Source organism: Miniopterus schreibersii, assembly GCF_964146895.1.
Source record: "Miniopterus schreibersii genome assembly, chromosome: 14".
Taxonomy (NCBI): Eukaryota; Metazoa; Chordata; class Mammalia; order Chiroptera; family Miniopteridae; genus Miniopterus; species Miniopterus schreibersii.
Window position 1 is genome coordinate 31,023,827 of NC_138114.1, and position 123,497 is coordinate 31,147,323.

Genomic DNA, 123,497 nt, shown 5'->3' on the forward strand with positions numbered 1-123,497 from the left:
AAGCAGCCAAAAAAACAGCATGTGTTCTCTGCAGGCAATAGGCTTATGTCTCCCAGAGGAAATAAGAATTTTCATTTGTAAATGGGGTGCTGTTGTAGAAGGAGCTGTGGCTTAATAGTGAAAATAAATTTCTTAGTTCTAATGCTAGCTCAACTGATTTTAGCTATATAACAAGGTTCTTGTATGCAGTAAATGAGTATGCAGTGAAAGTGTTTCATTAACATTTGAGTAAAACTTTACAGTTAAATATGTCATTATTATCTATGAGGCTGGGAATGTTTCTCTTGGAAACACAGTTTTTAAGTATCTGAATTCCATCAAAGCAATTCCAACAACAAAGTATATGAACCTAACAAAGCAGTGTAGTAGATATTTGGTTTCCCACCTCCCTTTATCCTGATGGGCAGAACCCTACTTTTATTTAAGAAATCCACTCTCCTCCATAGTGCCATGTGCCTCACTAAGTTTCTATGGTAATGCCATCTTGTGGCCCTGCCATCCACTAGAATCCTGGAATCCTCTGATCCAACCATCAGAGACAATTCAAGAAAGTAGGAAAAGAGCACTCTTCTTAACTGTCTTACCTCAGAAGTAACACTCATCACTGCTACTCACATTTCATTGGTCAGAACTAGATACACATTTGACCAAGGTGCAAGAAGCACTTGGAAATACAGTTCCTAGATGCTCAAACATTTCTTAGGGCTAAGTCTATTCCTGGAAGGTGCACCACAGTTAGCCGTGCCGACCACATTGCCTGAGATTGTGGTCAACACTGAGACAAAGGGAAAGGAAAGGGTTAGAAATTCTTTAAGTCAAGGCAGTCCTGTGTTAGTTTCCTAAGGTTGCTGTAACAAATTATTATAAATCTGGTGATTTAAAAACAACAGAAATATATTCTTCCTCAATTTCGAAGGCCAATGTGTCAGCAGGGCTGCATTCCCTCTGCAAACTCTAGGAGAGAGTCCTTCCTAACCTCCTCCAGTTTTTGGTGGCTCCAAGTGTTCCTTGGCTTGATATTTCCCTCTCCAATCTCTGCTCCACTTTCACAGGGTCATCATGTCTATGCCTGTGTCTTCCCTTCTTTTCTGTGTCTGTGGTTCTCTTCTAAGGACACTTGTCATTGGGCTCAGGGTCTAGCCTAATCAAAGATGATCTCATCAAGATCCTAAACTTAATTACATCTTCAAAGGCACCTTGTACAAATAAAGTCACATTAACAGGTTCTAGGTGGACATATCTTTTGGGGGGAGTGGGGGTGGAGGAAGTCACCATTCAAGTCAGTATATGTCTTTGCAAGCCTTAGAATGGTTTAGGTCTAACTATAGTTTCTCCATCTTGATTAAACAGGATACATTCACACAGTTTCTTGTAACTAAGATGCTATAAAATTAGTTATTCATCTAGAAAGTTGCACAAGACCAACAGACATCATTGTTAGAAGACTATCCACACATGGGAATTAATGATAGTTGTCAATACCACTTATTCTGAATTTTATTAATTTATTATACTTGCTTATGTATGAAGAACAATGGTGAAATACACAAGTGAATGAGATAGATACAAGTTCAGATACGAGCTCAGACATTTATTACATATTCAATCTTGGGAAAGTTACTTAACCTTCTTAAGCCTCAGCGTTCTCATACATAAAATGGAGAAAATTGTATCGTACAAGATGTTTTTGATTACAAGGAATAGAAAAAAAGATGTCATGGATAATAGTCCTAAGTGTAAAACACAAAACCATAAGATAACATAGAAGAAAATCTAGATGACCTTGGGTATAGTGACAACTTTTAAGTATAACACCAAAGGCATGATCCATGAAAGAAATAATTGATAAGCTTGATTTCATTAAAATGAAAAACTTTTGCTCTGTGAAAGACAATATCAAGAGAGTGAGAAGGAAAACCACAGACTGGGAGAAAATAATTGCGAATGACACATTTGATGAAGGACTGTTATTCAAAGTATACAAAGACCTCTTCAAAGAAAATGAACCACTGGATTAATAAATGGCAAAAGACCTGAAAAGGCACCTCACCAAACAGATGATCAGTAAGCATATGAGATGTTCAACATCATATATCATCAGATAAATACAAATTAAAACAACAATGAAATACAATTACATACTATTAGAATGGCCAAAATTCCAAACACTGACGACACCAAATGCTGGTGAGAATGTGAAGGAACAGGAACTCTCATTAACTACTGGTGGAATGCAAAATGATATAGTTACTTCACAAGATAGTTTGGTGGCTTCTTAAAAAACAAAACATACTTTTACCTAGCAATAATACTCCTCAGTATTTACCTGAATAAATTGAAGACATATCCACAAAAAAACCTAAACGTGGGTGTTTTATAGCATAATTGCCAAAATTTAGAGTCAACCAAGATGTTCTTTAGTAGGAGAATGAATAAATAAACCTTGATACATCCAGGCTATGGAATATTATTCAGTGCTAAAAAAATGACCTATCAAAAAAAAAAAAAAAAAAAGACCTATCAAGCCATGAAAAGACATGAAGGAAACCTAAATGCAAATTACTAAATGAAAGGAGGCAATTTGAACTATATGATTCCAACTGTCTGATAGTCTGAAAAAGGCAAAAACTAAGGACAGTAAAAAGATCAGTGGTTTCCAAAGGTTGGGAATGGGGGGGACAAATAGGCAGAGCACAGAGGATTTTTAGGGCTGAAACTATTCAGTATGACACTACAAGGATAGATCCATGTCATTATACACTGGTCAAAACCCACTGAATCTACAACACCAAGAGTAAACCCTAAGGTAAACTATGAACTTTGAGTGATAATGATGTATCACTGTAGGTTTATTGATTGTAACAAGTATATCACTGTGCTGCTGGGTGTCCACCATGGACAAGGTTGGGGGTGGCAAGGAGCATGTGGAAACTCTCTGTATTTTCCACTCAATTTTGCTGTGAACATAAAACTGTCCTAAAAATTAAAATTTTTTTAAAAAATCAAAGTGAATTGAAGTATATCACATACACAAAGTGTATATACACAAAATATGCAATATTTAATAGTTCCCTGTTCAGCCTATATACATCTTATCCTTAAGTCCTCTCTCACCATTCCCCCCTCTCTGTAAAATGTTCTACAATTATTTCTTTATATATAGATTTTCTCCTGTACCTAAAATTTCGTATCTATAAACCACAGAAAAAAAAACATGTCCTCAAAATGTTTACTGCTATTACGGATTTTCAAGTTAATGCCTTAATTTACCCTTAAACACTATAAGCTGTTCTTTGAGGAATGACACTATAGTTTTTCCATTGTTCTTTGCCTTCTTTAACACCTTGAAGTGTTCTCAATAAATAAAGAATAACTAATCATTAATTGGTGGGCACACAGTGCAATATACAGATCTTGTAACATAGAAACCCACACCTGAAACCTATATGTTCATATTAACCATTGGAACCCCAATAAATTTAATTTTAAAAAAGCAAAGCTTAAAAAATCATTAACGTCGCTGAAACCTGTTTAAAAGACAGTGTACCTAAACCATTTGAACTCATGTGTGAGGAGAGCCTTCCCTTTGGAAACCATGATGTCAAATCTAAAATAAATTCCAATTCCTCACCATGCTAAGTCTAAATAATAAAGCACCCATGTATTTGATGACAATGTTTCTTGCTTACACAAATATTTATATGTACAATTTAAACATAAGGTATCCCCCCATACACACATTTTATTTTCTGTGCCACATAATCAGTGTGATGGATTAAAGTTTCTAGGAGTAGCACGCAGCTGTTAGGTGCCACAAATATATTAAGCCACAAAAGTCTATTTGAAGGCAACATTTCTGAAAAAGGCTCATCACCTCATCTGTGATAAGTCTTAGAGCCTTTCACTCATTATAATTAGGTTCAACAGCCAAATAAAACTGCACTTAAGCCTGACAACTGAAGGTCATGTTCAAAGTTGGAGGGAAGACATAGCAGAACACATGAGATGGAGTTTCTATAAGCTTTCCCTTACCCTTTAGTGTCTTAACATGGTTTGGGACTGGTTATTTGTTTTAATCCTACAGATACTGAAACAAAATCAGCCCAGGTTGAGAGATTCTCCCATTAGGGAGAAAAATGAGCATTTAAAAATTAAAAATAATTATAATGATTACATTTTATTGAATACCTACAAGCAGTGTAGTCTAAAAACATTTGTCGGCAGTACAGAAGGTTCCCCCTGAGAACCGGAATCTTCATTATATCAAAGATATTAAAACATACAACTCTCAATAAATCTAATTTCTGAAGTGTGAAAGGGATTTGATTACTTTTTATTAACACACTCTTTTCCAGATAAGTCCATGGAAAGCCTGAAGGCTGTGAGTACTGAGCCTAAACTACTTAATGTATTACCCTCTCTATGTACAGTAAGGTGATTTGCCAAACTTGCCCGTTTACAACACCCTTGAAGGTAGGAATCATCTTATTAATTTTAGAGACGAATAGACCACGCTGAATGAGCCTAAGGAACATTCCCAGGATCACCAGCTCAGTAGAGCAGAATCAAGATCCAATTCGGTCTTGCCTCAGAACTCTTGATTTTCTGCATTTTAAGGGATTTTGGGTCTTCACAAACCTCCCTAGCCTGTATTGGAACCTGAACATCTAACCAATAGTATTGCCCATAATTCAATAGTAAATTAGTCATCTGCCTCAGGGCTGCCCTGTTTTATACATGGCTATCTGGATTTTGAAAGAATTATCACATCTTCTTTAACTTCACTGTAAACAACATGTGGGCACACAGAGTAATTCTCTCACCCTGAGACCCCCTCTCCAGCATGTGTCCTGCATGCCTTGTTAAGGAGAGGCATAATAACATTGTTAAGCAACACATAACTTTTGTTAAAAATAAATGCAAAGCTCCTAGGTGAAAGTCAAGTGGAGCCCCAGTTTTCTGTAAATATAATTCTACTAAATTAAAGGTAAAAATTTTATGCGAAAAATTATTATAAGTATCATAGATTAAACTGGACAAATATATTCATGGTTCTATGAAAGCTACCAAAACAGACTACCCTGTATGGGTGGAAGGAAGTAATCCCATTAAGCTCTGAAGAGAGATTACATTTGAACGTAGAGGGATAGGGGAAAGTTTATCTGAGGAAGAGAATCATTCTAAGGCAGGTGGGAAAATATTAATTCAAAGAGACCATGTCTCTAAAAGACTTCAGCACAATAAAATATGTAATATATATTTTTCCTTTTAAAAAGAAAAGAAGGTCCCAGAACATGAGTTGCCTGCAGTTATGTCTTTTAAATCCTAGAATAGTTTCTCTGTATTTCTTGTGATTTATGACACTGATGTTTTTTGAAGAGCATAGGTCAGAACACTGGGCCCTCGTGGGATGTTTCATGATTTGATTCAGGTTTGCACTTCCGGCAGGGATCAGTGATATTGTATTTGTCTCTATGCACCATACCAGGGGGCACTTGAGGGCAATTTGTTCCATTAATGGTGAATGTTTAACTTTGATCATGTGTTAAGGTGGTGATTGCCAGTTTTCTCCACTATAAAGTTATTATTTTTCTATTTGTAATTGGTAAACATCTTTCAGGGGACATATAAAGCCATCTTAAAAATATTACTTTAAACCCCCAAAATTATAAATCAAATGTTCCTCCCCTTTTGTTCTCATTAATATAGTATAAACTATCTACAATCCTAAAAGTTCAACCCAAGAAAAATTCATTGTATCTGGTACACTTACGTGTTTTAAGTGATGTTAAATTAGTATATATCTATTCCATCTAAAATATAAACTTTTTCCATGCATTAATAATAAAAATAGCCTTATAAGTTAATAGCTGCTTGATAAAGGATAAGACATTTCTCTCTCTTTTTAAAAATATATCTTTATTGATTTCAGAGAGAAGAAGGGAGAGAAAGAGAGATAAAAACATCAATGATGAGAGAAAATCCTTGATCGGCTGCCTCCTGCACGCCCCCTACTGAGGATGGAGCCCACAACTCAGGCATGTGCCCTGACGGGGAATCGAACTGCGATCTCCTGGATCCTAGGTCGATGCTCAACCACTGAGCCATGTCCGGCCGGGCACATTTCTCTTTTTATAGTCATCGTTCTTGAAACTATAGTCCTATTAATCCACAACAATTTAGATGGCAACTGATTGTAATTCTATATAAGGCAAGGTTTGGTAGTATTTTCTAAGAAATGTTTATCTTGAAAAAGTGCCCATCTATCCTACAACATTAAATATAATTGAATTGCCCGCAGAAAAATTCAACATTGGGGATGGTTCAGAATTGTGACCTTCTGTTGGATAAAGTAGCAAAACATGTGCTTATAGACATGTCTATTGAGAGACAGCCCCCCTCAGAAATCTTATTATTTAATAAAGAAATCTATGTATTTTGCAAAGATTACTCTGTTCCATGGAGGGTAGTTTAGGAAGAGGGAAGGAATAGACACTAAGAGACCACATAGGGCCAGTTGCAGTTATCCAGAGAAGAAAGGATAGCAACACCAATTCACTATATAAATTAGAGGACAAATCAATAGGAAATGATGATTATTTTGATATAAGGAGTAAGAGTAAGATTCAGAGAGATATCAAGACAAGCCTCTGGATTAAATCTGAGCAACTGTGGGGACAAGTTGCCACTTACTAAAAGGGGGAGACTAGGGAGGTAGGAGGAGTTTTGCATATGTTGCTTTTGAGGTGTCGTTGAGGCATCCCAGTGGATATGCCCAGGAGGCATTTGGATGTACAAGTGTGGAGCCCAGAAAAGAGGTCAGGCTGGAACCATTGTGCTAAGTGCCCTCACGTGCTGACATTAATCTGGTATCTTTTATTTTTCAATTACCTTACACCAAATGGAAGTTTTTTTATACTAACAACCATCATGTGAAACAGATGAAGTGAGCACGAACCAGTTTTATGGTACAAGGCAATACTACCCGGCAATGAAAAGGAATGTTACATTCAGCATACGTCTCATATAAATTTGATATGCATTACAGCAAGCGAAAGAGACCGGAGTCAAAGGTTACATACTGTCTCGTGCCATTTATGACTTCCTGGAAAAGGCAAAACTGGAGATGAAGAACAGACCAGTGGCTGTCAAGGGTTAGGACTGGGGGTAGGATCTGACAACAAAGGGGCATCATGAGGAAACTGTTTTGAAGGGAGGTTAATTGTTCTGTATCCTGACTGTGGTGGTGGCTACAGAGCTCTATGCATTTGTAAAAACTCACAAAACTGTACAAGTAAAAAGTGAATTTTAATGTGTGCATGTTTTCAAGGGTCCATCAAAAGGATCTGAAGCAAGGGAGTGTGCTTTAGGAAGATCACTCTGGCTCCGGCGTAAAGAATGAATCAGACACATCGAACGGCGGAGGCCTGAGAGCAGTTTGCGGGCTGATGGGTTAATCTCGTAAGATTTAACCGTGGCCTAAACTCGGGCAGTAACAGTGAGAATGAAGGGAAGCAGACAGGTCTGAGAGACACTACGAGGTGAGAAATGAGATAATGTTCATGTTTTTAACTTGAGCAAGTGGACAGTGAGGTCATTCACCAGGAGACAGCTAGATATGAAAAAAGGTTTTAGAGGAAGGGCAGTAGCTCAGTTTGGGATATGTTAAGGTTTGTGGTGTAATTTTAAGTTTATATGGTGTCATGGCTAAGGGAAAATACTTGTATTCTATCCAAGTAATGGTGCTAAAGAGTGACATAATCCACTGTATTTATATTCCTGACATTTCCAGGAACCCAAAGCAGTTCATAAAAAATGCAAAGTGTATTTTTTCAATTCACTTAATTATTCCTCCTGGAGACATTTCCAGTTTGGGACCTGAAGCCTTTGTACACTAATTTGTTGTCCACACTAAGGTGCAAAACTGGTGACTAAAGTATTCATAACAAGGGCAACTACTTAGTTCCCTGCAGTAGCTCATGCCAGTTACCAGCTTCACTGAGAGCAGGCTCTTCTGCCTAAAGACAAACGTAAGAAAGCCAAGTAGGACACATGTTTTCAGAAGTTCTTGAAAGCCCTTCACCAGTCATGGGAGCTAAAGGTGACCTTTAATTTTATAGCTCAAGGGCAACGAGGAGAAACATCTCTGCCCATGTCACGTATTTCTCAGTAGGCTTAATTATGTTTATGCTACTTACTACTTAAAATGACCGGTTGGATTTTTGTTCTCATTAGTGCTGGAAGAATTGATACAGATCCTGCCCCTAAGGAATAAAAATACTAATTTTCCTTGCTATCTCCTCCAACAAAACAAAACAAAAAGACATTAAAAAGTCGGGTTTCTTGGAGCCACACATGATACCACCTGCTCCTACGTTATTTTGGGTCCTTTTAATTGTTTCCCTTGTAGAGATCTGATCTTCAAGAACATCACGTCCCTTAAAAAGCACGTCTACTGCTTCTGTAGAGTTCTTCCCTATCCTTGATGCAAAACCGGACACATTCAGAATTCAAAAAGTACCAACGGAGAGGGAAGATGGCGGCGCTGTGAGAGCAGCAGAGGCCCCGCTCCCAGCCACGGGCTCGGTTTACTCCTAAAATCCTACGGAGCCAGTTCGGAAAAACCAGAGAAACTTACCTGAGTGGGCGGAGTGCGAGCGGGGAGCACTGAAGGAACATAGAGAGGAGGCACGGTGGCCGGTGAAGCCGCCGCAGCTTTGCCGAGACCAGCGGTGCGGGGAGCTACATGGAGCTGACTTTGGGTCCCTCCCACTGGAACCTGGCAGGGCGGACTCTGCCTGTGTGCTGCGTTGCGCGTTTGTGAGTCTGATCGCGGAACTGGCCCCCACCTCCCCGGGGTGCACTGGGGGACAGACCAGCGGAGGCTGGGATTGGGGCCTGCACAGTGGACGGTCTGAGGGGCGGGCCTGGTGCGACCAGCCAACCAGAGCTGAGCAGGGAGGGGCGGAGCCCGCCGGCCTCTCCTGCAGCAGGAGCACCGCCCCCAACAGGAAAGGGGCGGGTCCCGCTCACCGAGGCCCCAGACACCCCGCAGGGCACAGTCCCGAGGGGGAAGGGAGAGCAGCTCACAGGAGGACTTTGCAAGAATAAGACTCTCGGGGACTGCTGTCTGGGAACTGGAGGAAATGCTGAAAACCCCTGCTGGGGGCTGGGCAGGCAAAGGGCCCACCAGAATGTTCTTTAATCGAACCCACTGAGCCCAGGCTGCCGAAAAGGCCCAGACAGAAAAGGCAACAGGCTGAAATCAACCTGAAGCTGCAGCAGGCCAGAGCCTGGGGAGCTAGAATCAGAGGACAGGGCAGGGACTGAGGAGCTGGCGGTGGAGCAGAGACTAACCCCCGCAGAGTGAGCGCCTGACAGCGACACCTCTAAGGGGAGTGATGCCCTGGGCTACACTAGCCACCCTGCACCCTAAAGACTCTACAGAAGACTCTGGAGCAAACCAGGCAACTACAAGGTTGCAAAACAGCTGACAAGTGGAGGTGGCCCACGGAGAGCCTCAGACCAACCATCTACCTAAGGACACCAGAGCCAAACCTAGACGGCTCCTCACATTGGGAGATACACAAGCACCTCCCAGGAGAACGGAAATCACACAAAACAGCGACGTGCAGACAACACAAGTGGCTCAGAAGAAACCCACCTGATTGACTCTTTTTTTTTTCCCCCTCACTTTTTCCTTTAGGAAGAAGAGGAAGGGGGGGAAAAAAAATCATTTGTTTTTTCTTCTTTTTAAATTTTATAATAATTAAAAAATTTTTTTAATTAATTTTTTTTCTTATTTTATTTTTTTTAAAGAATTTTGTTTTGCTTAGCTTGTTTTTGTTTTGTTTCTCTCTTTTGTTTTCTTTCTTTGTTTTGTTTTATCCTTGCTTCTAATATCCAGACTTTCTTGATATTCCTGCTTACTGGCTGGGACTTTATCATTATAACCAATAAGTTTACTGCTTTTCTTTATAGTTTCCCCCAAATCTCTTATTGGACTCCCTCCTTTCCCAGGCTTTATCTCTCTCTCTCTCCTCTCGATCCATTGGCATAACTTTTTTTTTTTTTTAATCTCCTTTTCCTTCTTGCTTCTGTTTTCCTCCCTTCTGTCTTCCTGTCTTTTTGTCAGATTATTAGTTTCTCTTATTCTCTTTAAAGTATTTTTAGTTTTTCATTTTTAACTATTATTCTATTCCTATTCTCTCCTTTAATTGTTTCCTGGTCCTTCTTTCAGAATCTTTTCTCTGCCTCTACTATCTCCCAGTAGCTTCTCTATTTTTTACATTTTAGTTTATGATTATTATTTTCTAAATTTTAGTCACTATTAACAACAATATACTTCTCTCTCTCTAAGCTTTACTTTTCTTTCTCTTTTTTTTAAGCTATTTTTTTTTTTCCTCTAGAACTTGTGTTCTACCTTCAAGTTCCCAGTTCTATTTTCACTTGGGTTGTTTTCATTGTGACTGTCAAGATATTTTGTAAGATACCCCTTGTTTCCTGGAAGTTTAGTTGGGTATTGTCCTGCCTTGCCAGCACCTCTACAACAGCTTACACGATGAGGTTGGGGCTGATACACACAGCTAGCCAACCTGAGAGGAGAGTCCTCCCGAGGACTGGTCAACAACACTCTAGACCCAACCACAACAGGAGAATCCAAAGAACCCACAAAAGGGACACCCACAAAAGAGACACACCTAGAGCAAAGAGTTCAGAAGTATAAGGAAAACACACCTCTGGGCTCCACTGATCTCACAATACAAAATCCCTCTCCACAAGACTGGGAGACAGCAAATATACCTAATATATAAATACAAACACTAAGAGCTACCAAAATGAGGAGACAAAGAAACAACCCCCAAATTAAAGAAAAGGGAAAATCGCCAGAAAAATACTTTGATGAGATGGAGTTAAGCAAGTTATCAGACACAGAGTTTAGTGTATTGATTATGAAGATGTTCAAGGAACTTAAGACACTAGATGATAAGAATGAGGACATTAGTGAAAATATGAAAAAAGAGATACATAACATAAACAAAACTCAGACAGAGATAAAGAATGCTGTATTTGATATCAAGAATGCACTGGAAGGAATTAAAAGCAGGCTCAATGAAGCAGAGGATAGAATAAGTGACTTAGAAGACAAAGTAGAAAAAAATCACTAAATCAGAGCAGCAAAAAGAAAAAACACTTAGTAAACACTTAGTAAACATGAAGCTTTGGGACAGCATGAAGTGAAACAACATTCGCATTATAGGAGTACAAGAGGGGGAGGAAAGAGAGCAAGGGAAGAAGAAAAGTGCTATAAATTCATTGTGTAACAGATTTTTTAATGATTTTATGAAACACAGGACCTAAGCAGAGCTATTTTGTGGCCAAGGTAACCAAGTTTATACCTCGGTTTAATACCCTAACAGCTTTTTGAGAATTTCAGAATATAATTCTAGGGACTCCGTTCTCATTTTTTTTTAAAAAAAAAAAAAAAGAGTAAATGGTTGAGTAACATTTAACCAGGTAAAGAGTTGGGAAGGTGGGGAGGACATTTCAGGCAAAGTGGATGGATTGAGCAAAACCTTAAGAAAGAGCTCGATGTTTGGGAGAATCTCAAGTATTAATTACTGATGGAGCTTGAAGTTACGAGACAGAGAGCAGCAAGGTGTGAACGGGCAAGTCTTGTTTTCAATGTGTAAAAGCTAGGATTCTACTTTGTAAGCCAAGATTGCCAGTTCCAGTCCAGTGGTTGTGGCTTCCTGAAGAGCTGTTTAAAGCTGGAGTCTGGGGTTGCAATGGACTCATCAGGAATGTCATGATCAGAGGGGAGCAAAGAGAGTGATGGTACATATGTCAAGTTCTGATGTTCCTTCTTTGGCAATGAAAAGTCATTGATGGGTTTTTGCCTCTGACAAATGTGGCCTCAAATACCTGCATTTTATACCACAAGAGTACACTTATTAAATTTGGCCCATTTTTCTATTCTCTAATCTTGGAAGTCACTGATTAATATTAGGTGATTATGTTCCCAGCATTTGTGTGTCGTCGTGATTCTGTTGAAGCATTCTACTAAGGCTGAAATATATGCTGATTTAGCCAATAACATTGGTCCCTTCTGACTCCTGAACAATTGACTGGTATGAGGTTTAACTGACGCACAGCCATCTATACTCCTTAATCCTCTCATCTCAATGTGATCTGTAGTTTACTTAATGAGTCTCTCTGGCTGCTTTGAGATTGTCTTACCAATTAGCAAGTCACATTATCACCTTAGGAACTAACCTCAGGTTCTTTGTAATTCAAGTCATATAGGCTTGACCTTTTTTTTTTATGATTTTTTTTTTAGCTTTATGGGGGTTTTTAAGTCAAGGAAAGATCTCCACTTGAATATATTCAATAATAAGCTAGCCAAATTAAAAAAGAGAGAAATTTACATTATAAAAAGAATTACCTTTAATGCTATTATACAATGCAGATGGCCCGGGGAAGCAGAAGGTATCAATAGATGTGTCTTTGAAGTATACAGTCTGGGCAGTGAATTGAGTAATGGCATATTGAACCATAACAGAATTTAAGAAGAGAAAGTAAGATAAAATTGACAACTGATTTAGATTAGAAATATCTGGATATTAAATGTGAAACCTTAGTTTGTATTAGATCATCATAAAAAGATATATTAAGAACTGATCAAAAACCTATTTAGAATAAATCTCTTCGTAGCTACACTATAATTAAGCTTTGAAGATTTTATTATTTAATAAATAGTTGCAAATTTTTCAATGTTTTAGTAGCTTTTCCTTTCCAGCCATTTAATTATTTTTATGGCTCTCCACCAAGCTTTCTGCTTCTCTTACACTTTGGTGCACAAAACTGAATATAATATGGCTTCCAAGACTGGCAAAATTTTGATATTTTAACCTTTAAATTTTCCTCCATTCTTTGGATACTTTTACACTGCCAGTAGCTTTCTAGAATCTTGCTTTAGGGCACTGTACCTCAATTCATAGACAGTACCCAATTCTTCTGGGTCACAGTCCTACTATTTGCTTTCATTCTACGGCTTTTCTCCAAAAGTAGCAAGACGGCTGCCACTGTCCAAGCATCATATTCTCACACGACAGTATTCCTAGGAGGAGAAAAGGGGACAATGACAAAGTGTGCCTTTCTCCATTTTTATCAAGGAAGGAAGAGCAACTCTCCAAGAGGATCCCCAGATAACTTACTTTACTTCTTATTGGCCCAAAATGAGTCACATGGCTACTCTTAGATTGAGGAGAGAATGTATAAATGAGAACCTGGCAAAATGAAAGTGATTGCCAAGACTAAAATAACCAACTTATATCTCATCCCTTTGATCTAAACACGCGGCTACTCCAAACAAAGTCAGGGTACTCTTACCAAGGAAAAAGTCAGGGATCGCTTTTAAATAGACAGCCAACAGTTTCTGACACATTCCCCTTGAAGAAGGGGGAGTAGAATATGGATAAGATAGGTTTTCTTTATTTAGAAATTTAGTAGATAATACACAATGCTGGAATATAAGCAATTGGAGTGGGGGAGAGAAGTGATTTTCATCTTTGGACATACAAACTTTTATTTTATTATTATTTTTAAAAATAGATCCTTATTGCTTTCAGAGAGAAGAAGGGAGAGGGAGAGAGAGAGATAAAAACATCAATGATGAGAGAGTCTTTGATTGGCTGCCTCCTGCACACGCCTGACCTGGAATTGAACCTCGATCTCCTGGGTCCTAGGTCGATGCTCAACCGCTGAGCCACGCCCGGCCAGGAGGACATATAAACTTTTAAATGTGTGTGGTGCGGTGAGGTGGAAGCAGATAGGGGAAACTATGGAACCAGATCTTAGGGAAAAGTTGGGTTCTGGAGAACACTGTGAGAGCCATCAGTGTATCTGATGTCAGTGGAAACCATGGATTTGAATGTGACCATCTGGGAAAGTGCAGAGAGAGAAAGGGGAAGAGAAACTCATGTGGAATACCAGTATTAAAAGGGTGGGAAGAGAAAGTTAGACCCTGGAAGGCAGCTCAGAAAGTGAAGTCAGAAAGATAAGGGGAAAATCAGGTCATTGTAACCTCATGAAAATCTAGAAAAAGTTTGAAGAAGGACTGATAAAGAGTGTCAAATACTATGGAAAAGTCAAATAAGATTAAGATGGAAATTTTAAATGATACACCTGGGTAGTTAGAACATTATTGTCTGGTCGCAGCATTTTCAATAAAATGATTAAGAGGAAGCCAAATTATAGTGGGTCCAAAAGTAAATGAGCACCAAGGGAAAGGAGAAAAGCATTTAATGTTACAACTCACAGACACACAGACACGAACACATACACAAAATGTGGTTATTACTAAGGTTTTTAATATATTAATTAAAAAAGTGAAAAATGATAGACGTTTTAGGCACTATGATCTTTTTATGTGTCTTTTCAGACATCCTTTAAGTTATTTGTCTAATCTTTCTATGTGGACATATGCATGTGTTTAATCTGAATTCTTTAATCTCACATATGTTGTAATTCAACCTAGAATTTAATCTTAATTCCAATCCTTACTAGTTTCGTGATCTTGGGCTATGCAGTACGTCCAAGGTCACACATCCAGTTTGTAAGGTAACTGGGCTTCAACTTCAGGTGTGACTCCAAAGTCCACATCCTTCACCATTGAGACTTCTGGTATGAGTCAGCTCCCCCTTCTGTCAATACCAGCTTGACCTCAGTTTTTCCACCTGAATCTACCTACCCACCCTTCCACAGCACAGAAGCAGAATGAAGAACATATCCGAAGAGGTTGGATAGAGGTCTGTGGGTCAAGAATTCTGCCAAGAAGTAGTACAAGGGTTAGTATGCACATTCCTTAGGATTGAGAGGTCCATGCCTTTCTCCAATTCAACTATGCCCTTTCCTGCAAGTGCCACCCAATTGTAGCTGGAAAAGAGATAGCTTGTTGTACAGAGAAGTTCTCTAGCAAAGGGCTATGTGAAAGACAGGTGTAATTAAGTGGTACCAATCATATAAATCAACCATATGCAAATTTTACAGGCCGTGCGATGGTCATTGTGGAGACCCTGCAAAATAGCATCATCTGCGATAATAAGCAGTGTATTAATGATGTTATCATCAAAGTGAAAAATGTGCGAACAATAATCTTTAAATAATCATTTAAAGTCAACCACTCATATTTTAAATGGTCTAGATGTGTAATGTAAGGAACTGCTTTTAATGGAAACAGAGGAAATAAATTATTCCAAAGCATTTCAAAAGAAAAGGGATTGCTATCTTAAATTTCAGCTATTTTTTATAGGTTTTCCATGGCCATAGGCTTGTCTCTTCTGCATTTTACTTTCCCTTTTCCTCTAGTGAAGAAACAAAACTGACAGCAGCTGATGCCAGGTCCTTTGAGCCATTGCTCTATAACAAAGCAATTTAGGGAGGCAGACAGAGGATGGAGTCAACTTTTATGAGAAAGTTGTTCATGTTTTCCTCTGATACAACTTTTCCATTCAGATGTTTTATGACAACTGCAGTCTCTGAGGACTGACTGACTATGCAAAGTTAAGACTGATATTTTATAAGGCTTCCCCTGTTACTTAATCACTGCAATCTGACAATAAAACCATCTGCCTACAACAGGCCAACTCCACAAACTACTCAAGTCCAGAAGCCCAAAGTCTAAAAGGACTCATTGTTTTTCCTGGGATGCCAAATTCTCTTTTCAGACAGACTCTGTGTCTGAATTTTCTTTTGCCATCAATGACATGAGACATTTTGTTATTCTTTTCTCCACTATAGTGGGCATCTAAATTTTTAAAAAATCTTATTGGTTTTACATTAAATAATGAAAGAACCATCATCAGAACTGCCTAGGATAATAGAGTCTCATATTTTGTAACCTGTTGTTCTACAGTCATAATAAAAAGAATTCCTGAGATTTATTGAGTTGTTATGCTAGGCAGTATGCTTTCTATGCAATTTATCTTTGAATGTGTACAAGAACCTTACAGGTAAGAACTATTATATTCTCCATGTTACAGAGGAAATAACGGCTTAAAACCATCAAATACACTCCAAAGTCACACAGTTATTAATGACAGTGGTGAGACCCAAAATCAGGAGGTTTGAGATCAGATTTCAATCCTCCTAACCTTTATTACAAAGAAGACAGCAGGCATCAGTTACAATAATGAATGAGAACCCTCACCCAGAAGACCAGGTCAAATAGTTAATGAGCCAATGCAACAGCAAGAAAGGGGGCTAGTAAATATTTATTTAAACAATATATATAGCATTTAAAAGACATAAAGACAGCCATTTTTCCACTTTCATTTTTGGTATAAGAGCATTTTGGGGGAAAACAAGAAAATTAAATGGATGACTTTATGTTGGAACTATTTTAAAGAGACTAAATCTTGTAAGTAGAGTCTTAAGCTAAGCGCTTAGTTTTCTAATACTTTACAAAGGAGAAGTATTTGTGCCCAACTCATTTGGTTTTTAAAGACTTGAAGAAAAAAAAAATGCATTTTGTGTCTAATAACATACTTTCTAATTATGATATCTGTTTCCTGAACTGATGCTTCATAACCTATTTAACAGGCTCCTCTTGTCACATTGTTAAAAACTGATCAATTGAAGGCCCATCATTGGCCCACTGACCTGATTGTTCCAGAATGGAACAGCTAAATGAGATGAGAGCCATGGTCTCTAAGGTACCTGAGCTTCATCAGTCTGATTCTGTTTAAACGCAGGTACTTTTGAAAATTGAAACAGGCACTATTAATGATTATGATGAGTCGACAGATACAAAGTCCTGGGCATTCGATCACGCCAACTAAAGCCCACTCTCCGGTCATCTCTTGGGGCTGCCACTGTCCATTGTGGTGGGAGAGTAAGACCCTTTCTGGAGCTGGGGTGCTAGAAAAGGAGCATTTGGGGAGAGTGGGTGTGGACAAAGTGCTTGAGCCCCATCAAAGAGATAAGATGAAAATTCCTGTTGGGACCATATTTCTTTACATGCAAAACCACTCCAGAGCCGGACTAACAGGTCATGGTTTATGAGTTTTACTGAAGTTTGTACATAAAAGAATCCACAGAATACATATGGACTAAATCAGAGTGAGGCTGGTAGGGGCTGAAGGGATAACATTTGTGTAAAAACAAAAATGGGAAAAGAAAAGAAAACATGGAATTTCCTGCCGAAGGGAAGAGAATGAGCAGTTTAAATTGTAAAGAACAGATTTAAGTTTCCCCTGTAGTAAGTTTTTTGAATATGATCCATGTGGAAGTAAGAATGGTGAGACTAATCACTAAGCGACCTGGGCTTACAAAAACTAACAAAGAGCCGTGCATATTGGCTGCACACGGAAAGAAATATAACTCAGAACCTGGGAGCTGTTTGGAGCTCAACATAACTAGACACTGGGCTGTCTCCTCCCACGGGCAGCAGGAGCTCCTTGTTTCCTGCTCTGGCATCGTGGAAACTCAGCTACCCTCTCTGCCTTTCCTCCTTTCTGTAAGTTACTGCTTCTGCCCTTCCTTCCAAGCACCCCCTTCTTTTGCGGGCCTGGCATTCAGTATCTCCGAGGCAGAGGATCCAATCGGTTCATTAACCCACCATCCAGGAGAAAGCTCCGGCTGGGAGGAGTATTTGTGTGAGAAAACCTAATGTGCTCTGGTTCGCCTGCAGGCCAGCTCTTTAGGTCAAACGCCTACCCCTTGTCCAGCAGCGTGAGCAGACTAACGGGATCGCAGCAAACGCGGTGTGACCCATGGTGCCGGGACGCCACTCTGGAGGCACATCCGCTAATGGAGTAGGAGATGCACAGAGGGGTAGGGTATGTAGGGAAAATCTGTAGATCTTTCTCTTAGTTTTGCTGTGGACGTAAAACTGCTTTTTTAAAAAATATTTTTAAAGTAAATATGTGGAAAAAGACAAATATCCCCAAGGAGTAGTCAGCTAATCATACAAGCACGTGATTTAAAAAAAACACACAAACTTTATATGGCCAAAAAAAAAGCATAATCTCACTGGTAATTTTTTTAAATCCGCAAAGTAAAACAATGGGATATAATTTTACCCCTCTTATATTGAAAAACACTTAAAAGACTAAGAATACCCAGTGTTTTACCCCTCTTATATTGAAAAACAATTAAAGACTAAGAATAAGTGTTAGAAAAATGGGCCCCTCAAGAACTCTTGGCAATAATGGAAATGAATTAGTCTAACAATTTTGGTAAGAAATCTGACAATATGTGTGTTGAAATCGTAAGATGTGTGTCATTTAAATTAGAAATTTGAGAAAATAATCAGAAAAGTATTTTAAAAACTATTAGGAATAAGGATGCTAATTTCAGCATTGTTAACAACAGTAAAAATTCTAAATCAATCTGAAGTTATAATAATAAATCAGTTAAATAAAAAATAATTATGGGAAAACTACTCTATGGAAAACTCTGTGACTAACTTTTTAATGTTGATGTATAGTCAGTGACATGAAATATGCTTGTGGTTTATTTGGTAAAATGCATATTAAAGAATATAATTTTCCATCTATCTATATCTATCTGTCTATAAATGTTTATATATGTGTCAAAATCTCAAGAACATTTATCAAGATATTAATTAACAGTGGAAATTTGGGGGTAACAAGATTATGAGTAATTTTCACTTTTATTTCTATACTATTTACATTTTTAAATAAGTATTATTACTTTTATAATAAAGCTGAAAAAATGCATAATATACACTCAGTTAATAGTTTTTAAAAGCATAGAGATGTCACACTTGTACTTATACCAAAGCTATATTCTCTTACTTCAGGTATCTACTTTTCTCAAAACTGAACATTTCTATGCTTTGGAGTAGACTTTCCTTGCCAAGAACAGTAAGATAACTCTACCATGCCACCTAGTGTTAAGAATTTGTGATGTCTTGAGAAAAATTTGCAACTCAAAAAGATTTTTAAGTATTTCAAATTACAATTCTATGGACAATTTGAGCCAAACAAGTACTTTTTTTAAAGGACACTGAGATTTGTCTTGAGCATATAGTTAGGTCAAAGTTGCAAACTTGCAGCTATGTCCTTTTAATTAAGTTGTATTGAAGACATCACAAAAGAATATTTATGAGCCAAGATTGTCAAATATTTAAACTGGTAAAAGGGAAGAATGAATTGCTGCCTCATCAGCAATGTTTTTATACTTTAAAATATAATTTTACAAAACTGAAAGAACAGAGGTGCTGCCACCTCAACAATTAATAATGGCTCTATCAACACACTGTAGTTTGTGTCTACATGTTTCTAACACAAATGTTAAATTTATCTTTGAAAATCTGAGTTGGTTGAATTCAAACTAGAAAAGACTAAGAGACCAATTGTGAAGTTGTGTGTTTTTTTAACTCAATTTAGGACTTTCCTGGCTCCAATTCCTTTGAACTTGAATCTTCACTCCCAACATCCACATCCATCCATTTTCCATATGCAATATGGCAGCATGTAGGGGTGTTACTGGGAAACCCCAGGAGGGTTCAGGCTGCTTGTCGCTGTGTCCAATTCAATGGAGGCAGGGCTGAATCATATAAGGCGTTTGTTGAGAAGACTGGCCAACCAAGAAGACAGGGCGCATACAAGCAGCCAAAACCTGCCTTCAGGAGTGGCCTGAGGGTAAGGGTTACGTAGGGAAACGGGGCAAACTGAGGCTGGGGACGGAATGCAGCTCTGTGCAGTCCTGGAAGCCCGCAGATGTCATTCTTTTGTTCTTGGTCATCTGGCGATGTCTCGATAAGGTGATGGTGACTCATTGTTCACAGCTGTGTCACCTCCTGAATTGCTTCGTCCAGGATCAAGGGGAGTGTAAGGTGCAAAGGCCAAGGAGAAAGAAGCTTAAATCCCTGCTCACCTAAGTATATGTGTTCTACAATTTTATAAGTAATATAATTTCGGACTAATTCAGGTGCTCAGTCTTTGGACATTATAAGTGCCCCTATCACGGGGACCAACCTGTCCATTACCCAGGATGCAGGACTTTACAAATGAAAGCCAGGATAATCCCAGGCAAACCAGGACAGTTGGTCACACCAGCTGCTTATTGCTGATTGAGAAAAAGGCTGGTAGTAATGTGGCCACAAAGGCCTGCCCCCCAGGAAGCCGGATGCACTGACTTCAGTCTCATAGCTGAGAACTGGGTAGACCTGCAGTGGAAAGGTGGGGTGAGTAAAGGACAAGGGAAACCCCCTGATGGTTTTCTGATTTCTGATTTCGGTGATAAGCAAGGACCAGCTGCAATCTGGTCCTTTGAGTTACATCAAATACTCTTGTATAACAGATCGCCTGGGTTTTATTTATTTATTTATTTATTGGTAGGTTTCTGTTACTCAGAAACAAAATAACTTGATTAACATAATATCCATCACCAGCACTGTCCAAATAATATATTTAAAAATTTTAAATCTCATGCCCTACTGATGGTGGGTCAGTAGTATCATATTTGAGCACCAAAGGGAGAATTATTAATAGTTTCTGGAGCAGGAGCAAGGCCTATCCATTAATGCTTCAGAAGGCAGAGCACTAATGGGAACGTGCTGCCTAGTTTCCAATTTTCTTTGTTAATGAGCACATTTCATTCTGGGGCCAACAATGACTCGTTCAGATTCCCTGGTGCTGGGAAAGTTCTCATCTAAGTGCTATCTTGGTCAGTTTTGAAATCACAGTGCAAAGAAAGGCTTAGATGTCCAGGGTTAAAAACAGATTTAGAAACTAAAGCTCCAAAAAACAAAATGCTTAAGAAAATGTTATGCCTGAAGTCTCAAGCCCAGGTACAGTGATGTCTGAGGCAAGCTAGGAAGGTAACAATTTATGAAAATGTCAGAGTCTGCCTGAGCCCTGAGTTGCCGCAGGCTCACAGGGATGAGGGACGTTCTCACCCTTGTCCCGATTTCCTGTTTTACACTCGTTGGGCACCTGCTTTGGCCTCTCCCATGAGGTCTGAGGATAGAGCTATGAGTCAGAGAAAGACAAAGAGAAGGCCCAAAGTGGCTGAGAGAGCTGCCCACTTCCTGGAGTAATAAAATAATGGGAGCAGCACTGTTTTGCAGTAATGATCAATCATGAATCTCACCACTTTTCACTATTGTCCTGCTACCAACCTAGTTTACACCATGATCATATCTAACTTTCACAGCCAAGTACCTCCTAACTAGTCCCCCATTCTTTTTTGGTATCATTACAGTCAGCTCCTCACCCAACAGCCAGAGTACAAGCTGTTGAAACCACAAGTTAAACTGTGTCACTCTGTGCTAAAAACATTCTTGATTTCCCTTGGAGTAGTTTATAAAGACCTATGTACTCTGGTCTCTGCCTCTCTTTCCCCAACCTCAACTCCTACCATTTTCCCCCTCACTCACTCTGCTTTAACACTCTGGCGCTGACTGTACTTGAACACACTACACTTTATCTTTTTAGGGCCTTTGTAGGAGCTGTTCCTTCTGCCTAAAATGCCCTTACCCCAAACCTTTGCAAAGATCTTCAGAGAGGCCTCAACTCAACTCTCACTTCCTCAGAGAGGACTTCCCTGCCATCCTATTTAAATTGGCACCTCTACCCTGACCCACTCACTCTATTCCCCTTACCTGCTTATATTTTTATATATGGCTTGTGTTTTTCTGACAACTTACACATATATGTGTGTATGTACCATCTATGACACACATATTCTCTGGGTCTAACAAAATAAGTTACTATTCTAGGTAATGGGGGGAAAGCAGAGTGTCAAAATGATTTCAGTTTGAATTTATATTGAATTTAAGTTGTTGCTGATATTGTCTTCCTCCCTCCCTAAAATATAAAGACCATGAGGGTAAAACGTTGTCTTCTCAAATGCTGCTGTGTCCCCCGCTGCTGGCACACAGACAGCAAGTGAGTGAGTGAGTGAGTGAGTGAGTGAGTGAGTGAGTGAGTAAAAATAGATGAATGAAGAAAGAAAGAAAACAGACCTAGGTTCAGTTCCCAGCTCTTCCACTTCCAGGCTGTTACCTTTAGCAAGCTGTCAAACTTCCCTGAACCTTAATTTTGTTCACCTCTAAAGTGGGCTTGTTTACCGCTTCCTCCAATAGCTGTCATGAGGAATAACTGAGACAATTCATGTAAATCCACTAGATAGGAGGCTAGAACTTAGTAGATATTCAACAAATGTTCTCTTCCCCTCAGTCACTCTTCCACCTTTCCAGGGATACACCACGAGCAGTATAAAGTGCAGGTCATGAGAGAAGCTACTGGGTTATGTGCCATGAATTCACCAGTCCACCCAAGCACTGAAATTCTACCTTTTATTCAATTACAGTTCTCTGTCTCTGTGTGGTCCTTAAAAATGCAAATATTCCTGGAAGAAAATATTCATAAAGTCATCTTTGTTTTTGTAAAAATCATTTTTCAATGGCTTTTTCCTATCACTGAAAGTTCCATAGAAGACACAGAGAGCAGAAACCAGCAATGCGAAAGATCAGCTTCACAGATGGCTAGAGTGTTTGTTTAATCCAAAATCGTAGCCTGAATGAAATCAGAGTCCCAGCTAAACCACCAGAGATGAAACAACTGGAATGATTAAGGAGATTTGTCCTAAGCATGGACATCACTCAAGGTTGGCAGGTTGGTTGCTACCAGACCAATGGGTACTCGTGGTGGAAAATTCCCTACTGGCTGAGCCAGAAACAAACTGAATTGTCTTGTTGGCTAGAGGAATGATCGTGTTAAATTGAGCTAGTGTTGTGATCATTCTAGAAGACGTTAAGGTTTCTTGAAATTCAGCTAAGATAGCCCTAGTCTCACTATGATTCAGTCCAATACCTATGCCTTTTATTCTCTTTTTACTCCTAGATGTAGAAGAGAGAGGAACCGGCGACAATCAGCTACTCTTTTTTTCTTTCCACCATCCTTTCCACTGAAACGGGCTCAGCTAAGCTGCTCATAACACCCACATAGCCTCAGATGTAGTCTGAGTCCCTGATGTTGGTACCTTCTCGTTTCACAACTCTTTACTGACCCTGAAATACCTCACCAACCCTGTCTCCTCTGGGCCCCATAGAGTCTGTAGCTTAAAAACGCCAGGGATCCCTGGATCACAGAGAATTCAGAATCAGAAAAAATCCCTGGAAGCCTGTTAGCTTGTGGGTCTGTAACAATGGAGAATTTCAAAGACTTTCCTTTTAATTCTTTTAATCTTCCTCAAAGATATGTTTTCCTTCCTCACCTCCATCTGCCACCCCCAACCCAGATAAGCTTTTAAGGTTGAAAGCCCTTTTAAGAATAAATAAAATTCTATCCTTTTATAAAATGTATTCTCTTTTGGTTGCTAACATATATTTTAGTACTCTGTCATACCCAAGCATGCTCAATCATGGGTAGATTTTTATTAATCAACGTAGCTTGGCTGAGATAGTGTAGCTTTTATTTCTTTACACATTCCCTAGTGCAGTTTTGAGCCTACATTCCTAAAATGAATGGCTCTTGATTCAATAAACAGACATAAATAAGACTGATCTTTAGATAAACATAAACTATTATTTTTAGAGAGTGTGGCATTCATTTTTCACACACCCATACCTGAAATCCAGCCAAAACTGTCTTCTTCCTTACAGAAATCCATGCTGCTAATATTTCTTAGAGAAAGAATTCTAAATCAGGGAGGGAGGAATGACCTAAAATCACATCCATGTCCTAAATTCTGTACTAGTAATTTTAGAACCATAATTTTAGAATGTGAGATCGCATTGAGGAGCTAATAATACTACTAAAACTTGCTGCTGTCTTTTCTAAGCCTAGATCAAAGGTTTCATAAGCAAAGAACATCAGAGTTCTAAACACACACACACACACACACACACACACAAATCATTTCTGTGCTTTTTGCAGGACAACCCAGATTAATCTTGTTTTTAGGGGCCACCTTGTCCTCTCTATATGCTAAACACAGAAGTGGGAACAAACAGCAAAGTCTTGTTTAATATTGGCTTATTTCAATGGTTTAAAGAATGTTTTTCAGGTAGATAGTACCTGACCTGTAGCTTAACATTTTATAAACATCTCCTTTGCTATTTAAACTTTGCTGAGGATGAAGAAAAGGAAAATACAAGAGACAGCTCCTGGGGTCATCGTTTATTTAGAGGTCTTCCAGGGAACTCTTATGATGCATCAGGGACAACTGTGCCCCATCCCTTGCTTTCTCCAATTTCAATTAATGTTTTTAAACAATGGAGCACTTGCTAGAGGCCAGGCACTTTGCTAGGATCTGAGGGTAAAAAACAGTGACTCCATTCCTACTTTCAAAACAATAGCACAGTCCGAGTGCTCACTTGTCCCCGAAAGTGCCCCTACTTTTAGAATGATGAAGATATCCTTGTTTGTTTCTGGAAGCACTTCACCCTTTTGTTCCCCCTTTCAGTGCTTTGCTCTCTCCCAAGGCTCTGCTCTATAATGTCACTTGAAAAATAATTCACATTGATGTGAGTAAATAATGCTTAACCCCTCTTTCCTTCTCTTAACCTTTACCTACAATTTGTCTTTGCCAGTAAACTAAGAATGTACCATTACACAAGATACACAATTGTATATGTAAGTATTGCCTTTCAAGGTGTAATACTTTATAAAGAGGATGGGGAAGGATAACCTTTAGCTCAAGATATGAAGCCTCCAGCAATGAAGTCTCAGGCTATGAGACATCTTAGCTACCTCGTGTCATATATTTCCTTTAGTTACAGAAGCAGAAATATACTAACATCAATACAAAGTTGGAATAATGATATGAGTACAGGTATTTACTGAACCAGGACAGAAAATGAGAATAGAAAGTGTTCAGTGGCATTTTGTGTAGAAACTAGAATGACCAAAGACAGTTATTCTTTATTCTCCATGCCTTGCTTTCTCTTTCAGGGACTACAAGACTTCTAATTTCTGTTCCATTCTCTGAGTCAGTCCATCTCCCTTTCTCAACCAGCTTTTTCTCCTAATTCACCTTGCATGTGGCTCAGTATGGCCAGCAGTCCCAACTCTGTACATAGTTTCAGCCCTCTACCTATCCCCAACAAGTATCAGCCTTAGTTCCTCAGTTCAAATATGAGGAGGGGAAATGGAGAGAAAGGATGTAAGTCAGAGTCTGATTGGTCCAGTTCATCTTTTTAAGCTAAGCCATAAAATCTGCTGACAAGTCAGTGCACAGGCAGGTCCTGGGTCCAATTATTTGGACCCAGAAAGTATCAAAATCCCAAGGTACGTAGGACTGTCAACATGGGATCTGGATAAGGCAGAATGTTCAAAAAGACTGTGGAGAGAGGTGGCATTGAAACACTTTTAGTGGACCCAGCCTCTGTATTCTTACCACAAAATATCTGTAGGTTGTTATACAATACAATCAACCCTTTCTCTCTTCCTCCTTTCCAATTACTACAGATTTTCTTAGTTCAAATCCATTCTGCTTTTGACCTGCCTCCCACAACATGTTTATTCTCTTTTACTTTAAGCCCTCAACCTTCAGAACCTAGTTAGTACTGAAACAAAATAAAATCCACATGGATCATCTAGTGACTGTGATTGCCCACTTCTATGGCAATCATGATAAGAGGGTGCTCAGAGAATTTCCATCTGCCATGGCACACCGTGACTGAAACACTAAGTACCATAGAGACAAGTGGGCAAAGGGGATGGGCTGTTCATAAACACCCTTCACAACAGATCTAGAGAGGAGCCAAGGGGCCTCTACACTGCCCTCTTTTCAATTTATAAGAAAAGACTGGCCATGACTCATAAAAATATAATTTGGTTTCTTTTCTACACCTACCTGGTCTCTTTAACATCTCTATCTCCCTTTGTCTTTCTCTCCCTCTGTCCCCTCCCAGTATGTTAGCCCTCATTTCAGCTATTAACAAAAAAACCAAAAAATTTTACCACAGATAGCAAATTATCAACTTGTACACAATAGACAGTGTTTCAAGAAGCTATGCTATGGAAGAGAGAAACTAATATCTTTTCTGATATAAAATTCCCTTATGAAACACTCCACTATCCCACAGATTCAACTCCCCTATAGTTACATCACAAACCTCATATAATAGTGATGTAGTTGATGACATGAAAAGCTTGCAAAATAAACATTATGTTTTGTTCTTCAGAAACAACTTTTTGATGAATAGGAATCTAATGAATATCAGAGCCATGGCAAATAAGAGTAGAAGGAGCACTCCATTAAGTCTGCTGGCTCTATTATTGGGTCTGTCATTGACTGATCTTGTGATTTTGGACAAGTTGTTTAACCCTGCTGGGACTTAGTTTCCTCAGAAGTTAAGTGCTGAGTTTGACAGTTAAGCAAATACTCTTGGTTGCCAGGAGTCACTCTCTCCCCTCCTTCCTTGCTTGTAGGGCTTATTTCCCAGTATAGAAGCTAAAAATGACCATTCTCACTTCAGCTAGGACATGGGCCCCTATCAGTCTTGGCCAACGGAAACTGCCTAAAGTCTTCAGGGAAACATTTTCCTCACTATTGAAAAGAAATTTCCCTCCTATGCACTTCTGGAGCTATGGTAGCCACCATGCAACCACAACACGGATTATAAGAGGATTATATAGAATCTGACCCAGAGCCCTACCACTTTTAAGCTGCTGAATTACCAACCCTAGAAGCCATTAAACCACTTCTCATTCTATAATCCATTTTTATTTGGGTAGTCCAACATCTGTAGCCAAAGTGTCCTTATCGAATAGGTGCCATTATCTCTAAGATTCCTTCCAGCTTTAAAAATATATGATCCAATAAAAAGGAAAAAAAAGAGAGGAAAGCTGTCCCCTTGATAAATAAATTAATTGCAAATCTTGATTCGAAGGATCAATAGTTAATAGGCTTCAAAAAGAGATATTCAAATAAGTCTGACTTATAGTTAGTGGGAACAGAGAGCTTCTGACACAATGTGATGTGACTTAACAAGCGCAGAGATGAACCTACTCCAACCACCTCCCACTGCCGTTACGCCTGATTAGGAAAAGGAGTGTCTATGGCACGTATCTCTAATTGACTGCCCATCATTTGAGCACCCTTCCTATTTGAGGAATCTGCTTCCCACTACAGAAGTCAAAGGGAGATTTGTCCTCTTACCAGCCCTGGCAGGGAGAAGAAGAGAAGACAGCTAAGGCCTGACCAGTTGAATGTTGAATCTTAGGGAGCAGAGATGAGAGATGCTAAGGCAACTCGAAAGTTATTGGGGGCAGAGCCCTTGGCCTTGGCAGGGCAGCGAAGATATCACTAATGGTGGGCCCAAATTCAGACTGTTCCCACGGTGTGAACTTGCATAATAATTCCTCACACCCAGTCTCCCTTGACACTGCCTGTGTTTTGAGCCTGGTTCTCCCACCTTCCAACAGCTTCTGGGAGCTATCCCCAACATATTTCAAATAAATTTCTTCTGGGTTTGGTCCATCAGAGCCTGTTGTTGTTTATCACACCCACAAAATCTGACTGACGCAGAGTCAAAGTCATTAATGTGAAGAAATGTGTCCTCAAAAGTCTACATTTCATATGAAATTGTGAAAATAAATTTCAGAAGACTAGCTGGAGCTTTGGGAGAACAACTGGAACTTGACAGTACCTCCTGGCCCTACCCAAGAGGGAAATATCAGCCTTGGGAGGCACTGAGGGAAGTGAGTTCATCCTTCCAGAAGCTGTTCCTGTGAACAGCTTCCCCCAAAGACTTTCCAGCAAGTGGTCATCCAGGACATCAGCGAACACTCTCATTTCTCACTTCCATTTTTCAGGGAGAGCCATGATTGTCCTTCAGAAGTGTTTCTGGCATATGATTAGAGAAGTGTGTGTTTGAGAAACAACATTGAGTAGAATATGACTTTTATTAAAAATAACACCTGAAAAATTGGCTGGAAAGAAAGAGGCCTACAAATTTTCCATTTATGGTGGAGTTGTTTCCCTATCCTCCAAAGACCAGACTTCCTGCTACAGTTATAAAAACAAGTAACAAAATTAAAATAAATAAAATTAAAGGAAAACACAAATGAGAGCAATATCAAAACAAAGATAATATGTTCATTACAGGCTAATGTTGTCGGTCAAAAACCACACACAATGAACAAAATAAGAGGAAAAAATATTGTTAAAAAGAAAACAGGAAATCAGGACAGTTTATTTATAATATAGTGAAAGAAAAATATAAGACTTAAACACATGAAAGATAAAGAGAAATCAAAAGATCAGGTTGAAATAAAGAATGAAAATAAAGTCACAAATAAAAATCAAAAAGATAATATGAATCCAAAAGCAAACGCTATTTTAAAAAACTCTAATTCAAAATAAGAAAGTCTATCACCTACTGCAAAGCTCTAAATGGTGTGCTTATGTGAGTGTGTGTGTATTGCTCTATTTTTTTTTTTTTTAAATATGTCTTTATTGATTTCAGAGAGAGGAAGGGAGAGGGAGAGAGAGAGAAACATCAATGATGAGAGTCATTGATCGGCTGCCTCCTGCGCACCCCCGACTGAGGATCGAGCCCACAACCCGGGCATGTGCCCTGACCAGGACTCGAACCCCAATCGCCTGGATCCTAGGTTGATGCTCAACCGCTGAGCCACGCCCGGCCAGGCTGTGTGTATGTTTTAAATAAAACTCCGTTCTCAGCATAAACAACTGAAGCAGGCAGCAAAAATAACACCAGTCGTAAGCAGAGGACAGGGGACAGAAGTCAAAGCAAGGCCCATCTATAACCTGCCATGATAATTATATTTTTCAATCTTATCCAATTAAGATGATACATTGTCTCAGAAAACACAGACTCAGCAATTTGGCAAGCCTATGATTGTCTTCATCTTTGCCTTTGTTGCCTTTGGTAATCAAAGTACCCTTTAGTGAGCCCCTCCTCTACATATGTCACTACAAAGTCAGTCGCTTTCATATTAGTTTTCTTATTTAATTCCCCCGACAACTCAGGTGAAGTCCAGTGATTCTCAAACACCATCCACACACTGTGAGTGAGTTCCCCTGTGGCTTCTGCAATAAATTATCACAAAATGAGTGGCTTAAAATAATACAAATTTATTCCTACAGTTCTGGAGACCAGAAATCCAAAATGAGTCTTACAGGGATAAAATCAAGGTTCTAGGCAGGTTGGTTTTTTCTGGGGGTTCTAGAGCCTACTTCCTATCTAAACCCACCACCTGCTTCTTGGAACTCAGTACATTCAAAGACCTAGACAACAAGGGGGCAATTGGTAATGCAGCTTAAGGCAAAGAACATGCCACATACAAAATATCCCTCTAAGAGGTTGAGCATCATAGCAGCATCGGACTCTCATGTCCACGTCACACCTGCAGGGTCTAAGCATCTTCCTCAGCACCCCTCAGTACCATCTTGGTCCCTGCTGGGTGGAAGAAATGGAACCGCATGATTGACACCCACACCAGAAAAGAGGCAGGGCCTTGACAGAGAGCAGAGAAGGTAGAAAGTTAAAAGCATCCCCTCCAAAGAAAGAATTTTCCCCTAGCGTCCTTGAGAAGAGTAGTCACCAAGAGGGACTCCGGAGTGGGAGTTGTGAGTGGCCCTCACTCGCTGGGGAGGACAAGTGGACAACAGCAGCAGAGCCACTTACCCTCTCCGCCCCCCCCCCCCGTGGATTCCATGTAAGTCATAAAACACAAATCGAACCCGGGTTGTGTTCTCCTGGACTCGGGTGTGCACGTCCAGCTGATAGTGAGGGTGTCTAATGAACCCTCACCCTATCCTCAGGCCAAGACAGGACTCTGAGTGAACATGGGAGTGGGGCTGAAGCCCTGAGCGAGGTGTGGTGGGGGGAGAAGTCAACTTCCTCTAAGCCTAAGGGGCTCAGAGGGTGAGCCCAAACCCACCACCCGGGCCTCGGTGCCGGGCCATCCTCTTTCTCCAGAAACCAGAAGCTGGCTCCGTGTATTGTGTCAAGCTGTCCTCTCTCTTGCTGCAAGCACCCAAGTGCTAGGGACGCTTCGAGGCTTCCTTATTTCAGATCCACATCTTCCCAGTCCATGAAACTTCTGGCTACAGAGAAAGCCAATTGATTTTTGGAAGGACAAAGGTGAGGGAAATAAATCGGAGAAATGATTCTGGGCCCTCGTTGACTCTGGCTCAACAACTTTCACCATAACCACCTACAGCCTGATTGGAATTAATTTTCAGGTGCTTTGTAAAGCACTCAAGCACTTAGCAGCCCTTGCTGAGGAATGGAGCTAAAAGCCTAGGAGCAGATTGCTAGGAAGGAGAAACATGCTCTCTCGGCTCTCTGAGCCGCCCTGACATGCTGGCTGCCTGCCAGGCTACCTGATTAGATCAGGACCTAAATTTGTCAGTGACCTGTTTTTGAATCTCTGGTAGAGGCAGTTCATGTAAGCCCAGTGTTCTGAAGTTTTTTCAGTGTGAAACTTGGCTTTAGCCTATTCTGTTTTTTCATATCTGAATTTTATAAGTGTTAGCCCGTGTTCCTAGTTATTGTCAGAAGTGGGTAATAGTGTAAGGGCAAAAGAAGCCTGGGAGAAATCCAAGCAAAGAAGACCAAAAGCAGCTCCCTGAATGGCTCAGGCACGTGCTACTAGCAGACTCCTGCTCAGAGCACACAAGCAAGGGGACATCAAAAATCATGGAAAGGACCTGATTTCATTCAACGCCTTGAAAGCCACAGCTCTGCACTGATATTGAGGACAAATCTAACCCCCTACCCCCGTGATTGAGAAGCTCTTTGGTGAGGTGGTCAGTGCCTAGAATTCTAGACCAGGATGTACAAAAATAAAACACACAGCACCTGGCCCCAATGAATGCACAGTCTAGTGGAAGAAAGGCAAGTAAACATATTTACAAGACAGTGTGATAAGTGCTATAATAGAGCTAAACCCCTGTGTTGTAGGAGCAAAGAAAATGGGGAGCCCACCCAGAAAGACATGGTGCAAGAGCTGGGGGAAGGTCATGAATGGAAGGACCTTGGAAAGAGTGTAGAGGAGAGAAGGAAGGAGAGGAGAGGAAGGGGAAAGGGAGGGGAGGAGAGAAAAGGAGAGCAATCCTATACCAAGACACTGATTCCCATGCTTTAGCGGGCAGAAGAATCACCATGGGGCTTTTGTTATAACGCAGGCTCCCAGGCCACTCTTTACCCATCCCCACCTGACTTTATTAGCAACTGGGGCCGAGGTGGAGCCCAGGAATCTGATTTTTCACAGGCATTCCCAAATGATTCTATTTCAAGTGATCCTAAAGCCCATTTTGAGAAACACCTCACCCAAGTCAACCCAAGATCACCCCCACTTTCTCAGGTGTGCTTTTCCTGACCTGAAGTAGGGAGCATTGCCAAGTCAGAAAAGCAAGCAATGCTTTGTCTGTCTTTCCTGCCCCTGTTCAGCTACAATACACTCAGTCACGCTCCTCCTCTCCCAGTCCTCCTCTATGGAAACATTTTCTCTGGAAAGTGCACCCTTTGTATCCCAAAGTGAAGTGAGGGTTTTGAATTACCTCGACCAGGATGAATTTGTTTTTTATCATGACCTCTAGAAAACAAAAACTTTTGTCTTTAATTGAAGGAAAGTGAAACATCCTCAGGGAGGCAGGATTGTTTGTGGAAGTGCCAGGGAACCTTTCCTAGTGACTACCTTGAAGGTGGCCATTTATTCAGCTTATAAGAAGACAAAACCCAGAACTCAGGACAGGCTTGCTATGTGGACTGCTCACTCTATCTACGCTTGGAGATGAGAGCACAACATTGATCAGCTCCCTCCTGCATACCCCCTGCTGGGTACCAAGCCCACAACCCAGGCATGCACCCTGCCTGGGAATCAAATCGGCAGCCTTTTGCATAGGACGACACCCAACTGAGCCCCACCAGCCAGGGCACCCCTGGGTTTCTCACCAAATCCAGGGTCCTTGAGAAGACCTGTCTTACCCTAAGGCATTAGGAGGAAAAAAGGAGCTTGAAAGAGATGATGGCAACAGGAGCTTTTCCAAAGGTGATAGAGGTACTAGAGAAGTTTTCTCTCTCTTTGCAGTCCTCGACAAACAGTTCTGAGGCATTCAAGTTAAAGCAACCAGTGAATATGTAGGCATTAAATTGGACAGGGTGTAGGCATTAAATTGGACAGGGTCTATAATTTCTCATTTTCAGCAATATGAAGTTTGGCAATGTTGGAATCAGTGCTGAAGGCATCATTTTTTCTCTTGAACTAATGAAAACTTAAAACAGAGGATCCTAGAACTCCATTTAAGCATTACCATGCATTAATCTTAGCCTCTTTGACTGTCATTAGATATTCACTTGATGCCAACTCAGCTAGTCCCTCCATGCTTCCTAAAATCTCCATTTTTCTTCTTTCATTAACCTCAGTAGCTCTCCAACTTTGATATGCATCATAATCACCTGGACAGTTTATGAAAAGCACAGTTCTCTAGTCCCATCTCTATAGTGTCTGACTCAATAATGTCTCTGGGCCTTGCTCCTCAAAATTAGTCCCTGCCACATAGTCTTGACATCCCCTGTGAGCTCCCTAGAAATTCAGAATCTCAGCCCAGCCCAGCCTGACTGAATCAGAACCTGCACTTTTAACAAGATCCCTTAGATATTCACAAACACACTGAAGTTGGAGAAGCACTGAGCTATACCCCTCTTCCTTCCAGTCCATTCGGTTTGTCTCCTTGGCATCATCCCCTCATGTCTATTCAAAGACATTATCCCCTAAATCACCTCTTTATTTTCTTATATCTTTCCTGGGCAAAATACTTGAAATGTAGCAGTGAATGACCAAAGCTCCTGCCTCCATGGGGCTGTTTTCTTCTGGAGGACAGACAACAAATAAATCAATAAGTGAAATAAAATAGGTAATGACTGGCATAGGGTAAGAAAGAAAGAAACACAGTAGAAGGAGAATGGGTAGGTACTATTATCTTTATTTTACAGATGAGGAAACCGAGGTTGTAGGTTACCCCATTAGGTAAGGGTCACGAAGCTAGTAAAGGGCAGGGCTGGAATTTAAACCTCAAGACTATCGAGGTCATCAATACAAGCAAAGTCTGAGAAACTATTCTAGCCAAGAAGAACCTAAGGAGACATAATGACTTAAATATAATATGGTATCCTGAATAAGATCCTATGATAGAGAATATTAGATAAAATTTAAGGAAATCTGAATGTAGTGTATAATTTAATTAGAAATCATGTATCAATTTTGGTTCATTCATTGCAACCAATGTACTAATATAAGATATTAATAATAAGGAAAACCTGGTGCTGGGTATATGGAACTCTATGCATTGTCTTCACAGTTTTTCTGTAAATTTAAAACTGTTCTAAAAATAAAGTTTATTTTAAGGGAACATTTGTAAAAAAAAAAAAAAAATGTAGAGTGCATTTGTTCCAGACTTTGATAGTCTTTCAAAAGCTTTTTTAAAATGCTCCTAAAGAGAGTCATATGGAATGACTAGAACAGGCAATGGCTAGATTTGACTTCTTTTTTAAAAAAATGTTTATTTATTGATTTTGTTTTCTGTTTTTTAGAGAGAGAGAGAGGAAGGGAGGGAGAGAGAAACATTGATTTGTTGTTCTACTTACGCACCATTGGTTGATTCTCGTAGGTGCCCTGACTGGGGATAGAACCCGCAACCTTGTTTTCTCTGGACAACACGTTAACCAACTGAGCTACCCGGCCAGGGCCTAGATTTGGCTTCTGACTTTGTATGTATATAAATGGTTTTCCTGAGACAGGGCTGGAAAAACTAAGTTTAGAATCATTAAAGAGTAGCTAATGTTTCTATTCTGATAGATTGTGCTTGTTTTTAGGCAAGAAAAAAAAAATGGATCTCCCTCCTGCGCCAGAAATTTATACTACCAGATGGGCTAACTTGAGTTAGGCTGACCAAGGGCCACTAGCCCTTCAGCCTAAGAAGGGAAGTAACAGGTATTAAATGCTTGTGTGCTCAGCACAGTAGCAAGCCCTTCAAACAGAGAATCCATCTCACTTACTCTTCATAGCATTTCTGAAGATAAGTATGAAAAGTCCATTTTGCAGATGATGAAACTAAGGTTCAGAAATTATGCGGCAGGCCTGCCGGAGCTCTGATTTAAACAGAAAGCTTTCTGGCCCCTGCTTTTTCTATCTGACCTGGAATAATTGCTTATTTTGTAATGATAGCTCTAATGAGATGAAATCATTTAGAAGGTCTGTCCTAGCCACAGTTACATGAGAATGTATAAAGTTCACAGAATGGTGAAAATGTCAATCTACTTCCCTGCTAAAAAATTTAAAAAAAGAAAAGAAAAACAACTCCTTTGGCATTCAGTCAGCAGTCAGATGTTTGAACTCAAAGGAACCCAGCAAAGTAGGTCTCACTGAATTAAATGTTTCTTTAATTGATGTTTTGGTTGAATGTCGCTTTTGCAATAAACAAATCCACAATAACTGCCATTAACATGGAGCTCATTTTCCAACCGAGTGGACAGAATTAGGTGAGGTTGTAAAGTCTGGCTGTTTTCTTTTCAGTGGTGCTCTGTTGTGTGAAGGTAATGGGTTAAAAGTAATTTGTATGGACAGGCCAGACCATTTCCAGCAACAAAATCCAGAAATATTTTAGTTGGCCAAAGCAAATACAACCTGGGATGCATTTTATATCATGAGCTGCCTTCCTCTCCAATTCTCTCACTCCAGGATTCGGGGCATAGTAGTGCAACCCTGAGCATGAAGTGCACATTTTAATTCGTGTTTTGAAACAAACTGAATATACTATGAGCCCTTGCACTCTCTCCTTTATACTTCTGTCAACAATATAAAGGAACTCTTCTCTCCCCCCTTTTATTAGTAAATCTTCTGGATACTGAGCTAATCATATAATTGGAACTCGTGTTTACCTCAATAATCTATAGCTAACATTCACTGAATACTTAGTGTTTGTCAGACAATGGGCTAAGCACTTTTAAAATATTCTGATATAGAGAGAAAGAAATTAAGCATCAAGCATTTAAATAACTACACCAAGATGTCACAGCTAGTGAGTAGGGGAACTAGAATTTAATTAAGCAGGAACTCTAGCTTGAGATCCCAAATGCTCAGCCACTGCACTATCCCCTAGACATGACTACTGACCCATATCATCCCAGTGATGTCCAGGACTGACCTCCCAGTTTAAACCTAGAGCCAAGCTCTAAAATCAGAATTCAAGTTTGGGAGTGGCTTAACCCAGGTCTAAAAGTTTTCCTCTAAACGGAACCTGTTACTGCACTTTCTGGACTCGGTTTCCTCAATTATAAAATGACAGGGTCAGGCTAATGTCACATTATTTTCCTTCCAGTGCACTGGAGCTTCTGACTTGGTGGCCCACATGAAAGCCCACCCTGCACTTCCTGCTTGCCAAGAACTAAACCCCACCAGTGCACTTAACTTTCAGGAGCTGATATTACAAAAGAATCACAGAGTTTTACTGCTGGAAGGAAGTTAATGCTTAAAGGGTGCTTATGATCACCGAGGGGGTGAAGGGCAACACCCCTTTTCAAAGCCTTTTTTTTTTTAATAGTGTAACTGCCATTTATACTACGGGAATGAAATTTAAAGTGAGCCCTCCCAGCCTTCTCTTTTCTTGTCCTAACCCCATTCCAATGTCAAATTCAGTTTTATTAAGTATCTCTTTACCAATCAATTTATTTAGCACACTCTTTACCAATAGTAATATACAAATTTTAAAATAATTGAGATTATAAATAATACCTATACTCAAAGTCTACTGATTTAAATATTAATCTCATCTAAAAAAATACCTTTACAGAAACATCTAGAATAATGTGTCACCAAATGTCTGGGTACCATGGCCTAGCCAAGTTGACACATAAAATTAAACCAACACAAAAGCCCCTAACTGGATGCAAAAAATGAGAGACATAAAATTGTCTCCCTAATAATTAAGTTATTATGCATATGACAACATATCACTCTAGATAAAAGCCTCATGAGAGCAGAGACCATGCCTGCTGGCTCCAATAACCCCAGTATCAAGCATGATCTAGGTGTGCAATGAAAAATGTTCCTTTAGCTGCAGCCCTTGACAAACTTCGTGTAGTGGGAAGGACTAGTAGCCCATCCCAACTCTGTTCTCATAGGAAAAGAATCCTGATCTGGTTTGGGAAAGCCCTGAAAAATAACTCCCTTAACTAGGATCTAGGTGAGGCCATATGACCAAATTTTGGCCCATGAATTGTAAGCAGAAGCATTGAGTGGGATTTGGGGAAGAGCGTCCACAAAGAGAGGGGCACAGCTTCTAAACCCATTTCTGTACCCTGCAGTCTGGATTTCGGGTGTGATGTTGAGCTCAGTCAGGATCCAGGTGTAGGAAGAGGAGGGCAACATCCTAGCTGAGGGCAGGAAGGAGCCCAGGTCCCAGATAAAATCCTGTGCCTGGAGAGTTATCAAAATATATGTAATCAGAGAGGTAACGAGATTAAAGGGAATGGTTTCAGGGGCAACATATGAAGAAATGCTGACAAAGAATTTTATAGAACTGAGGAAAGACTTATGTCCTTAGATCTAGAACCAGAAAGCTTATAAAGCCTAAGTTTTTAAAAAACGGATTTGTTAGTGGGAGAACCAAGATAAGAACCCAGGTCTGTTTACTCTGGATGGATCACACGTAATAGAAAGAGACCTGGAGATGAGATAGAAACTTAACGGTGTGCTAGGCATAGTACAAAGGCATAGTTCATTTAATCCTAACAAAATATAATCAATTAGAGATTATCAGTCTCATTTTACACATGAGAAAATTGATGCTCAAAGACATTACAAAACCTTCTAAGGTCATTCAGAAAGTAAAAGGCAAAAGCCTGCACTCTGTTCCACCTCTGTTCGGTTTCCTGCTGGAAGACCCCTTTGCACATTTAATCTCAGTATTTCATCTTCTCTTCAATCTTTAAAATTTATTTTTATTGTTAAGAGTATTACACATGTGCCACACTTTTTCCACATTGCCCCCCTTCACCCAGCTTCTCTTCAATTTTTTAATTCTACAGTGATCTATGATCCTCAAAGCACATTCACACTGTTGACCCCCAACGTAAACGCATGGTGTCGTTAAGCAAACCACGCAGGTGATCTCGGTTGGACCTTCGGACAGGCTACACTAATTTTCAGAGAAGTATATTTTAGACCACACGGAATCAGCTTTCTCTTTGCTGGGATAATGGAAGAAGGAGAGAGTTCACCGTCAAGACTCCTTTAAAACTGATTAATATAAAATTAATATATGTAAATATTTACTAAGAATTAGGCTGAGCACTCTCCATACCTTCTCTGCTGCGAGTCTCCCAGGAACTCTGTGGGGTAGGTGTTGTCATTAGCTTCATTTCCAGATGTGCTTTGAGAGGTTAAAAGACTTGTCAGAGGTTCGGTAGCTAGTGAGTGTTTCAATGAGATTTCAAACCAAGCAACTGAACTGCAAAACTCGTGCATCTACACATTATACTCTACCAACTACGAGTACTAATATGGCTCTTGTGAAGACCCAATAATAGTGTTTTGGAAACTGCAAAGCACATTTGAAAGGTAAGTTTCCACTTTGTATAAGCCAACAATGAATGCGAATTAGGAATTAGGCCCATCAAGCAGCAGCCTCAGTTTTGTATGCAAAGTTAATGTTCTTTTCACAATCTTGGCATTAATTTCAGCTTTCTCTTTTCATTTTATAATGTGCTCATGCATACAGTTAGCATTTTATTATTCTATTTCTGTTATTCCTAATCCTCAAGCTATTTTAGCCTTTATTAAGAAAATTAGAAAAATTGCCCTTTTTCATTCATTGATAAGTAGTTTCTTACTTGGATGTAGAAAGTCTGGATTTGCTAAAATAGACCTGATTTGATTTCAGGCTATTTTAGTGGCCACATCTAGTTTTATTGGAAAAAATTAAGATGTTGCCTAAATTGCTAGAAATTACTAAATTCTCAGATTCTTGATTAACCTGAAGAATTCAGACTGTCAGTTGGGCATGAGGAGTGGGACGATGGTGTGACGGGGGGAGAAGGTTATGGTAATGCCACAGTTTTGTCTGGTGTGTGTGCGTGTGCATGTGTGTGTGTGGTGTACATGCATGCACATGTATATATGTGTTTTAACTTTGATTCCTCCAAAATGCCTCCTATCTTCTGAAAAGAAGATGTGTACTTTTGTCAAAACTTAGTAAAATTACCTCAAGGAAATAAGTAATGACATGATCATTAAAAGAGAGATTATGTAATAACAATCTCAAGAAGTTATCTGAAAGTTAGTGGAAATTTTTCTGTGGGACTTGTTTTCTTTACACAGTAGAGCACAGCGCAGATTAATGACCTAAAGATATGTAATTTTGACTATTTAGAAGGAAGAAAACCTCTAAAATTGTTCTTTTAAAAAAATCAATATTGATTTAGCTGGTTGAGCTAAATAATATTGCTTTTAAAATACACTAAGGCTTTTAAAAACTCTGATTTCAAGGACATTCATTAAACATGGGCATGACTATGAAAAAGAAAAGGGAATAAGAAGTGGGAGATACGCGACTCAGTACAAAAGGCACGGCCAGGCACTCATCCCACTAGCTGCCATGGTTTTCACTCTAAACTTGAGATAAATTCTCAAGTATTCATCTAATCCTGCAGTTGTGTGATATTGAAAATGTCATTCAGGAGAACCAGATGCAATTTCTTAAAGCACAAAGCAAGGGTGTGTGTGTGTGTGTGTGTGTGTGTGTGTGTGCGCGCGCGCGCACACGCGCATGCGTTTTGATCAGTTCAACACTAGATGGCTCCAGTTACAAAACTTTTTTAAAAGTCTAAAATCCTAGGATATGACATTAGAACAGATGGATTCTAACCCACTGATCCAAATTCTGCTCTCTCAGAGGCTTGTAGACATTCAGAACAGCGTCCGGCGTTTCGGTTTGAAAGCTATAATCTCTAAAAGAGCAGGCAGAGATCCCAGACGTCCTCATTTCACAGATTAAAACAAGAAGGGGCACCGATGTAGAGAATAAATTGTAAGATTTCATTTGCTCTGCAATTATTCTACTCTGTACTCTTATTTATTATTTTCAAATTATTTTCACTTCTACCAATTCATTTGACCCTCTCAATAGTCAATGAGGTAGATAAGAGAGGAAGATATTTTCCTCATTAGAGGCAATGACACTGGGAGAGAGACAAGGGGCAGAAGCGTATCTAAGGTTATCTAGCTCGTGAGACCCTTAAGACTAGGTTCCTCAGGTCCCAGATTCAAGATCAAAGCTCTTTCTACAAATAGACAAGGAAACAGAACTAGGCTTTTTGCCGTGAGTACTGTGTCTAATATGGTCCTTTCATTCTTTACACTGTTTCCTTCAAGTTAATTAAATAGTCGAACCCAACCACCCAATATCAAAAATGAATTTTGAATTCCTAGGAAATTAAAAACAATAAAGAAACCTTTTCTTGAGGTAGGAGAGAAAGAGGGTGGCCGGGAGGGAAGTGTTTTACACTTGGTAATCTCTGGCTTTGAATTATAGTTTAGTTTATTTTAAGCTTTATGCTTTACCTAAGCCAGCAAGAACCAATGATTTTTGCCTAAATATGGCAAAGTCAGTCTAATATTAAAGACAAGATTAATTAAAATCCACAAGCCAAATAATTCACATGCAAATGGTAGCTACCATTTAATGAGCAGCTACTGTGGACCTGATTACAGTCCACTCTGCAAACTTCTTCTTTTGTACATTTTTAAAAATATATATATATATCTTTATTGATTTCAGAGAGAAAAAAGGAGAGGGAGAAAGAGAGAGAACATTAATAATGAGAGAGTCACTGATCTGCTGCCTCTTGCCTGGCTTTCTTTTCTCCATCTCCATTTATCCCCACCCAGGCACCTACCACAAAAAATACCAAAGGAAGCCCTTTCAAGACTGACAGTCTTACATGTAAGACCATATGGTTCACGTATTTGGGAACCATAAGCCCAGACTGAGCTTTGGAGAAGAAAGCCAATAACACTGCTTGGTGAGAGGGATCCACTCCCAAGGAAGTTATAGAGCACTTGTCCCTCATGTCGCTGTCTAGCTGGGTGGGGTAGGTCTCACTCCAGGGACACAATTCCAGAGGGGGCGGGGAATTGTTCCTGGGATGTTTTGTTAGATCTTGCCATGTATTGCTTTAGGAGAGGTTGAGGTAAACCAAAGCTTCCCATATTTGAGAACTTAAAACTGTAGGCAGGACTAGCAATCCAACAGTGTTTTATTGTGTATTTTATATTCCCAGATGTGCCTCATCGACTTCTCTCCCTCTATGTCTGTATTATGGAAGGACTGCTCATACAAAGTACTCCTGTGAATAGCTGGGTCCTAGAAAATTAGGCTCCTCAAGTGAGAGTGTCCTCCAATTCTAGTTTGGGGGCCTGGGGTTTCAGAAACCCTTAACGTTTACTCAAAATTAGAAGAGTTTTTGGCCTGGCCAGTGTGGCTCAGTTGGTTGAGCACCATCCCGTGCACTGAGAGGTACCTGGTTCAATTCCCAGTCAGGGCACTTCCCCGGGTCTCAGGTTCAGTCCCCAGTAGGGTGTGTGCAGGAGGCTGACAAACAATGTTTCTCTCATTCATGTTTCTCTCTCTCTCTCCCACATCCTTCCTCTCTCTCTAAAATCAATAAAAGCATATTTAGAAAAAGAAATGAGAAAAAATTTACAAGGGGTTTTGTCTGTCTGTTTGTTTATTTCTTTAAGTGGGCTTTATTACCCTTAGGAATTTCCTCTATAGGCCAGAGGTCTTTTCAGCAAATTTAGAATGTAGAGTTTATATCTTTAAAAGTACCGTTTCTTTATTCTTTAAGATATACAGTCAACTCTGGGATTTCAAGCAATCCAGAACAGCATTGGCTCTCATATAACCCAGTACATAGCTGATAACTATGCTTTCACAGTGATGGCTTTCTCTTAAAATCTGAATGAGCAACTTGAATAAAAGGCATGCTTCCCCCCAACCTGATCTGACCCTATTTGCTTGGTTATGTAAATGCTTTCTGCAGTTTTGTAAGCTAGCATTTAGCTACACACTTGACCTCCATGTAATACAGTGATAGAAAAAGTGTAAAAAAACATTCTCCTAAGTTCCCTTAATCACTAGCAACTAACATAAAAAAAAGCTTAGTTAAACAAATTGCCATGAGTTCTATTTTTTAAATATATGTCACTAAAACAGCTTCAAAATAATATTCACATCAACGTGTTTAATGTAAAATTCATTTTCATTTTGTAAACAAACGACAACAGTAGTTTTGTAGATTCTATTTGAGCTGTAGTGACCTGATTATCTGGTCAAAGGGCTGCGTGGATGCAAGAGACAGGGTGAGTTAAAGTTTAACTCCCAGGAATTGTAAACCAAACCTAAAGCCACTGAACCTTTGGAGTTTGATATGATGATTAGAGCATAACCAGACTGACACGTTGAATTCGCCATAATCAAGGAAACCTTTTCCGGGTGGGGATCTCTGAAATCACTCAGGTATGGTCCATGTGTTTTGCTTTTTCTGTTTCAAATCTGTCAAATTGTGCCGTGTGGATCAGTGGAAATGCAGTGAAAACAGCTTTTACCCTCTTCTGTGATAGAACCTAATTCAGAGTTCTTTTCTAGTTTGTTTTTATACGATGAAGCAACCTGAAAACAAAAGAAAATATTAGAATGATCGTATCATCTCAAAACGAGATGGTGGCCATCTTTCACTCCTTGATTTAATCATTTTCTGAGGCTTAAAAAAATGTAGATTTACCACTTCGAGTTCAAGTGTGGGGCTAATGTTTCTGAAAGTTTATTTAGCGACAGCCAGATAGCAGAGAGAGCTGACTACCTCTCCTAGTCCTAGGACTCCGGGAAGCAAAAATGTATTAAAGAGAAATAGTATTAACATCATTGGCAGATTGAGTTTTCTGTATGGGTCATAAGTCCTATCATATTTAAACTTCACATATTCAGTTGTCTCTTTTTTTGCTCCTTTATCCTGTACCACTAGCAAAAAAAATAACAAAAAAACCCACCTTGATGAATTCTTGCTATTTCCTCTGCCATTATTGTACTAACCAAAGGGATGCCCTAAGCTATTCACTTTTCATTCTAGCAAAAAACAAAACAAAACAATCAGAAAATGGTTGGCTTTGAGTGTGTCAAATCTCAACCTTGTGATGGCTAAATTAGATCTTTCCTTTCAGGATGGTTTGGGCAATTGTACTGCAGTGGATATATTTTCACATAATCTTTTTGTTCACTCCAAAAAACGATGATTCACATCCAGAATATGATGGTATTTTATCTAAGAAAATAAATCAATCAGGGCACTTATCAGAAACATCCCATTCTTACCAGAAGTCTTTGAAAGACTCCGGTTGAAATACTTTCGTTCCATGATTACCAAAGGAAGTTCCAAGGGGAATGGGTTTCAAGTTAAACAAGTTTATTTACTGTAAAATTTTTCAGATGTGTGTGTATCTCCAAGAAGATGAAGAACATTATTTGTGCAGGATTAGTGTTTTGAAAAATATACAATGGAAAATTCAACTCTAGTTATAATTTAGGAGCAAAGATGTAGTGGTCTGGCCTGAAGCATGCTCTCGCGTATGTGCTGAGATGCATACAACAGGTCAGCAAAGAAAAGTGAGTCACTTATTCGTCAAAGCACGAGGCCCTTCCCTGTTAAATACAGAGCAATAGACAAATGACTTACAGGCTCATTTGTAAGAGCCATATTTTCTGGAATCATGTCGATACTGCCCATTTGAGACAATTCCCCCCTTTTTTCTGTTCCAATTTATTATTTATCAAGCATAAGGGCAGGAGGAAGATAGTTGGCAAGAAAAAACATAGTCCTTAGCGGCAAAAGTAAAGTGACATAACGATGTAAAAGCACTGAATATTCAGTTATTCTTTTCAACGGGGCTAATACCACATTGGTTTTGTGTCGTTTCAAATAAATTTCTTATACTATATTCAGTGGGTATTAATAAATGTGGCTCAAAAAAAGTGAAAAGTGACTGTATTGTCAACTAAGTTGAGGAAATGGTGGCTACACAGGTCTTGTTGTACATGAGTGTTTTGAGTAATAGTAACAATGACAGGCATGTATTAAGTACTATATTGCCAAGTGCAAGTCTCAGCACTATCCATGCATGTATTTCATGTTATTTTTAGAACAGCTATGTAAGGTAGATAATATTATAACATTTTACAAGTGAAAAAATCGCGGCTCAAATAAGTTACCTAACAGGCTCAACATCAGCCAGTTCGGAAGTGGCAGAGCCAGGGTCCCCAGCCAGGTGGTCTGACTCCAGAGGCCAAGCGTGTCACAATTGTACTGTACTCACAATGACCGGGGGTTTACACTGTGTGTAAATATGTTCATTCATTGTAAAGATCCAGGAGAGTAGGCAATGTTTAGTTTCCCAAGCTGAATTTACAACAGAACATCTTCCAGGAACACCTATAAATGTCTCTCAGAAATGGTTTTACTCAGAACACAGATAGAGAAAAACAAATCATTTTTATAGCTCACATCCAACATTCATAACATGGGTTGAAATCATCACAATTAAAAAGGGACCTTACAGTCTAGCCCTCTCCCATCACACAGGACCATATCTATCTTAAAGACGTCCCAAATTAGTTATAGTATAAACACTGGACTTTTTCCCGACAGAGCTGGTTTGGAATGCCTGTACCAAAACTCCCCAGGCTGTGCCCTTGGGCATAATATTTAACTTCTCTGAATCTCAGATTCCTCAAATACAAAACAGGCATAAAATCTGCCCCATAGAATTTAGTGAAGATTAAATAAGATGATATAGCAAAACAGTTAAGTACAGTTCCTAGCGCACAAGGAATTGAGCAAAACTCTTTTCCCTTTCCATTCCCCTATCTGTGACAACCTCCAGAAAAATTTCCTAAAATTTTCTGAACCTACCAGTTAGCTCCTCTTTGCCAAAATGTTTCTAATAAAAGTAAAAAATATATACATAAATAAAAATTATACATAAATAATGAAGTTTTGATTACCCACAAATAGTAACCCTATTCCACTTATTCAGAGAAAGAGACAACCGATCCCTCTTTTTATTCTAAACAAAAGAACAGTATACTTTAGAGAATGTTGCTCAAGAAAAGTCGTAGAAAAAGCCCAGTTCCCTTTTCACTGAAACCCACGTCACCCTGTGTGTTCATTTCATCCCACAGTCAGGTTGATGTTAAAAACCTGTTTCAATAATTCATTTAAAATACTGTCATCTCTCAAAAGCTGGGTAGTATGCTGGGTACTATTGCACAATGGTTTTCATTACCTTATGCGCCTCTAAATGACTCAATAAGTTCAAACAAGACAATATTGATTGACAGAGGATAAACACCATTTTATCTTACTCATGGAAACAGTAACCAGGCTCCTCTCAAGTGCAATTCTAACAGCCCAACTCCCCCACCCCACCGGGCCCCAGGAAAGCACCTGGGAAAGGTAGGGCACCACTGCAGTGACTGACACTCTACGTTAGAAAGCTCAGTCCCATCTGCTGCCGGGCCCAGTGCCGTCCAGTCCAGGCCACTATTAACAAAGGTTTACTGCTCATTGGATCAGGAAAGCTCGTTTATCATCTTATGTCTCAAACCCAGTCCCACTAGGTTATCAGCATTTAAAAACTATTTAGAATTTTTTATAACAATTTTGTGTGGAATATTTCTGATGGACCCAAAGCAAAAATTAAAATAATATCTTATATAAAAAAATGGTTGTCTTGACTAAAATATGCAGGTATCTTAAGCTCTCTAATTTGATTTTTTAAAGCTATACAAACTAAAGTTTTTTTCCCTCATACAGATACGAATGTGTAATTTTATATATGTAGGTATTAATGACCATATGGAAAACATTTTTTAGGTTTTGCTTATTCCAGTAGTGTTTGGTCCCTGATAATGTTTAGAAAGAAACAATAATAAGGATTAAGATAACTCCCTCTAGCTCACAAGGTTATGTACAATGCTCTGCCTCAGTCAGTAATCCAGCTAAAGAGAAGCAGGACATTATGATTTGGCCAGATGAAATGACTAAGTGAGCAAATCGGTTTGTAATTCTATAAAATGCCACCTTCAGTGATGTCATGATATCTTCTCTTCCTCCAGCAGTTAAAAAATGATCATTGTTTTGGGATGCCCAATTGGTTTCAAGAACATCAGATTTAAGTAGCAGAATTAACTACTAGAATACCTTGTTTCTATAGAATGTTTTGGTTTAGAAAGCATTTTATACAGAAGAATTTATTTAGATTTTTTAATGCCAACTTTTTTCATAGTTTCAATTTTTCCTAGTTTCTTCAAGGGAATTAACTCACTATTCATCATTCCGATTGTACAAAGCTAGTTAACTGAATGATGCTCTCACCTAGAGTGCGCAAGCCTAGCTCTGTTTATGTAGCAAAGTGCTGATTATGTAGGGAACCTTCAACTACTGTTCTAGACATTAACCAACCTGATGATAAATTAAGAGGTTAGATGAAACTATGAAGAGAGGCGTTAAGGATCCACATGGAAGGTGAGCAGAAAACCAGTCCCACGAGGTCCCAGAAGAAAGCAACCCTAAAAAGGTTTAAACCAGTACAGATGCTGTAACTAACACAGAAAGAAGTGAAGGAAGCGAGGATTGTACAGTATCTCCTACAAGAATGGCAGAGTATTATGTATAAATACAATTGTTGCACATTTCTATTAACTCACCTTTAGTATTCTATCCAGCTCTTCTATTAGGGTTGTGTTTAGTACTTATGTTTTCAGCTGGGGCCTTCTACATGAAGTAAATTGGCTTATTAGACATACTTAAATGATAATGCTTCTGATTACTTGCAGTGGAAGTCAGGAATCAGAATCTGAGACCATGGAGGGGGAAGCTGTTGGCACATATAAATGCTTATCTCAGCAACCCCCTTTCGTGAAGATCTGTGACAGTGACTCACAATCCAGGCATTTATGACTACCAACCATTAGAATTGGCACCCTTTGAGGACGATGACAATGGTATTAATAATGGCTCTTAACATTCCTTGTATAGCTCCTGCCATGTGACAGACACATAGATTAACTTCTTTAATCCTATGGAGTCCTATGGAACAGGACTACTGTTATACCATTCTTCCAATAAAGAGAGTAAGCCGTCGGGACATGGAGAAACTTGCCCAGAGTCCCAGTTAGTCAGTGGTAGAAACAGGAGTGCACTCCAGCAGTCCGGCACATGCCACCCTGTAAACAGACTATAAATGGAACAATGAGAAGCACTGAGTCCTTAGAACCAGAAAGAAACTCTGAGGTCCTTTATTGGACAGAGAAAAGCTAAATGACTTTCCCAAGGATGAAAGACACTTTTTGTTTGGGGAGGGAACCCAAGCGCAGGACTCCAACCTTCGGGCAGGCCCTTTCCATTTTGCCACCTCCCATTGTACCGCATGTCTCACTCAGCCTGATTACACAGCTCTGGGAGACACTGACAGGACCTCCATGGTTAAGAAGAATATTCCCTCCACTCTGAGCCCCACCCTTTTTGCTATGCCCAGACTCACAGACAGACACAGCCAGAGACTCAGTCAAAGGAGACCCCACTGGTCACTTTGAGAGCCTGCCAGGTCCAGATCACAGAGGAAATTTGTGCAGGCACAGGCACCTTGAACAGAGTGAAGGCATCTCCGAAAAGCCAAAGTAACCGTCTTGAATGACTTGGCTGCCTTACACCAAAAGCCCGCTAGCGTTGGAAGAGGTCGAAGCACCTCCCACCCGGAGGACACACCCTTTTCCCCAGGGAAAGAATAATTGGGCTGCTAGGTCTCTGAATGCTGAGGGAGTCCCATATTTAAACTGACCTAATTTGGAGCTTTAAATTTAGACCCAAATGCTCCCAAATAGAAGCTCTGCCAGCCTCAATAGAGTTATTCACCTAGGATAATAAGAGTATGTTTTCAGAAGCTCCTTGTTAAAATACAAATTAGTTGGTATGCAGGGTGTGAGTGATGGGGCACCCAGGAACACTTTAACCTAAACTCACTTAGCAGAATAACCTGGTGAAGCCTTGTGGGAATGGTACTTAGGACAAGTAAAGTTTTGCGGGTGGTGAAGAGAAGCTGGAGAGAAGAGGTGGCCCAGGGTGCAAGTGCCATGGGTAAGCAGAGAAGAATATAAAGTATTTGAATGGCAGGTTTTTGTCTGGTCTTTGAGGAATAATTCACTTAATTTATTAAATAATTTTGATTTATTATTAAAGTCATTTGAGCACCACACTTACTAGGTATTAATTCCCCCATGTCCCTGCCACATTATATAAATTACTTAACACAGGTGCATTGCCAAATTGGAATCATCCAGGGAATGCCATTGTATGGTTCCTTAGGATATTTTCACTTCTACCTCTGTCTCCTAGAGTTCCTTCCTTCTCCCTTCTTTTCTTAACTCCTAGCCATCTTTCAAACTGGCCTGTAGAGATAAGGTATACACTGAAAATTAATATGGAGTACAAAGTTGGGTAATTTTGATAGGTATAAAATGGAAAGTTGACATTAATTGATAGTTAGACTTAGTAAACTTCACTCAGTGATCAAATATATTCCATTAATGACTGGGAGTCTTGGTGAGAATGGAGTTTTCAACTTAATTTTTCCAAAGTAGTCTGTGGAAACCAGATTCAGCAACTAAGTTCAAAAAGAAAATCTCAATGAGAAAAACAAAGGAGATATAACATGAGACCAAGAATGACTGAAATACAGCTCATCAGGTCTCTGTAGTCTGTCCACAAATAATTGGTCCCAGGCCTATTGCATACACATCTGCACTGGAATTGAAGAATATCTAAATTACATGCTGTGATTACCACTTTAACAATCTGTAAGTCATCTCAGAAATTAAATATATATGCAAAGGTACCCTGGCTGGGTAGCTCAGTTTGTAGAGCATCATCCCTTTATACCAAGGCTGCAGGTTCGATCCCCAGTGGGGGCACATACAAGAGTCAACCATTCATAAAGAAGTAAACCTATATGCAAAGAAGTTCTCCTTTCATGAGGCTATGCCATTCTAGAATTTCTAAACTCTGCCAGTTCCCTTTCCCAGGTATCTTTAAGAAAGGCAGGCATAGTGGGAAGAGCTGGATATCATAACTAAGTGAAGAAAACACAACAGCCTGATCGTATCGGTACTAGAACAATGACAACATCAAAACCATTTGTCTATCTCCATTAGCCAGGATGCTCCAGAGAAACAAAACTAAGAATTCCAGTTGGCTAACATGTATACATGAATGTTTTTTAGTATTGTCATTGTTCTAACACCTTTAAGTATTAGTATCGCTAAAATATATCTACATCTATCTAACTAGCTATCAAAAGAGATTTATTATAAGAACTTGGCTTATATGATTATAGAGGCTGAAAAGTACCAAAATCTTCAGTCAGCAAGCTGGAGACTCAGGAGAGCCAATGTGTGGTTCCTATCTGAAAGATGGCAGCCTTGAGACCCAAGAAGAGCCCAGAAAGGAGTGATGTCTCAGGGCATGTGGAGTTCCTTCTTACTCAACATTGTTGTTCTATCTGGGTCTTCAGTTGATTAAATGACGACTACCCACATAAAGGAGAGCAATCTGCTTTACTCAGTCTACCAATTCAAATGTTAATCTCATCCCCAAACACTCTCACAGATACATTCAGAATAATGTTTGGCCAAATGTCCGGGCACTCTGTGGCCCAGTCAAGTTGACACATAAAACCAGCCATTACAGCATAACCTTCAGGGAGTAGAAAGCCCTTTATGTTGTCTGATTTTAAGGCTTTCCATTTCCTCCCCATCACACATTGCCTCCTCCAACACATGCACAGTTTCCATCTGCTAATAAAATTTTCCAAAATCTTGTTTGGATTAAAAAACTATAGGTATTCATCTCCCAGATCTTCAGTGTTATCAAGTACAGGTGACTTATGAGAGTCTCTGTTTCAGAGCTTCTGATATTCTTATCCAAGTTGAGAGCAGAGGCTGGAGGATTTGTAAAGGAGCCACCGGTGAGGTGTCAGAGCTGGTTACAGAAGGGAAGGGGTATATAGGGAGGAATCTTGTGTGATGTGCTGCCAACAGCGGCCTCTGTGTATGTATAAACATTTGTGTCCACATTTGTATGCCTGTGCATCGATCATGTATATCCACATAACTACACACAACCTGATGGAGCAGGCATGAATTCTCAGCCAGGGAGGTTGTGGAAAGAAGGATGGGAACTCTGGTTGCAGCAAATGGGAAGCAAGAACAAGGGAACCTAAGAAGTAACCGGTGCGTCTGGGAGACCTGATGGGCTCTAGCATAGAACAGCTTTAGACTTGCATTGAGAGATAACTTAGGGCCAGGGCATTTCAGGCTAAGGGAATGGACTGTTTTTCATAGTTAGTGATGAGGCCAGTGAAGGTTTTGAGCAGGTGACTACTAGAAGGGACATCTTCGGGAGGTTGATCTAGCAGTGGTGTGCAAAGCAGAGAGGCAGCGCCCAGAGGGTAGTAGGGTAGTAAGCAGGGAAGTTTCATTATTCTACACCTTGGCTGAGCTCAGATTAAGTCCAGTAATGGAAGAGGTGTGTGTGGCAGTGAGGGGAGGGGGGAGGCTAGTACTATAAGAGGAGCAACACTTAAGAATACGTACATGCAGAAAGCAGAAAAAAGCTAAGATCCAGACTTCATAAGGAGCCTATGTTGGATTTTGTTTCGGATAGAGGCCTTTAAGGACTTCAGCAGGAGGGATTCGTAGATTTGCTCAGGCACGTCTCTGTTGATTCACCCGTGTGCTTCCTACATCAGTTCCTCTCTCTTCTAAAACCCACCCTTACCTTCTACTCGCTGTCCTTTCTCTCCCTCACAGCTTTTGCTTTCTCGTCAGACACAAACCCCAACAAGTCCTCGTTTTATGCCTACAGTAGTAATATCCAATCTTACATTCATATCTTAGTGGTTGGTCCTCATGGAGACTGTGCTGAAAACAAATCACTTCAGCCAGAATCTAGGAAAGATGCATAACTTTATTTTTTATATTTCACGGTTGGTATTTCTAAATACTAGCTATTAGGAAAATATTTATTCGTTAGAGATGAAAATCTAGACAAGAAAACTATTAGAGAATCTTTTAATTATCCCCTCTTTCTCCTGTAATCTAGTCTCTACCTTTCTTTTATAGCTGTTTTCTTCCATTTACTAAAATTTTTTATGTATCCATCCTATCCTTTCGGCAGGTAGAATAAATTCAGCTACTCTTAGTTGTTTCATTTTGTTTGACATTTAACATGCAGAGACCGAAGCTTAATTCAGCAGTTTTAAACTCAGCTGCATGCTATCACCTGGGGAGGTGATGACATACCATTTCCTGGGCCCCACTCCAGACCAGGTCCATCAGAATCTCTTAGGGGTGGGGAGGGTGGTGCCCAAGTACAGGTGATAATAATGTGGGGCCAGGTAGGGAGTCTGTTCTTTCTCGATAGCTCCTGCATCTCATATCTGTTGTCAGCTGACTTGGACTAAAACTGTTCTTAATCCTTTAGTGGCAGTTTGAAGTATGTCTCAACAGTGGTACAATATTTTGAGGCTAAAGCCCTGCTCAGCAAGGTATTGCAAGTCACAGTAAAAGGAATTCACTCAGACTGAACACACTCTGAGCAGATTACAGTGAACTTGCTTTTCAGAGCATGATAAAAATAGAGGAAGGAGAGATTTAATAGAGTGAATATTACTTGCTAAAATTTAGCAACACTTGCAGTTAAATCTCAAAGTCCCACTTTTCCAAGATGTGCATAGGTTAATGCTTCTTCTCTCCTATCTTTTCTTGTGTAATTTACTGTGTCAAGCTAAATTCCAGGGATTTAAAGGCTACTTGTTGATATTTAAAGGGCATTTGAAGCAAATAAATGGCAAAATGTCTTTTGAAGCAGATAAAATGTACCTCTATAATAATCACTTAATGAGAACATGTAAAAAATCTGGAGGTTATTTCTACTAGACCATAAACTCTGCAATATTTTAAACAGACTTTTAAAATGATAATAAATGTATATTTTATTCTGACTACTCAAAATTACTTACTCCTCAAAACTAAAAGGATTTCTAGCTGTCAGGATTGTTTTGCAAGAATGACGATCTGTGGGCCAGATAAATGTGCTTAACTTTCCCAAGAGTTTGTGTATCTTTCTTTTAAAATGAGATTGTGTGTGATTCCTGATATTGAATTAGTTAAAAAACAAAAAGTTGGGAAAACATGACTCCTCACCCCCTGAATGTTTATAATGCCCTGATTTAATCCAGGTGTGTGTGTGTGTGTGTGTGTGCGCATACATGTAAGTATATACACAAGGACATACACAAAAATTGCAATATAATTGTTTGTCTATTATACATTTGCTTGCTCTTTTTTTTTTTTTTTTTTTTTTTAATAAATTCTAAGTCAATAGCTCTAATAGTATTTTTTCTCTGGCATATTTTTATTTTTCTCTGTAAATATTTTTATTATTTCCCCAGTATCTTAGGGTTTGCTGCTTTAAGTTACTCTATTTAGGACTTGGAGTGGCTCCAAATAGGATAGTATATGAATTTAAACATCAACAAACAGTAATCAAAGTATTGGCTGGTCCTATATATCTTTGCAAAAATAGCCATTTCTTTGTCAACACTTTATAATATACCCTGTTTTCTATTCTTTCCTAAGGATAGAAAACAGGGTCTCACAAAAGTGCAAATCCTGGTGGCAGAACTAAAATTCAAATGCAAGCCCATCTTTCCTTAAAACTGTGGAACCTTCTAAAAACTAAAGTAAGATAAATAAATCTACTGTGAACAACTTTAATTTCTTTATTTGGGGCCTTAATTAGGCCCAAATTGACCAGGACCAAATTAATGCATGATTCATTACTAATACTTTAGTAACATAAAAGGAATTCTGGTTAATTATTTTTTTGTTGATATATATTGCTTTGAAAAAATAAGATGCCACATATTAGGACTTTGTGTGATGTTTTTATGGCTACATTTTGGAATGTTATGTGTATATATATCCTATTAATTTTGCTATGGCTCATGATGGATGGCCAAATAAACAGCTATCACATTAATTCACTTTCAAAATAAGCTTAAGGCCCAGCTGGTATGGCTCACTGGTTGAGCTTCGACCTATGAACCAGGAGGTTACGGTTCGATTCCCGGTCAGGGCACATGCTTGGGTTGCAGACTCAAGCCCCAGTAGGAGGTGTGCAGGAGGCAGCCAATTGATGATTCTCACCATTGATGTTTCTCTCTCTCTCTCTCCCTCTTCCTTCCTCTCTCTGAAATCAATTAAAAAAACAAAAAAAAAAACCCCAAACATACTAATAGGTTGTTTTAAAAAAAAAAAAAAAATTAGCTTAAGACCAATTGCAAATGTTTTTCCAAAGAGAATAATAGAGCTGTTTTATATTTCTTTATCAAGTAATGCAAAGTAATATTTCCTTAGCACCAATTAAGCAAATGCATAACTTTGGCCATAAATCCCCCACAAACCATTTCAATACAATCTGGAATTCCTCCATGTAAAATTCCTAGGAGATACCAGAAGGCTCAAATTCATGATAAAGCCACTTGTTGGTTTTATGCGTGTTGCATAAGAGTTATGCCCAGACTACATCATGCAACGTCAGTGCACAGTCAGTCACACATTGGGAAAGACTGGGTTTGGTTTGGAGAGGTCCCAATGGCAGGTGAAACATCAACTTGTAGCGTATGGGGCACATTGCTAGCACAAGCCCCGATGTGTCCCAGCTCATTTACAAAGAATACCTCTCTTCTGCTTACGGAGTCAGAAAACAGTCTTTCTGGCCTGGCCGGTGTGGTTCAGTTGGTCGAGCATCGTCCTGTGCACCAAAAGGTTGCTGCTTTGATTCCTGGTCAGGGCACGTACCCAGGATACTAAATTAATATTTGTTGTTCTTATGGTAAAAGTTGAGGACAATTACTTCATTTAATTTCAACCACAAGATCTTCTAACTTCAATTCTCTGTCTTTACCTTTCGGCTTCTTTGTGTTCGTCTTGCCTATTACTCATGACTCTCATTTCTGCTTCGGCCTTTCCACCGTTATTTCCTCGATTGAGTGTGCGTTTGCATCATGCACTTCTTTTACCTTTGTTTCATGTCTTGCCCAATTTCCTATGTTGAGAGATATTTAAAAAAAACACAAAAAACTTGTTTTCCCACTTTTTCTGTTTCCCTAGCTGTCAACTTGGGTCCCACGAGGACATAAAAATCTGCCAGCGTGGCCATAACTTCAGGCAAATCTGCATAACAAATATCACTTAAAATCCCCTCCTATTTCCCTTCCACAACTTGATTCTCTATGTGGGACCAATTTTTATGGACAAAATAAATGCTTTTCCTCTTCAGAGATCAAGGTTATAATTAAAAAGCAGCACATAGTGTTCCCCTGACAGGTCTAGATTTGAAAATGTCAGATTTTAGAAGACTCACGCCTGCTTCTCTTTTCCAACTTTCTCCTTGTCTCGGTTTCCCTGCCACCTTCCCTGAGCCAGGACCCACTGATATCTGAGGGTCACCAGGGTCAAAGGTCAGGAACAGCAGCTCTGACCTTGCCCAACAGTGAACCCTGGGAATTTCTATTGAGCAGCCTCAACAAGTGATGAGGTGAGCTGTCACTTCAGGAAGGGAGAAATCCTGAACCCCCAGTAACTTCTAGACCCTTCTTTTCCTTGACCACATAGGTACTAAAGTTGCAACTATAGAGCCAGAAAGGCATTAAAAAGGAAAAAAAGTAATTGCAAATGTCAACTCTTTCAATCTCTTTGCATTCTAAAAATTTTACCCTTCTGTCTCTCACACAAATGTGAAACCATACTCGTAAATGCAGGAAATCATTCCAGTCACTGTCTCACATGAAACAAGTTTATCCCAGGACGCTATTATCATTCTAACTTTATATGTATGGAAACTGAGGCTCAGAGAGTATCCCCTGGGATGGAGACAGAAGAACAAAAGAGGGGAACATTTTTATATAGCAACCATGGTGGTGAGTATACATTTCAACAAAATATTCCTTTGCTAAGAAAAAGAAAACTGTCCTAGAGGATGGGGAGACATTCCTCACAGATGAATGAAAATCAGCAGAGCTGGAGGAGACCCCCTGGTTTTTCATATCATTAGTCCTGGCCTCACCCCATCTTCAGAATGAACATAAGGAAGAAAGAGAGGGAAGAAAATTACACAGAGAAGTGCTGTCATCTCCCACGGGCCTGTCTGGAATCACCTTGCTGTCCCTCCACTCTGCTCGTCCCCTCCAACATATCTTTGGCAGTAACCGTAGTAAGTCATGTTGACATGCTTGCTGTGTGCTAGACCTACACTGACCACTTCGTGGGTGTTTTCTCATTTGATCTTCACAACAGTGTTGCTCACAGCCTGCTTGTTACCCAATTCACAAATGACGAAACTGATGCTGGCGGGGGTGGGGCGGTGCCCGGGATCCTTTCCTGTAATCTGCCTGTAGCCTTTCTCCATCCGGCTCTTATCCCTTTGACCCTTTCTTGTCCCAGCCACTCTCATCTAGATAACAGTACCGTCCCACCAGCCTGGGGAATATTTTACTGCAGAACCTCTGAACTGACACTGAGGTGCTTGGTGATTATATTGCCTTTTCTCCTTTTTATGTTTTGTATACCCCTGCCGGACGCTATATACCTATGCCTAGCACTTACTAGATGCCAGGAAATCTTCCAAAGCCCATCAACATATTTCCTCATGTAATATGATGACCCTGGGAGAAATACCATTACCTCTTCAGCTGAGGATACGTCGACACCAAGAAGGGAAGAAACTTTCCCTGGGTTCAAAGAGGATTTGAACCCAGAATGTCCATCCCTGGGATCTGTGTTCCTATTTGGGCTTCATCTTACATGACTTGGCGGGATTAGCATACCTGATCACTCAATTGTTCCCCAAATCCTTTCTTCACTCAGCTTCCACTCCACCTTACTCACTTGGCTCTTGTCCTACATTTCTGGCTGTCCCATCCCTCTCTCCTTTGCCAGTTCCTCCTTGTCTCCCTGACTTCCAAAAGCTGGAGTGCCCTTGAGATCAGTCTTTGGACCTATTTTCTACACTCAGTCCCTAGATGACCTCATCCAATTTTACAGCTTAAGTAGCTCTATGTAAATAGCTTACAGATCAATACGTCCTGTCTGGAACTCTCCCGTAAAATTCAGACTCATACATCTAACTGTCCACTCAACCTCTCTTCTAATGGCTGCCTAATGGCATCTCAAAATCAACATGCTTACAGCTGAGCTCCGGTTCTTTTTCCACAGACTTGCTGCTCCCAAGCTCAGTTAATGATGACTCTGTTCTTCCAGGTGCCCAGGCCAAAAATCTGGGTGTCAATCATGACTCCTCATTTTTTCTCTCACAACACATTCATCTATAAACTCACCACTATTCTCTCTTGCCTAGATGCTGCAATAGCTTTTAACTGGTCTCCTTGCTTTTTCCCTTGACCCTCCTGCCAACTTGAGTGAGAGGAGTGAAATATCATAACTCAGTAACCAAGACAAATGATATTTTAATGTAATATTTTTTTAAATCTCTAATTTAAAATAGCAACATTTTAAATAAGAACAGGACCAGGCCCTGTGTTTGTACGCCTCACCTCCTTTTCTAACCTTAGTCCCAGTGCCACTTGACTCCCTTCAAAGCATTCTCAACAGTTACAGTGATTCTGTTCAAACTTAAGTAAAATTTTGTCAATCGTCTGGCTTCACACCTCAGAGCAAAAGCCAAAAAGCACTTATCACAATGCAGAAGGTCCTGCATGGCCTGGTCCACCATTATCTCCCTAACCCCAACCCCCGCTTCTCACTCACTCAGCTTCACCCTCTCCCACGGGCCTTCTCACTATTCCACCAACAAGCCAACGTGCCCCTACACTTGCCGGGCCCTCGACCTGGAATGCTCTCTCCCAAGCACATCCCTCATTAACCCACTGCTCTTCCCAAATTCACTCCATCTAGACCACACTATCTAAAATCTCATCCCCATCCCACACTTCATATTCTTCTTACACTCTTTATTTTTTGTCCCGAGAAATTATCTTAAGCACACTGTATATATTACTAATTTATTTTGTTTGTTATCTTAACCACTATATAACTCCAAAAACAACTATAAAGCTGAGATTTGGGGGGGAGAGGGGTTAGTTTTGGTCTCTGTTATACACTGTGTTTTAAAAAATACTTGGATGATAGTGGGTACTCGGTAAATAATTTCTGAATGAATAGTGATAAATACTCATGATGCTTTCCTTGAGCTCCAAAGATCTTAATGCCTGCTATGTATAGGTTTTGAATTCTTTTGCCTCAGTAAATTACATCAGGAACTACTCTTTCAAAACACAGTTGCAGGTGGAATGGGTCATTGGGGAGAAAAAGGGACATTTGTAATATTTAAAAAAAACCAAAAAACAAAAAACAAAACACAGTTGCCTAAGAGCTGAAGAATTCACAAGGTGCTAAATTAGATAACATATTGCAAAACCTTTGTTTCAAATTGACCAATTTTTTAAACAAAAGTTTGAACTGCATAAAAAATATTTATCTGGGATTCAAGTTCATGCCTTAGATTAGGTCAGCATTGGGAGAGCAAGTTGTTTTTGAGAAATTAACACTGAGGATCAAGTTTCTCTAATGGCAAATTCTGAATTATATTTCCATGTTCTGATTTCCAAAGACTTGACATTATAGTAAGATGCTATACAGATTTTCTTAATAATTTCAGAGTGAATCTATATGTAATCAAAAGGCCTTTCTGATGTAAAATATCTTTGATCCCCTTTGCTAATTATTAACCAAAACTAAAGATAGGTTTTGTAAATAAAACTTGTTTCACCATGAACTGTTCTCTTTTGATGAAAAAGATGAAGTTCAGCAAAGAACAAATCTACAGCTCGGCCAAAAGGCAACAGACTTTGCCTGCAAACATCTGTAAGACACTCATGACTAACCTCATTGGACCCCAAGGCCATTTATGGCCTCCCTGCTCTTCCAGATTAAATTCAGCACTGTGGGAGAGTTGGAGGGTGTCCCTATGAGAAAACAATTTCAGTAACACTTGGGAACCAGGGCAAGAGTTAGATTTTGTCTTAAAGGCTAATTTTCTTTGTAAATCTTCAAAATGCTTTTTGTAGTTTTATGTTTTTTAAGAGGATTTATATATCATTTTTGTACAGGTTTCTATGACTGTATTCACCAGCAGGTTGGGATCATAAAGTGAAAACAGGTCTTGTTTTCCTCCCTCCTTGTAGTGTTCAGAGAAAGAGCATTTACACTATAAATGTGTCAATAAAGCAACATGTCCCTGTGGGGATTGCTACACATATAGCAGATCACCACTATCATAAAGATACTTTCTAATTTGTCTTAGTCAAAATACAAAGTTAAGACTTTTTTCTTTTTAAAGTTCTGCATTTTACAAAGTACAGACACAGAAACTGGTATCTTAACTAAGCCGGCTAGCCTACTGCTGGCAAAACACAATACATACCCTAAAGACAGGCAGGGCGTGGAGCTGACACACAGACAGCACTAACGAAATGCCCCTAGAGAGAATGAACGAGTGGAAACGGAATTAACCTGGGCCAGAAGCAAGCAAGAATCATTAGAAAGGGCAAGGGCAAGAATGGCCACACTGATATGAAGAGCATAAAACTGTTCTGTCCCTGTAACAGCTAATGGGTACCCTCTCTCTGGAATCTCATTCTTTCTTTCCTTTGATTTTCTAAATGATATTGAAAATATTACTTTCTAAATGATGCTTGTGTATTAGTTTGGGGACTGTTTTATTCTATTATTTTAATATTACTTTAAAGCATAAAGCTGCATTTTACTGAAATGATCACCTCAGTTCTTCACTCTTTTCTTGTCACCCAGATTTTGGCTCAGTTTCCTATATTATTATTGGTTCATTCATTCTGAATCTTTCAATGACAACCAAAATCACTACAGGAAATCTCAATACATGGGACAGAAAAAATTTTAAAGGGCCTATCGTCAAATACGTTAGGTTCGCATTCAATTCAAGCCATCATAAAACATGCTTTCTCTGTGTTGGCTGAAAGAGCACATCAAGCAGAGTGAAAACCCAGCATGGGTCCTTCACTGAGTCGTTCACACTCTAACCCAGCAGGTGCGCCCCGATTACGCACATGGGAGACTTCAGAGCCTCTCACCACTATGGCCCGGAGCCCTCAGCATGGCATGTCCTTGCCCTGTAAACCTGTGAATTGGAACAACCACCACATTTGGAATGGAGTTCAAATCATGGACCCAAATAAAAAGCAGAGACCATAAAATGCTGAAACTGCATATTCATATCTACGTACAAGAACATGGACATATGTAAACTTACGTAATTTCTTAGATTTTTACGAAGGGCTTCATGTCCTCTACTGAGTGGTCTGTGTGGTATATGATCCAGATGTTAGCAGGCCCTTCCTACATCTCTCAAAAGGATACACTGTCCTTGTTTTGTTAAAACTCAGGTGACATTTCTATTACCTGAAGTACCTGATGACACCTGTATATCTGCCTGCAGTGCACTCTGTTTCAGAAATTTGTCTTCGGAGGATAGGTAGATAAATGTCTTAGTTAACACACAAAATCGATAGATGAAGCTAAAACTCTCAGGATTTTGATACCTTCTACTAGGCGACTGATTTAGTAACAGTGCCCTCTTCCCACATCTGCAAGGACCATTCTGCATATTCTTCTAATTGACAAGAGATAATTTGTGTTTGAGCATTTGGTGACATCCTCAGATCACTGGATTGAGAATTACTGATCTGCACTCTAATTGGAGAAAGGATATTACTCATTTTTTGACTTCTAAATTTCAACTGAAATTGAACATTTTTAAAAGCTCTTCCTTAATGAGGATGTTTAACTGGCCTTGTTTGTGTGTGGCTGTTAGTTGCTCTAACCTTGATGTCTCATTTGCAGAGAATGTTTCCTACAGATGTCCTTCATGAAAAGGACAAGTTTGGTCTTGGCAACAGCAATTTACTTAATTTATCTTAAATTTGGTTTCAGTGAGCAACCCTAATTAACCTGATTTTTTGCTGATAATCACTCTCAATGGAATCAAATCACAAATCCGGGGATGGATTGAGCGGCACCCAGAAGGAAGCAGCCCTTCGCGCACTGGTCCAGCGCACAGGATATAGCTTGGTCCAGGTAGGAACTTCTTATGACATCTGCTGAGACCCACAGAATTCAGTGATGATACATTGAATTCACAGTGGAAATATTAGTGGTCCTAAGATGCAAAATGGGGTCAGTCATATAACTCTTTAGATGGATGTTCCTTCCCAGTGGGGGAGGAAGTTGCATTATTTCAATTTTGTAGATGATGCCGCAGGTGATGTTCTTTCTACTCTGGGTTATCAGCTCAACCTTAACTTGTCTTTTGAAAGTGGAATCAGTGTTCATAGTCACAGAGATTTTCACAGTTTTTAAAGGCAGTATTATATGAAAAGACAGCTGGAATTTGCCACACAAAGCCGCTGGGGGGTAGAGCCAAACCAGTGTTTCAAGAATTATCAGAGAACAAACTATCCAGGCAATAGCCTTAGTTTCATTGCAGATGTAGGAGGACTTATAGTTGTGGGGTCCAAGGACTGACCATTTGGTCAGCCTAGCTGTTCCAGTTATTTCTCATAACATTTACTCAATAGTTTAGGATAATATAATAAGTTTTCTCCATGCCCGTCATTTTGGGGGAAAAATACTCTAACTTGTCTATTCATAGATGTTGGTTGTTAAAAATTATCTGTATATAATTGTCTTTATGATGACTTCCTTTAAGAGAGCTTTTGCTATATGAAAAAGCAAACTGGTATCAGACACATAAATGATGCTATTTGAAGAAACAATGTTCCTCTTTTTACAGTAAGGCAAAGTATTATAATTCTCAGTGATCTGATTGTCCTTCACCCGTATCATTTTTCAACTTAACCAAATCTGTGTATTATTACGAATACCAGTGTCACAGAACTGGGATCCCACCCTGCAGTGTGGCTTCACAAGCTGGGTTTTTAGCCTCCAAACTGTTCTGCTAAATTACATTCCCACTGGACCCCTAGAGAGAAGCTGACTGTGCAGGGCCTAACATGCCACGGCAGGGCATTCAGGATTTACCCTTTGCTCAAAGGGATATTATTAAAGGGTTCTAAGCTGGGAACGACTTATAAGGATTCCTCTGGCTGGTTGGGGAGAATGGGCCACTGGGAGTCAAGAATTCACACAGGAGACCAACTGTGGACTCACATGGTATTCTAGGTCAGGCCCGGGCTGGTGGCATTCTTTCACTTAATCTTCTCAGTTCTGTGAGGTGGGTATTGGTGGCCACATTTTACAGATGGGGAGAAAGTTAGGGATTTAGAAGCTTCAAAGACCTTAGATCTAGTGCCATTTCTGTCTAACATTTGATTCAGCAGAATTTCTGAATCCAGTTCTTATATTTTTGGATATTTAATGGTACCTTAAACTCATGTATTCTCTCACCGTGAGGGAGAGACTACCCTATTTTACAAATGAAGTAACCAAGGCTCAGAGGGCTAGAACTTGTCTATTTGACCCCACCCTTCTGAGTTTCTGCAAGATCTCATGTGCCCCTGCTCCCCTCCTGTCTCCCTGATTGCGTGACTCCAAGGACAAAAACCTTTTAGTGGCACATTACCATTTAGATATTTCATGCTCCATGACACTGAATCTGGAGTCCTCCAGCCCCCAAACTGTCCTTACCCTATGTTTGGTCCCTCAGTCTACCTGGGAAACTTCTCATTTTCCAAGCCAAACCTATACTGCCCGTCATATCCTTTCCTGTCTAGTAAGCTGAGTGCTTTCTTGTCAGTGTTCCCACAGAATCTTTTAACAGGCCTTGAGCAGACTGTAACTGACAGAGCACATGTGGCCCTCCTCTGCGAGTGCGGGAGACCCGCTGGCACAGAGTTTTCCTATGGTCGGCATTCTGCCTGTGTGGACTGGCTGCCGGTGGAGGGCTCCCTGGGGTTGGCCTGGCTCTGGGGAGCAGGAAGGAGCCTTTCGTCCAGCTCTGTGGGTTGTACTCTGCCATCCACACCCTTGGTCTGGGCACTAATATGTCTTTTACTGTTATTTTTTAAAAATATGTCTTTATTGATTTCAGAGAGAGGAAGGGAGAGGGAGAGAGATAGAAACATCAGTGATGAGAGAGTCATTGATCAGCTGCCTCCTGCATGCCCCCTACTGGAGATCGAGCCCACAACCTGAGCATGTGCCCTGAATGGGAATTGAACCACGATCTCCTGGATCCTAGGTCGATGCTCAACCGCTGAGCCACGCCAGCTGGGCATATCTTGTACTTTTAAAACATTTCTGGAACCTCTTTCTTCCTTGCTGTTTTTTTGAGGTCCAAGAGGATCCCTGCTGTTTTCTCTTTTGTGTTTGTACATTGTGTCTAACAATAAAGCAAGAGGGGGAAAAAATCAGCCAGTTGAGTGGCATGTGGGAAGGGCCTGGGTGTGTCTGAGCCTCCTGGGACTAAGGACAGTACTGCAACTCAGGGTAGTACTGATTCTGTCTTCTGCCTGGGAGACCAAATCCACACCTGCAGTTAAGTGGCATGCTGAAGACGTCAACCTCTGTCTTGTTCAATGATGCTTACTAGGTCCCAGGCCCTCTTCTGGATACAGGACTTATAAGCAGAAAGGAGATGGACTGTTAAAAGTTCCCTCCTCCCATCCCAGCTCCCTTCAGGGTTACAACTGAGGAAAAGGAAAGTAGTGTCCCATGTCACTCGGACCCCCTCCCCAGCTACCCTGGCCCTGACGCAACAACACTTGGCCTTTACCGAAGTGTTGACAATAACCTGGAAGAACAGCAAACTGTTCATCAGAAGGAGAGTTCATAAATTCTGGTAAATTTATGTAGTGAGTATAAAACAGTAGACTGAAAATGAATAAACTAGAACCACTGGAGCGATGAATGAAAATCAGAAACATGGTGGAGTAAAAGAAAGCAAACCATGTAAAATATACACAGTGTGATACCAACTGTATGAAGTTTAAATACATGCAAAACGTGCTATACCCCTTAGAGATGTGAGCATTGGGCGTAAAATAATAAAGAGAAGAAAAAAATTACTGCGATAGGAACCTGTGAGAGCCGGCTTCTCTCTCCGCCTGAGTTGGCCGCTCCCCACGGGGCCCACCGTGGGGCTCAGCTCCTTGACCCTGTCTGCATATCTTCGTGTATTTAAAGTATAGTCACAGGAGCTCATGACTGGTGAGATCATGGCAATTCATGGCTTGGCGCCGGCTGGAAAGAGCTATTAGATTTTTAATACTTAATAAAAGTCAAATTATTCTAGATGTTTTTACCTCCAAATTTAATGTATTTCAAAATTAATGACTGATTGAAAAATTTTTGTGTAGCCTTCTACCACATAAAGTGGTATTTTATAATTCATAGAGGAAATTCTATAGAGTCCACAGTCTATAAAACCGATATCCTCAGAATAGTTTTTTTTACATCTGATCAGTACAGTTGAATAGTGGGGATTTTTTCCTTTTTATAATCAACACTTACATAGATGTTATAAATTCAAATATTGTTCTTAAATCAGTATTTTTTTAAACTTCTTTGTATCTGAAACATTCATGCAAAGACAGTGGTAGTGGAAAACAGTTAAACCCTTTGAAAAGCAATTTGTCAATATTTATATGAATATTCCCCCTCTGTACATAAATGTCTAATAATCCAAAATATAATGATAGAAGTGTACAGAAACCTCTCTAGTCTGGCATTATTAACAATACCTCAATATATCAAACCTAAATGTATAAAAGGAAGGAAATCATTAAATAAGGCATGAATATATAATCAGTACATTCAACAAGCAGAATTTTATGAGAAACAATATAAATTGTCCATTTAATTTTATTCGCGGCTCTGGTTCTTTCTTTTGCCCCGGATAAAACTCAGGGCAAGTTTCATGACTTTTCTGGTAACTTTCAGATAAAAAAAGAATCTCCACTAAATAATTAGGGCCAGTCCAGTATAATAAAAACAACTTCATTCAAAGGTACAGCCATTTCCCTTTCCCCACTATGTCGAGGTGGAGTGCGATTTCTTTCCTCTATGCTTTTAGAAGCATGGTTTTCTATCCCAGTCCGCTAACTATACCTCCTGACTCAGAGCTGAAGTAGAAGGGAGGGGTAAAAGCAAAGGGAAAGGGGACAGAAAAGTTCTGAGCTTGACTGATGTTGGCATTAGGCTCTCTGGGCCTGGCAGGTATTGAAGCTCATGGGAGACTGTAGGATCCTCAGAGACATCATTAATTCTGTGGCGGGGATCTCTCACCCGGCTACACTCTCCTCTGGCTGGCCACTGTCCTGCATCAGCCTCCTCTGCAGAGCTTTTGAAACTCTAAGCAGCCCTCTTGGAGAAGATAGAAGATAACCCCAGATTCGAAAATATAGCCAAACTCTGCATCCTGGAAACACACACACACACACACACACACACACACACACACACACACACACTCTCTGACCCAGCAAACTTTAGAAGCCTGGGTGACACAAAGGAACCAGCTCTTCTCTCCAAAATCAAAGCAGCAGGCCGACCGGCTGCCCACCAGGAGGTGTCCCAGCAGTGAGCTAGACCCACCAGCCTAGCGTGGTCCAGATGCAGGGAACGCCTACCAAGCTCTGAGTGGCTTCCTCCTACCCCTCTCCCCTGTCTTAGGTAAACTGAGAAGCGCCTTGCAATTCCTACCCTTTAGGGGTAACTAGGATTCACAACACACCAGCAGTGGTCTCCAAATATCTTTGAATAAACTCCAAAAACTCCTCTCAACCTCTTCAGTCTCATTTCTAAACTGCAGTGTAGAAGGAGGCAGTGGGATGTTCAGTTAAGAATGTAAAACAAACAGTTTTCTCTACCTTTTGTCCTGTTTGGTGGTCCAGTGACTTGGTTTCCTATCCAGACAAGAGTCCAAAGGAGACTGACTTTTCTTAGAATTCTGTTACAAATGAAATTGTAGTCAGTCAGTAAGTGATCATTTAAAACAGTCTGCAGGACAGAAAATTCTAACATTATTACAGCTATGTAAAAAACTTACAAAATAATATTTTTTTAAAGAGACTCAAACAGCAATGGAGATCCTTTTACAAACCTAATGTTGTGCTTTAAGAACATTGGCATTATAAAGGAAAAATACCAATAGGGCTATGTTTCCTTTATAGTTTAAAATGTTTTCAGATAAAATACCCCTAAAAATACATGCTCAATCTGTATATTACTTTGATCTTATATGTTTAATTACATTGAGAAAATGTTAATAAGGATTTAGATCACACATTAATAATAACGACAAAATAATAGTAAACATTTATTGGGCACTTATGTTCTAATTGCTTTATGTATATTAATTCATTTAATCCTTAAAACAGCACCATGAGGTAACTACTATGATCGCCTTCAATTTCCAGATAAGGAAAGCAAGACGCAGGAGGTTAGGTAACGTGCCCAAGATTTAAAGGCTATAATTTCAATGCTACCAGCCAAAATTTCTGAGAAGATTTACAAAACCAAGAGCTGCTAAAATGTTATCTTTAAGATACATTTTTAGAGGTGAGCTTATTAGGCGATTTAAAAAATATTTTCTTTTGAGTCTAAACTTGTAACATGATTCACTTTAAATAATACATATTTGTTAGCAGGATGCCTATTAGATCAGAAATTCTCCAATAATGTAGAAAGCTAAAATTCTAAAACCTAGTTATCTAGATCTATAGCCTCTAATCAAGATGTAAATATGTACATGACTCGGTTCAATCACTTTGAATAAATTGGAAAGTCTCTACTGATCTTTGCGGCAAAATACTGAAAATCATCCAAGACTTCAAATCAGAGACTGATAGAGACTGGTCTCTACCACGTACAAGTTCTATGATCTTGAACATGTCCTTTAGCCACTCTAGCGCTTAATTTCCTACAAGATTGACTAGGACATACTCCTACTCTATAAGCCACGATTTTGTGTTTCTAGTATCTGCTCAGGCTAATCATTGGTCAGCAGACTGTACTAACTGGAAGAGAAGACCAACATGTATTGAAACACAGCCTCAAATTCTTTGCAATTTAGGGAACATCCTTTAGCCTTCTCAATACTTCAGTCTTCCTACTCTGGATTACAGGAAAGATTAATATTATTATTTTAAAGGGGGGGGGCATCATCAGGTTTACTTTTTTTAAAAATCTCTGTACAAAAATGAAAATAAACATCTTAATACAACTCAGGGAGCATACCCATAAAAATGATTATTTCAAAGTTTATGGTATTTTCTAAGTTAGGGTTTGAAAGAATTATTTCTGTCATAACTTTGTAGTCTGATATTGAATTTGAATACTTGCAAAACAAGAATTTTCAAAAAAAACAGAGGGTGGCTAATTTGCGCTCTCTTATCACTAGCAAGACAAATACAGCTGTCAAAATAGAATTTCTCAGGTTACTTAATAACATGAGCCAGTCTGTTATATGGCAACTGATACCACAATACCTACTTGTTTGAAACTACACTTTGTGATATCATTTTTAAATAACTGCATATTTTTGGATATTGAAGCTGAAAAATTTTTATCAAATTACTTTGGAAAATAAAATAAACAATGCAATTCCCTGCAAATAGTAGTCATTTAATAAGTATCATTGATAAAAATTGTGTTGCCCTGGCCAGAGTGGCTCAGTTGGTTAGACTTCATCCCCTGCACCTAAAGGTTGCCGGCTCAATCCCCCATCAGGGCACATGCCAGGGCTGCAAGCTTGATCCCCAGTAGGGAGCAAGCAGGAGGCAGTCGATGGATGTTTTGCTCTCACATTAATGTTTCCCTCTCTCTCCCTCTCCCTTCTTCTCTCTAAAAAAATCAGTAAAAAAATATTTTTAAAAAATTGTGTGATGTTGACAAGTTAACTTTCAACTTCATAGCTGCCTTATGCCACATAGAAAAGTTTTGGAAATAAGTATGCTGCAAAGTTACCTTGCAAAAAGTCTTTATGTCCAGGCAATTTAATTATGTGTGGTGCTCTCTTTCCCTACTTTTTAACTATTAATTGTACTTCCTAGATTTTCTAAAACTAGCATATATTTCTTTGAGAGTCAAAGAAAAAAAATCACATTGTGATTATTCTTTCCTCAAGAATTCATCAGTGATGTGAGTCAAAAACTCTGACAGATGATGTTCCTTCCATCTGAAATCTTCTCCTTAAAACTAGGCAAAGGGAAAGGGGGATAAGGGATAGGTGGAGTGGGCAAAGGTGGGGAGATGGGGACAGAAAGAGACTTTGCTTGGGGTGATGGGTGCACAATGCAGTGTGCAGATGACGTTTTACTGAGTTGCACACTTGAAACCTGTATGCTTTTGTGAACCAATGTCACACCAATAAATTCAATTAAAAAAACCAGGCAAAAAGATTTTTTTATGTTTTTATTGATTTTAGAGAGAATTGAAAGGAGAGGGGAAGAGAGAGAGAGAGAGAGAGAGAGAGAGAGAGAGAGATGTGAAAGAGAAACATCAATCAGTTGCTTCCAAATGCACCCTGAGGGGACTGAACTCGCAACCTGGCATGGGCCCCAACTGCGACTTGAACTGGTGACCTTTCAGTGCAAGGTGCAACACTCAACCAGCTGAGGTAACCGGGCCAGGGTGCAAATAGATTTTTTTATAGATGTGCATTTTCAGAAAACTTTCCACCCAGTGTGGAAAGTTTATATGAACTGTAAATCTACTACAACTAAAGCTAAATATGTATTTAATAAGCATCAACCTAAAGTAGCCCAAATATTTTTTCAAAGTAAACTCAGGATACTTATATATAATTTTAAATATTTAAAATATGGTGTAAATTAGCACTGTTTGTCCAATTACCCTATTGATAATCTATTTTCTAAAAATCATCACAACACAATAAATTTTGTGAGTATGATAGTGCCATTCCTTTCTTAATCCAGTGGTTGTCCTTGATAAACTTAATCGGTTTTTTGTTTTTGTTTTTCTGTTTTGTTCCCTTACTCCCTATTATTGAACACAATGCATTGGTGTTAGGCCTTGACATTATGCATGTAAAGTAGTTGCACTGAGAATGAATTTATCCAAAATTTAAAATGACAACATAAGACTGCATTAAATGATGAGTACAGATGTGGTTGCTACCTTTCTGCTTAGAGGCATAAAACTGATCATACTCTTTGACCTAAAGTATGAGGATAAATATTTAGGCATAAGGATACTCATAATAGTGAAATTTATAATGTTTAAATATTAAACATATCCTAAATGTCCAATAAAATATTTCCAGTTACATAAATTATGATCACCCTTATATTTCCAAATTATATAGTCATGTCAAACTCTGATTTCAAGCAAAGACATGGGGAAATGTCTAAATTTTAATATTTACTTAAAATCAGAAAACTATAAATGCTTCCAAATATTTAGGCTAATCCATAGTTTTTAAAGAAAATTCCTTATTACTGCTTAACCAAAATATTTGTAAAATGCACAACACCTTTGAGCAGTGAAGACAGTATCTATTAATTTCAAAGATCCAGTAAGATTCACAGCAGATAAGTAAGAAAAATAGTGGGGCTCATCCTTCTTTTCCTCTTTTTCTTGGCCATCAGCCTCAACTCCCTCAAACCAGGAACTAAATAGTCATTAATTCCTACACTTCAAATTTTGCTTTCTATGCATGGTCTCTTACGTGGAGTTTCAGTGCAACCACATTATTTTATTCTAATATATTCAATTCCTCAATGAATATGTACAAGTCATAGGTACAAAGGATGATGCTAGATCAACATAAATCTGATTAGGATACACTCCCCTCTTCTAAGGGTGCCCCAAATTAAGTTAAATCCCCCATCTCTCTGGTTGGTTGCTTTAGTAACTTTATGTAAGCATTTCTCACACTGCAATTTTTCTCCTACAAATAATGCAATAAAAATAAGTAACTTAGGACTTCAGTGTTTACAATGGGCTTCATCTAGATTAGCTCAGCAAGAGGCACAGACATTCTTTTCAACCACCACACAAAAAGCCTCGGGGCAGAAATAGGAATTTGACTTCACGGTAAAATATAGCTCCTGGGTCCTATGTTTTCTTCTATTGCCTGTTCTCACCACCTGCTTATGTCCCTGCTATCCAAGGACTTAGGTCACTCACCAAGTGCATGAATACGGATTCTTTAAATAGGGAGACTAAGCATGAGAACAGGATGGGATGAGCAGATCATCACAGGCACGTGTTTCCCTAAGCTTATCGTCCCAGCCACTCACAGGCCAACTTTGCTTGAAAGCTCTTAAGAAGCCTGCTTCTACTAGCCGGAAATGCCAGTGTGGTGTGGAGGACTCCAAATGAAGGGACAGTCCTGTGAATGCTTCTGTGGGAAATGTGTGTGCCTGGCATGTGACAGGAACTGCAGCATCCCAAGAAATAGAAATACATTCCAGAAGCTATGTGCCAACAGCAATGAACTTCTCAGCTAGCCTAATTGAGAGTTAGTTTTACATGAGGTCTTCAATATAAAGTTCAATATCTTTGTAAACTATTTGGTTTCTCTAAAACTAGAGGCACATAAGGTTTTCTATTTTATCAGCCTAAAAAATCAGTGTGAACTCCATGACTCAAAAACACAGAAGCATGGACAGCCCTTTTGGACTTTAGACTTTGCTTGCAGGCAACTTCAGGATTTTTTAAATTGTTACCTCTCTGTTTAATAGGGTTCAGCAACCAAAAATAAGCAACTCTTCATCTCAGAACCTGAAAGCTTACCATTGGGAGATGCAAAGATAGCTTCTAAGACAGACTAAGAAAAAAAACCAGTGAGATCACAGAGCCATACAATTAAGTACGTGCAAGAACTTCAACTCTGATCTTTTTTAACATTGTTTCAGAGGTGCCTGGAGAGAGCTGAGATGAGGTTACACAGCATTAAATAACTGAATTTCATACTGGGAAAATTATTCCACTTTCAGTTCTGTTTCAAATACTTAGATAAGAAAAGTTAGTGGTTGGAAGTATGCCTTAAGTACCTCTCCAGCTCCTGCTAAGCCTTTTGAACACAGAGAGCAAGGACTGGGCTCAGCTTTTAGTAGACAAGACTGTCTAGGCAGAATTTAATCATGACTCCCTGCTTTTGTAATTGCTTTTATAATTACTTTCCATTTGTGGGAAATGATACTGATACTCTATTTATAAGAATGATATATATTTTCTTTTCTGCATAAGTTTCTTTAAGAAAGTGAATCAATTCAAGCACAGTCATTAAGTAGTTAATGAAATAGGTGTTAATTGGATGTGCAATTAAAGGTACACTGATTTTTAAAATTCCTATAATATTTCCTGTAAGGATCCTATTGACTAACTCACAAAACATGAAATAAACATTTTTCTACATTTTAATATGGTGTCAAAATCTGCCTCCCTTTCACAGGCATCCTAACACCCTCACAAGACCTTTGCAATCACTGGCATCCATAGTGCATATGCCTTGCAAATATTGTAGGAAAAAAGCTAATAAGGGTAATGCCAACTTCCACAGTATGTAAATTAAATAAATTCTGCTTTCTAAAAATTCCCAGTCTAAAATAGATTTACCAACATGAAGTCAGTGATCTTAATAGGATGTGAAGGTGAACAAACTAATTACACCAAACAGATAGTTATCTATTATAGAGAATTTAAATATGAATATTCCCTATAGCCCTGTCTACTGTCCTCAGGCAATAAAAATGTCACAAGCAGAATCAAGATAAAAATCACATCTAAGAATCCTTTGAGGACATCTTATTTAAGGTCCTTTAGATTTGCCTTGAACCCTATCACATAATGAGACATATCGGTGGTATGCAGATGGAAAGTCATGATAATAATGTCTAATAAAGATTTTTATTTACTCTTACAAACCAACAACTGGGAAAATACACTGTTAATTCATGAACTGCAATAGACACTGTCCAGAGAGGCATTCCCAATGCATCAGCATCGACTGGGAGAATAGTCCATCCACAGGTGTTTGCCATAGAACCACTGTTCTGAGTATGGCCCTGGTGCCTGGCACACTTACAAAGGTGAGAAGGTCTGGATATATTGCCCAGCACCTGAGAGAACGAGTACAGAAATAAATACATAGTCATTGGAAAATGGATAGGAGACCACCTAAAAGCAGTTTAGGAAGGGAAGATACACGGTTTCTTCCCTCTTGGCAAGAAAAAAAACAAACAACTAAAGAGAACCACATAGATGATTGCAGATTTAGAATATAAAATTTCCAAAGAACCATTAAAGGAATTGAAATTACTACTCATAAAAATAAAAACAAAAAGACTGAGTGAGGGTTCATTCCTTGAAGTCCTTCTAGGTCATGAATGAACTCATTTATGGGAGACAACAAACCATCAGATCTCCGTGTTTGGTGAAGTTGAATAAGAAAGTAGGTGTAACACGTAACATGTAGAATTTTGAGGCTGGTAACCATGAAAAGTCATTATGACTTTTGAACAGCATATACGCCATGAAGTTTACCAGATCAAGAATCTTAGGACCTTTGTTCTAGTGTCGTCTGCAATAAATTAAGCCAGTGTGACTTCAGATAACTCACATAATTTCTCTGGACTCAGTTTCCTCATCAGTACAATGAGAATATTGGGTTAATATAAAAACAAGAGAAAAACAATGTCGAGAATACAAGCATGGACTCAGGACTCAAGAAAGTCTTTGTCACTTACTATTTATACAAATCTGGACACATTCTGTGCTTTGGAATCCTCATCTATCAATCAAAAGTAAGTAGTACCATCCACACTGGTTTGTTGAGAAGATAATGAGAATTAATACATGTAAAGCACTTAGCACAGTGCCCAACTCAGTTAGGATTAGCTGTTGTTTCAGCAGGGTGTTTTGCGTTTTGTTTTTGGGGTGTTTTTGTGTGTGCATATGTTTTGCTGCTACTACTATTATGTGCAAATAGTAGAAGCTAATTTTAGCTGATTAAACAGAAAGGGAGTTTATTAAAAGGATACTAGTTCACAGAAACTTTTGATTTAAAAAACCAGATTCGAGGGTAAGCCTTTAGGAATGAACCCCAAATGTCACAAATCCAAAACAATATGAAAATGCATCTACAGTCATGAATGCTCAAAACTCAAGTTTGCACCATTACAATTTCTGCACCAGAACTTAGTTTTCCTTTACTGCAACTATGACTGTCCCAGCTGCAATGGAAGCTGGAAAAGCAAGTGTCTGGCCTTTGAAAATCCTGTGGGAAAAAGCTATTTACCCAGATTCTCCAGATGTATAAAAAGTTCAGATGCCAAGTGGCCAAAATGAACCCAGTCTTTTTTACTTTTATGCTAAGATTTATTGCTTACAATCACTTGTCAAAGGTTGTGTGATTTTATTCAAGGTCAAGAATATGATATATTCTTAAAGACTCTATGGGTCCATCATAAAATGCTCAATATATCCATGACAGAAGGAACTTCCAAATGCCCTTGAGATATGCACAGAGTTACTGGGTAGGCTTGGTATCCAATATTTAAGTTAAAGCCACTGGATTTACAATTAGAATTAGGTCTTCAGTTTTTCATTTACATAAAGATTTTCACCTATTCATATGTGACGAGAGAGAGCGAATGGTATCCAAGTTTTCAATTGGGAAACTAAAAATTCTCAGAGTTGAATGGACAGTCTCTCATGGGAAAAAAATCCCATATTCTTTCTCTCTGAACTATTAATACATTTGTGATGCTGAGGGGAATGCATTCCACTAGAAGGACATCAGTCAGGAGGGGAAAGAGCAGTTATAACTGGGCTTTATCTATTTAAAACTCAACTATAAAAAATAGTGCCTAAAATACCAACAATCCAGCTCCCAACTGTCCTTTCTGACTAATAGGCAGATATTTTGACCCCATGACGAATGCCCAGTGCCTGTCTTACACTGGCTGGATCTTCACCACTGGGGCGTTCCAAGCCTGGTGGGTGGTTTATAAAGCAAATCTCCCCCAGTGCGTGAACCTTGTGGCATCTCTGAACTAGTCAGACTCTTGGTGATCCCAAGAGATATTCTTGGGGAATTTATTTCAAGTGTTTATAGAAACCACAGAAAGATAATAAGCTTTTCTGCCCAATCATTTTGGCTCATAAGCAGATGAATTCTGCTATACACATGATTTGCACAAAATAGTTTGGTGACATTTTTAGCAATTATAGCCGGAAAGAAAGTTGAAGGGAAAATTTACAAAGGTCAATGTGCTCATTGCTTATTTATTTTCAGACTATCAGACAAAGCTTGTCAAATCAGAAATTCAGGAATTTTACTTTTGTGGGATGAAAATTGGGTTTCTTCGACCTGAAGAGTAAAAATACTGTCAATTCATACTAAGTTTTTTTTCCAATACTTCACTGAATAGTATGTCTAGACATTTAAGATATACAGAAATGGGCTCAGAGGGGTCACCATCAACCATATGGTGAGAGTTGACCCAAAGAGGTGGACCATAGTTTGGCAATAGAAATACTCTATGAGATATATCCCCCCCGCAAAAAAAAGTGTAATAAAATGATTGGAAATGGAAAAGAATATTTAATGCAATAGAGTTTGCAAGTTAATGGCATGATTAATTTTTTCATATTTTTCATAAATATTTAAATGTATGTATCTGTTATAAGTGATTAGGCCTCCATATAATGAGGCAACAAAATGTAGCTGATGGACTCTGAAACCAGTCTGCCTGAGTTCAAATCCTGACTTCAGTTCCCAATCACACGACTCAGCAAATTACTTAAATCTCCCTGGGCCTCTGTGTCTTTTGTAAAATGGGCATAGTAACAGTCCATAACCCATGATGTTTGCAGATCAGAACAGTGTTTTGCAGCAAGGGCTATACAGGCATTTGTTAGACGGTAAGTAAATAAAATCTTTAATATGTCTTTGAAAATATGTAATTTATAACTTTCAGGAAATTCTTAGTTGAGATATAGCTCACTTGGTTCTTAACTTTTTAAAAATAAAAATAGGGAACATTTCATTTCTTAGATTTCTCAGTGACAACAAATTTTTGCTACTGGATAATCCTGCAAGAATATAGGGAGGAAAAAATACAAAAACTCTTGAGGCAAATATTTAAATATTTAGAAAAATGAAAAACATCTAGTCATTGAAATCAAAAAGTGACCAAGGCAAGGTAGAATGCCCATCTGATATCTTTTCTTCATTTAAAGCAACATAATATAAATCATTAAAATTAAAAAAGTGATCAAAACCACAGACATCATTTAAACACGGTGATCCAAAAAGCCCTTGTGCTAACTCATAAGATAATTGAGAAAGACTCCAGTGGGTATAGATAAAGATTTATCAATGAAACTAGAAGCTGCTTGACTTTGATTTCAAACAACTATTGTACAAAACAACTTTTTTCAACAAATAACATGTCTTTTTAAAATATACATAAAAAGTATTTGGAAGTTAACAGTAACTGCTTCTATGGATGGGTAGGGTGATACATTTGGGAATCTTTTCACCTTGTACACTACTGTGTTTTTTCCAGCATGTGTCATTTTACAGTATAAAACTTTTAAAAGTGTTAATTGTAGAAGTTAGTAATGCATACTGGTATTTGGTCCCTTATAGTTTCCTTTCTTCAAAAAGTCACATGGAAGCATGGAATAGACTGACGGATCTCAGAGGGAAGGGGGCAGGGGGAGAGATTAACCAAAGAATTTATATGCATATATGCATAACCCATGGACACAGACAATGGTGCGGTAAAGGCCAGGAGCGGGGGTGGTGAGAGGTGGAGGGGGCCAATGGGGGGAGAAAAGGGGACATCTGTAATACTTTCACAGTAAAGATAAATTTTTAAAAATCACAAAAGTACAATGACAAAGAGCCCTGACTATGCCTAAGTGGGAAGTAAATTTACCTTTCCCCAGCAGATCAGCAGTGGTGGATTAGGCCTATACTTCACTTTGGGGCTCCTGAGTTACTTTTAGTTCTTTAATCTCTAGAAAAATATAGCTGGCATTGCAGAGAAACACCAAGACTACTCCTTCCCAAATAAGGACATTAAGCTAACCAAGGGTTTGCTAGGACAAAGGAAAAAATAGAAGCTAATTCTCTTTGGACAGAGAACAGCTTTGTCCCCTACGAAGAGATCCAACATTAGTAAACACCTCTCACCATTTTGTCAGCTTTGAAAATAGATTCAAGTCTCTCACGAGCTACCCCCCAAATTAGCCAGCCACTCCTTCCAACGGTAATCTTCACAATGCTCCTATTTAGGGTCTTGAGTTGCCTTCCTCGGCATACCCCACCCCCTAAATTCAAGGAGGCGAGAGAATGAATAACCAATAAGTATATATCACACGCCAAAAGCTGTGCCATGCATATCTGATGCACGCTCCCCTTTAATCAATAGCTGGTTTTGTCCTCATGGTGCATGTGAGAACACAGAGGTTCTGAGAAGTCATCTGTCCGAGGCCACACAGTTAGTGAGTCACAGAGCCAAGAGTCCAGCCCCAGAACATTCAACACCACACCACACAGCCTTCACAGTGGGTCCAAAGGTCAGCCAGGTCCTTCGATATTCAGGCTTTGGTGATTTTGAATAACAGAAAAAAAAAACAACCCATTATATTTGTGCGATACTTTATAAGTTTTCACACGCTCATCTCAAGCAGGCCACTGAAGCACAGAGCATGGTATTAAAATCCACACAACAGAGACGTTTATGATTTTTATCCTCTGACCAGACCACTATTATTTCTCATTGACACATGTTTCTTACTGTGAAATAATTCTGAAAAATAATCGAGAAACGTCAGCTAACCATCTCTTGTTTTTGTCTCTCCCCCATATAACCTACCGTGGATTCGCAGGAAAACGGGCAAAGAAAATATGGTGGCCCCCCACCTGGCTGGGATGCTGCACCCCCAGAAAGGGGCTGTGAAATTTTCATTGGAAAACTTCCCCGAGACCTTTTTGAAGATGAACTTATACCATTATGTGAAAAAGTGAGTCCAAATTTAAATTTTCTTCTCTTTCAAGGGAAAGGTACTACTCTCTTCTCTTTGCTTTCATGCTCATTTTTCCTGGTCAGCGATGGCTTCTCTTCCAACTGCTATTCCTCAGGCCAATAAAACCTCCTACCTGCTGGTGATGGTCTCAGCTCTTTATCCTGTAGCTGGCAGCCTGACATCAGCTGTTACTGAGATCATTGCTCATGAGTTTCAAATCTATGTCTCAATCCCCGATCTCCGTTGGCATGCCCTCTCCCTGCAAACTCAATGAGTCTATCAATATAGGATAACATTAGAACAATCTCTTAAAAAAGATATTGCCCCAACTTGACATTTTAATGTGTGCACAACATTTTTATATAAAAAGAATAGATAAGTTTGTCATAGCTCAAACATGTGTCTATACATACTGATCCAGAATAACGTTTTTTTCTACAAGTTTGAATTTCTTGTCCACCTTAATAAATCAACAAAATTAATTATGTAACTAAGGTTCTCAAAGAAATTACATATGTATTAAGAGATAAATTTCCTCAGTTTTAATACCAAGTGATATTTTGTTATTAAATCCCAATTAAAGGCTGAATACAAAATTAATAGTTACTTTCAATAATTTACCAAGTGGTGTTTAAAGAACCATATTCCTCAAAAAGTCAGCAAAAATGAGAGTTTATCTATTTCTTTCCCTAAATGCTCAAATCAGTTGTGACTGTGTGTGGGTGAAGGTGTGCGTATGGGTGCAACTCAGCCTCAGATTCAGAACTGCCCTTAATTTTGTACATACAATCCCCCTTGGCCTATTGGCAAACTATGAGGACTTAATCCTGTAACAATCTTATATACTGAACCTGAAAATGAGTACCAAGAAACACCTGAAACATAGGTGAAACATGCTTGAACTCTTTCCCAATGAGCCCAGAAGAAATAGGTGTCCCTCACTGAATATGCTGGGTTTGGATGAGGTGGGGTGGAATGAGGTGGGATGAGACTCAAATGAGGGGTAACCAACCAGTGTGGTAATCGTATATGCTTAATGATGCTTCTTCTTCCTACACATGCTCCTCATATCTATTTGGGCCATCTTTCTTATAGCAGCCAGCAGTAATGAATTGCTGAGGCTGCATTTCTGGAGAACATTTGGAATATCTGGAGGGAGTAGTGTATATAGGCAAAGCCGAGTAGCTATAGCCAGTGGTATGTGAGTACCCTCTTGTGGTGCAGGTCCTGGCTCTGGGTCAGCTGCACCAAGACCAGCACTTACTTTCAGCCTACAGCTTGTGAAAATAATAGGGCTCCCCAGATCATCCTCTGAAACACATCTCTATTCATTTTGATGTCACAGTGGGGGAAAAAGACAGCTAAGAAGGTTTAGCAAGGTTCCAAATTAGTGTTCCTGGTTTTTTAAAAAAATATCAGTGGTTGAGTATTACCAAGTAAAGGTAAAATTAAGGAGACTTCAGAGGCCAATAGAGAGGGTAAGGACAAATCTATCAAGAAATTGTACTTCTGATGACAAATGTGTTTTCAGGTCCCTAAAATATTCTATAAATCCCCAGATGGACGTGTAGTGAAAGGTCATTTGCTTTGTCAAAAATCATATTCTGTTAACTCAGGCTGAAATGCCACTTGTATACTTTTTTTAAAAATTTAACTTGACTTTGCCCATGAGTCAGATAATGGATCTGAACCCAGAGTGAAAATATGCAAACCATTCCACCTGGGATGCAAATGCCAAATATGGCAGTGACAGACTTCAGAAAACATTGTGTGTGTGTGAGTGTATGTGAGTGTGTGTTCATTTGGAAGTACAAATGCATAAATATGAATTTATCTTTTTCTCTTTACTTCTAGATTGGTAAAATTTATGAAATGAGAATGATGATGGATTTTAATGGCAACAATAGAGGATATGCTTTTGTAACATTCTCAAATAAACAGGAGGCCAAGAATGCAATCAAGCAACTTAATAATTATGAAATTAGGTAAGAGCCACTTCTTTTAGATAAAAAGTGAATCAAAAAATGCACCTGTATCTGTTCTTCTATCAAGCTTACCTAATATAATATATACAAAAGATAGCAAAACCAGAAATTAAAAAAGGTTATTTCTTTTCCTTGGGGAAAATCAATTTAATGAAATATTTGTTTAATATCAACATTATATAAAGCACCAAAACTAAGTTCTATGAAATGTTCAAAGAAACAAAATTTATTAATTTATCCATTTCATAAATATGTGCTGGGCATTGCTTAAAATATTAGAAATACATCAAGGTATCCTCATAGCAAGCAAATGGATGTATAAGATCATTTAAAAGAGTATGAAAAAGTAATACCAGGAAATGGGATACAGTTGTGGGAGGAAGTGGCTACTCTAACTTGGTGTGTTTAAGAAAATATTCTCCAAGGAACTAAAATTTCACCTGAGACTTGCATAAAAAGAGTCAGCCATGTGAGTCATATCTGAAGGACGATTATTCTAGAGAGAGAACAGCAAGTGCAAAAATTCAAAAATGAGAACAAGGTTGAGGCATCGCAGAGGTGGGGAACCTCTAGCCCACGGGCCTTACACAGCCCGAGAAATCATTTGGTCTGGCCCTGCCAAGGCAACTGCAGGCGGGACTGGAAATTCAGTAAATCTAGGAGCTTTTTTCATAGCTAATTTTTAAGGTGATGATTGTGTATGATGTTACAAATATCCAAATGCCCCTTGGCAGAAAAAAGGTTCCCCACCCCTGTAGTTAGAGGGACAGAAAGAAAGCCAATGTGGCAGAAAAGAGTAAAGAAAAAAGGGTTGAAGTCAATACACTTGGAGAGTCTTATACTCCATGTTTACAAATTTGGGTTTTATTCTCATAAAAAGAGGAAATCACAGAAGGGTTTTAATGAGATCCATGCTTTTTAAAACATTACTCTGGCTGTTGGCAAAGAATGGACTGCAGCAGGGTGAGGAGTGGGAGAGGGAAGCCCGCAGGAAGGCTGCTGCAGATCTAGACAAGAGACAATGGTGATTGCACAAGGGGGTTGGTAGTGAAGGTGGGGAAAGGGTCAGGTTTGGGATACATTTTGGAGTTTGAATAGACTAGGCTGGCTAAATATTGGATTTAAAGTGTGAGTGATTTAGAATTCAGGGAGGAAACCTAGGATGTATCCTAGTAACTGTGGATGTCACAGTGTCGCTGAGATGGAAAAAAACTGTGAGGATAGCAGAAAACATGAAGAGCTCTGTGTGGGCCCATTTACATTTGAGATGCACCTTGGGCATCCTAAAGGACGTGCTGAAGAGGTGATTGTATGATATCGGCGTCAGGAGAGAGGTCATGGTTGGAATGTAAATTTTGGGGTCAGCCAAATAGAGATAACATTTAAAACCATGGGACTAGCGGAGGGTTCCAGGCCATAAGTGACCCTGTACAATCAATAACTGATTTTCATAAACTGGTAGCAGGGTTAACTTCATGAAATGTCCGAATTCTAAAACCTTCGCTTGGAAAGGGATCTGTCAAAAATTCTCTCTCACAGGAGGCCCTGGGCTGCCAGGAGGAGAGCTGAGGGGAGCAGTTGAAAGGCAATAGCTTTGGCGTCAGACACGCTTCACTTGAGTGCCAGCAAGTAACTCAACCTCTCTGACCCTCAGGTTCCTCACCTATAAAGTGGGGAAAATAGTACTTATTTCACAGGTTTTATTGTGGGGATACCACAGAAATTTTTTAAATGTTTGAAACACAGTTATAGGTCAATAAATTATTGATAGTACTATTACATATTAGCAATTAGCACATTTCATCAATTCTAAGATGAAGCTTTTCACATATATTTCCTTTCCAAAACAAAGATGTATGTTAACACTGATGGAATCTTAAATTTGATGAATACAGAGGGAGTAGATTTCCTCTCCCATTATTTTTCTCTCACCTTCTATAGGCCCAAAATAAGTCATGCATTATCCTTGTAATTCTATAATTCAGTCAAATATCAGATCATTTTTCTTAAACCCTTGGCCACCAAAATATTAACTGAATTGGGCTACTACTTGTAGCCTAGCCCCTCAGTCCCAAGGTTGGATTCTGGAGCAGAGTCTCAGAGAAAATATAAAGGAGGCTCCTTTCCAACACATGCCTCCATGGACCCAAAAAAGCTATGTCTGGTATGTGGAGGATTGTTTGGAGTAGGAATCAGGAGATCTGCAGTCTAGCACAGGTTCCTTTTGACAAATCCTTTCAACATCAGTTTTATCATTAGCACCTGATCCCAGGGAGATGTTCTGAGCATACATCATATGAAACAATGTGTAGATGCTCCTCAACTTATGATGGGGTTATGTTCCAATAAGCCCATCATAACTTGAAAATATCTTAAGTTGAAGAGGCACTTAATCTACTGAACACCAAAGCTTAGCCCAGCCAGTTTTTACTGAAAGAATATAGCTTTCCCACCATCGTAAAGTCAAAAAATTATAAGTTAAACGATCATAAGTCAGGGACCACCTGGGTGGTGAAGTGTTTGGGAAAGGGCTAAAAAACTTAATATTACAGTTATATGGTTTCAGAGATTGGAAGATACTCCATTCATGGGCTTTCTTGGAACCTGGGCACCCTAACAGTAAGGATTATTCCCAAAATGGCTTTTAAGTTGAGTGGATATAGAATTGGCTATGTAGGGAATCAGCAGGGTATGTTGTACCTGCTTAACACACAGTTACCCACTGGATATAAATAACGACTACAGTAGATCCCCCTTATTTGTAGGGAATGTGTTCACAGAGGGTACTAAACTCCACACATACTATTTTTTCCTATACATACATAACTGCATTTACAAATTGGGCACAATAAGAGAGTAACAACAAGAACTAATGAAATAGAACAATTATAACAATATTCTGTAATAAAAGTTATGTGAATAGTTTTGGGGCCATTAAGTAAAACAAGGGTTACTTGAACACAGCACAGCACACGACCACAGTTTTTCTAACTCAGCCCGCTATCAATTGGCCAATAGGCAAGTCATGTATACAGTGTGGAATACACTGAACAAAGGGATAATTCACATTCAGGCAGGACAGAGAGAGAACCTTCCTTGCAGAGAAGAGAACAGCCTTTGATTTGCTTCTACCAGGGGATAGGTCAGGTTCTTATCAGAAAAAGACCCCCAGTTTTCAGAGCATCCGCCTCCTCCTCAAATATTCACTGAGCATCATCTCAATGCCTGGATCTGGACACATTCAAGTCATGCCCTCAGCTTTTAAGAGATGGCTTTTGTTCCAGCAATTCTGGGGAAGGCGCCTGACAAACCACACAGATTTAAAAATAGGATATGGAGCCTCTAGGCTCCCCCTGCTGGTAACTGATAGCTGACCAGCCCGTAACTATCAAAAATAATAATTTCTAAATAAATAATATCTAGGAGTAGAGCTTTTTTTCTTTTAAAGTGAAGTTTAAAAAACAACCTGAAAGATTACTTTATCAACCCTTCCCCCCCACCCCACCCCCCAAAAACCACATTCCTAGTGCTATGTAGATGGACCTGTCACAGATCTGATATGTGGTCCTTGGTTCTTCAGCAAAGCATAGAAGGCAACTAGGACAGTGGCCCAGCGCTGGCCAGAATACCTGCCACACATAAAAGCCACTAGTTCCAAGAACTCAGCAGTCTCTCACTCACCTGGATGAGCGTTTTGAATCATGACAAACAAGTGGTTTCTGTTAAGGGAACTTGACCAATTTTTTAATAACTTTGTGTTATTACAAAAGTCACACAGCCTAGTTCACAACATACACACACACACAAAACTACAAAGTAATAAAAGTTAAACCATTCCTCCATAACCCCAATGCCCAAAGATAATCATTATGCTGACTTTTACTGTCTTTCTAGATTTTCTATACAGTTTTAATCAAAATGGCCTTCTCACATACTTAATTTGTAGCCTTTTTTAACCCAGCAACATACTGTGAACTGATTTTTTTTAACCAATAAATATGCTTCTACATTACTATGCTCAATGACTGTAGAACATTCTATACTATGAATGCCTGTCATCTGTCAACTAGTGATTCTCGGCCAGTAGCATTTTTGTCCACCCCAGGGGACACTTAGAAAATGAGGAAGCATTTTTCAAGGAACTAATGGGTAGCTACTGGCATTTAGTGGGCAAGAACCAGAGTGACAAATACACTATGGTACACAATGAGGAAATGTCCAGCCCCTAAGTCAGTAACATCTCAAATACATTAAACTATCGCGACATGTTGGGATATTTTGCTCATTTCCCATTCCAAGGCAGGTTATTTTAAATAACAAAAATGAATATCCTATACATAATCCTTGGTGCCCATCTGTTTCCTAAGGTCACTTTCAGAAGGGAAATCCTTTGGTCAAAGGTTATTCACACTTGAGACTTTTGATACATTTTGCCAAGTGTTTCCCAGAAAAGTCTGATCAATCTACACTCTGCCAAGGAAGGTGTACTTCGACTTGCTATTAAGCAACACTGTTCAGTAGGAGAAACAGAAATTGAACTGAGAACCCGGTAAGCCACTTAATTTCTTGGAGTCTCAAGTTCTTCATCTATAAAATGGAAATAACACCTCCATCTACCTACAGGCTCCTATAGAGGCTAAATAAGATAATACATAAAAAATACATTCAAACATAAGGGACTATTTTTAATAGCAATCATGTCAGAATAGCTTCCCAATTTGGATGGAAAAGAAAGGGAATACGAGGGGTTGCAAACTCAAATATCTCCAGGGCCAGGCAGGGACCTGGGTAATGTGGGCAGGTATAAGGCCTCAGCATTGGCGATATTTGAGGGAGGAGTGAGAATTGACAACTGGCGTACCCACATCTAATCTAAAGATAGCAGATGCTACTCAGCTTCAAATACCTTTTTTTCCTCTAAAAATATAAAGCAAATGTTGACAGATTTTCCAATTTCTCAAAAGCAGTCACAACTTTCCAAAAACAGTTTAATTACTGTAAAGACCAAGCAGCCCAAGTTTATAGGCCATATTGGGCACAGAGCAATACTTTTTCAACTTCTGTTAATCACACATGGATTCTTACCAATCAAATGCCTTCTCTTTTTGCAGAAATGGGCGCCTCTTAGGGGTCTGTGCCAGTGTGGACAACTGCAGATTGTTTGTTGGGGGAATTCCAAAAACCAAAAAGAGAGAAGAAATCTTATCAGAAATGAAGAAGGTAACCGAAGGAGTTGTCGACGTCATTGTCTACCCAAGTGCCGCAGATAAAACCAAGAACAGAGGCTTTGCCTTCGTGGAATACCAGAGTCACCGGGCAGCGGCCATGGCCCGGAGGAAACTTCTCCCAGGTTCGCTAGCCCCTGCTCACACCTGAGTCTCCCCACTCCACCCTGCCCACACCTGAGTCTCCCCACTCCACCCTGCCCACACCTGAGTCTCCCCACTCCACCCTGCCCACACCTGAGTCTCCCCACTCCACCCTGCCCGCCTCAGGCTCCTGTACTCCTGAGCAAAGGAAGCAAGTGCTTGCCGCTGTTGTGTTGGGGTTTGTATTTTTTTGCTCTATATCTTTGGTTGTGTTTTGTTTTAAACTCTTTATTCTTCTTATCTATCTCAGGATAAATTAAGTTCCCTGAAGTCTTCACAGATTGGATTCTGAAAAAGTATCCATTCTCTGCGTTAAGTCTAATTTACACACATTGGAGAAATTTAGAACTTGAAGCTCCAACAATCCTATCATGAACCACTAAAGTAAAGAATTTTCTTACAATTAAATATATCAATCAACAGCTACTTTTATAAAGAGATTTTGTAATCAGATTTGTTGTCCATTACAATGTAGAAATAATAGATCTTCAAAAGACACGTTATCCCAGTGACAATGAAGTGAAATACTTTTATGATGACTTCCTAGTGTCTAGTAATTTCTGCATAACTTGGGGGAACAGAAATAAGAGCTCTCTGTAGAAAGGAACTTTTTTAGGTGCTACAGCCACTTGGGCAATAACCATCAATTTGTAAATTTAAGATCTCCGCACTAAGACTGTGTCGGTCAGATCAACTTAGGAAATATTGTTGAAAGTCTTCATTCTAAAATATTTGCTAAAACTTACACAAAGTAAGGTATGAAAATGAATAAATATTAAAATAAGAGGATTTCCATAATAATGGACTGGACACATTGGAATAAACTCTTCTCTTGAACATTATGGGGAAACCACCAGAATTAAAAAAAAAAACACAAAAAAAACACACCAGAATTGATGTTGCCCTTGTACTCATTCTTAAAGACAAAACAAACCAACAGTAAGATTAGCCCACTAGAGATTTTCAAAATTGGAAGATAGCTTCTGAGCTTGGAGAAGATTTTTTAATAATATTTTCATAAAGGCAGCTTAAAGTGAAAAAAGTATGAGATAGCCCCCTTAAATGCTGAATCTGTTCGAGAGGTGCATTATTTTTAGTGTTGAAGTTTCCATTTACTATTTGCTCACCACCCAGTGGTCACGTCATCTGACTCACAGCTGCACAGAACCACTAAATCTCCACATGGGGCATGCCTAACCTTTCAAATCCTCTCTTCTTTAAAACCAACAGTTCTGCCATTGAAAAGTCCCTCATATCAATTATGTTCTCAGGACATCATTATAATCTAACACAGATACTTCCCCCCCCCTTAGATTATTTTTTCAAGGCCTCCTAACTATTCTCCCAGTTCTGCTCTAAGACGCATCCTAACCTCTGCCTACCCCATCCTCAGCATTACCGTGAGATTAGTGTGTCCAAAATATCATGTGATCCTTTCAACAAGTTCTTGCAAATAGTAGGAATTCATTCTCTATCTGTGGATAGGTTAAATGGTGTCACTCACTTGTCAGTTCGAAAGCATTCACCGACTTCTTGCTGCATGTGAGCCTGCCACTCAAGCCTTCCATTCATGGCCCTAGTCCTTTACATCCAAATTTTCTACCTTCTCTTTCCCAATGAAAACTCTCTTTTCTATCAGGACAAGCCCCTCAAATTTGGAACTGAGTTGTCTCTCACCATCCTCTCATCACTTCAACATGGATCTGGGCTGTGTAGGGGTACGGGGGCTGACTCACAAATAATGGGAGCGGTGGAGAAGTGAACCAGATCCTCTCGAAACCTCATTTCCTCTTCTATAAAACTGAGAAAGTTGTTCCCCTCCCCCACAGAGTTACTGTGAGAAGGGACTGAGATGGCATATGGGAAACACGTAGTATGGTGCAAGACACTCAATAAACTACAATTTATAGGAATACAAAAATATATGTAGTCATGGATAACAACTGACCTTTTGAGAAGAGTTCAGTTTCTCATTATAGATTTTTCCATTGCTCTTTGTCTTCTTAATTTGGTTAAAAAATTGTTTTTCTCCAGATTCCCAAGTTTTCCATGTTCTGAAAGAGAGAGAACTAGGAGGGAAGACAGTGGATTGGAGCCCAGATCAAGTGAAATAGGCAGAGAACAAACTAGGGGTGCCTGAGCCCTACCCACCTGTGTCCATGCACCATTTTTGGACAGCTCAGTGGTGGCACCTGGCCACACAGATCCCAACAGCAGCAGAAATACTTCCTAATGACCTTTCTAATGTTACATGAAGTCAGACTTTATGTGTGAGCCCTAAATCCATTATTTTCCTTTCTCCCCTTTTACCATCTCACCTCCAATGACTATCTTCACTCTGTGGGAGCTGTTCTAATACCCAAACATGTCCATTATGGCCTCATTTCTGTTCAGTTTCAAACCACATTCTACTTCCTTTATACTCAATCATTATAATAAGCCACTTACCATACAGAACTTTCTTCTAGCCAACACCTACATTTATTTAGAATGTCTCTTAAAATCAATAATCTACTCTTTTAATATTGCTCTTCTTGTTCAATCAAGACCTCCAAGGTCAGTTCAATTTAAAAGGCCGTCAGTCTGAACTGAGATAATGTTGTCTTGATTTCTATATAACTAACCATGCTTGTGACCCTCTTCAACAGGAAGAATTCAATTATGGGGACACCCTATTGCAGTGGACTGGGCAGAACCAGAAGTAGAAGTTGATGAAGACACAATGTCTTTGGTGAAAATCCTATACGTAAGAAACCTAATGCTGTCTACCTCTGAAGAGGTGATTGAAAGAGAATTCAACAATATTAAACCAGGTAAGACAGACCGCAGGAGATTATTTTTTCAAAACATACTTTAAAAACACTTATGCTTACCATGACTGTCATAACTTTAAATAGGATAGCTTTTATTTACCATTCTCACCATTGCATGCAGACTACTAAAACTATAGTATTACCTTTAGATTGGAAAATAGCTACATACAGTCCTACAACATTTATCAGTATTATAACCTTACATTTATCTATGTGATTACTTAATGAATACAGAGCAATTAGGTAACTTGCCCAGGATCACACAGCTAGCAAGTGGCAAATATCGGATTTGAATCCAGGCCTGGTTAAGAGCTTGCTCTTAACAATTCTATGACCCCCATCCCTCATCCTTACTCCATTCACTCCCTCGTTCATTCTACTGTCATTACTTCAGTAGCTCCTATATGCCAGGCACTGTGAGAGGAGCTAATAAGTGTGATGTGTGTGTGGAAGGAGTTTAAGATGACCCAGAAGGGTAACAGGAATGACAGTGTACTCTTGGGGTGCAGAGAGACTCGTGTTTAGCAGAAGTGACACGTAAGCAGAGATCTGAAAGTGGATGCAACTGTGGGCACAGGAACTGACATTGTGTGTATAAATAATACTTCACCACTCTCCACTTTGTGCTTATTTCCCACCTTCCCAGAGTAAAATAATACTTCTTAGCTTTATCTACTTAAAACATTACCTTTCTTTGGAAAGGGCTGGACTGAGAAACTGCTACAGGGCTGCTTCCTTTCATAGTTACTGGTTATCAGCTTTCCCAGTCTGCATGTTGAAGAGAGACAGGTGTCCAGTACCTACTAATTACATGAAAATAGTAAATGAATTGTAGGGGGTGGACGACTAGCAGAGACCTGCTGTATTGGAAAGAAAAAATCAGAGCCAACTAGTTTCTTTTCCAGTAGAAAAGATGTACTCAGATCCCTCAGAGGAATCAGAGCATTCCTGGCAAATATCTGACCATATGTTATTTTAACCCTGATTACCCTGAAAATAGTACAATGCCACTCAGAAAAATAAATGACAATCAGAACAGAAACTGGAGCCTAAAAATGTATGTTCTTCCTCAGTGTAGCCTAAGGGTGTCCGCTGAAGTTCTGATTATAGCCATTCTACAAAATCTGATTTTCCCTAACCAGTTAGCATCAGAATCACCTGGAGGGCTTGTTAAAACAGATTGCTAGCCCTCCCCCTGAGTTTTCGATTCATTAGGTCTGGGGGAGGGCCCAAGCATTTGCACTTATACTGAGTTCCAGGCTGAAGCTGAAGCTGCTGGTTTGAGGACCACACTTTGAGAACCGTGGGCCTCTGATAATCTGTTCTTTGGATTGCAAGTGTGTTTCTCTTCAGGTAATTGGTATCTGCTGCTGAAAAATTGATAATAAAGAAAGTAGTATTTTTCCAATTAAGGTTTCAGAAAGTCTTTTTCATCATTGCTGATGGATTACCACTGATATTTTATTGCCTCTCCTTCTGCCAAATGATGACTAATCGGTAAACAAATTCCTATATGCTAAAGGACACATTAAAATAAGCCATGTGGTGAATAGTATTATAGAGGACAGCGGCTTTTATGATACAAACTCTCACCTTCTCTTTTGTCTATTTTGTGAGGCTAAATTTTCATATGTCAAAATTTCCAAAATCAGGTGTGGGTAGCCATTATTGCTCAAAAATGCAAGCTGATTTCAACGCCTGCAAGGTGAATTTTAGAACATCTAAGTCATTATCATCTGAAATGCCACCCCAACTAGTGTGGATGATAGAAGTTGGACAGTGACTTGACGTAATACTTGCTCATCCCTTGTCTGTTTACTGAGTGGCTCCTGTGCACAAGGCACTAGTCAGGAGCTGGGTGAAGACTCTGCCAAGATGCCTCTGAGCAGATCCTGTTCTCAGGGTGGTAATAGGCCAGGAGAGCCTAGATGGAGTGTGGCACTGAAGAATAAATTGGACAAAGACAGGAAGAGTAAAGGTACTCATGGCCCACTTCTTACTTTTCAATGACCAGGACAAGCCATGGGATAGAGTCACAAGGATTAGCCGACCTGACACTGAAGGAATTAAGAGAGCATGTTGGAGTTCAGTTAATTACATGCTCCATGCTTCATGGTCTTGGATCTCTTTATTTATTTTCTCAGCATGGCGAGACAGTTTTGCTCTGTACAACCATTGTCATAAGTCAGGTGCTGAGGGGACAGAATAGAAGGATGGGAATGTTTTTAAATTATCCTCATGTTACAGAACTATCATCTTCCAAAGGAAGACAGGTTATAACTACTGCACATATGGTAGAGTAGAAACTCTAACTGCTTGTGACCTTGGGTCTAAGAGCTAACTGAGCTTTGATGGAAAAGGGAGAAAGGAGAACCTACTTCCTTTTCTGATTCTCCCAGCATTGAGGCCATCCTACATTATCTCTAGAAACTAAGCATAGGAAAAGAGAGCCTGGTCTCTCAAGCGACACCCGAGTGAGTGTAACTAACAGGATACTGGGTGTGGTAAACTGCTAACAAGTTAATGTTGAACAAGTTTCCATCTTAACATCACTCTAGGCAAAAGTTTATTTTTAAAGTTGAGCAAGCAACATATATTCTTTAACAACAGCTAAATAACAATACTTTCATTCTATTTATAGGTGCTGTGGAGAGGGTGAAGAAAATCCGAGACTATGCTTTCGTGCACTTCAATAACCGAGAAGACGCAGTTGAGGCCATGAAAGCTTTAAATGGGAAGGTAATGTAGACAAAGAAAAAATACGTGCAGATTCCATCCAAGTTGGGTGTGGAAATTTTATTCGAAAGAACCATCCTGCAAGTCTATCTCACTCATGCCTTCTCTATCACTGACATGGTGCCTCAGTCCACTTAAGACGAACAAAAGAAAAGTGATGGAAAGTACAATGAACATGTCGCTTGCGTGTCCAACTCTGCCTCTAATATTGGCTGATTTGGGCAAGTCGCTGGCCCTCAATTTCCTTAGAAAGAGGGTATTGGGGTAGATTATTTCACGGTGTTTTTCCCCATTCCAGTTCTCACTCATTACTGCAAAGAGCTTATCACCTTTGTAGTGCAGTATTTTAGAGGCTGATGATCAGAAAACAAATGTGAAGGGAGCTGTTATTCTGCCCTCAGAGTTTGATCTTCCAGCTCTGTAAGGTTTAGAACCTCTTCACTTCACCAAGAACAAAGTCTGGGGAACAACTAACTTCTATATCCTTACTTTTGATTTATATATAGAAACCAATATATTTACTTATCAATCCAATACATATTTAAAAGCATCTGTATACCACTTATCATGCTAAATAAGGTCTGGAATACAAAAAGTATCAACCCAAAGATGTTCATCAAAGACCTAAAAGTCTGCCAGAAGAATAAGAGAAGTCACAAGCACCTTTGCAAAGAATCAGACAAGTTTCATAAAAGATATGTACGTATGTGTATATGCAATGTATATAAAGTGGTGAGACTGTTCAAAAAAAGGAGGAATGGTTCATAAAAATCAGAAAATCATCGTGAATATGAGAAGAGACCTAAGAAAAACCATGAAAATTGGGCAGAATTCTAAAAGAAAAGAAAAAAAAACACATGAAAAAGGAGAGGCAGTCTTAGAGTCACAGAATTTAAAAAGAGCAAGTTATGATTAGAGAGCAGTAAAAGCAGACCACTTTGGTAAGAACATAATACACATAAGGCTGTTTTACCTGTCGGGCTTCACATCAGTCAGTCCCCACAGGACACAGATGGCAAAGGGACTCATTACAAAGGTGTGAGTGTGGAGTCAGACAATCAAGAGATAGAGCAGGAACCTAGGGCTTGTGGCATTCCTGGAGTCAAAGGGACAGGAGCTGGAGAAGTAACAGGAAACTAAAGGAGAGGGGTTATAGAGCAGGTCTCTTTGAGAAAAGTAGTGATCTTTGCTCAAGAAACACAATCAGGCTAAGCTGACCGCTCAGAGAGGGAGCCCCAGAAGAAATAGCCTGAACTCACTGCTCTCTCTCTCTCCCCTCCTGCCGGGACTCCTCATGGGCCAAATCCAATCATAATCCATAAGGCCCAGGAGCCCTGAAGACCACCCCCCACCCCAGAGGAGAGGCTGGAGGCCAGTGAGGAGTAGGCCCTTCGGATACAGTGGGACCCAGGCATAAGAGCTCCTCCAGGACCTACAGAAATGGTTGAGTCCTGGGGGAAAAGAACTGACTTCAAAATACAAAAGGAAACTGCAAAGCAAAAATTAAAGCATATTTAATACATGTCTATGTAGCAAAGCATTATTTATCATCAGTGATTATTATAATTAATATAAAAGGATTATTACTTTGAAAACAATTTGCAGGTTAGATTTTTTTCAATTTGAAAACATTTCTAAGTACACATAATGATTGCTTAAAAGAGATAATCATGAATTAAATGCTAATTTATGACTATTTATTATGATTGTTACATTAACTGCTAATTTATGATTAATTGATAAATAATTGAAAATATTGGAATAATTACAATGAAAATGTATTCAAATTTTTCTCAATTTTTAAAACTTATGTATTTATAGCTAGATATTTTTATAGCAATGGATACATATATTATGTAGTTAAATAGATGTTCTATATTATTATTAAATATACACTAAATATTATAATTATATTTCACTATAATGCAGTATGGGAAAATCTAAAATAAGTTTGCCTGGGAACTATGAAAGCTTTTGAGTATGCATATGGACATTTATATTTAATTTGTTAAACAAGGTGAAACTTGGAAGTTTCTGTGCAGTGTAATAATGATCATATTTACAATTTAGGGAAATGAACCTACTAAGAGTTGAAAATCCATAGAGTAGGAAGAGAGATGTAATTGGAACTAGTTGAAAAGTTATTACAGTCACCCAAATGGGAAGAAATAGGGCTTGTAGGGTGGGAATGGAATGTAGAAGAGAGCTCTGCACAGGACTGTGGGGGTTGGGGGTGAATTCAAAGGACCCAGGAACTGATTGGACATAGGGATGAGAAAGAAAGATGAGTCGTTATAGGTTTTCAATATGGGAAACTAGGATAATACTATTAGGGAAGCCAGGAAGGAAAGCCTATTTGGAGAGAAAGGTGATGAACTGAACTTTGGATGTGATTATTCATTTATTCTATAAATATTTGTGGATATCTATGATGTACAAGAAATTTTGCTAGCCTTGGGCTATACAGATTAATGAGATATTGTCTTAGCTCTCAAAATGTCTAAACCAAATACCTAAAATACAGTGCAGAGTTTAAAACACTGTTGGGGTGGAAGAGGAATGCGAAACAAAATCTCTTCCAATAAGAAATAAGACTTCACAGTATGTAATCATTCTATTACAAACAGCTCTTGATATGAAAGTGCCTATAAACAGAGACCTATTTGGATCTCTCATCTTCTACAAGAAAGGACTGATGATATAAAGAATCTTATATCCAAGTTTACCTCATTCCTTCGATACTCCATTTCTTCTAATTACATCAATGGCAATATAACATAGTTGAATATCAGCTGGATTCTCTCCCATAGTGTGTTCCATCTAACATATTTGACACTGGATCCTGCTACTAAAAACTAGGGTAGATACATGGAACGAGGGATAAGTTGCCCCAGACTGAACAAAATGCTTGGGATGACTATGAATCACAAGCTTTTTCCAGCAGATTTCAATGGTTCAGGCACCACTGAATTGCTCAGGACATCAGACAATAAGGGCACTAGTATGAAAGGGAATTTCTGCAGGAACACTTTATATATAATTTCTTTCATTTATGTGAAATAAAAGCCCCTCATATTCTTATTAGAAAGAAGCCACAAAAGCTTTCTCACAACACCTTGTCCCTTTGATAAGAAATACATTACCAAGTATTTGTTGAGAGGCATCTTTGTCCCTTGTGCATGCCAGTGATACACAGAAGTGAGTCACACATGTAGATCTACACACAGCTATTATTTTCAACTATTATCTTCAGCTATTATCTGGAGCTGTCGGCAATGTCAAAAACTTGTGTCAGAATAGAACCACTTCAATAATTCTTGAGGACAAGTTTTGAGGAGTGCTTGACTTGACAAACCTCAACACTGTCCCACCATCTCTGTTTGTTAGTTCCCAACTGTTCAGCAGACCAGAAGGTTGCTTCACAAAGAAGCACATATAGGGGACAATGTAATAGTCTCATAGATTCTTCTTCCTTGAGTAGGGCCCCACTCTTAAGTCTCTCCTCCTTCCCAGTGAAAACTTATTTATTGTGTAGCTACTCTAAGGAGCAAGACATTTAGCTGGCTGGCATCCAGAGAGGCCTAACTAGGCCATCCATACCAAAATGTTAACAGCTGATAAGATCTCTTTTTTTGTTTCCTTTCACCCTCATTGTACCCTGCTAGGTAGTGGAGGTTATATTCCCCATAATTAACCTAAAATGTCTTAGAATTATATAATTATGTTAACTATGTAATTTAAGACATATGTATCACATTAAAAATAGTACATAATTCTCTGTCTCAGTGACTGTATTCAGATAATAAATTTATAATCAATATGTTAATGGAAGGTGGCCAATTTGTCACTGTGAAAACCTGTTGGCGGCTTATATACAACTTAAAAATAAAATTATTCAGGGAAAATTTAACTGACTCACAAACACCAACCTATAAAGAGACAAGATACATACAATTGAAACAGGACACATAGCAAATAGGCTAACACAGAAGGAGATGCCTTGCGAGGGCTCAGCCTCACTTGGTTGTCATCCTATCTTCTTGTTGCTTTTTCCTTGCTCTCTCCAACAGGTGCTGGACGGTTCCCCCATTGAAGTGACCCTAGCCAAGCCAGTGGACAAAGACAGTTACGTTAGGTATACCCGAGGCACAGGCGGAAGGGGCACCATGCTGCAAGGAGAGTATACCTATTCTTTCGGCCATGTTTATGATCCTACCGCAGCCTACCTTGGAGCTCCTGTCTTCTATGCCCCCCAGGCCTATACGATTCCTAGCCTTCATTTCCCAGCCACCAAAGGACATCTTGGCAACAGGGCCATTATCCGAGCCCCTTCTGTTAGAGGTAATACAAATCGGCTCTTGCCTTGAATAACCATGATTGCAAGTGGTTTGTATTGTAATAGCCTTAGACAAATTGGATGGGTCCATTGGGAGAAAGGACTCAAAAATTGTTTGTTAAAAATCAAACATTATATCAATAGTTTTCCTTCCATAGGTTTTTTTTTTTTTACATTACAACTGGTTATTGAGAAAACTTGGTCACAACATATACAAATGAGTCCATGTACACATTTGATCTTTGTATGGAACCATAAAATTTGCACAAACTAAATCCCAGGTCCACAATTGTTCGCTTCTCTCTTATTGAATCACCATATTGCAGTCATAACTGACTTGTTAAAAAAAACCTCGAAGTGAGAGCAGTATTGCCCAATGGAAACCAGTTACCTCAAATAGCAAAAACATGTCAAGGTACTTGTGTATTTGATAGTGACTCGGTGGCATTGTCTTTATACATAAATCACAAATTATCATAAATATACTTTAACATATATAAGATGTTCTCATCTATCTCCCCCAAGAAACATGTGCTATGTCTTCTAAAAAGACACAATATTAAGGAAATCAAGTTATTTCTTCAGATATGGGTAACTGTAAAGCACAAATAGGAGAGAAGAAAAAACACAAACTCAATCTGACTGCTAAACCATAAATCTTTCCTATTGAATCCTATAAAAATTCCAAACATCCAAGCAATTTTCTGAGCTCAGTCAGTTCAAATAATATTGAAAATACAGAAAGCAATTTTTTTTATTTCCAAAAAAACTAGTTTCCCTTTGCCTAATGGAATCCCCCAGAGTGGTTCTGCTAGAATGGGGCTAATGCCAACAGAATTGCAGTTCTGTCTTCCAAATATATGATGCCAGTCTAGGCAATTCAACAACAAACTGTATATTTAAATCTACTCTTGGGTTTGACTTAGAAGCAAACAGGAATGTCCAGATTACTGCAAAAACAATTATTTTATTGTGTTTTACTATTTTCCAGGAGAACTGAGTTGACTATTCTAGGAGCTCTAGTCTTCAAGAGCCTTAGAATTCCATAGTCATAATACAATCACTTCCCCTAAAATCGTAATGCAAAAGAAATCATCAGGATTTCCTTCAGGATAATCAGCCTATATGATGACAAATTATGTCATTAAAACATTATGCATTTGTAATCTAAAATCACAGCATTAAACAATCCATACATTAAATATAAGTTGCCAACCAGTTGTAATGTAAGAAAAAAAAGCACTACTCCAAGGGGGGAAAAATACCTGTCTTATAACAAGAAAAAAATCAATGAATGATATTCATGGGTGAAGGGTAATCAGTTTAACATTTTTATCTTTATGCCACCAACAGGAAATCAAAGTAGCAATGTGGAAAACAAAAAAAATCAAAAGGAATCTATTAATGAAACTCAATGGAAATTTAAGCCTCACATTGACAATACATAAGATAGAAAATGGCGAATTTAAAATGCTTTCTAAATGTTGGTTTTCCAACAGGCCATTGAGGATGGCATTATTGGGAAAACTAGAATTCATTTCTCACTTACTAGTCAATGATAAAATGCAAGACTGATTTTAATACATGTGGTCATTTCATGCTGGGATGTTTTTAAAAAACACCTTCCCAACGTTTATTATTCTACAGAAAAACGTCAACAAAAGGTTAACTAAAGAGAGAAACTGCAAAATGTTTCTCTGTACCAAATTTTCAAGTTGCTCATATACTTATCAATAGCTTTGATAGTATTGCTATCTTCTATAGATAGTTATAAAAAAAAAAAAAAGGCACCTCTGGTGAACTCTACCTTAAGTTGAGTTTCATTCCATTAGAATCCTAGAGTTTTCTACTCATCTTCAGGGCAAAAATCAATGTGACTTGGGCTAACTTTTCCATTACAGTAAGATTCAGGGTGATTTCTGGTGGTTTGATTCAGTTTAATGCCTTCTTACATCCCTAGAAATTTACATGAATGTACCTGTAGGGGCTGCGGGAGTGAGAGGCCTGGGCGGCCGTGGCTATTTGGCATACACAGGCCTGGGCCGTGGATATCAGGTCAAAGGAGACAAGAAAGAAGACAAACTCTACGATCTTTTACCTGGGATGGAGCTCACCCCGATGAATCCCGTTACCCTAAAACCCCAAGGAATTAAACTTGCTCCCCAGGTAGGTGATGTTGTTCCACAGATAGTTCCTTTAAGTTAAGCTAAATTCCTTTACTCACCTTTCAACCAATGATTTGACTTGATCTCTACTTGGGTTACTGTTTTGTTTTGTCTTGTGTTTTATTGTTTGTTTTTTACATAGATAAAGTGACCAATCAACATAATGTACTGTCCGAGAGTACTGAGCGTTGAGGGCCATTGTTCCGTTATAGACTTTCTTTTATTTTTTAATTATAAAATTTGGTACCTTAAATAATCTCCCACTGAAATGCAAAGATCCTGCGAGCTATTGAAAATTATCAACCAATACCTTAAAGTAAGATAATATAAAGCAAAGACCTTAGTTCAAAATTATTGCCAATTGTACGGGAGCCAGGTTGGTTAGCAAACAAAGAGCATTTGTGACAGTGAATGAACAGACCATTTAGGCCATCTTTTCTTGGAAATATTGTATTTAGGAGAAAATACCATGTCATCTATGGTGATATTATTAGTCATATTAACTATAAGGCACCACCAGTCATACCAAAGTCTTCTACTATGATTATATTTGCGCAGTAGCATTGTGGTAAGTTTTTACTGCTTTCATTTCACAGCTCTAAGCTTCCAGGTTTCTGCATGAGGCAGTGGTTTTAATTATTGGAAAATTAAAAGTGATAAAAGTTGTTTTAGTTAGGGAACTGAGTAACAAACATGGTTCAAAATAACACAAAACTGATTCTAAGTTAACCCTCAGGCTGTTCCCCGTGTGGTACATGGTGATCTCTCTGCAGAGACACTTTGGCTGAATAACCAATATCCAGTTGTTCAGAGTTATAGTTTGTATGTTCTAAAGGAAGTTTTCCTACTCTCACCCCAAAAGCATAAACCCCAAATGTATGGAAGTAGCCTTACAGTTGCAATCACGTAGAAAACTTGGTTTTCTAAAAGCTCATCTTGAGTATTTTTTGTAGGATTACAGGCTTTCTTATACCCACAAATTAGGACATCTAAGGTTTCTGTTAACCCTACCCAGACAACTTTTTAAAATGCCTATCCGAGTGGTAAGCAGCAATCATTCATCTGTTCAAAAACCATTTAATGGGCATCCTTCACGCACCAAGTATTTTGTTAGGTTCTAGGGATAGAAAATTGAATCCTTGCCATCAAAAATTATATGGCACAGGAAAAGTAATCCAATTTAGAAACTGGCAAAAGACCCGAATAGACGTTTTTCCAAAAAAGATACACAAGTGGTCAACACACTTTAAAAAATGAGGAAATCCTGCCATTTGTGACAACATGATGGACCTTGAGTACGCTGAGTGGAATAAGTGAGACAGAGAAAGACATTTGCATACTTTCTTATAATCTTAAAATTAATTTCTTAAAATTAATCCTGTATAACCTCACTTATATGTGGAATCTTAAAAAAAAAAATCCAAACTCGAAAAGATAGATCAGGTTTGTGGTTACCAGAGGCAGGTGGTGGTGGGGGAACGGAAGGAAGGTGGCCTAAAGGTACACACTTTTAATTACATATAAGACAGATTAGTGCTAGGGACGCGGTGTATGATATAATGATTATAATCAATACCGTTCTATAATATATGTGCAAGTCATAAAGGGAATAAATCTTAAGAGTTCTCATCACAAGGAAAATAACTTTTTACCTTTTTCTTCTTTTTCTTTTAAATTGTATCTGTATGAGATAACTGATGCTAACTAAGCTTATTATGGTAATCATTTTACAATATATGTAAGTCAAACCAATAAGCTATACACCTGAAACTCATACAGTGATGTATGTCAATTATATCTCAATAAAACAGAGGGGGAAATTATATGGCAATTCAGTGAGAGGATACTGACACATACACAGGTGATTATAATAAAATCCAGTAAGTGCCGTAAGTTTGGCACTCAGAGCTTTGCTCAGAAAACACAAAACTAGTCATCCATTCTACCTTGGGATAAAACCCAAAATAAGGAACCTAAATAAACTACTGGGAGAACTAGGAATCTTCTAAGAAAACAGAAAATAATGATCATCATAAATTCTGTATAACAGTTCTAAGAGCTGCTATAGCATGTGTAACGATCTCTGCTTTTTATATCAAATCTAGGTTAGAAACTGGTCATGCTTTTTATTAAGATGTGAGTAAACATCTCTATCAACTAATGAAAATCCTTTAATTAATTTGTCCCTGAATTTGAATTTTTTTTTAAATATATCTTTATTGATTTCAGAGAGAGGAAAGGAGAGGGAAACAGAGAGATAGAAACATCAGTGATGAGAGAGTCATTCATCGGCTGCCTCCTGCATGCCAACTGGGGATCAAGCCCGCAACCTGGGCATGTGCCCCGACCGGGAATCGAACCCCAATAGCCTGGATCCTAGGTCGATGCTCAACTGCTGAGCCACACCCAGCCAGGCTATCCCTGAATTTCTGCAACTATGGCTTAGGATCTGAAAACCATGTCACTCCCAACCCTCATGGATGGAGCCTTGACAGCTCCATAGTGGGGTTATGAATTTCCAACAAGAAGAGCAGAGGGACACATGCTGCCCTGCAGAGTCAGCAATTAGAGTGGCTACTCCATTAGTACCTGCTTACCCAGTGGGCATAAACAGAATATCTGCCAGTTAAAGCAATTTACTATTGCCCAGGGACTTCAGAGAATGCTCTGTAGATGACAAGAGAGGCTATAAAACTGAGAATATTGAGAGAAAAAGTTAAGATAGGAGCAATCTGTAAATTTAATAAACTGGAAAATGTTATGCTATTGCAGCTGGATGGGTGTTAGAACAAATGATATAGGCTCCATAGAATCATCCTGGGACATTGTTCTGTCCCAAAGTGTTATTTTTTTTAGATTTATGCCCTATTTTTCACAGTTTACTGAATCTGCTGACTAATGGGAACACTGGGGCTGTGGGCCACCAAAAATGGCTTCAGGATTAAGAGTGCCTTTAGACGTGATTCAGTTTGAAGTAAGGAAAGAAAAAAAAACCCATGAGGAAGATGCAGTAAATCAGACCACTGTAAAAATAACTAGTGGTGTTTCACCAAAAACACTGCACTGTCAACACCCACCTAGTAATCCTCATCAATAAATACTAACCCATTATACTTTAAAACGCTATTTTTACGAAAATGTGAAGTTAAACCTTATGATAAATAACATGAAATAAGAATATACTGTATTCTTAGGTTATTTTCTCTAAACCATTATAAACCAAAGGATTGAGGATAGTAATGAGTAAATCCAGCCACACAGTGCTAGAATGCCAATTTTTTAAAACAGGGATAAATATACCAAACAAATCATAAAATTAAACTATTGGTAAAAAGTTACAGGTAATGAACTAAACTAAAAACATATTAGAATAAATGGTGTGAAGATAGTTTTTCTGAATTAATAGACCTAACATTTTAAATGGAGTTCAAATTGAGTTCATCTTATATTTTATGAGTCATTAAACCATGTGGCATTTTATATCATTTTATATTAGCTTAAACTCTGAAGGACAGAGTTTAAAAACCTGACAGCTGGAGAAATAATGCAAATGTGACATTTGATAGGGAAGTCATTATTTTTTTACTCTTGTAGATATTAGAAGAAATTTGTCAGAAAAATAACTGGGGACAGCCAGTATATCAACTGCACTCTGCCATTGGACAAGACCAAAGACAACTATTCTTATACAAAATAACCATTCCGGCTCTGGCCAGCCAGAATCCTGCAATGTGGGTAACTTCTCCAAATTCCTAATCATATTGATTTTAGAATAAAAGACTCTTACATATTAAGTGTGCTTTATCACTATCTAAATAAGATTAATACTTAAGTCTACTACCTACTCACTTTTCATTAAATGCAAACATTGAGATGTAGAGTTGGGATGTATGCGTCAGCAATGAGACTGACATCTCAAAACCCCCACATTTGGTGTAGACAATGAAGACCTGGTAGTATAATCAACCAATGGATAACTGCAGATATAAAATTTAGCAGACATGAAAATTATAACCCATCCTTTGATCTGTGCAATAGATTGAACCATATGAAAGAGCCATTTTATACAAAATAACATTGTGCAGTGTCATTTAAATTTTGGATCAAAGATATAACCCCTCTGTTAGTGGATATCACCTTTTGAATGTTCCCGTGAGCCTGCATTTCTGCATTATTGTAGGAACCATAGTGTTTCCCATGACCTTAGAAAAGCCATACATTGAATTGCAAGTATGCTCCAGGAATGACAGCAACCACCAGTGTTCTAGGTCAATTCACAGCTATTTCTACATGCATATACCTGTAGAAGCTTTAATAGCAAAGAGATTGAGAAATTCCCCAGCAAAATCCTATTACCCTATCATCTTCAAAAACTAACAGCACGTTAGGTTTTTACCTGCCTCAGTAGCACGAGTTTAAAAGGCCTACCCTGACTGCTTTCCAGCCACCCTTTCACACCCCCGAAGCTAAGTGCCTATGTGGATGAAGCAAAGACATACGCAGCCGAGTACACGCTGCAGACCCTGGGCATTCCCACCGATGTAGCCAGCGCTCCCGCTGCAGCCGCCACTGCCGCCTCTGGGGCTGCTTTTCCAGGTATGAAAATATCGGTCCGGAAATGGGGCCCTGCAGAGAGTGTCTTGAAAACCCTTCTGGGTACAATGGACTCTCAGAGTTGTTTGTAAACTCCACGTACGATAAACCCAATTTACACCATCTGTAAACAAAAAGAATTTGCCAGATAAGTGAACTATTAAAATATGAGGCAAGAGAACTGAGCTGGGCAGCAGAAGTGGGGTCTGGTTTGGGTTCAGGTTTAACAGCTTGTGATCTTGAATGAGTCAGTCTCTCTCTGAGTCTGGTTTGCTTTGGTTTGGTTTGGTTTTTACTTTCAGTAGGAAAGTTTGGAACTACCTATTAATAGCTGATGTTTATCTGAGCTCTTACGATGTGCCAGGCACTCACCTAAATCCCCAGTATCCTTTACATTACGTCAGTAATGCTCATGATGCCAAGAGAGGTAGGCTCTATCAGGGCGCCTGTTGTACAGATGAAGAACCCAAGTACGGGAAAGATTAAGTCATATGCCAAGGTTAATCAGCTTTTAAGCAATCCTTGCACTCCTTCCCCAAATCCAATCTTTGATTTTACTTTTATTACTTTGATTTTTTAAAGAGATGTATAGATCACATTTTTCTTAAATTATTTTAAGTCACAAACTGTATGTATAGGTTGAGAGAGAGAGAAAGATTCTTTCAATATGTGTACAATCAGGTGTCATTTCATCTGTTTTATCATTTTGGTCTGGGGCATATGCTGATTGCTTAAAATAAAGTCTATCTGTAGATCAACAAGCCTTCAGGGTCACATTTAAAGACTTTCCCCCATTTATTATTATGTACCTCCAATAAATGCTGATGATTAAAAAAATGAATTCTCTAGAGAGTGGACCAAATTTCTTTTGGAAAATTTTTCTTAGCATTTAGTTTGAGTCACTCCATTCCCTTTTTTTTTTTTTTTTTTTTTTTTTTTTAGTAATAAAGCTATTTCTTTAAAAAAAAAAAAAAGTCATTCTGACTTGTCATTATGTCCATATGCCCCCATAAGCCCAAATCAGAGAGTTCTGACTAGACCTAGAAATATGACATCCCTATTGATTGATTAATTCATATACTGGTTATACGAAGGTGTGAGAACTCTATATTCCTCAACATCCATAACACTTTTTTTTAATTTCTCAAAAATTCTGAATATACCCTCCACTATGGTAGGTGAGGCTGAAACTAAAGCTTCACACACAAATGTGACCCCAATTCTAGCTTTGTCCCATAAAGAGGTGATGTGTGGTGCGCCCCTGAGAGGTTACCAAGGCAACAGCTACCACTGCAGAGGGCACGGTCTCCCCTGGGCTGTACTAGGGCCATCAACCCTGTACTTGCAGTCCATAAAAGAGGGTGTTGATGTCTGTCCACCGGGGACGTGTGCCAGGACTTCTCAGTTCTTGGAGAAAGCTGTACCCCAAAGACCCCCAACGAGTGTACTATAAGAATAAATGAGCCTCTGTCAGGAGAATTTTAAAGTTTGCTTCCACACTGGAGGGGAGTTGCTTTTTCCCAAGAACACTGTATCTTATTCTCACTTACTTGCTCCTACAAGAAGGAAAAAAATTTAGGGCATGACAGTTGTCTTGGGAATGCCTATTTTAAGAACCCCTCATACCTTCACAGTGGAGTCAAGCAGAGAATAGGCTTCGAGGGAAGAATCCGAAACACAAATACTATTGCACCTAAGAAATTAGCCAAATTGCAAAAAAAATTCTAAATCCCTAAAGATAAAATCTATGCTACACGCACATACACTAACATCACTTACTTACCCATTTACTTACTTTAGATATTCTGTTTCCAAAATCACAAAAGTAATCGTTAACACATTTCTCATATCCTTGGGAAATGCACCAAGCCTCGCTAGTGCATCAGTCAGCATTACTGCCCAAGGTGCACGGGCCAAGGGGCGGATTCAAGTTTTTTTTAAAAAAAAAAAAAACAGTCCAGCCAGCTTCCTGCTACCACCTCCTGAGAAGCCACCAGAAAGAAATCAATGTGTCTGGGGCTGGGCGGACTTCCACAGCACGTAAAACAAATGGGCTTTTCTTTGTTTTAAATTAGATCCCCTTTCATTGCTTAAGTATACTTTTCCCTTTTCTTGTCATCTTTTACAATTTTTGGATCATCTCAAATACCCTACCCAGGTTTTGGTCTAAAACATTAACCGGGTAATATTGCTTTAAGATAAGAGCTGCTATGCCCTCTTCTTCAAAAGTGAATATTAATTAAACATAGTACCGAGGTGGGAGCACATGATGATTTCCTTATCAGTCAAAACTTGGTTCCCTGGGGGTGGGGACAAGCATCCAAATACCCCAAAGGCAGCTTGATTGTAGGGTGAGAAGATGCTATTTGCCCTTCAAGGTTAGGTCTAAATGTGGTCAGGCTACGTATTTGCTTTCATGGTGCTACACTATAGAAACATGCTAAAACTTTATTTCTCCTACTAGTCTACCTACTCCCTGTACATACTTCTTGGCTGAAGCCCCAAGTCCCATCCCTGCCTCCTTTACAAATTCTGAGACCCTCTGAAAAGGCTCTAAATCTCATGCTTTAATCAAGTCAGCATCCTATTAAGAGTCTGTTTCTTGGACTCTGTCCCCAGGGTTTTTAATTCTCTACGAGTGAAGTGATTCTGCCACAGGTGCTTGACCTCACTTTGAGGGATGCTGCTCCCTAAAGAATGAGTCCCCTGAGAGCACCTTTAAAAATGTACACATGAGAATCTGTACATATTCCAAAAAGAAGACAAGCCAAAAGGAAGGAAATTGGAATCCCCTTCATGAAGTTTTCTCTGCCTCCTTTCCCAGGATATGCTGTCCCTAATGCAACTGCACCTGTGTCTGCGGCCCAGCTCAAGCAAGCAATGACCCTTGGACAAGACTTAGCAGCATATACAACATATGAGGTCTACCCCACTTTTGCAGTGACTGCTCGGGGGGATGGATATGGAGCCTTCTGAAGATATCTCTCTTTTTTTTTTTTAATAATAAGACACAAAACTCTATATAGAAGAAATAAACCTCTAACTCAGTCCCCTAATGATCACAAGTAATACTTTTCCTCACGTGATGCTGTTCCTGAGACTGTAGAGTTTAAGCTAACTGTAGACTCATGATTGGAGAGCGTTACTTACAATTCAATCAAATGTTAAGAAGCCCTGTCTCTAACTGAAAGTTAGAGAGCCACAGCCCCCAAAAGTTGTCCTTCCAAGGTTGCTGAGTGTCTTGGGAGTACATTTCCAAACCCTGACAGAGTGGAGAGAGATCTTTCAGCAGACCTCAGCAGTCAGTAAAAACAAAGAGAGTCCAGTAAACTCCAGAGTCTTAACCCTGGCTTGCAGCTGCTTTTGTGATTCCCAAAGTCACAGAAGGCAGAGGGAAGGTGGGAGGATGTTCCCATCACCCACTACATGGGGCCTGTTCACAGGCTAGAGTTTGTGAAAGACTGTCCAAGGTTTGATGAAGTCAGCATCACTGCCATCTGAAAATTCCATCCGGTCCATTTGTCATAGGTCCTGTCCCCTGCAATCCCAGGGGACTTTCTGGAAATTGATGCGCTATATTGTAGATGTGGTTACAGCAACCCAGGCCTATTGTTTATGAAACTCATTAGCCCACCTCTTTTTCTCTAGAACTCCTGCCCTTCCTAAGCATCCCCATAAGACAACAATTCTTCCAACTTGAAATGGCTTTTTCTCATTTGAAACATGTGATGTGTCCATACTGATTTATTTCCATTTCAGTCTTATTTGGCTCTTCTCCAATATCTTTAAAAAGTAAGTCACATTTACAGCCTATCATCTATGATACTTTTAGCTATTCAGCAACTTGGCTGAAAAGTCATTTTAAACAAAGAGAGAAGTAAGGATTTACTCTTATTTCTTTCACCTTTCTGCAATGCCAAGACCACCATCCAGCATTCAGAGATAGTCATAGTACTTGGTTCAGCCTTGGACTATCTAATCCTCGTATGTTAAATCTGCCAAGAAATCCTCTACTTTCCCTTCCTTTTCCTTCCCATAAGTACCAGACAGCTTTGGCAGAGCTTAGTGCTTTGGTTTTGGAGCTGTCACAGGAAAACCTTACATTGTCACTGCTGGGTAGAAGCTCATTCTTCAAACACTCAGCAAGGGTGTTATTCACCAAAAGCCCCTAGACCCCAGGGCCTCTTCTCCCGGGACATCTGATGGGTGTGAGGGTGCGACAAAAACTGGAATGAAGGGGAGAAGGCACTACCTGCCATACTTGTACATGACTGCTTTTTGTTCAAAACAGAAATAACCCAAATTCAACCACCAAATGCCTATCACTGTGGCTCAAGTCTCATTAGTGGCTTAAGGCCTAACAGTACTACAGTTTCCATTTTTTAAAAAAATCCCTTGTCCCTTGTAAAATTCTGTAGGACTCAAGGGGAAACCTAAGTACAAAGGCATAAAAAAAATTGTCAACTCTTGACTGGAATTCTATGATTCAAAAATCAAGTCAGATTCCAATCAAAATCAGGTAAATTCCAGTAACAATTAAAAGTGCTTGTCACCTCTCAGTTCCATTAACTCCAATCAGATGTCAAAGGCCTCAATGCTACAGATGGAACTCTGAAAGGTCTTGTGTTTTTAGCTTATATTTTCCTTCTCAGATTCCGTAGGACAGTGGTTCCCAAATTTGACTACACATTAGAAGCACCTGGAGAAATTTTTAATACCAAGATCATCACACCTTATACCAATTACACAGGAATGTCTTGGGGTTGATAATTTTGGCATCTGTATTTTTTAAAGATAAGGTGATTCTGATATGCAACTAAGTTTGGGAACTGCTATATTCTTTGTATTTTCATTCTATCCCTTAATTTTTTTTCCTATTTCACTTTTGTTAAACAGAAAAACGCAAGAAAATTTTGTATAAGTTAAATAGCCAAATCACATTTTTACATAGAATCATCTTATGAAAGTATGAATTTGAATATAATTCATATTGGCTACAAACTACTCTTGGGCCAAACTAATTCTAAAAATAAAGTGAAAAATCTCTCCTTAAGCAATTTGCAGGTCCAAATTTACACTTCCCCATGGACCAGCTTTTATTCTCAATGACAGTAATTACGTTGGGGGGCAGGCAAATTTCTACTCAGTCCCCAAAAAAATCCAAATTCCAAGAGCAGGAGTTGTAATGCTCTTTAAAATCTTTAAAAGTAAATGGAAAAGGCACTCTGTATGTCTAACCAATGCAAAATAGAAGGTTTCATCCAGAGGAATTTTGAATTTAATCACAATGAACAATTAGTAATTATCGGAATCTCTTCATGAGAAAAATCACTATTCCAGATTAAATCATAATCCCTATTTTAAAATGTTACGAGCAAATACTTAAACATACAATAATACAAAGATATCAAGGAAGTTACCACTGGACCACCATCTCATTACTTGCTTGAGGAAAAACACAAATATTCATGGCATTTACATCCTGAGGACTGATTTTATACAAGTAAGTAGATGTTTTTGCTGAAATGTTACTAAAATCTAGAGAATACTTCACATTCTATTAGAACATATTCATAGAAAGTGTCAATGTGTTGACCATGTCATATGTTTGCATTTACTTTGCCCAAGTTAATTAATGTATATCAAATCCTGCTATAATGAGTTTGAAATTTTTTTAAAATGGGATTTTGAAAATCAAGTGTCAAACCAAAGGTTTATTTTGAATAATGTTTATATTTTTGGACTTCAGAAATTAGCACCTACTTAATACCTATCATACCTTGTGTATCAATATGTATTTATTACTTCCTAGAAAAAAATTATACATAGAAAAAATTTAAATGAGTCAACAAGCCAAGTGATAACAAAATACCCAAACCAATAACTTAGAAACATCTAGTACATTAGAATCAGGTCTCTAAATTTTGGTCATTAATAGCTGACTAAGAATTAAAACCGGCCAGTGTAACCTAGGAGGAAATGGAACAGCAGTGAGATGTCTATTTTCCTACCTGTAAAAATGCCGACTCTTCTCAAGTTGCTGCACTTCTCTACCAACCCATTAGTATAACTAGTTGACCACCTTTAACTACAACAAAATGTAATTCCCCTAGATGACTAGTTTTCCCCTCCTACCCTGCCCAAACCTGGTATCATACCAAACCACACCATATTTGGGTGACAGCACCTAAAATGCTGCTAGAAAGCTACCTCATGTTAAGAAAATATGGACTTCAAAATATATTTAATAAAAGAGGACTTATTTCCAAACAATAGTTCCTTAACTTTTAAATAATGGATGGAGATTAATTATAGCTATGTATTGATAATAGCTGTGCAGGAAATTGTGTTGTGTTTTTATTAAAAAAGACATTCTTTCAATCACATAGATTAGCTTTTCACAAATATTGCCTCTATATAATTTGCAATTTATGTTAATTTTCATTATATTTTCAAAAGACTATGTTATAGTTTTTCTTGGACAATTGGGTCACTGTTTGAATCCACGAGGACAGGGAGGTTCTCCAGCATCTCTTGCAGAATAAAGGACAATAAAGAAAGTTAGTATTCTGGGTAAATTGTATTGCTATTCAAAGCTACAAAGTTGGCTGAAGTTTATTATTGCTGTGCAACTACAGTCCTATCCAAGATTTTCCAAAAGTAACTTACAACTGAAAGTGAACTATGTGTCCCAGTATTCACATAATGTCATGGCCACTTAGCCCCTCCTTGAACTCATGTAGAATGCCCAGTAGGTGAAAACACGCCTACAACTTATCAGAGAGACTGGGTAATTTTTATATTTTGTAGATACATTTGTTAAAGGCAAAACTGTCAAATATAACACTGTAAGTAAACTTTGTTGTAAATACTTTTAAAAGAAAATATTAATAGTATAATTTAGGAATCTTAATATACTTATCAGAAGACAGAGAGCAATTAGACCTCTAACATTGCCACCTGACACGCAACAGCTACCTATTGGGCTTTATTAAACTGTTTGTCAAATTCAATGTTGAAATCTTACTTTAGTGACATCTTGAAAATACTGAGTTTTATGAGAACCTATTCATAAAAAGTATAAGGTATCTAACCAGGTTAGAAGGTTGTACTTATCAATGTTAGAACAAAGCTCCGCAAGTCCTACTATAATGAGTGAAGCTCTTAGGGAAGGGATATTTTTCTGGACCCATGACCTATTTCTTTACTTATGGAGTAAAACATTTCTAATATGTTTTATTCAATAAAAAAAAATGGGTGTAAAATATTCTACTGCTCCTCAAATGTCCCACATTTTAAAAGCCAGCTTTTTCTTACAATGTTTACCTGGGATGTAGAATGCATAGGTTAAAGAGGGATAGCAGCATCTACCTTGAACATATAGATCCACTGGAGAGACTGCAAACTTTATGCATTCCCAATTCTCCTCGGTGTTGCAGGAAAGATAAAGGAAAACCTTATGCTTTAGCTCAGGGTGAAGAGAAATGTAGAACCAATCTAGAAGTGAAAAGGAATTTGGGAACCAGAGCCCTCATTCATTCAAAAATGCTGGAATAAACTACGGAATGCTCTGCATCTACCTCTTCCCGGCAGGCTCTCCTCACTCCCTTCACATATGGTGCTCTAAGAGGAGGGGAGGTACCAAGACACAGCACTTTAAAGAAAGTAAGCCGCCAACAGGAACGGCTTAGAGACTCGAGAATGCCAACCCCCTCAGGGGTTAGCAACGTCTCTGGTGTGACAACACATGTGGGTGTGCCAGGATGGTGCTGGCTACATCTGCCATCCCATGTTCTAAATACAGAGTATCCCTCAAAAATGTATACAAACTTTGATGACTATAAAGTCAATGTTTATTAACATATAGTTCATTTTCAAAATTAAGTGGGTCATCAGCTGTTAAAGTGTGTGTACATTTTTTGGGACATCCCATATTTACAATAGCCCCTCTTACTCTCAAATGTGTCCAGTTTAGACAAGAAATTATACAGGAACCCCTTCTTTATGGCCCTTTAAAATAAAAAATATTGTAGAATTGGCTTTCCTCTCCCCAGAGCAGATACTGCTTCAACTAAAGGGCCCAGCGACTTCTTTCTGGCCCGAGTAGGAGCATAGAGAATGGAGAGAAATGTGTCATCTTCTTCCCCATGTTACCCCCAATCCACTCCTCATTTAACTGCCTCTCTGCCTAGCCCTTTGCTGGTCCAGCTTTTCCTTCCACTGCCCCTGGGCTACAGGTCTTGAGTTCTGCCTTCAGCGACAGAGCTAGCAGCCACTAGGCCAAATTAGGCAGGGGACAAGAGGAAAGGTAGCTCTTAGGGACATGTTCTTGGCCTGTCAAGACCCATAGGGCATTAGTAGGTTCATCAAGTATCTGTTGGTTCCTTCCTTCTTCCAAACAAGCTACTTATACCCCAAACCAGAAAGGACTGCCTATGAAAACCTTCACCTTAAAAGGAAATATAAAAGGCTGCAAACATTTTTAAAAGAAAAAAATTTTTAAAGATCCAGAGGAGCTTTAAAAATGGATTGGTGATATTCACATACTAATTTATGATGTTAGTGAGCAAGTACCCATGCTTTTTATTTACTTGAAAACATTTTGGTCATTAACTGTCTCTGTTTTCTAAATATACTTGTGTTTATAAAATTCAAAAATCTATTTCACAAGCCTTATCTCTACCAATATTTTTGGCAATAAATGATTTGTAACAAAGTATACATATTTTTTCAAATGTAAATTTTCTTTTGAAACCTGATATTTGCTACTATAACTCCTGTGAGATATTTGGGCTCACAGGCTGCAGATAAGTCTATTGAAATCAGCCCATCATTATCACTGGCTTCAATATGTATTGTAATTATTGGTCTTTTTATTCCTATTCCTTTATGAGTCCCCCCCCCCTACTTTTCTAACTGTAATATAGCCAGATATGGTTATCCTTTATCTTTTAATGAAATGTAAACTTTCAGCAAAATGCATTTCTAGTTTCTAGACATTAGTTTCTTGCTTGTTTTTCTTTATGTCATTATTGACTGTACGTGAAGTTAGTTAGCTGAGGTTCCAAAAGAGAGAGAGAAAAACAGTATTAAAGAGTGTGCACAAAGCACTTATTTTTGTACTTTGAGTACAATGTTGTATAGAACTCTGTGGTCTATGTAACTATGCCAAGTAAAATTACAACATTCATTTATTGGGAAAATAATCATTAGCTTGGAAGATATAAACATAATGGGTACCATGGACTCATAAATCACATGAAATGGGAAATAATGCAATATTGTAATGACTAGTGTAATTCCAGGATGGCAAAATGATTTTAATTGAATTTTCAAGTACGATTATAAAGTTTTAAAAACTAACAACATGAGTTGCAGATTTATTTTTTTCTTTCCTAAAAACTAAAAGTTTATTCTTTTTCAGTAAATACTAAATATTAATGACCCATCATTGCAATGTCCTTTCAGTGACTTCTTTACATTTCCATCTTTTATAAAAGTCCACTCTGGTGCTCCTTCTGAGAGTAAATGTAACTTAATAATTAAGTCCATTATTTTCTAATCAAGAAAGAAAACAACAGAAATACTCAGAAACTAAAATTAATGAGGAAACATGACTCCAGAAAGGTAAGTAGGCTCTGAAGTCAACATTCGCCCACGGCGTTAGGGGGGGAGGCTCAGCTGACCCCTGATGGACTAAGCAGAGGTCAGCAAACTACCCTCCCAAGCACCAAATTCAGCCATGAGTGTGTTCTTGGCCCTTGAGCTAAGACTGGTTGTTACATTTTTTAAAGGACTGAACTAAGATTTTTTTACATTTTAAAATGTTGTTTAAAAATCAAAGGAAGAATTTGTGACAAAGACCATAGGTGTCCCAAAAGCCTAAACATTTGCCACCTGACCCTTTACAAAAAGTTTGCCACCCTGCACTAAGCCAACACCCACACATTTTCATTTCTGTTACGGTAACACCCCACTTCTAAGTGCCAAATTCTGAAATAGCCAGGATTAGGTCCAGCTGCCAGTGACAATACCCGAAATAGCAGTGGTTTAAAGAAATAAGATAGCATTTTATTGTCCCTTGCCTCAAAGTCCCAACAGGCAGGACAATGCCAGTACTGTGCTTCAAGGTATCATGAACAGAGGGTCTTTCTTCTTGTCGCTTTGCTTTACTTGCATGGTTTCAATCAAGGACTAAGACAGTGGCGTTTACATTCCAAACATAAGGACAGAGGACAGACAAAGAAGAAAAAGACAGCAAGCAGCTCTCCCTTACAGAGATTTATTGGAAGCTGCCACACAACACTACGCTTTGCATCCCACGGGCCAGAGCGGAGGTACCTGCCCCCCCCCCCCCCAGATGCAAGGAAGGATGGCAACCGGCCACCTTTACCTGGGCAACCATGGAAAACTATTTTTCTATGAAAGGATGGGAGAATAACTCTGGCACAAATACGTGCATCACAGGAAAGATGTGACGGTTAAGTGAAGTAATAAGGCGCATGAGATCCTCTGGCACTGACTGGGCTTGGCACGTGCTAGATGCCTATGAATCTTGGCTCCCCTTTACCAACTAGAAGGAAACAATCAATTTACCTTAGAATTTCTCAAAGTATTGTCACCCACTGAAAGTCTGGTCAACTAATCCCACCTCCTGGTATCACACCGTTTGTATAGTTTGTTTTGCTCCTCTAATTACCGGTGGTTGGGAACTTGGAAAAAATAATTAAACTAACAGATTCTCTTTCCTCACTTATTTAAGAGAAATAGAATCTTAACCTTTGCTGCAACATGGATGCACCTAGAAGGTATTATGTGCTAAATGAAATAAATCAGACAGAGAAAGACAGAGAAATAGCAGGCGATTTCACTTAGATGTGAAATCTAAAAAACAAAATAAATGAACAAAACCAAACAAACTCATAGATACAGGGAACATTTTAATGTTGCAGGCGGGTGGGCTGTTGGGGGACTAGGAAAGAAAGGTGAAGGGATTAAGAAGTACAAATTGGCAGTTACAAAATAGTCATGGGGATATAAAATACAGCATGGGGAATATAGTCAGTAATATTGTAATAGCTACGTATTGTGCCAGGTGGGTACTAGACCTATCAGGGCCATCACTTTGTAAGTTATATAAATGTCTAACCACTATGCAATACACCTGAAACTAACATTGAATGCCAACTGTAATTGAAAAATAAAATAATTAAATAGACTTTAAAGAGACTTCCAGTAAGCTTCCTTAAGAATCTTCAAAATTTATATCAACTAAAGATAAGCATAGCTCACCCTCCACATTTCCAGTCCCCAGGGAGGGACCACATCCTTTCCAAATTATGCAGGAGCTCAGAACAAGTGCCCCAGGCAGTAAAGTGTTTTCAAGATTTACTCTTATCTTCATAGGTCCTACAGGCCTGCAAATCTGCCAACATAATCCCAGAAAATAACCTTCTGCTGTTCTAATGAGAGCACAACCAGGGAAATCTAAGTTTGAGAGATAATTATCCTCTCCGACCTGTTCTTTCTAAAGGCAGTGGGTAGAGTGTGAGCAATAATAGCCTACATTCTCCATCTGGCAGCCATGAAAATTTAAACTCCTGTGTGTGTGTCCAGTTACATTATAACTTAGTACTCAGAGTGAGCTCTCTTGGCTTGCTTTTTCTGATAAGAGCTGGGATAAATCATGACTCTTGGCTTGTCTCACTGATTTCCTGTTAGATGTTGTGGGATTTATTGTTAGTCTAATGTTGTCTCTGCTAAGTGCCTTGGGAAACATGTTCCAGTGTTCAACCATAGTCCCAACCCCCAACCAAAATTCAGGTGATAAAACATTGATGAGATTAAATACCCAACCTAATGCTGATGTGAAAATCAAAATATCCTGAGGCTAGTGATTAGACAGAGCTCAGGAGAGAGCTGTAGCCAGATATGAGCCTTTTCATCTGTTTCTGTGTAGGAGAAATTTCCTAAGGGTGCATAACCTTCATGTATCTCTGAAGTGCGTGGTTCAATGCTAGGGACCATCCTGGGAGTCAAGCGACCTGAGTTCTAGTCCCACATTTACTATCAACTTAACCTGTGTCCTTGGTCAAACCATTTAAGGTGTCTGAGTGGTCAGTGCCCTACTCTGTAGATGAAATGAGATGTTCCACATTCCACTGCCTACTAAATGAGTAACCCAAATGAGTGAAAGGCCCAAACAGGGCTCTACAGAGTAGGACACAGGGCAATGCCCACTCTGCCTAAATGCATTTAAGTTTCATTACAACTAAAAAAATAATACATGTGCAGTGTTCAAACTCTGGTTCAAACTCTAATTCAAAGGTCACTAAGGTTGAGCCCAGCTCTAAAAGCCCAAGACTGTCCAAGCCACATGCTCTGGACAATCAATGCGTGGTAGCTTAGATCAAGTGTGACATCCAGTGGCCTATTTGGCTAATAACACTTAGAGACTCAAATAGCTTGGGAATCCTGACCTCTTAGGCACTTCATCTTGCTGAAAAGATTTCAGCTGAAGAAAGGGAGCCGAAACTAGCAAGTGTTCTCCGGTGGGTTGCAGGCACTGTGCGAGGAACTTGCTCAGTATTTCCTACCCACCCTACACAGCCACTGTCAGACCAATATTATTATCCAAAATGGAGAGGAGGCATAGAGGTTAACTAACTTACCCAGTTAACTTGCCTAGCTTGCACGGGAGAAACTGTAAACACAGTCTGACTCCTAAACCCACACACTGTCTATCGTCCTGGGACTTCAAAGACCGTGTTTCCAAATTTCTATTTTCCAAATGTGGAAACTGGTCCAAGGAAGGCTAAGTGATGCCAAAAAACTAACTAGCTAGGGAAAGGGCTGAGGCTGGAATTCAAGTCTTAAAGAAGACCCACCAATTAATTTTTCCATAATTAATTTTCCATAATATAAATATCCTTTACCTCCACCAAAGCCTCTGAAACACCAACTCTGATAACAAAGACCTTTTGCTTTATTTCAAGGAACAGCCCCACTCTGACAATTGGGAGATTAGAAATGAGCTCACTAACTGCTTTATACAAGAGTCGGCAGCAGAAAGGAGACAAAAGAAGAAATACGACTACTAATAGTAATAATAACTGGAATGTGTAGGTAGTACCATTAGTGCAGGTGCAAAATGTCTGACACACTTTAAGCTCCAAAGTTTTCACACTATACAACCTGACATCATAATTAATGTCCATAATGATAACCCTGAGTCATTCAGAGCAATTAAATTATTCTTAGCAACCTATGTTTAATCAAGTAAGGAAATATGTATTCTAATAGAAAGATTAGAATACATATTTATGTAGAAAGATTTAACATACCAAATAATAAGAGTGAACTTTTTCTGGGCGGTTAAATAGCTTATCTCAAAGACTGGCTTTGGTTTGCCACATCCCGAACCCTTGAGCACAGCCTACAGCGTAGTCAGATGACTTCTCCTACCTGGACAGAAATCCTTCTACCACTAGTCTTTGGTTTATGCCATAAATATGGGGGCATTGCTCTCAGGTAAGAACTATTTCCAGTACCCTTTGCTTGTTCTTTCCTGATAGAACCTAGTCCCTTTCAAAACAGAGGGAAGAAATGCCCACTGGGGCCCCTTCGCCCTGTTGTTTAATGGGGAGAGTGCACTGTGCTGGGTCAGTTAGGAAACAAAGAATCTATTTATTTCTAGCACAAATCTCAGCCATACTCTTAATCCATTGTAGTGTCAATTTCACAAGTACACTCCACGCCAGCTTTGGATGTCAGATGGCTGTTCTTCATTTCTTGTAAATTCTAACAAGGGATTCTCATCTCCCTCTCTGACTAAGTGACAGCAGTTGTCTAGCTAATAATTTAGAGCCAAAACTATGCTCAAGGAAACACTTATAAATATCACCAACACATGAAAAGCAAGTATTACTTGTATTGTTAAATCGTATTACATACATGTATACATAGGACCCTAAACTCTTATCAGGGTCACTTTGCATACGTACTCTTCAAAAGCCACAGCGTCTCCAATGCTGTTGCCAAGACACTATTTGCAAAGGGCTTTAAGATAAATGATGAGAAATTTTCTGTTTCTACAAAGGTTTCTGAGATGCCTTGGGCGCAGCCAGGCAGAATCATTTGACATTTCCTAAATGTGATTTCAGATTTGTCCCTGCCCCTGTCTGGTCTGTGAATTCTCCTGGGAAACTTCCCAGCCTCCTCCGGGCTTTGTTGGGGGCTGCTCTACCTGTAACTGGGCTTTTTCCAGAGCACCGTGAGCACTTCCCTATCTATCTTCCCTGGAGGCAGCAAGTTTCTGAATGTTTTGTTCATCATTTTATAATATTTTTATCCTCGGTGTTTCATTGGCTGCCTGACCAGTAACCGGGAGCTCAATGAACATTTGGGAAATGAAATAAAATATGCATGGATTAATTTGGCTCTGGATGGTAGCAGGAGATAGGAATAGCTTTACATTTCAAACTCCTAGAAAGAACCACCTGGGGGGAGGGGGTGATGTGGACGAGTGAAATTTTTCTCTGCCTGTGAAGACCATAGAAGGAAATAATCTAAACAAGGACAAGAAAGAGACCCTAACTATGATGTAGACTTTAAATGTCTTTACAGTTTTGTATGTCAATTATACTCTCTCCTTTCACAGCTGAATTAGATAGCTGAATTCTTTTTTTAATCCAATGGAAGTAACCCTGGTGGTAGCCATACATTTCAAGTTTAGGAGGTTGTCAGAGAATTCACAGAACACACCTGAGCTCTATGATTCTAAGATATCACTACAAGAGTCAACAAAGTTATATGCTGTCATAGGAGACCCTTAAGAAATATTTGTGAACTAAATAAAGAGGAATAGAGTATACATCTTACAATATTTCCAAGCACAATAGGCAGACTCAAAAATAGATGAAAACGGGTTCTAGAGCCACCAATTTGTTTCGTTTGTCCAGCTAGCATTATTATGCCCTTTCTGTGGGCCAACCTGTATTGTATGCATCGATATGTGTTCATTCATTTAAGCTTTACAGCTTGCCTCTGAGATAGTTACTATGAACCTCTTGATTTAAGATATGATAACTAAGGCTTAGAGGAATTATCTTGCCAATGATCCCATAGCTAAATAAGTGGCACAGCCTATTTTAAAGCCATGGCCTGTTGGCTTCAGAGCTGAGGCTGTTAACCACTGTGGTGGCCAGGAGGGTGCCACTCAGACCTTCTTTAAGAGAACCTACGACAGGGAGCAGAGTTGGATCTATCGTGTTGTTCACGACAAGGCCACATTTCCCCTGGGCTGTTCCCAGATGATGACTGAGCACAGTAGAAGTATTAGAACTGGGCTATTATAGCCCAACACTCGACTCCTCCATCCAGCAACCTTTGCTCAGAGATGGCCCATTAGCCTGATGAATAGAGTTTCTCAGGACCGTGCTGTGGTGTGAGGATCTTCCTGTTTAATCATTCCTTCCCTCCCTCTCCCCTTTCACAGACCACACACTTCAGTCTGATAGGGTTCTCCAACTGGTTTCTGTCCCCTCTCCCTATATCCTAAAGAGGCATTTTCCCAAATAAATCTCTTCCATGTATAATCTCATCTTGGCATCTGCTTCTTGGAAAACACAGGTGATACCAAAGTGGTCCAAGAAAAGAGGCAGTGTTCTGAGGTTTCAAAACTGGCTCACTCACCATCCAACTAGCAATGACAACTCCATCCTAAACAGAATTTTAGGGCACAGATAGACCCTAGCATAGATGACTGCCCAATTGCTGAAGCTTTTGCTAGCGTTGACCGGGGAAATGCCCTCACCAGTACAATGACTCAGGTATTTGAAAGATGTTGGGGGGAAATTCCTACAAAGAGAGTCGGTTATTCTTTACCAAGTTGTATTAATGCTCCATAGAGGGATAATGTGACCCTGAGGGTGGTGGACAAACAGCCACATGCCAAGTGAGAGAACCAGAGGGCGAAGATTATCTCTTGCAGTGGAAAAGCAAACACAGCTGTGGACCACATTCGGAATTTGACAGAATTGCAGAACTCCAAGGATATTTCAATAATAAATAAAACAGGATTGGCGGCTCTATAACCTGCTCTCAGCTTTCCTTTGAGTCTGCCTATTGCTCTCAGAAATTTTCTAGGGGTTTTTTCCTCTTTATTTCATTAATAGTTATTGATTCTATTCTGCACAGCACATAACTTTGCTGACTCTTGTAGTACTACTCTTGAATTCATACAGTTATTCCTATTTAAATAGTCAAAACAAGTCAGTTGAGCTAAGCCAAGGGCTTTGGTTGGAAAAATGTGGGACCCTAGAACAAGGAATAGGGACATCTGGGTAGATGCCCCAAGGATTTTTGCTCTGCAGACACCCACCTGCCCCCAAGAGCTTGCAGAGGTAGCCTACCCCTCCCCAGGGACAACTAGCATTTCCCATGTGTGGGAAGACACTGCAGCAGCTTTTCCTCCACAAGGCAAGACAGATATCTCCCTAAGGTGATGCTCCCATCTCCTCTCCTTACTGCCTGGCCAATAGAGAGGTTAAATCCAGTATCCCAAGGGGTTAAATCAGCTTGGGACACTCTGGGGTTGATAAGAGAGGAAAGAGATTATACCCCCTGGGTAACAAAACAAGACCCTTACATACACTGTCTACAAGAGACTCATTTCAGAAGGAAAGACACACACAGACTAAAAGCAAAGGGATGGAAAAAGATATTTCATGAAGATGGAAACAAACAGAAAAGCTGGGGTAGCAATACTTATACCAGGCAAAATAGACTTTAAAACAAGGTCTTCTAATTTGGGTACCCTGAAGGGAAGGGAGGGACCAGTACCTAGATTTAAACCAAGCACACAATTGGGAAGGAATATAATACACACGTATCATTTACATAGTACAAATTTATTTTCATGATGTTCCATAATTATATTTTTAATCCACATAAATGCTAAGCGTTCCTCCTGTCTCTCAAACTTTTTAAATTCACCTTCTTTTAATCCACCATTTAAAGAAAGGAGGAAATCCAAAATATTTTCTACAACATGGGTCAGACACTCAAGTTTCTTCTAACACTTTAATAAATCTTGTAGGCCGTTTTCCTATGTGGCGTCTTTGTTGGGTTTTATAGACTCATAAAAATTTGGAATGAGAGAATGAAGATATTCAGGATCTCATCTGGTCCTGACTCAGCCTAAAGAACCAAATATTCACTCCCTTTTGACATGTGAGGAAACCAAGACTCAGAGTCTCACAGAAAGCAAGGAATCAAGCTAGGGTTCAAAGAGCGCACCTCGTCCTGTCCCCTACCCTAAAGCCCTGTCTCACCCAACTTTCATATATAAAGTACCCAAAATAGTCTGCCTAAAAATAGCATCTGGACAAGTGACCTTCTGGAGTTGTCTGTTCTTTAATGGCTGTTCCTTATGGGTAGGTACAAAATCTATAATCACTTTAGGAGAATGCCTTTGAAAATTGAATCTCAGAGAATTAGACTATAAATTCTACTTTCACGGCTAAGAAACTCAGAGCCCAGTACAGATCTGGGAAGGAACTAGAGCTGATGCGTGTTACTCAAATTAACAATTCCCTAGAAATGTCCTTTTACTCCAGGAATGCTCCAAAACAAGGTGAGCTTTGGAAGAAGATGGCTGAATTTTTAGGAGTGTCAAACAAAGTCCATCTATCACGCACAGGCCACAATTCCTAACCTCCAGGAGTGAATCACTTGCTTCCCCAAGAAAAGTCTTTGAAATGTCTGTCTCCTAGGAAAAGATCAACTGAAAATGGGGGCTCTTGTGACCCCCACCCTACCTTGCCAAGAAGGAGATCCTGTTCTTAGCCGTGCGGGCACTTTAGTGTAAATGGTCTGTTGAAAGGCCATGGGGTACGGTTGGGAACGTCTTGTGCTTAAGAATCAGGCAGGCTGGGTTTTCATTCTAGCACCACCACTTTCTAACTATACACATTGCAGAAGTTACTTCAACTCTCTCAACTCCTTCCTCTATAAAATCACAAGGCAGTAATGAAGCATAAACCAGTTAACATATGTGAAGCAGCTAGCACTGTCTGGCATGTGAGAGACCAATATTTGAAATGCCTTAAAATAAAGAAGCTGTGTTCAACTAAGTTTAGGAAGATTAAATTAGACAAAGTTAAACTCATTTCTTGCCTTCAGAGTATCTGAACACCTCTGTTATCCTAATATGCCCGGTCAATCTGTGAGAGAGTGATTGAGTATACAGAAGTTCCTACACTTATTGGGAATATAAATAGTACTGGGGATACCAATTTGGAACAAAACCTAACAGACCTTAACAAACATTACTTGCTTCTCTCCTCCCACCCATACTTCTTCACTTTGGCCCTTGTGGCTGCAAGGATATCAGAAGTATACTTCTGGCCCAGCCGGGCGTGGCTCAGCGGTTGAGCACTGGCCTAGGATCCAGGAGATCGGGGTTCAATTCCCGGTCAGGGCACACGCCCGGGTTGCGGGCTAGGCAGCCAATCAATGACTCTCTCATTATTGATGTTTCTATCTCTCTCTCTCCCCCTCCTTTCCTCTCTCTGAAATCAATAAAGATATCTTTAAAAAAAAAAAAAGAAGTGTACTTCCGGGGTTTGAGTTTTTATAAAATACTAATTTTAAAAAAGGAAACAAATGATTCAACATGTGTTGACAACATCCTCATGATTGTGGTTTATATTGAATTAAAAATGGTGTGAGTTTCTCAAAATGGTTTACCTATCAAAATATAAGTACAGTTAAATAATGAGGCTAAAATATGTGGTCTTAAAAAGTAAAAGATTTCCTCTTCCCGTCATCTGGTATACCTTTAAAGTCTTTGTATTATTTCCTGTCTGACTCAGTAGATGGCACTGCAGATTTAACATAGAGAAAATCCTGTGGCGTGAATGTATGTTCGCTCTGGGCTGAATAGCCTGCCCTTCTTTATTTTATTTTTTTAACACTCTTTAGTGTTTGATGTCCATCAGCCAAGACGGGAGCTTGTATAATTTGCTGGAGGAGACAGGGGTGAAATAGTTTAAGAAATAGTTTTCTGCCCCTCCTGGAAATGCTACCTGTATATCTTATTTCCTTGAAAAGGAGCAATTACAGAATCCCACAGACCTGGAAGGGCAAATGCACACCATTACTCAGCCATAGTCCAAATCCCGCCCATGTCAGACCATGTTAATCAGAGTGCTTTCCCCCAGGACCCGGGTGCCACCGCTCAATCCCTTAACATATACTTCTCCAAGCAGCTACCAAAAGATCGTCAACAAAGTCACCAGAGATGAAACAGGTTTATAAAATGGGCTGTAGAGTTCAGAGACTTTCAAGATCAAACCCTTGGTAAGACTCAGAGTTGTTAAGAATCAGATCCAAATGCCTCCCAGATGCTTTACGACAGAAGCAGGACAGGGATCCAGGCCTCCTGACTCCTCTAACTCAACAGTTTTATTCCACCCTGTCTTAAACCCTGCTGCTAAGTCAGACTAAGTACAAGCCCTGAGGACCAAGACCAGATGGTTAAGTGCCAGGCGTCTGTCTGGTCTCAAGCGGCCCCATTCCTCATTTGGGGAAGGGGAGGAGAAGAGCAGGCAGAAGTTAAATCCAAAAACTGTGTGCGGGGGCCTGTACTATTTGTGCAACATGTCTCGCAGGCCCATTTCATCTTGGCCCAAAAAAGACCTGCTCTATGGGCCCAGAATGTCGCCATCTTCCAGTTGCTCCTGCCCTAGAACTCGCCGCCTTCAGATGCCAAGGCTTTTTACCTATTGGCTGTTAAGATAACCAGGTATAAATTTTGAGTTAAATGCAGGTCCTTTATTAATACTGCAGGGTGTGTTTTTTTCTAGTTTTCTATGGTTTTTGTATGTGTGTTTGGTGTGTTTTTTTTCCTCTATGATTTTTCAGCTTCGAATTTGTTGCTCTGAAAATGCTTCAGGAAAGCTGAGTGTGAAGCCCTTAAACTGCATCCTGTTACTTTTCTTCTTACAACTGCTGATGATGTCAGAATGAGCACTGTCCGTGGGCATTTCTAGGTGAAATCCAGCCAGAATGTTACATGTCAAGCCTCCAAAAGTAGTGTTGTCACCCTCCATCTCATTCCTGATTTTTATCTAGCAATTGCAATGCTGAGAAGCACTGCTGTAGGAAAGCACTGCCATTCCCAGTCACCCAGATCTGAAGACTCGGTCATGTCAGCTCCCCTTTCCCTCACCCCTCATTCTCACCAGTCAAACTGTTCCTGTCCTGCATCCACTTCTTTAAAAATATCAGTACAATATTCTGAACATAAAAAAGATAAAAAGATTAGCATACCACCAAAACAAGATGGCGCGTAGGTAGCAGCTGCACCCGCCGCCTCCCGCAGCCACATCAAAATTACAACTAAAATACAGAACCACCATCGCTCAGAGCCTCCTGAGACCTGGCTGCACAGAAGCCCCGCAACCAGGGAGCTGAAGGAGCATCGAGACGGGGAGGAGCAGAGATGCGGGCGGATGGGGCCGGATCCGGAAGACGTGGCCTGAGCGCACACCCTGTGCCCTAGGGTAAACCCGGGAGGGCATCTCGGAGGTGGGAGTTTCCCGGAGGAGGGAGGGTCCCAGCCCCACAGCAGGCCCCCAGCCCACAGTTCCAGGCCAGGAAGAGACGTCCCCACAACTCCGGGCTGTGAAACCAGCGGGGACTGTCCCTGAGGGTCGCGGAGGCTGCGGGAGCCCCAGCAGCTCCTCTAAAGGGCCCGCGCACGGACTCACTCGGACGCTCCCTCTGAGCCCAGCGCCGGGCAGCGGCCTGAAAGGACCCGGGACACTCGGGGAGGAACTAACCTGCCTGAGATCCGGGCGAGAGGTGGAAGGGGGGGCTTCCTCCCAGGCAGAAGAGCTGCAGAGGCCATGGCTCCTGTGGCGAGTCCTCCCCGCACACAGCCGGCAGGCAGGCGCCATGTTTGAATCGCCAGCACCTGACTCACACCTTTGGCCCCGCCCCGTGACTCCCGGAGACCCCGCCCTCCCCACCTGCAGCTCATCCAGGCCATTTCCAAGGGCTTTTCTGTGCAAGTGGCCTCCTGAGCCTCATGCTTAGGACTTTCCTAAAATCTCTCAAACAAGCAGCAGCGGGCCCCATACGGCTTGATAAGTGGCCCCAGGCCTGGCCCTAGCGGCAGCCTGCATTGGTTCATAGCTTGGCCTCTCCTAGACACCTCCAAGCCCAGCACAAGTAGCAGCCAACTATGGTTTGCTGTATAGCTCATGCTGGGTGGCCCTGGGCAAGGCACTGGCACAAGCTGACTTTGCACCTCCTGGGAGGCCCCAGAGACAGTGCACCTTGTGGTCAGACTCGACCACGCTGGATTACAACCCTACCACATCTACAAGTGACACTCAAGGGGCGCACTTGGTGAACACCAAAGCCCCACTGAAAATCCTGCTCCATAGGGGTATCTCCAGCACAGCAGCTCTCTGGCTATAGTTGCAGCTGTTCCTCACAGCTGATTGGCTGGGGGTCAATTCCTCCCAGTGACCCCCAAGAGCAACCAAGGCTCAACTTCAACAGGACACAGGGGAGCACCTAGAAGGCCCAGCTCAGGTGACTGGGGAGGCTGAGCCACTGCAGCCTACAGGACACCTACTACCCAAAGCCACTCTACAAATTCCAGGAGACATAGCAGCTCTACCTAATGCACAGAAACAAACACCAGGAAGCATCCAAAATGTGGAGGCAAAGAAACATGTCACAAAGGAAAGAACAGAAGAAATCTCTAGAAGAGGAACTAAATGAAATAGATCCAAGCAAGCTAACAGATACAGAGTTCAGAATTTTGTTTATAAGGATGTTTAAGCAGACTATTAGGGAAATAACTGAGAAAATCGATAACATAATAAAGTACCAATTTGAAATGAAGGCTACATGAACTGAAATAAAGAATAATTTACAAGGAATTAACAGTAGAGTAGAGGACACTGAGAATCAAATCAGCAATTTGGAACATGAGGAAACAAAAAACACCCAACCAGAAGAGCAAAAAGAAAAAAGAATCCAGAAATATGAAGATAGCATAAGGAGCCTTTGGGACAACTTCAAGAGGCCCAACAATTGTATTATTGGGGTGCCAGAAGGGGAAAAAAGAGAGCAAGAAATTGAAAACCTATTTGAAAAGATAATTACAGAAAACTTCCCCTACCCAGGGAAAGAAATAGACTTACAAATCCAGGAAGCACAGAGGGTCCCAAACAAGAGGAACCCAAAGAGGCCCACACCAAGACACATCATAATTAAAATGCCAAAGGTTAAAGACAAAGAGAGAATCTTAAAAGCAGGCAGAGAAAAGCAGTTAGTTACCTTCAAGGGAGCACCCATACGACTGTCAGCTGATTTCTCAACAGAAACTTTGCAGGCCAGAAGGGAGTGGCAAGAAATATTCAAAGTGATGGAACTACATGGAACTACAACCAAGATTGCTCTACCCAGCAAAACTATCATTTAGACTTCACATAAAGAGCTTCACAGACAAGAAAAAGCTACAGGAGTTCATCACCACTAGACCAGCACTACAGGAAAAGTTGAAGGGTCTTCTTTAAGAAGAAGCTAATGAACAGAAGCTGACGAACTAAATAGATCCAGAGACACTGATGCATGCAACAGACAATCATATTTCAGAGGAAAGAGGGAAGGGAGGTGGAGGGTGGGAAGAGATTAACCAAAGAAGTTATATGCATATATGCATAACCCATGGACACAGTCAATAACGGGGTGAAGGCCTGGGGAGGGGGTGGGAGCGAAGTGGAGGGGGTCAATGGGGGGGAGGAATGGGACACCTGTAATACTCTCAACAATAAAGATAAATTTAAAAAAAAAAAAGATTAGCATACTAAACGCTCACATATCCGCTGTTAACCTCTATCAAATGTCCCTGTTTTGATATAATTACTTCATGTTTTTTTAAAAAATAAAAGTACCATTTATAGTTAAAGACCTTGCAAACCCATTCCTGATTCCATCCCCCCCAACTTACTCATTATTTCAGTCAATAAATATTTATCAAGCATTACTAAGTGGTGGGCACTGGTCTAGGAACAGGAGGTAGCAATATTATGGGTAGGTTTAGCTAAACTCTCAACAAATATTTAGAAACCCAAGTACATTAGAAATTTAGCAGTTAATAAAGACAGAATCTCATCAGTGAAGAAAATATGGGCTTCTTAAGTTAGTATTGGGACAATTAGAATCCTTCAAAAAGATTGAAATGCTCTATGATCCCAAACACCAAGGTAAGTTACAAATTGATTAGGTTTCTAAATGTAAATAACAAACCATGTAAACACTAGAGGAAAATATGGGTAAGTTCCTTTAAAATTTAGAAGCAGAGTAAATTTCCTGACTTTTACTCAAAATCCAGGCAGAATAAAATAAAAAGTAATATATGGCTAATAAAAATTTATATTAGCATAGGGAAATGCTATAAGCAAAGTTAAAATACAAATGGCAAACCCCAAAACCTTTACTAATGAAATTCCTGAAGAGCCAATATAACAGGAATACATAGATCATCTAAAAATTAAGAAAATATTCCTAATTTTAAACTATCTTACAAAGCAATAGTAATCATAGCACTATGGTATTGGCATGAAAACACACATTGAGCAATGGAACAGAACAGAGAGTTCAGAAATAGCCCCATGTACATATGGTCCATTAATTTATGACAAAGGAGCCAAGAACATACAATGGGAAAAGGCTGAGAAAACTAGACAGCCACATGAAAAAGAATGAAACTGGACCACTATCTTACACCATAACAAAAAATAACTCAAAATGGCTTAAATACTTGAATATAAGACTATGAAACTATAAAATTCCTAAAAAAAAAAAAAAAAAAGCATGTCTGCAAGCTCCTTGACATAGGTTGTGGCGATGATTTTTTGGATTTGACATTGAAAGCCAAGACAACAGAAGCAAAAATGAACAAGTGGGACCACATCAAACTAAAAACCTGTGCACAGCAGAGGATGCTATCTACAAAATGAAAAGAAAACCTATTGAATGGAAGAAAATTTTTATAAATCATATATCTGATAAAAAGCTAATATCCAAAGTATATAAAGAACTCATATAACTCAACAGCAAAAAAAAACACACAAAAAAAAAACAACAAAAAAAAACACCTAAACAATCCAGTTAAAAATAGGCAGAGTATCTGAACAAACATTTTTTCAAAGGAGACATACAAATGGCTAACAGATACATGAAAAAGTGCTCACCATCACTAATTATCA

At 39.3% G+C, this 123,497-nt stretch overlaps 1 protein-coding gene across 4 annotated transcripts; it reads left to right on the forward strand.

Annotated features, from left to right (window-relative positions):
* The first annotated feature begins 41,433 nt into the window (after positions 1–41,433).
* A1CF (APOBEC1 complementation factor) lies at positions 41,434–104,253 on the forward strand. 4 transcript variants are annotated; one of them, XM_081158897.1, is made up of 12 exons: positions 41,434–41,532; positions 59,173–59,316; positions 75,070–75,204; positions 77,062–77,192; positions 82,304–82,542; positions 85,210–85,374; positions 88,016–88,113; positions 92,181–92,451; positions 94,407–94,612; positions 98,206–98,342; positions 99,056–99,207; positions 102,029–104,253. In XM_081158897.1, the coding sequence occupies exons 2-12, from the start codon at positions 59,218–59,220 to the stop codon at positions 102,178–102,180; spliced, it is 1,785 nt and encodes a 594-aa protein (XP_081015023.1). In that variant the 5' UTR covers positions 41,434–41,532; positions 59,173–59,217; the 3' UTR covers positions 102,181–104,253. The 4 variants fall into 4 exon arrangements, with proteins under 4 accessions (XP_081015023.1, XP_081015024.1, XP_081015025.1 ...); XM_081158898.1 differs by having other exon boundaries at positions 94,431–94,612; XM_081158899.1 differs by lacking the exon at positions 59,173–59,316 and having other exon boundaries at positions 41,441–41,532.
* The last annotated feature ends 19,244 nt before the right edge of the window (positions 104,254–123,497 follow it).

Coding starts and splice junctions, on each gene's coding strand:
- A1CF (XM_081158897.1), top strand. CDS start 59,218: ATGGAATCAAATCACAAATCCGGGGATGGATTGAGCGGCACCCAGAAG. Junction 85,375..88,015: donor ATTCAACAATATTAAACCAG/GTAAGACAGACC, acceptor TTCTATTTATAG/GTGCTGTGGAGAGGGTGAAG. Junction 94,613..98,205: donor GAATTAAACTTGCTCCCCAG/GTAGGTGATGTT, acceptor TTACTCTTGTAG/ATATTAGAAGAAATTTGTCA.